Here is a 144,179-nt window from a genome sequence, read left to right as displayed (position 1 = left end):
TAAGGAAAACAAACCCGCACAAATAACAAAATCCCTTCATAATTTTGCTAGCTAAGCACACTTAATGGGCCCCTAAATCTGAATTCCTGGGTTTGGAAGAGGGAAGGGATGGGAGTCTAGGCTTTGCTCACTACCAGCAAACGAGCTGTGTGACACAACACAGAGGTTCCCCAACAGCTGGAAAGTGCCCAGCACAGGGAGGGAGGCACAATGTGTCTGACACAGAACTCCTCCACACTAGGCACAGCTGAGATTCTGGCAGAATCTCACCCTGAGCAGCTGAACCCATGTGTACCTGTGTCAATAACCATTTCTGATCAACTCCTAAACAAGATATTAACATTTATTTCTGTTATCTCTTAATTAGTATCAAAGCTTGAACCAGTCATGTTCATCTTGTCAGTCTAATGGACAAGCAGATGTAGCAGCTGTGATGAGCTTTGATTTTAAGTAAGGCTTTGCACAGTGCTGCGTGGTGCTCTTGTATGCAAGCTCAGGAAGCAAAATGCACATAAGATTGGCACAACCAATGGAAAAACTAGGCTGAGTAATCTATAGATAGTTCTTTGTCAAGGTGAGAGAACATTCAAGTGTGGTCATCAGAAATCTGTCCAGTGCTATTCCATATTTTAATTTGTTATTTTGACAGTGGGAGGAAAAACATCCTTATAGGATTTGCAGAGAATACCAAGCCAGAAAGACTGTCTGTGTCTTGAAGGACAATGCTAGAATTTGTAATGATCTTGATAAATTAAAGAAATTGTGTAAAACCCAATAATGTGAAATCCAGTAAAGACAAGTGGTTAGCAAAGGGAAAAATAAAATATTCAAATACAAAAGCATTTAGTTTTGGCACCATGTTTTTTAGAGTGACAGACAAATGGGAGAGAGACTGGATTTTTATAAAATATAGCCTATGTAAAAAGATAAAAGGGCCAGAATGGAAAGAAAATATTCTTTAAAATATATTAATATATGCCAGGTAGTTCCAGTGAAGTCACTGATCAGATATTCTCAGTATTTAACAAGGTTAGAATGTGGTGAGTTGTATTTACAAGGCAAGATTTGTATTAAATTTTAGAATTTAGATGAGAAAGCTGTTTCTACAGTTAGTAAGGTAGCAGAAGAGCTATCATAGCAGGGTGCTCCATCTCAGTGTGCCTGCCTCAGCTTCCCTTTATGATTCAGTTTCCCCTGTCTCTCAGTTTCATTGTCCCAGGCCTGGAGTGCAAATATTCCCATAGGAAAGGAAAGGGTATAGCAAACTCTGAACTGGTAACAAACTTGAAAGTACAAGTAGAAGGCAAAATCGATGTCTGTAATGCCAGCTGCTCTCCTGTGTTGAATAGCATGGAGCTCAGCCTAGCCAAAGCTGGGCCAAGTGGAGACAAAACAAGAATGGACAGAGTTTACTTGGTAAGAAAAAAAGGCTTCCTTGGGTTTTTTTCTGATGTGGGAAACTGTTCTTTTCTTCCCCGCATAAGTCTAAACACCTCTGTTTTCCTTTTGGTGTCCAATAGAGGATTTTGGAGGTTAAGTAGTTATATGACAGCAGCCAATCACTTTATTCTATAAAAACCTGGTCCCATCATTGATCAGAGAGACTCCTGTACACTTTCCCTAGGAGGTGTGCTGGACTTTCTACCCTCCAGTGGGGACACCTGCTCGAGTCGTTACTCCTCAAGAGGTTGAGAAAAAGGGACATCCAGCTGTAGCCAAATAAAGGGTAAGAAATATAAAATCCCTATGCATTTATTCATATCTTCATTAGCTAGCTTTAAATCTTAAGAAAAGCTTTAACTTTTAAGTTCTAGAACTTTAAGATGTTAGGGTCCTTTTAAAAGATTGCAATAATTATATTACCACATTGCCTAGGTATTATTGAAACAATTGTTTTAGATTCGTTATAAGGCCTATTAATAAGTAAGCTGTGGCATTTAAATGTTTAACCTTTATGTAATAGTTGCCAACAAACTAACTAACTATTGGTTGTGTATTTCATTGTTCAGATACCTTCTTGTTTTATTACCTTAGCATCCTGTTTTGCTACCCCAATATCCCAACACTCATCCAATTTATGCCTTTTTTAGTTCAATCGTTAAGACCCTGGTACTACTTGCAATAAATTTGTTTTGTGCATATACATCTTGTCTGCTAGCCTGCCCCCTTTGGGACAACTACTTTGGGAGGTTATCACAGAATCGTCACAGTTGGAAAAGACCTCTAAGAACACCTAGTCCAACCATCCACCCAGGGTTGGGGTGGGGAAAAATACAACCCACCCAAACAAACAACAACAAAAACCACACATAAAAAACCCCACCCATCCTATAAACCAAACACCACCACCCACAAAACCCCCATCATGCTCACTAGAGCACACCCTGAAGTGCCACATCTACACGTTTCTTGAATACCTCCAAGACTGGTGCTTCACCACCTCCCTGGGCAGGCTGTTCCAGTGCCCAGCTACCCTTTCAGTAGAGAGATTCTTCCTAATACCTCGTCTAAACCTTGTGATGCAGCTTCAGGCCATTTCCTCTAGTCCTGTTGTTATTCACGTGGGAGAAGAAGCGAAGGCTTCTGAGGTTTTTAAATACCAGTGAGATGAACATCTACCTATGGTGATTTTTGCATACCAATCCTGCCTCATGAGGGGATGGATTAGGTGGAAGTTCTTCAATGAATCTATCATAGACAGCGATGTAAAGGGGAATAAGGTTGTAGGAATGAATGTGTGAAATACTGAAGTACCCATCTTTTTGTCCTGTAGTTTCCACCTTTGCTTTCATGCTGTTCCTCATGGGAAGCTGTCTTGTGTCTGTGGTCTCCAAATAATTTGGGCAAGACCCTGAGCAATCTTATTTAGCTTTAGGAGTTATTTTTGCTTCGAGCAGGCCAAATTAGTTGACTCCAGAATTCTCTTTCAGCCTTAGTTATTCTGTGAATCTGTTTTGGGTGGCCCAAGATCTATCAAAGCCCTTGCTGTCAAAATTGTCAGGAAAAAGGTATGAGAATTTCTACTGCTGAATAGATAATGACTTCTGAAAAGACTGGTCTTGCTTGGGTTTGCTAGAAGAGCATAAGACAGATAAATTGATGCTGAGTGTTTATCTCCCTGTATTTTATGCTGAAATTGATATCTTTAAAAGCATGTGACTAATTCTGTTAGGAAAGCATAACATTCTTTGAACTTCATTGGCAGAATATGTGTACAGCATTCGCATAAAATGGGCAGGTTCAAATTAATCCAGGGTGGTTTAAAGGACTGGATAACTTTGCCATATAGAGAGAACATGGCAGTGGATAGTATGCAGAAAGCATGCTTTCTTGCAGTTACAAGAAATGTGATGGCATTCACTTGGGCACGTCTGCAGCAATTCAGGCAGCATCAACTTTGACAACTATATGAAAATTACTGTACTTTGTGACCAGCTTTTTCCATGTAATGATTTGAAGCCAATCCTAAAACAAGAGCATGTATATCCTTGTGTTGGCTGACAGCTGAGTGTCTCCCTTTCCGACTTAAATACGGAGATTTAATTTATAGCAGGATATGTCACAGTACACTGTCATGAGTCAGAGTGAGACAATGCATGAATAGCTTGAAGGTCAAGAGCAGAAAATGTGTGATGGGATGATCTTTATAGCTGGAGAAACTTTAAACATTTGTGAAAATTGTTTTTGTTTCTAAAAAACTATTTAATGGGGCTGCTTGAACCAGTAATACTGTATCTTTGCTTATGGCTTCCAAAAGAAAATGGAGTTGCCTGGTGACCCATGTGCTGTGCATTCTCACGCTACTGGTCGTGTCGAAGGGTCCTCTGGTGTGGTGACTGACTGATTTCCTGGATAGCCTGTAGACTCCTGTGACACTCTGGTTCCTTCTTACGAGTGCACAACCGTTAGAGGTTTGTTAGCATGTTGATCCATATGCTTAAGATTTTGAAGTTCTGAATGATGAATAGTAGAGTAATTGTCTTGCTGTACAGAATGGCCTTCTGCTTATTCCCGCTGTTGAAGCTTCCATTGGGGAAGCTCCGTTTTAGTTCCCTGGGGAAGTTCAGATGTTGGATATCATCTCTGATCCTCATGAAGAATGGAATGAATGCATCAGTTAGTGGACTACAGACCCAGGAGCACAGCCACTTAACCAGAGGCAAATGAGAGACTTGACAAATCCTGTTGTTTCCAAGCAAAGGAGTTACAGCTTCTGCATGCTGGTAGATGAAAAACACCGTGTGAAAGAACAGTGTGGTTGGGAAAGCAAGACAGAGCGTGAGGCAGAGAGAGTATGGCTCTCAGGAACACTGGAAAGCTGTGCTAGTCTTACCATACGCAGCAGCCTGCTAGTTTCCTCTTCCTGTCCCCATCTTGTTTTCTTCAAGGCAACTTAGAGGTCCATGAAGATCTTTTCAAGCAGGATATGCCTGAATTTCAAATATTTTCTTTATTGTGAGAAGGGAAATTAAAGGCAATCTCGCTATATGAATTTTGTTCAAGCAATACTTCTCTCTGACTGATGGCAGATTTCTCCTTCTCTGTGTGATATTTCCTGCTCCAGTGGTCCATGTAAGCTTTATTTGAGCTGTAGCAAGCAGAGCAATGCATGGGTCCTTTGTTTTCTTTTATGCATGACTGGCCAGTAAGGCAATCTTCACTGTCCTTCAGTTGTGCTGCTCTAAATGTCTGTTAAATGGGGGCTATGGAACAGGCATATACAATGTACACTGAAGTTAAACATCTACTAAAAAGGTGAGAGGACTTTGTATTTACTTATTATGCTGGTCAATGTTCAAAAACTTCCTTCATCCTGACATGCTTATGCACTTCACACGAGCATTAGTGCTATTAATCAATCCAGACTGTGACTTCTTGAAACTGCAGACAGCCTCTCTGTATTGCTTTCGCAGGCAGATACAAGCATTTCTCTATTGATTTCAGAACTATTATGCATAGTGTCCAACATAAAGACAATAATAAACCACTGAGACTGAAAACCAGGGGTTTCCCCAGTTGAAGGGCTCAAGGTTATGATAAAGCCATTGTCTTCACCATCCGTCCCATCCATCCTGCAGTCTACCACCTGACAGTGAGTTTGCAGAGTCTCTGTCTCCCAGTTATCATTGCTGCTGTTGTCCTATGGTAAATTGGTGGCCTCAGTGGGTGGCCTGTGAACTCCAGTGAGAAGGATGCACTAACATTCAGTGGGATCTGCTGTGAGAAAGGTAATCATGAGCTGGAAGAAATGGCAGCATATCTGGGGATTGCTATCCTTATCACCACAGCTACATTAACTGCGTTTGTGGATCAAAGCCCTGTGTAGCAGAACCCTTAGAATTGTTTGCTTAAAGGCATGTCTGTGATGGCTTTAAGGTGAAGTGAAGGTGTTAATTGTGGAAAACTGAATCCACTGTCGGATTTGCCAATTCAGTGCATTTTACATACAGAAACAAGGCCTAAGTCTGTCTTCTTACTACATGGCCTCAAGCATGTGGGAAACTTCAGTTTATAAGCTGTCTGTCCATCCTATACAGAACATGTTGTGTCACAGCCTCCAGTTATAACCCAGATTGCATTCACATGCTTGCATTGCTGCCTTGCAGTAAAAAGCAAAATGTTACTTGTCTCTCAAATAATAGGTCAGTTCATGCATTGTGAATGACTCTGATTGGAACTCAGCTAAAATCTGGTTTGGTGAGGGTTTTTGTTTTTTCTTTTCCTACCTACTGAAGGTGAAATGTTGCCCCTGTGTAACAAGATAACCTTGAGAGCACTGGTTCCCAAAACGGCGTCTCTCACATTTGCCCCTTTAAGTTTAATACCTAGTTTCTATGGGAAAGGGGAAAAAAGAGCTGAATTGTTAGGTGACATGCTACCACAATGCTGGGACTTGTGCAGATACCTGAGTTCTCAGCCTTCTAGGGGCTGTGCAGTCTCTGGCATGTCACATAAACTTGCTGTGTCTGCTTTGTAAGCTGTGCAGAGAAGCTACTGTTGCCATGCCCCTCATTGTCTGCCTGTTCTGTTTGTTTAGCTGTTGAGGTTTAAGTTGATTCTTTCTAATATGATTCAACTTCTTGTGTTCTTCCTGTCTTTGTCTCACTGCTGTTGATTCCTTACCTGCTTTCTAGCTCTGCATGTCAACATGCACACAGTAGCACAAGCTGATGGCTGCTCAAACTAACAGTGAAATATTTCAATAAATCCAGCTAGCTAATTATTTTTTTTTTTCTGCCCTTCTCTGCATCTATTTTTCTTCACAAAGCAACGTGGAAACTTTTCGACAGCTAAATCCGTCAGCCTCTTTCTGCTGCAGCTTTCAGGCAGAGGTATGAAGAAGAAGCATGAGTAAAGGAAGAAATCAAAGGAAATAAACATGCAGGACCAAAACAAGACTTGAAAGTGCCTGAACTGTAGTTCCATTCACTTCTGGCTCTGAAGCTATCACTTTCACCATGTAAAGCCAAACTCTTTGGGACCTTTATACAGCCTTGGCTTGAATTTTGAGTGATATTTCAGCCTGGGTCTCATTTTAACTCAAGCCAGGGCACCTCTATTTTTAAATAACCATTCTTAAGCTTTGGTTTTATAGCTGTCCTTCCTCCAGTTTGGAAGACATGCAGATATTTTCACATCTTTATTGGTTTTGGGGATTTTTTTTATGTGTCAGGTGACAGAGGTGGCTGTGTGGGTTTGTGTTTACCCATCACTGTCACCCTGATCACAGCACCATCTGGGCCTTTTAATCAATGCCCAGCTCACTGGCTGTCTCAATTGTTTGCTGCTTCTCTCCCATGGCTGTAACAGCAGTTACCAAAATTAAGTTTGTGAAACTGCTCTACTTCATGCCAAGTTACACTTTACATCCCTGCACTGACTGGCATCCATCTGAAGGAGAGACCATTGGCATCGAGCCCTGCTCTCGCTGCCTGACTTGCTCCAAGTGCAGTAGTGATCATTCTGCCTGTTCCTCACAGCCCTTTTCCCAGCCAGCATCTATTTGCTTAACCAGCTGGCACAGCTTGATATTTGCATATGCATATCTTAGGTCCAGTTGTCTAATTTCACTGCTGGTCCAGTCTAATCTCCTACGCTTATTTTCAGTGGTGGTGAATAGGTGGAGGACCAAGAAATAATTGAAATACAATGAAGCTGGATGTTGTCTCATTTTGGCCACTGGCAGTATTCTGTTTGCAGACATACAACTCTTTCATAAGCCATGAGGATCTCCACCTGCAAAGAAGAGGCCTATGTGGTGGCAGAGAGGATGAACAGTGGGGAAGGTCTCATATTTTCTTTCTTTTTTTTCTCTGGTGTTTTTTTTCTTGCTTGCTAGATCTGTACCACTATACACTTAACTGGTGTTTAACTTGGTAATACATTCAGCTGATTCTGCAGTTGTTCAGCACTATGCAGAAACAACAGACCAGATGAATCTGTCAGACTGTACTGAATTTCTGAATGTCCATGCAGTTATTTTGATACTTTCCCCTGATGACAGAAAGGAATTTTTTTTTTTTTCCTGCTGTCAGTAGCTCCTTCAATTTTTCAAATTTTGTATCATGAATAGACAGGTTGGGTGATCAGCTTCTCCAAGGAATAAACTAGTTGAGAAGAGGCAGATAGTTGTACTTTTTGCTGCAGGCATCTTTCTTAGTGACTCCTCACGTTTGAATAAAGATGCTGTTCTCATACAATTGTTCCTTGAAACACAGGCAAGGTACTATCATGTACATTTTACAGGTGAGAAAACAAAGGGACAGAGAGTTTTCTTCCAAAGATCCCATGACAACCATGGCACGGCACCACACATTTCCATGGCATTTCAGAATTGTTTTGCCATTGTATTTGTAAAGTCCTTTGAGTTCATTGGTGAGAGAGAGAGACAAAGTCATGCATTTTAACTTCCACAAGGGTTTTTTGTTGTATCATTGCCTCAGGACAACTGGCCAGAACTTCATTTGGGGCTTAGTTAACGACAAACCAACTGGTTCTACAGTATGACATTTCAGCATCTTTCCTTCCTCTCTCTCCAGAACTTGGATGTACTACTTAATTCAGTAAACAGACATTTTTACAGGCAAGAGAATGGGACAGACAGACTCAGGAGCCAAACATGGTTAGATAGAAGTTACAAAAGTTATTTAAACAACTCTTAGTGATGTATCTCAGTTGCAGGGGAAAATGCATTTAATGTCACCATTGCATTGCTGCTCCAGAGAGCCAAAGTGGATGGGTAACTTCGTAACTTTTACCTAAGTTAGTCCAATATGCAATTCTGAGCGGGCTTTTTCATTAAAAGTGAGCAACTTAGTAGTGAAATTCTGCAAATTAGGAAGAAGGAAGGATCATGGGAGCTAGAGGCCAACGACAGACTGCTGAGGCAGCTAGGGAGTGAGAGACCACGATTGTTGAGGAAGAGGGTAGGCTGTCAGCATGCTGTTCTCTGGCTTAGTACCTTGCCTAACAGTGATTTCTGACAAGCAGGCAGGTTAAAAAGTGAAAATGAGCATAAAATTGACTACTCGTATCCAGTGCCTTTGAAACAGCTCACTTCTCTCCAGCTGGAGTACAAGGAGAGTTGTAGTCCCTCTATGCTTGTAGTCAAATGCTTCCTAACTTCCCACCATTGGCCCCCACTGACCATGCAGCACTGCAGTCCCATCTCTTTAGGCCATTTCTGCCCCCTCTCCTCCTCTGTTACCTTACTAGCCAGATCACAGACTGTGAGCAGTGCATCCCATAAAGGTCAGGCTCTTTCCAGGCCCGTGACATCTCCAGGGTTCAGGTTGTGGCTGTTTTTAACTTTCTTTTGGAGATGGACTGTGCAACTGAGCCACTCTGAGTTGTTTCTTCCTGCTTAGTGGGAGTGGAGATGTGGTGTTTGGTAATGGACCAGCAGATCACTTAGAGATGTTATCCATCACACAGCCTGAGAGAAAACCTGCAGATTTTCTTACAGGGCTAAAGATTTCAAAGGATGCTGAATACGTCAATGCTAATCCTGCATGTGGCAAAATGCCAGAGTCTGCCTAATGCCATTGCTGGTCTGACACTCGAGCCTCCATTCTAATGGATGCCAAAGCATCCCTCCACCTCACAGAGCCATTAATTAGAGCCTAATGACTTCCTGCGAGAAAGGCCTCGGAAATGAGATTCAGAGAATTTCCTACTGATACTGCACGGTGTGCGTAGCAGCTTGGCCTGCTTCAGTCAGGCTCTGACATCTCTTAAGTCGTGCTCTGTGTTTCTGTTTACAGCACATACTTTTTTCCCACTACCATCACCTAAACCACAAAATCTGTCCTGTGTGCAATGGCAGCTCCCCCTATATCTGAAGCCATTTTTAGTCTTTTCTGAGCAGGAAATTAATTTTAAAGTCTGCTGGTATGGTGTGGCTCTTGGAATGACAACTCTGCACCTTAAAACTCTCTTCAGTCCCATTTACCTGAGGTAGTGGTTTCTAAGAATTTTTGCTTTATCTAAACTTTGCTTTCATTTAACAAAGACACCCCCCCACTTTTTTTTTTTTTTTTGATAAAACATTACTTCCTATTTTTTTTACTAGACACTGAATTCATTTTCAACCAGTTTAACTTTGAAATTCCTATTTTCTTACCTAAACTAGAACCAGGGGATCTCCAAAAAGCACCGAGAGCAGTTTTTCCTCCTTGATTTTGAATGTATCTGTTTTCTTTCATGTATATCAATCAAGATTCCTAGACTAACCTGTCTGTGAGCTGCACTTGCTTTTTTGGTGGGGGAATATATGAATGTGAAGTGATGTTTTGGGAGTAGTCTGCCCATGATTATGAGAGCTGGACACCTCAGTATTTTCTGTTGTACTCTTTGTAAGGCGATTGGAAATTCTGAGAAGTTTGAGCAGTACTAGTAGCAATTAAATACATTTTTTCAGTAATTTTCTTGAAACTAGCTGTGTGCTCATCTGCATAATGCTTTTGTCAGATCTCCATTTGGTGTTGCTACAGTGCAGTTAGCATTGGCATGCTGGAGGAAAAAACTCTCTGAATTTTAACTTCTTAGCATGATCATGTACTTTTTCCAACATCACCAGCAGTAACACTAACTTCAAAGTGGTTTTCCAAGCATTTGGGTTCAGTTAATGCAACTAAGCCTTAATGGACACTGTTGGGTGCACATGAAAGGCTGAGTACGGTAGCCTCCCTCATAGAAGGCTATTTCAGATACATTATATGTCAGCTGTTCTGGCTCTTATACCACCCTCTGTTGAGAATACTTAAGAATTTTGAATGTGTAAGGCTTTTTAATTTTCTGTACTTTTGTGCTTCTACCTGTATTATTTTTGCCAAGCCAGACTCTTCAGTTTCATTATAAAGTGACCAAAGTTGAAGAAAATTTGAATGATTATGGCTTTGTATTTTTCATAATAGGGTTTTTTAAATGTGAAAATTAAAATACAGTCTTTTAAATTTTTAAACTTATAAGATTTTCTGACCTATTTTGAAATTCCTGTTATAATCTTACAGTTGGAAAGGCAAGTAGGAAAAGAGGAAAACCAGAATGTTTTGCCCTTTCAAAGTACATTTTACATCATAGGTGGGTGGTAAGTTTAAATTAATAAATGAGAGCAAAGCTGTGTAGGAGCCACGGGGCATGATGTGTGTACACGTTCAAGTATGAGGCAGAGGGCTGATTTAGCTAGAAGCAGAATGGGAGCTTTTAACTATGGGTGGGAGGAGAGGGAGTGTCCTATAATGTTTCTAAGGGTCTGCCACCTCCAAAATCTTCAAGGAAGGAGAGAGGGGCACTAGGGAGTTGTGCCTTCTGTAGCCAAATGGTTCCCAGCACATAATGCTAGGAGTCCCCCTTCTGTCCCAGCACTGCTTCATGATTGCAAGGCTCAGTTTTACGGTCATCTTTGTTTCTCTCACTTACTTATTTCTTCCTTTTTGGATAAGTTAACCTCTTATTTTTGAGCTTAGGCCACCGTAAATTTACTGGCGTGAGTCACAGAATTAACATCCCTCTCAGTGCTCTAAGAAAAGAGGCTGGGACCCCTCAGCTCCAAGGTAAAAGGCTGATGAGACGTGACTTCAGGCTGACCAGAGAGGGGGCTGGTTCAGTGAGGCCTTCTGTTTTAAGGCTTGGGAAGCAGCACGAGATGTCCAGGCTGTTACTTGCTCGCATGCAGGTTCATTAGCTACATGAACCACTTTGTTGGCTGCCGCTTTTGGTAGTGGGGTAGCCTCGCTGTTTGACTTAGGATAAATCGGTGTTGGAACTAGAACAGCACTTGGTTTTGGAGGGCTGAACTGGTTCTAGGACTAACAAACTATACATTTTAATTTGGTATGTGTATTAAAGAAGGATGGGGGTCCAATTATTTGATAAAAATGGTAGATTGCTTCCTACTCAAGTCTATACAGACCTTTCAGATACCTAAGGTGGAACATACATAACAGACTGAGCTGTCCTCAATAAAATCCAAGAAATTACCGGGGTTCAGTTTTACCATATTGTTACTGGGACTATCTGCAATGCACTGATAAGCTATATCTGCCCCATCTGACTCTGAATTTCTCAGCCATACAATGTGAAAACAGGGAAAACCTCAAATTTCAGATTTCATGGCCCAGATCTATTTTGATCCAGTGATAGTAACAGGGGCTGCTGATATGCAACATTTTGTTTGGAGAGCTAAGAGCAAAAGTCTTTATGTCTTTCGGCAGAGGGGAGAGAAGAGTGAAGAATGGATTGTTTAAATGTACAGTTTCAATCATGCTTAAAGGTGGCAGGACAGGGGGTGTTGTAAAACACCAGACTTTCATGTAGTTTCATGTAAAGATTGTAGATTTGACCAAATTTATCTTTGTTCATCTTCTCTTAGGTTCTAAAAATTATATTTATTATAGCTCATTTTATATCACCTTTTTTTCATCAATTATTGAAAAACGTTCAGGTTATGTTTAAAATTAAATGCCTAATATTATCCCTTTGTTGCATGATTGTAAATAGACAAAGCTGTAAGTCAGATAACTTGGAAGGGCTTCCTTCTATGAGGAAGTAACTCAGCAAGGTAGATAAGTGATGATAGGGTGGTAGGTGTGGTTTATCTTGATTTCAGTAAAGCATTTGACACTGTCTCCCACAGCATCCTTGTAGATAAACTGAGGAAGTGCGGTCTTGATGATCAGGTAGTGAGGTGGATCATGAACTGGTTGAAAGGAAGAAGTCAGAGAGTTGTGGTCAACGGGACAGAATCTAGTTGTAGGTCTGTGACTAGTGGAGTCCCTCAGGGGTTGTCACTGGGACCAGTACTATTTAATATTTTCATCAAAGACCTGGATGAGGGAACAGAGTGTGCCCTCAGGAAGTTTGCTGATGACACTAAACTGGGAGAAGTGGCTGACACACCAGAAGGCTGTGCTGCCCTTCAGCAAGACCTGGACATGCTGGAGAGTTGGGCAGGGAGAAACTTGATGAAATTCAACAAGGGCAAGTGTAGAGTCTTGCATCCGGGGAAGAACAACCCCATGTACCAGTACAGGTTGGGGGCTGACCTGCTGGAGAGCAGTGTAGGAGAAAGGGACCTGGGGGGTGCTGGTGGACAGGAGGATGACCATGAGCCAGCAGTGTGCCCCTGTGGCCAAGAAGGCCAATGGCATCCTGGGATGCATCAGAAAGGGTGTGGTTAGAAGGTCAAGGGAGGTTCTCTTCCCTCTCTATTCTGCCTTGGTGAGGCCTCATCTGGAATATTGTGTCCAGTTCTGGGCCCCTCAGTTCAAGAAGGACAGGGAAGTGCTTGAAAGAGTCCAGCGCAGAGCCACAAAGATGGTGAATGGAGTGGAACATCTCCCTTATGAGGAAAGGCTGAGGGAGCTGGGTCTCTTGAGCTTGGAGAAGAGGAGAATGAGGGGCGACCTCATTAATGTTTACAAATACATTAAGGGCAAGTGTCAGGAGGACAGAGCCAGGCTTTTTTCAGTGATGTCTAGTGACAGGCCAAGGGGCAGTGGGTGCAAACTGGAACATAGGAGGTTCCATGTAAACGTCAGAAAAAACTTCTTTGCTGTGAGAGTGACAGAGCACTGGAACAGGCTGCCCAGAGAGGGATTGGACTGGATGATCTTTTGAGGTCCCTTCCAACCCCTAAGATTCTGTGATTCTGTGATCTCTAGTACTTCACATACTATTTGGGATTCCAGTATAATAGCTAGGCTCTGGTTTCAAGGCTGTTGCCTTGAAGAACTATGACTGAAGTATAACACGTTCCTTTGGAGAACATGAAATAATTCCTTTGGCGAACAGAGAGCGTGAAATAATTGAATAGGCTGTGTTTCTTTGGTCTGTGGTGGAAATGGTGGGAAGATTTTACGTGCAAATATACAAGGCACTAATTCTTGGACTTCCAAATCTGTTGAGCTCAAGGAAGCTGAAATACCTGTCATTTTAGAGAAGCATATGGGGGAGAATTCACTAGTGACCATTTGTACAAAAAATAAACATTCCCCTTTGGAAAGACAGAGGTGGAGGGGAGCAGAGAAGTTGAGGCAGTAGAGGATGGCAACAGAACAAGATGAAAGAAGGCAATTCACCAGTCAGCACTTCCCCATCTCCGGAGGCTTGCATTTAAGCACATCCATCCAGTGCAGCTGCAGCTTCATTTTAGGAATCAGGAAATAAGCTGAGTGGCAAAGAAGGATAGGAACTGACAGCTCTCACTGTTCAGGCTCTCCCCTTTGCACAGGGAGAGCAAGTAGAGAAGAGCTTTTCTCCTGCTGAAGTGTACACCATTCACCCGTGAGCATCATTGCTTAGTGCGGAAAACAGTAGAGAGAGAAGGACTTGTGGAAGTGTATGGTCCCAGCTGCCTGAGTGAATTAAGCACAGTGCCTCTGAGTTTTGCTGACTGTGCCTCCCTGGGATCAGGGGGCTTGGAGAGACACAGGATGGGAGAGCAAATGACAGGTGTGAATCTGCTGACATTTTGTTTCCAGTGGCTTTGCCATTAACAGCTAAGCTCATGCTCTCCACTTTAACCAAACACTTTTAGAGCCCCATTAGTGTTGCTTTTGTTTTTCTACCCTGTTTCATATATAATTGTGTCTTGTCTATGGAAAATCCCGAGGTGAAGTGGAAGCAATTTCTCTTCACTCCAGGTGGCAGCAGAGTGGAAGCCAAATCCTGCTCATGTCAAAGATCAGCGCATTCCTGAGCCTTCGTTGTCGTGTTCTTTTGGGCGCAACACGACAACCAAGAGCCGGCCCCACGGCCGCTCACTCAACTCCCCCCTCACACACACACTGGGATGAGGAGGAAAAAAGCTCATGGGTTGAGACAAAAGACAAGGAGGGTTCTTCACTGATTAAGGATCCGGGCAAAACAGACTCAACTTGGGGAAAAATAATAATTTAATTTCACACTAATCACACACACACAGGACACAGACAACACACAGAGCAGGGCTTGCATATGTTACCCCACCCCTCCCTTCTTCGCGGGCCCAAATCACTTTGTTCCTGGTTTCTCTCCCTCCTTCCCCCCAGCGGCACAGGGGGACAGGGGATGGGGTTTAGAGTCAGTTCACAGGCTGGTGGTTCCTGCTGCTCCTTCCTCCTCAGGAGGAAGGATTCTTCTGCTTCCTCACGGTGTCCCTCCCATGGAAGAGTCCTTCACGAGCCTCTCCTTCATGAGTTCTTCCCATGAGGTCCAGAGCTGCTCCAGCCTGGGCTTCCCACAGAGTCACGGGTGCTTCGGGAACAAACTCCCCTGGCGCCGGGGTCTTCCACAGCTGCACAATCAGAGTCCACAGGCAGCAAATCCTCTGGCCACAAAATCCAAGTCCAATAGCCAAGTTCACCCCTCCTGGCACCTTCAGGGAATGTTCCACCACGTTCTCGCCATGGGTTGCAGGGAAACTTCTGCTAGGGGACCTTCTTCCAGCCAGCACCGCTCTGCTTCTCCAGCAGAGCTCTTCTCCCCCCAAGTGCCTCTCTGCTCAGGTGTTACAGCTGTTCTTTTGTATGTTAATCGCTGAGGCACATCTATCGTCCCTCTAATGGATCTTTGGCTGGGTTTTGGAAGCAGGGGGAGCTTCTCATCTTCTTACTGGAGCCACTCCTGTGGCCCCTCCCCCGCTACCAAAAAACCCATCAAACCAAACCAGAAAATTCATGCTTCTTCCCTTTACCTTCCCATTCTGCTCTTGCCAGGCATAAAACCAACACCAACTTGCTGGGTGATTCGTCTTGAAATAACCAAAGCTGGCCTGTGGGATCTTTCACACCATTTTGAATTCCACTGCTTTTTGTGGAGCAGGGCAGGAGGGGGCACCCATATGTGGGCAGATCATGTCCTTGATTGTCCCACAGCAGGGCCCTGCCATCACATCTCTGCTCTTACAGTACAGCTTTTGGCAACTGTATGTACCTATGCTGAGCATCTCTCCCAGCAGCTTATGGTCTTCTGTGATTATTTGTCAGATGGTTCTAAAAACGACAGTGGTGCCACTATCAGCAGCCAAGACTGATTACAAACTACGTTTCTAATAGGTAACAGGTTAGCAATCTAGAAGTTAGCCCTCAGTGATATCTGCTCCGTGTCTTCTTACAGCCCATATGTGGGCAGCACTAGCTACCTACCCTTCTACCTATCCAGCTGTCAGCTAGTCCATAAATAATAAACATGTGTGAGGCATTGAATGAATCATTGAATATGCAAGCCAACCCCTGCTCTGATAGTGCTTAGTTACAGCAGTAACAGAAGAAATACTAGACATCTTTTTCTTCCTATGTTACTTTTGGTCATTTAGTTAGCTTCTGTTAGGTGTTGCCTATGTAACTTGTTAGTGATAACGTTCACAAGAGGTCAAAGCAGTGTAGTCTGCTCATTATTTCTACAGTGGCAGTGGGACACCTGTGCTGCTTCACTGACAACCCTATGCAATTCTGTAGTTTCTAAAAAGCAGTGTACAGAAATTGGCCTATTGATTAATACAGTTTTCAAATCCTAAGTGCCATGAAGCCAAACATTGGACTGAAATAACTTTTAATAGCCCCAAACCCCAAAGTAAAATGAGGAAAACGTTCACTTGGCTTCAAAGTAATGTTTCATTTACAACAAAACGTCTTTATTTTCAGATAACGAGAGAAGCTGAGAGATTAAGATTCAACTTGCTATTCTGGATCAAGGAGATCTGGATCCAAAATTACATTCTCTGCCTCTCCCCCTAGTACTGTGTTTCTAATTTCCTCTGAGTTACTACTGATGTACTTCAGAATTTTGTCTGGGAGACTCATCTTCTTTCAAACGTGATCTGTGCTCTGAAGAGCCTTGCTGACCCCGTCTTAGTAGCCCTTTAAAGCCATAGTACTCTGCCTTGCTTTTGTGCTGTTTTTCCTCTTCCTTACAGATTACTCAATTAGGAACAGCTTCCCTTGTGGTTTGGCTCAAGCTAAAATCAGAGGAATGTAATGTAAAGTGATTGAGGAAGAGTGCTGGAATACTGTGCAGTTGTTAATTTACTTTGAAAAGCAAATAGTCCTCCCAAAGAGCCTTACTGCAGCTACTTCAACATCAACTTGTCACCCTGCCTCCTCTGCAGTCCTTTGATTTTAAGTGTTGCTTCATATTCTCTTGGACTTTAGGAGCATCTAAAGTAAAAGTCCTTGAAGAAGTTTGCCTGGTCTTATTATATTTTTTGTTCATACCTTGCCACCTCTTGTTGCTGCCTGGCTTAAAACATTCCCAGCAGATCTAGCTGGGGGCAGCTTGCCCTTAGAGGTAGCCTGTTGACCAATATCAAGTCATTAAAACCATTTGAACAAGAATAACTAATGATTTCCAGAGAGAAAACATGCACAGGGATTAAACATTTAGACATATTATGGAGACTCTTAGACATAAAAAATTGTGCATTGGATGTATAACCATTTTGGTAAGTATATGTCTTTGCACAGATTATTTGAATAATAGAAAAATGAATTTCTTTGAGTCAGTTGCAGTGCTGGTATATGGGCAAGCAGTGTACCTCACTGAGATGCTAGCAGAAGAAAGCTGTCATGTAATGATTTTCATTGTCTTCTTGTGGGCAAACTGGCTAAATTATTAAAGCTTCACCTTGCCACCAGCAGCTCATGTTATGGAGATGTAATAGCAGCTTTTCCTGCAGGCCATGGAGAAAGGTATCAAATAGCTTCCTCCTCAAGAGATGAGTTTACTGTCCTTTCCAGGTTTGTTTGATCCATGTGGGTGTCTGCTGTGTGTTCCTCTGTCCCATCCTTGTTATTCTGTGCATAACTTTGAGGGCTAAAACTCTCTCTTTTATGTGCCCCTTCTGTGGGACACATACAAGAATGCATGTTCTGGCTTTGCAATAGCGGATTTCCCGGGGTTGGTTTTGTTGTGCTTTGTATGTATCTCTTGCAAGTACACTGGTGTTTGGCTAGAGAGAAGTGTGTGCTTACATATTTCTCACACCCAGCTTTGCTTCAGTTTTCTCTTTTTCATTTAATTTCTGCAGTAGTCAGGACCTCTCATCCCACTTTATATTCTTCCATGCTTGCTTCTGTTTTGTACAGTCTTCCATCAGTGTCACCTCACATCAAAGTTTCCCCTGTTCTTGAAAGATGCTCTTTCTGCTCACCTGTCTGCTCTTCTCCACTGATTTTAACTTAAAAGGACCTCTCCACCAAATAATTTTGTCTTACTCTCTTAAATAGTATTTTTAAGTGGCAATACTTTGGATTTATGTTGTATTTGCTTGAAGTGTTTATTTTTAATATGTAATCCTATTCAAGGTGGAAAATGTGTCTGCATTTATAACCCACTGTGTAAATCCACACCTGATTTTAAGAATTACTCAAAATAATCCAGAGATTTAATAAAGGAAGGCAGCACAACCACTGGGACAAAGGTAGCAAAATAAGTGTTCTGCTTTCAAAGCATATGGGCATAAGGGAAAAAATAGTGTCTCTGTGCTTTTCTCTCACTTTCATTTATGTTTCCTTGAAAATTATTTAGATTAATGCTACAGCTGTGCAAGGGAAGGATTTAGATGATACTAACATGGTGGTGGAAATGCAAAGGGTGTCTCTGAAGGTTTTTTTTGCTGTCTTTTTACCTGTAATAATTAATCATGTAGCAGATGCCAGCTAGGACCCTATACTTCTGAACTGTGAGTTCATGTGGGTCAGGACTATCCCATGCATAAATACAGGTCGGGTGGAGAATGGATTGATAACAGTCTTGAGGAGAAGGACTTGGGGGTGATGGTGGAATGAGGAGCTCAACATGGGCCAGCACTGCAGCCCAGGAAGCCAACTGTGTCCTGAGCCGCACCAGAGATGATGATCAGAGGGCTGGAGCACCTGTCCTAAGACAACATGCTGAGAGAGTTGGGGCTGTTCAGCCCAGAGAAGAGAAAGCTCTGGGGGAACCTCGTAGTGGCCTTCCAGTGCCTGAAAGGGCCTACCCGAAAGCTGAGGACTGCCATTTATAAGGGCATATAGCAAAAGGACAAAGGGTAATGGCTTAAAACTTGAAGAGGGGTGATGTATATTAAACATTAGGAGGAAATTCTTCACTATGAGGGTGGTGAGACACTGGAACAGGTTGCCCAGGGAAGTCATGGATGCCTCATCCCTGGAAGTGTTCAAGACCAGCTTGGATGGGGCTCTGAGCAGCCTGATCTAGTGGGAGGTGCCCCTGCCCATGCAGGGGGGTTGGATCTAGATGATCTTTAATGTCCCTTCCAACCCATACCATTCTATTAACAGGTCTATAGAAGGATCTGTGCATTGTTAGGGAACAGAACTTCCTTTTGATAAAACTTGGAGAGTATCTAAGACAGCACATGCAAGGGATGGATCCAGGGAAGACAGAAACAAGACAATCTCACTTCATGAATGACACTCCTTCAATTGTGGTCCCTAGGTTCTCTAGTCCCTGCTGTTGGCAGTGTACAGCTCATGACAAAAGGTTTCACAGCTGAAAGCTAAAAATTGTTCATAGCTGAAAAGTTTTCACAGCTGAGAGCTGAAAGCCAGCACGAGCTGGCTTTTTTTAGGATTAGGATTTTACTGTACTTCCCATTGAAAGTGCTTTTTTTGTGTTGTGGCTTCTTGTATGATGGGTAGCCCATCAGCACTACCTGCCTCCTCCCCCAGGGCCAGATAGAAAGGGCTTGTAGTTGTCATGGACCCATCCTGGACATCAATTTAAAATGAAAAGTAAAAGCCTAATAGCCTGTAAATGATCCCCTGGGATCTCCATTTATCCTGTGCATCATTTTTTTGTCCGTATACACTTGGAATATCAGAGAACAAGTGCTGAATGTGTCACTGGCACCACTCAGAGAGGGTGCAGCAAGAGATGGTTCTGACAAGAACTGTGGCATTTGCAGCCCTGTTATTGTGACCTAATCCTATGATAACATGAATCATTTTAATGGAGATGTCACCTGCAGTTTAAACCCTCACCATCCAGTCAGCCCCATCATTACATCCGCCAAGTACAGCAACATAACTCAATGATACTGTTCAAATTGCACCAACAAAAAATGATTGAAATGTTGCTCTTAGTTTCTCCTTTTATGGACACTGCACTCACCTGCAGCACAGACATCAAGCAGAAGAGGATATTGAGGGTAGAGGTGCGAATAGTAATGGCTTCTCTTTCTTAGGGTCTTGCAATTCAAGGATAGAACTTCAGCTGCTTGGGATTGTAAACTGTGAAATGCTGGATAACACTTCTTTTCTTCAGTGAATCATTGGGGTTTTTTTTCTTGCTTTGCTAAATCTCCCATCACAGTGGAAACTGCAGCAAATACAGAAAGCTGAGTGATTATGCATTGGAACTAGATGATCTTTAAGGTCTCTTCCAATTCAAACCATTCTGTGATTCTATGACTTATGTCTTGAAAAAATAAAACCTGGCTCAAATCCTACAGATGCTTCTGAAATGGGGTACCTTTCCCTGACTGCTTCTAGCTCCTTCTCCAATAGCTTAAAGGTGATTATAATTTAGAGAGTATGCTAGAGGTGATTCACTTGTCTTTGCATTTTCTTTCTATCTGATGCACTGTCAAATGAGAGGATAAATAATAGAGTTTGTTAACATAAGTGTTAAATGATTAGGAAATATCCTACAATTTTCAGGACTTATCTACACCAAAGTAGTTTCATTTGCATCAGTGGAATTATTTACACCAGTAATAGTTTCAGATTTAGATAAAGGCTTTGAATTATAAAAAGAAGTTAGAAATAGAAGAGAGTGATTTCCCACTGTGGTTATCAGTGGATGGGACAATTGTAATGAAAGATGGATATATAAAAGATCTGTTTCCTATAGCTGGAAATTAAGAAAAGAGGGCTCTTAACACAGACCAAAAAAAAAAAAATGCAGGAAGGAAAGAATGGTAAATTGAGTAGAAGCATCAGGAATGTGACACAGAGAGCAAGAAAATCTGGCTGGCTGCTCTGTATACTCCCTGTTGCCCCTCTTCTTTCCTTCTCTCTTGATGCTTCATGGATAGCCAAGAGAATGAAACAGGCAATGTAGCTGAAGACTTGGGGAAACTGGTCTGAACTTTCCAATGTGTAATGCTTTGTAGGATTTACTTTTCACTATTTTGATATGCTTATCTGCTCATGCAGGACACATTATCTTGAGCTGTGGTGTCCTCTGAGGCAGTAGTGTGTGGAAAATGTCCTAATTGCTAAAGGTTATCTTTAAATTCTAACATGGTAGAGAATTTATGTAACCCAATCTCCTCTCCCTTTGCTTTATTTATTAGTGGTCCATTTAATGGAGAAATTTAAAGTAAATAAGGATCTTGAAATATGCTTCTGAATTTTGAGATGACCTCTATTTTTATTGCCCCCTCTGTGGTGTATGAGGATCAGAAGTCATATAGTATCTGTCAATGCTGGTTCCTGTCTGTGATAAGGGAAGAAAGTTCTGATGAGAACTGGGAGAAGAACCTTTAGCTGACCATGAGGTCTATATTTACCTATAGTCTTCCTCAGCTTCTTACAATATCCAGCCTGATTGCTGAAAACTTAGCATATCCACTGCCAAGTGCAGGAAAACCTGCAGTCATGGATTCATCTCTCACTGGAAAATGACAGATCACTTTTAGTGCTCAAAAAAAAAAGGGGGTGAGGAGGAAGATGGCAACTCCTCTTTACCTGTTGCACTGTTGTCATCCAGAAGGTGTCAAAAAGATAATTTAGGAAGGACAACATCTGTTCTTCCTTGCAGAGAGCTAGCAACTGTATCATTTCTGCACTTCTGCTTCTTGCTACGCCAAAAAATGCAGCTAGACTTTGAGCTGCTTGTGGACAAAGAACATATTAAATTCTGCGTTAGCTATGCTTTTGTAAACCAATTAGGCCCATGAGAACTATGTTTGAGAGTATCAATGCTAGCACTGAGGTGGAGTACCAAGGCTAGCATTGAGGTGGCTGTGTAGATGGACAGGCTTTCAGGGTGGTGGAAATTGCGTGGCTGAGCAACTCCGTACTTCCTGGAGACAAGAAGGACACTCCAGGTTACCAGAGTCCATCAAATCACTGGCTTATTGCCTCTGTCTAGGCTATATTGCTATGGGGATTAAATCAGAACATGCACCTTTCCTTCCCATAGGCTGCCATGTGAATATTTCTACCCACAAAGTCTGGCAATAAACCAGGTCTAGCTGTTATTGATGCTAACAGCAAAAGTTGTTCAGGCAAGATTAGTCATTATACACATATAAGAGGCAGTGGGTAATCATCCATCTCAATTTAGGCTGAGAAATTCTATTTCGTTAAATTTGAAGACTGATGCTACTGACCCTGACAACTTCTTCTCAAAATATTTATTATGAGCAGACGTCCTAAGACAGATGTTTTCACTTGCATGGCAGGGCCAACTAGACAAAACTGGACGGTATTCTGCAACTAAGAAAGTATCTGTAAGAGTAGCTCCCTATTAGCATTGCTAATTTACATCCCTGTTAACATCCAGTCTGGATTAACTTCTCAAGCCAAGGAAATCTAATAAATTACACAGCAGTTGCAAGGCACAGCTCTACACCTCAGTGGCTGCCACCAGCTTTTCTGCCAGTTGTTGTTACAGCTTGGATTAGATCCTAAATGTTTACATTGACAATCTGTCTATTCCATTCGCTAAGCCTCTTGCTCTAGAGAATAGCAGCAAATAATACTTGCGTGACCCAAGGCCAGTGAAAGAATTGCTCTTTAGAAGATATGATTTTCCCAAACTATACAGCAAATGCAGAAATAGCAGAAAGGAGAGTGGAAACTATTCTTTCTTATGTTTCCTAGATGCAGGAATCTCAGAGAAAGGACTTGGAACAATAGTTGGCTCCACATCTGTAAAGAAAATGGTCTACAGAATTTTCCACCAACCTCAGCTGATTGCAGTGATGGTGTTTTCGGCTGCCTGCTTTCTGCCTTGGGCTGACAGTGTCAGTGGAGTGGCCTCACTGTACTATACTGAAGAAGCTGTGTTTCAGCTGACACTGAGGCAAAGTTTGGGCTAAGAGCTCAATCCATCCCAGAAACTTGGTCTGTCTGTTCTGATCTGTTGTTGCTTAGAGCTCTTGCCGCTGGTTGTCCCTCCTAACTTTGTAACTGGTACCATTGCATGAATAGTTGGAAAATATTCCTGTTTTAATGACATTGCACTGCAATTGCATGAAAACCTGATGTTCTTAAAAATAAAATATATTATAAAAGCTAAAGCCTGCAGGTGATAGAAACATTGACTTTAGAATAAATGTCTCCTTTAGTGTAATGTAGCAGAGCGCTCCATCTCTCAATATGTCTGGCTCAGTTCCTTTTTTTTTGATTCAAGTGTTTTTTGTCTCTCAGTTTGCAGGCACAGCCCTGAAGTGAAAGGTTCCCATGAGAAGGGAAAGGTCTAGCAAACTCTGAGCTGGTAACAACCTTGAGAAGTATAAGCAGAAGGCCAAGTGGATGTGCTTAACACCAGCTCCTCTCTGGTATTGAAGAACACAGAGCTCAGCCCAGCTGCAACTAGGCCCAAAATGGAGATAAAGTAATAACGAATAGATAAACAACAGAGTTTGGTTGGTGAAAACAAGGCCTTCATGTTTTTTCCTACTGTTTTCCTTCTATTCTCCAATGAGAGATGTTGGAGGTATGGCTAATGGTTAAATGACAGTCACTTTATTCTATAAAAGCCTGGTACCATTTTCTGATCAAAAGAAGAGATCTCCGTGTACTTTCCCCGGGAAGTTGCTGGACCTTCTCTTCTCCAGTGGGGCTGCCTGCCAGAGAGACTGATTCTCAGGAGCTGCAGTCTGACCAAGGACACCCAGCTGTGGCCTGACATGGGTGAGAAGTATTACTCATTCACTGTCTTTATTAGCAAACTTAACATTAAGTAATCTTAATTATTAAGTTTAGGATTGTAAGATCCTTTAAAGATGATGGTTGATATTTTAGGCCTAGTATGATATATGATAATAAGTCAGTTGTCAGCATTTTAGTGGTTGATCTTTGTTGTTTGATTTAATTATAAGTAGCAAATTCACTGCTATTAAGCCCTTTGCATCCTAACTGCACTTCTGTTCTTATCTCCTGTTTTCCCTACATTTCTAATGTACTCATGCCTCTTGTCCAGAATAATTAAACCCCTCAATGTTCTATGCAATAAATCTTGATTACTGCAAATATGCATTGTCTGTCATCCATCCCATCTGGGACATGTAATTATCAGAAATATTCCCTGATTTAAAAGATCTTTCACAAAGTTTCATAGAAGTTACATAAATTTTAATTTTTATTTAGCTTGATTTTTGAAAGGTCCTAAGATGCTTTGATTTCCTTCTAACTCACTAAGCTCCACTGCTATTCTTTTTGTGCTTTGAAACCTAATTTTAGCGTAATTACTTTTTTGCAAGAGTGTCTATATGGACAGGAAAAGTGTCATTAGGCAGTCAGAGCTGAGGCTTGCTGAAGTTTCTCAATTTTCCTCATTACAGTTTCCTAAAATTGTTCAGTTGCCAAGAAAATACAGGAAGCTGGGTTGTATCTGGAAGAATAAAAGTGTTCAGTAATTTATGTGCAGTGTGGGCTCTTACTTAATGGGTTAAAGATCTTAATGAAGAAATTAACAATTGATACAGCCAGTATTAAACAAAACCCATGTTTCAGGAAAACTCCATTCCTTATAATTGAATAAAACCACTGAGAAATGTCACTCACATCCCCATTTGTCGAAAAGATTCCTTTAGGGATTTGAACAAATAGCAAGTATCTTCTAAAGGGTGAAGTCATACATGTGCCTATGAGAACCTGTCTGTCTGAAGGCAGTTTTAATTGCAGTGTGTAGTAACTGGTTAATTTTAAATCTTGCTAATGAGTAGCTCTTAAATGTGTAAATGACAAAAATAATATTTGGATATTTCCTAGGAAGAGCTGATATATCAAGCCCATGGGAGTCAGTCTTTTTACTTTTAAGAGCTAAAATAACAGCATCCATAACCTTTCAGGTAGCAAGCTAATTGAGCACAGCGTCATCTTAGAAGTACCATTTTTGGGAGAACTGCTCTTTCCTAACAGCTTTTGTCTTTTTGGTATGTGCAGCTCCACTGTAAAACCAGACATGATAGTCAGTGTACAAGATGATGTATCAGTTTTAGCCAGCACTGCAGCAGGAGTGCATAGAGCCAACTGTTTCAGTCTCAAAATGCTGAACAGGGCACAGACTGAAAAATTCTTCTTCTTTATTTAAAATAGAGGTCTAAGAATTTTCCTTCCTGAAGCGCATTTGAGGTACACATTCCTTGTGGCAAATCTCTGGTGTACATAACAAATACTTTTAGCAAATTTTTTAAAGGTCCAGAGTACTGCCTTGTATTTAAAATGTGCAAAAGATGCAGCAGTCAGCCTGAGAAGCTTAAGAAGTAGCTGTCTGGAAAATGTGTGGTTTAGATGAATAGATGACAATCTGTGATTATTTGATCATGGGCATCTAGGAGTAAATATCAACATGGTAGACTGTGCAGCAGCTTAGAAGATGGAAGGCTTAACTTATTTGTGTTTTGAACACCAATTGGCCATGTGCCCTTGAGACAAATATCAAATTGTGGTCCCTGAATATGCCCATTGTTCTGAGTTGAGCTTCACTTTGTTCAAGATAAAGCACTCCATTCCAATTCAGAAGCTGATACTACTGAGCACTGGCAAATATCAAGAGTTTAAGTGTAGCTTTCTGCAGGCAGCCCTCTACTGCTGAAACACTCTTAAGGGTTTTTTTGAGGACTGGTTATTGTATTTGTTCAATTTCTGTGGTGTGCTTTATTAGATGTCTGTAAGCTATTGAACTGTTGGATATTTCAGTCTCTTCTACCAACACAAACATCATTAGAAAATAATTTAGTGAAACCCCCCCACACACTTGTGGGCATTTTGAATGATGGCTGGTTCCTGGGTTTGGAATAGCAGCCACTGTGCTCACCACTCAGCAATGTACCAAAGAACCTGTTTTTCTGTAACTGTTTTAACTGCATTTGAAAACGGTTTGTGGAAAGTCTTACATTTAGTATATTACATTTAGCTTGCTTTTTTTTTTTTTTTTTTTTTTTTTTACTTGGGTATGACTTATTTTTAAATGCATCTTTTATAAAATATCAATACAAACATAACGTTAGAAATTAATTAGCTCTGGTCACAAGTGTTTCCTAAGGGAACAGAAACAATGCCAAAATATCAAAATTTGATGGCCATATTTTAGTAAAGAAAGAGTAATAGTGTGCATCTTGTGTTGATTAAATGTGGTCAGCTGAATTTTTAAATGCTAGTAAGAAAAGACCTTATTGATTTTGGTAGTTTCACCAAATGAGCATGTAGTCCAGTATTAACAGTTGTCCTGAAGATAACAATAGATTTTAAATTAAAGAGATTTTCAGTCCTAATTCCCTATAGTTGTTCCAATGAAAGGATCTGATTTCATTAGCACTGCTTTTATCGGTAGGGAGTTGCAATCAGGTCTGAGATTATCTGTGGCTGAAATGTGTCCTGAGGTAGAAACACTGCTTTTCAGCTCACAAGCTTAGCTTGTAATTTAGTTTGATTTTGAAAGTTCATAGATTCTGAAAAAGTCACACATGAACCAGGAGAAAAACAACTGTCTCACTGTCTCTGGGGCACAGACTTTCCACAAGGTATTTCCCTAAGAGATTGCAAACCTGTTAATAACTTAAATAATTCATGGATTAAGTTTGAGGAACCATTTGTTGCAGACTGATACTAGGGTAAAAAAGGACGTGTTTTCTTTTTTCATGAGAAACCATGTCAGTATGTTGTTAAAGACCCATTAAATTTATTCAGAGCCATGATACAACTGAATCTGCAAAATTTCTGCTTTAGAGTCAAATTCCCAGTAAAATGAGGACCAGTGGGACAGCAATAATATCAATTGGACAAACTCTTTTCAGTTTAACAGGCTTTTAAAAAAGGATAATGTTCAATGAAGGAAATAATTCCATAATGATGTTGCACATTCTGAATGTACCTTATACTATTAATCACGCATTTTTGAAAGCTACATTTTCAAGTAATTTTCACAAAGTCAGTAGGTGGTTTCAGTTGTCTCTTCTGAGCTCATAATTGCACACTTCATATGCAAATACTACCCTACAGCAAAAGTCACTGGAAAAGGTATGTATGAAATGAAAAGATGTGAGGCTTATTTAGAATGAGCGACTAGATTTTCAGCTTACCTTGTGCTTACTGGGAATGATAATGCTTATCCTGTGCCTTTCACCTGCAGGTGTCCTCATCTCTGTAAAGCACAGTTAGGTATTTGAAGGAAAGAGACACCTGAAGTTGCAGACAGGATAAAGCCAAATTTTTAAATTTGGATTGCAGAAGTTGCTTTGAATGCCTAATAGTTATAGTCCTCAGGTAGATATGACCATAATATGGATATCCCATTCAGTGAGGGCTCTGGTGGTTACTTGCTACAGAATGGCATATTTTATTTTTTTATTTTATTTTATTTCATTTCATTTTCCCCACAATCTGGTGCTGGCTCTGCACATGCACTTGGCACAGGGAGGACTGTCTGGAGGTGAATGAGGTACCTGTGGTGCCTGGCAACTCTGCCTGTTCCCAGAGACTTGAATGGCCTCTTGTGTGCAGTGCATAGCCTAGTCTACAGCCTTTTGGCCCAAGAAGTCTTTCCTCTTGCCATCCCTAGACCTCTGTCACTTAGGTCTGCTGACACAGTGTTCATCACCGGCACACACAACATCCATGGCTGGGATTTTTGTCTCTCAGAGGTGATGAACGTAGTGCTGCTATCACCTCAGCCTCCATTCTGGGGCAGCTGGTTTCAGCAGTACTTGTGTGGAGCCCACACTGATAAGCCTGCCCAGCTCTAGCATGCACTGGACCTCATTCTTCATGTTGGCTTTGGCATAGACCAGTCATGACGATGAGTGAACCTGTCTTGTCCTTGTCTTGACCCACAAGCTTCTAGTTGGTCTTTGTCCTCCCCACCATGTGTGTGGGACAGGAGAGGTGTGTTGAGTGAGTGGCCACGTGGCTGGTTCTTTGTCGTCATGTTGGGCCCAAACCACAACAGTGTCTCAGGAACATCAGCAAGCTGCAGGTTTCTGGGCCCCTTCCCATGGATTCAGGATCTTACTTTTTTTGACATAACTTTTTTCAGGTTGGTGTTTTGGGTGTTTTGTTTTTTGTTGTGGTGTTTCGATTTTTGTTGTGGTGTTTTGTTGTGTTGTGGGTTTTTTTTTGGTAGCTAGAAGTCTGGAAGCTGCTTCTTTGAGCCAGGGCTGAGAGCCTTCAGGGATTCTGCTCTAACTTAGGTCCCAGGGCCCAACAAGGATGAAAAGGCAGAAGAATTATCCTACAAGCAGCCAGGAGAAGTCTCAGAATCACTAGCCCTAGTTCTCGTAGGGGATTTCAACTTGTCAGGTGTCTGCTGGAAACACAATACAGCAGAGAGGAAACAGTCTAGGAGGTTCCTGGACTGTGTGAAAGATAACTTCTTGATGCAGCTTGTGAGTGAGCCAGCTGGGGGAGGTGCCCCTCTAGACCTATGGTTTGTGAACAGAGAAGGACTTATGGGTGATGTGATGGTTGGAGGCCATCTTGGGCATAGCAATCACAAAACAATACAGTTTTCGATTACTGGAGAAGTAAGGAGAGGAGTCAACAGAACTACTACCTGGGTCTTCCGGAGGACAGACTTTGACCTATTTAGGAGACTCGTTGAAAGAGTCCCATGGGAGACAGTCCTGAAGGGTAAAGAAGTCCAGGAAGGCTGGACAGCCTTCAAGAATGAAATCTTAAAGGCAGAGGAACAGACTGTCTCCATGTGCTGAAAGATGATCTGGCAGAGAAGAAGACCAGCCTAGCTGAACAGAGAGCTTTGGCTGGAACTCAGAAAAAAAAGAGAGTTTGTGACATTTGGAAAAAGGGGCAGGCCACTCAGGAGGACTACAGAGATGTTCGGAAGCTATGCAGGGAGAAAATTAGAAGGACCAAAGCCCTTAAAAAGAACTTAATCTGGATACTGTTGTAAAACACAGTAAGAAATATTTTTAGCACCAAAAGGAGGACTAAGGAGAATCTCCATCCTTTACTTGGATGCAGGGGGAAAACAGTGACAAAGGATGAGGAAAAGGCTGAAGTACATAATGCCTTTGCCTCAGCCTTTAGTAAAGACCAGTTGTTCTCTGGATACTCAGCTCCCTAAGCTGGAAGACAGGGACAGGGAGCAGAGTGGAGTCCCCATAGTCCAAGAGGAAATGGCTAGTAACCTACTACAGCACTTAGACACACAGAAGCCTATGGGAACAGATGGGATCCACTCAAGGTACTGAGGGACCTGGTGGAAGTGCTCATCAAACCACTTCCCATCATTTATCATTAGTCCTGGCTAACCAGGGAGGTCGCAGTTACCAGAGGTTAGCAAATATGACACCCATCTAGAGGAAAGACCAGAAGGAGGATCTGTGGAACTACATGCCTGTCAGTCTGACCTCAGTTCTGGGGAAGGTTATGGAGCAGATCATCTGGAATGCCATTACACGGCATATGCAGGACAACCAGAATAGGCTACTTGTACAAAATGTTTTAATCTTCATAAAACAAATACTGCTTAGGTTCAGTGCTATCCAGAACAAATGTTTTCTTTGATGGAAAGTGAGGAGGAGTGGAGGGATATTTTTTTGAACAAAGTTAATTTACTAGGATGCACCCTTAGAACCATCATCCTGTGTAAGCCTAAATTACTGTACTCCACTCACTTTTAGGACTATGTTGGTCCTTTGGTTTTAACCCCATGTAATGTCTGGGAAAGCTTGGCACTAGACTGGAACCTCAGGTCTGTAGTGCTGCCTCTGAATGGCTGGACCTGGACACCAAACCCAGATATTTCCACAGCCTGGGAAAATGCAAGTAGTTGCATCTGAAAATGCAATGAAGAGCCTCGCTCTACCAGAAGGGTGCATTTGTAGACTTGTTATACCTGAGGATCCATTGCAAGAGAGACAGTCTTTGCCAAGAAAGATTTTTCACTTTGCTGGCTTGTTAGTCTCCATTAGTATGGGAAGCAAATCTGTCACAGGGGAGTCTCTTAGATGTAAACTCAGCTGGCCTGATCATAAAAACAAGTTTTCCAAGAAGAGATCCACTATGTCTGGACAGAGGTAAAATGGGAAATACCACAAGTAAAACATTTTTCACAGTATTTTGGCCTTTTTACTTCTAAGTAATTGAGCACATAAAACCAAAACGATCTCATTTGCAAAGATTAATATAACTCATCAGAACTGCTACAAATGTTCCATTTAGGATTTGGGTGAATAAACAGCTTAGGTTCTTACTACAGCTAAGCATTTCTTAAACAGGGAGCCTAATGATTTGTTTAAGTTACTGTGTTCCTCTCATTCAACAATGAGCAATTAAGGGAAAGTTCAAGACAGTGGAAAAGTAAAAAAAAACAAAACCAAACAAACCAGCAGTAAATTTTCTTCCTTGCTGGATAATACTTAGCTGGATTCAGCTGAAGTAAAACCATCTGTCACATTCTAAACATTCAAAACATGTGGTTATAATTTTGCTGAGTATTAAGTGGAAAATGACCAAAAAATAAATGGCCAGATCACCTTTCTCACTTAAAACCAATGCTTACAAACCTTGCACTCCTAATAAAAAACCTCAAACCCCAAAATATTTCCCTAAGCATAAGTTTTACTGCCTATTAGAAAATTATGAATCCTAAAAATCCAACAGGACCTTTCTGATCTTTCCTGATACTGCTGCTTTTGTGCAGGATCCAGGGCAATAATAGTGGGCTGCAGTCTGATGCCCAGGCCAAATTAGAGAGAGATTTGAGAAGTTTCTATTACTGTGTTGTCTTCATTGTCCTCTTGTCAACTGTTATTTGAGCTGGGCAAAGTTGCTTATGATCTCTGTCTGGTTTTGTGCTTGCCTATATAAAACTCACAGTCTAATTGCTTCTCTTTACTTCCCACAAAACTGACCCACAAGAGGAAAAAAGGAGGCAGATCTGATACATCACCGGTGGGGTTTTTTGTCAGCTATAGAAAAATTGCTTCAGAAAAATTAGGAAACTCAAGAACATGCAAAGTAAAAGATGCAATATGAGTTTGTACAAAGTTGTAGTATAATCTTAATTTGCCTTCTTTGATTTCTTTACTTACAGATACACACACAAGCACCGCTACTAGCCTGAGACTAAAGGAGTATCGGAAGTCTAACATTCTGAGCTTCCTTCTAAGCGGTATGTGAGATTTGGATGTGTTATTACAAGAGCTGTTGCAAAAGATGAGAGACTATAATGTGAGAAAACAAAAGCTTATAGATGTAGAAACTGTAGAAATTGTGGAGGAAATGTGCAGCTGTTGAAGCCATATTTTTGGGACCATGCAATAATTAGGTTTATGGGAACAGAAACCTTCTACTAAAGTCAGTTTCCAAATAGAGACCTTTGGTATGAATAAACCTATACAGTAAGGATAGTGTTCCTGAAAGATCACACCTCCTGGGAGGGACTCATGTGGAAGGGTTTCATGAAGGATTCTCTCCTATGGAAGGGACCCCAGTTGGAGCAGGGGAAGACTGTGAGGAACCCACTCCCACTACCCGCCCCAGCCCCAGGTAGAAAGGAGCGTCAAAAAACAATGTGTGAGGAACTGACTGCAACCCCCAGTCTCTCTCTCCTGCACTGCTGCCATGGGGGGAGGAGGTAAAGAAATCAGATGTAAAGTAATTTGGTGCTGGGAATAAGGTGGGGGGTGGAGGGAAGGTGGTTTAACGATCTGGTTCTGTTTCTCACTGTCCTGTTCTGGTTTGATCTGTGACAAACAAAATAGATATTTTCCCCCAAGTTGAGTCTGTTTTGCCTGTGACTATAATTAATGAGTGAACCCTCCTTGTCCTAGTCTCAGCTAAGAGCTTTTTGTTAGATTTTCTCCTGCCCATCCCACAATGTGGGGAGGAATGAGTTAGAGGCTGTGTGGTTCTTTGTTGCTGGCTGGGCCCAAACCACGACAACCTGGAATCTATGCCAGTGCCTGTCTTCTGCAGGGCATCTTGCTTTCTGAGGAGATAGACCTGTTGAGTATTTAAATCTTGGCCAAATGATTTCTAGCTTTACATTCACAGCTTTTGAGAAATGCTGTGGCTGATTATTCAGTGCAAAGCGCAAACCAGCCTTAACACACATTTTATACAGAATCATCAAGGTTGGAAAAGACCTTCAAGATCATCAAGTTCAACCATCTGCCCTACAACCCCTAACCAGTAAACCATGTCCCTAAACACCACATCTATCCGTTTTTTGAACACCTCCAGGGATGGTGCCTCCACCACCTCCCTGGGCAGCCTGTTCCAATGCCTCATCACTTTTTCTCTGAAGAAATTTTTCCTAATATCCAATCTGAACCTCCCCTGTCTCGACTTGACCCCATTTCCTCTTGTCCTATTGCTAGTCACAAGGGAGAGGAGGCCAACACCCACCTCACCACAATGTCCTCTCAAGCAGTTGTAGAGAGCAATGAGGTCTCCCCTCAGCCTCCTCTTCTCCAGGCGGAATGCAATACAATACATCTGAGAATGGAGTTGAATAGAAAAGCATGAAAAAACAGAAGCTACAAGAGAAGTGGGCCTTATGGTGTCTCTTGTAATTCAGGAGAGATGCCAGGTTGTTGTAATTACTTACTATAAAAATACATTACAATAATCTGTACTTACAGCCAATTTTCTATGCATTTTCAGGTTTTTCCACTGGTTTAGGAGACATACAGTCAATGTCGTTATCTCTGAAAACTGGAGAGCCACAACAGTCAGTGTTTGCAGTTCCCTGGAAAAATGGTGGCAGTTAGCCTTGACAAACTGTAAAGCTGCTGCAGTGCGTAATTAGAATGGAGAAGAAGGTGAGTCCCTGAAAGTTTCCATGACATGGTGTGTGTGTGTAAACCCACATACATCAAGTGTCAGTCATTTATATTGCATTCCAATCTTCATTTTTGTATTTATTTTCACGAAAGCTAATCTTGTGTTATGCACACTTGAACTCATGAATTGGGATCTGCAGGGAATGTTTGCTCAGGTATGGCAAGTTTCTCCCAACCGGAGTAACAGGGCCATGATGGGATCACTAGCACAGCACAAAGCTATGGGAGAGCTTTGACAAGACCTAAGTAAGGATCAGCTGATTGTGTAAATAGTCTGTAGTTTACTAGCTGTGTTGATAGAGACTGCTGCCACAATGTTGTTTCTCATCAAAGGGAAAATTAGTGTCCTCAGTAACCATGAACACAGCTATTGTACATCCAACTGAAGTTCTATGTCACTCCATGAAAACAGGTATCAAGTGTCATAGTTCTATGTTGTTCAGTGTAATGTCAATGAAACATTGGCAGCTCTGTAACAACCACCAGAAAACTGGTGCAACTCAGTGTAGTGGAGGCATACATGACAAACTGCACCACATTTGTGGTCCATGCTCCAGGCTTTTGTTTATGAAGCCTGGATTTCCCCCCCCCTGCTTTAGCACAGCATTGCTTGGTGGCTGCCTTGCCACTTGTACCTCTATAAACAAGCTTACCTGTGTACCATACAGAACAGGGACAGATGGAATGGCAACAGCTGTTACTGCTTTTGGCTGGCTTCCTAAGCTTCAATTTATCGTGCTGCCCTGCATAATTTTATTCTGTAGAATGTTTGTTCAATGTGTTTCTCTGTATGCACTTCTATGCTGTTATAGCACAGTGTTCAAAAATGGGGACTTCCATCTGTATCATGTTTTTTTCTGCACTTCTTCAAAGTCTTCACACTTTTAACCCAAAATACTCTTGCCTAGTTGTTCTTTTTTAAGCTTAGTCATGATTGCAGGTGCCACTGTATTGGGATGGGAACATCAATCTTGTTTTAAATCATTGTGATGTTTGTTGGTACTGCAATGTCAGTTAGTATCAGCTGAAGACATTAGACTACTTTCTCTGAAATGCTTATCCCAGAATGGGCTTTCCTTTGTGAAAAATAATGATTAGCCATTTGTGAAGATAGAATGATGTAATGACAAAAAAAGCAGAACTGGATCCCAAAATGCCTCTAGCTACAAAATCAGTGTCCCACTCCAAATAAAGACCAGCAGGAACCTTTTAGTGCCTAAATCCTTTTAGGCCAGTATGAAGAGCATAAGTTTTGCCTAAATTTCCTCCTGTGGCAAATAAAGGAGTCTTGTGAAGATAAAAGGACTCATGATGGCCAGGTGTTCTGAGCTCTCTCAGTGGAAAGCACCAAACCCAAGACAGATGACAGAAGATTTTTTCGTTTGTAATAATAGAGTGATTTATTTGAAATATTTCAAAAGAAAAAGGAAAGAATGTGGAATAGATTAGGAAACATATTAGAGACAATCAATGATAAAATCATAAGAAGAACAAGGAGATACAAAGCTATACAAAAATATAAAAAGGAAACAGGTAGGAAAAAGCTTGCTGTACAGCAGGCAACGCAGTAGAAGCCTTGGGCTCCTCAACACTGTGGAAAAAAAACAAGAAAAGGAAAAACATATGGGAGAGAAACTGCAAGTTAGAAAAGGCAAGGGAAGGGAACAGTAGACAAAAAAGTATGTAGGAAAATGAATGGGGCAGATTATCTTTTACCTGCTGTGCAATCCAGCTTAGCATAATTTTTTTTCAGGCTGGTTAAGAGGAATTCTGTAGAAAACCTAGGGATTGTGCATGTGGCCTGCAAGAAGGCCTTTGAATCAGTATCAAACCAATGAGATGGAAAACACTGAAAATATATTTAATTGAAAATAGAATTACTATTTTTACAGCTTTAAAAATGGCCATGGGAAAGACACATCTCACCGTTCATGATCAGCCTAGTCCCGTTTGTATCTGGCTGAGATACAAGCTTATGCAGACATAGCCTTCTGTAGCACAGATTTTTGTTGTTTGAGTCCTGCCACAGTACACTCTCTTAAAAGTAAGTCAGTCTGTGTAAAACATTATCAGCCACCTCTTCAGCAGTTATACTATGATTTATTTTTTCTTTCCTTTGACCTGTCTAGTCATGAGGTGAAGCTAAGCAGACATCCTTTTAATTGTAAAACTTCAAGAAGAAAGACATGAGAAATTGCTCTACCTGGGCTATGAAACTCTACCTGAAACAGAAGAGCAAAAGTTCTCCCAAGCATCAATTATTGGAAGTAAAAAGAATGTGGAAGGTAGTTCTGATTATTGAAGTGTCTCAGGACTTGCCCAAGACTATGAGAAGCTGCGTTAGTTCTACAGTCTTCAGGACTCTTGTTACTGTGAAGATACTCGATGTGGCAACATTTTCAGTGCTAAAGATTGGGACATTCCAAAGTCAAGGGCAAAGACTGCCAATCTGTACTCATGGACACCAGTTCATAAGATTATGATAAGAATTAAATAATAAAATACAGGAAGAAGGGAAAATCAATCCCGAGAGGCACTGTGAATAAAAATAAGGAAGAGAGGGGAAAAGTTGCAGCACACAGGTTCTCTGGAATTCCCTTTATTGTGGGGTAGAGCATTTCCAACTCCCTTCATGCTGACTGGTTTGATAACTTCCATTAGGTCACTAGACTTTCTGAGCTAATTAAGTAAAAGCCTGTCAAATGCAATTGGAATTATTGGACCAGATAAATCTTTAGCAAATGTCTCTTTCTTGGGAAATTTTTTTTTTTTTTTTTTTAAATACTATTGGGATTCTCGCTTTCCTCTGCCCTCTATGAAATGATGTACTTCACATGTCATCAAAATAAGATCAGTTTTGCTTGCATTCATCACATTTGCATTAAACTCACATAGTGATATTTTGAGATTTAGTGTTTCTCTTGGTTAGAAATGGAAAACAACCTTCTGACACTGCAAATGCTTTTTATTCATTGTTGTTTACCTGCTCACGTAGCCTAGCTACTTGTGAAGCCCAAGGAAATCTTGTGAAGCCAAGGCCACAGAGAGCAAGACCCAAGACTACCTCTGTAAGGGATTAATTCTTAAGGCTAGATGAGAGCATTTTCATGACCATAACAAGCTGTGAAGGTCACCAGAACTCTCTACAGCCCTTCTAATGCCTCATGTGATCATTCTAGCTAAAGCAGAAAGTTTAGGAAAAAATAGGCAACTCAGTGCTACAAGAGAAGTGTGAGAGAGTACACTGATAAAAATAAGATGTCTTAAAGGTGAGACTGTGCCAGGAATCGAGTGTAAAGCTGCACTCATAGACCCTAAAAATAGCCCTATGTTCAGTCTTATTTTATGGAAATTACATGAGATTAAATTATCTGTAGTTGTGTGAGTCTGTCTGTATGTGTATACATATCTATATATACTACCAATATTTGCTCCTGTTGTTGGAATGAGGAGGAATAGAAACAAAACACGAAATAAAAGCTTTTGAAGAAATAAAATCTTTTTAAATGCTTATTTTTATTTCTGTGCAGAGAGTGGGTTCTGTGATGTCATTTGGAGTGACTAATGAGCAGTCTGAGTCAAAACTGTTGTCACAATAGGTGCTTAATCTTAGGTTTATTAACAAACTGTAAAGGAAAAAGTTTGTAAGGGCTGAGAGGGATGTCTCTATTACTCATGCTGCTGAAACTCTTGTTTGAGGCAGGATGTTCTAGGCATCTCCAGGAGCCACCCCAAAGGCACCCTTGAAAATCTCCATAGTAACAGGTAGGCATCACTGCTAGACATATTGCTCTAGCTCAAGAGATAGGAGTGACAAGGAGCTGGCAAGGACCTAACTAACCCTTGTGCTCACTGCTTTCTGTTGGGCTTCATGTTGATCCTCAGCAAAGCAAGCTCTGAATACTGATCATCTGCCACATCTGTCTCCCGGCACAACCATGAACTTAATGATGTTGCAGCAGGTTGAGTGATAATGACTCAGTTCCAATATTGAGCCCCACACTTAAGAATGAAGTAGCTAGTTGTCTCTTCAAAGCCCAGAAATGAAATAGCAGAAGAATTTCAGGAGGGATTCAGACATGACAGAGATTAACAATAACAACAACAATAATCATCATCGTCATCCCCCAATAAAGTAGTAATATAGGAGAGTGATAGCACCACATAATCTGAAACTGTCAAAGATGTTTGTGAAATGCTTGACCGGTCATGTGACTGGTTATAGAAATAACTGACTCAGAATATGCATGCAGTTTTGTGACTATGCCATAGAGAAAGAAGCTGTAATATGAATTTTCTCTGAACTCATTTAACCTGCCTAATCCACATCATCAGTCCACAAGACCACTTGGCCAATGTTGCTAATGAAATGTGAGTTTTGTTTGGAGTCACTACACAGTCACTGTCTGCTTATTCAAATGGTTTTACAGTAGGTACTGACTGTTTTTGAAGCAACAACAACAAAAAAAGAAGTAGTAAGCACTAGCAGTTAGCATTCATCAGGGAAAAAGCCTCTCCACTGTTAATCAAATTTATTGTTTAAACCTCTGAAGGTTCACCCAACATGAAAAAAATATATCTTAATTGCTGAGAAATATTTCAGAATCTTTTAGCCTGCAGGGTATAAAGATTACCATCTTCAGGGTCACGTCTCAATTTCTTCATGTGTGTAAGGCTAACAAATTGAGATCTTCTCTAACTGTCACTATTTTGGCAACAAAGGCAATATGACATCATACTGTGCTGCACAACTTTCAAGAAAAAGGATGGCTTAGCTTTTGTTTGGTTTGCATGTATGTTTCCTAGGAAGTAAGCTGAAAGTAAGAATTAATTATAATTTTCCATTCATTTGTAGATGGTGTTGGTTATCAGCATAAGCACTAATCGTTGGCAATATTAATATCATTTTACTTTAGCATATTCTCTACATTAATGCAGTTCTATTGCTGTCTAGAGAACACTCAAGGAGATAGTGGATTATTGTATTTCAGCTGTATGCTGACATAACAATTAGCACAAATATTTTGATACTCTGTCCTTTGAAAGATAAGAGGCTAAAGAGAAAAATACTTCCTCTATGCAAATTATTTAATTGTTCAATTAACGGAAAGAGGAGCCAATCTACTGTCTGTAACATGTGAAGGTTTTGATCTATCAGGTATGTAATTTTTGTTATTGGTGGATCTCAGGGAAGAATATTTCCTGCTACAATAATTAATATGAGTAATTATAGCTTATTTTATAGTAAACTTCCTTTACATTGAAGGGGCTGCCAAAAACTCCTTTTAATAAATGCTTGCTTCACAGCTGTGCAGGAGTTTCTATCATGATCCATTTTGTATCCAGTCATTCATCTGGCAATCCACAAGGAGAAACTAAAAAAGTTGTTTTCTTGTGGACTGTGGTAGGATTTAGTGTATTTGTTGCTATCTTATCCACTCCTTGAAAGAACGTTTTGTCACTCCTGCCAGAACATGTTGAATCTTACCCTGTTTTTTGCTCAGTATAATTGAGTGGTGCACTGGGACTCTATCATGGCGAGCATAAATTGGCTAAAATTGTAAATAAAATACTTAGACTCAAGCTAAAGTCACAATTGTTCAGTCTTATCTGTACTTCATATGTGTTGGGCCAAGAGATCCCAAAACCTCTGCTATTCGCAGCTGGTGTTCACTTCATAGTGAATATTTATTAAACAGGTGGGATGTGTAAAGTACTTTCAGTAATCCGTAAGTATTCTAGAACTCTGACACATTGCACTGATGACTAACATAATCTCTATTGAAAGTTTGTAAAGAAAGTTAGGATCCTTTGGCTTTAAAGACAGCTTAAATGTATTGTTTTTGTTAGGGAGGTATCACATGTGGTGGTTTAGAGAAATTAAATTGCAGATACCTGAAATCCATTTATTCAGAATTGTATAGAAGTCCATACTCTGACAATATGCCAAAAGTAATGTTTGAACAGGCCCAGTCTCAAACATGAAGATTACAGTCATGCCTTCTACTTGGATGTGCAGTCCAGCCTCAGAGCACCAGAAAGGAACCACTTTTTGAACTTTGTACTGTCTGAACTGCCTAGACTTCCTCAGGCTGAGTCCTGTTGTAAAAATACTGATTCAGCACTTTACCACTGACTAGTTTTGTTCCACAGAGGTTTGCTTACCTGGTTAAAAATTTCTCTCATTTATGATACAATTCTTAAAATAAGAAGTAAATAAACAATCAGCATAGAATCCTGCTCCTCCTTCATTGTGCTTGTAACACAGTGATAGAGGCATTTGCAATTAAATTGCAGATTTGATTATTTTAATTACATAATAAATACATTCTTCTGTAACAGGACTTCGAGAAGGAACTTTTTTTGAGATTGATTCTCCTGTCTCTTTTAATTACCATATGGTAAACATGAGAAGGGCTTTCACATTCTAAGGTTATATGAGAATATGAACGAGAAAAATGTGGGTTTGAGACAGAAAAATACTCAAATGTATCTGAACAGATAGGTGAAAATTACAATACTTCTGAACAAATTTCTCCTCACCCCCACACAACCTTTCAATGCTTCTCTTTCAGGCTTTCTCTTAGTCTGGTCATTTTTAGTCACTTTCTGCATTATAACAAAGTCCACGCAGTTCCCCCAGCTTCTTAGGAAATACCATTTTACAGCCATGACTTCTGAGGCTTGCTTCCGTAGTTTTTTTCAAAATGAGCTTCATAGGGGTCATCCAGCCTCTCCCCATATCAGAGGCTCCCAGTTTGGGGGAATATTTCTGTCTGGTCTGGAATCTAGAAGATTGCCCAGCTCCTCTAGATACTCATTTTGAATATATTTATCCCTTAAGATAGGGCATTAGCAGATCAGGTTTGACCCTGCAGGCTTGTCTAGGTGGCATAAATAGCAATCAAAGTCTGCTACTTTAATTCTGGAGTTACCTCAAAGATTGTGAGTCATCATGTGCCAGTCGGTAGCAATGTGAGAGAGTATCCTGTGAAAAAAACAATGTAAATTTGTAAGAAAGTGAGATCTCTGGACACTGGGTGAAAACTCTGCTGCCCTGTGCAGGGAAGAAGAAGGATGTTCAGGAACCAGAACACAGTTTATGTCATGGCTACAGATAAAGCTTGTGTGGGTATAAGGACCTTAATCTGTTTTGTTTAACTCCATCTTGTTTGGAAGAGACTGTTGTATAAACATCAGATGGTCGTTTAGGTCTTAAAAGGTTGAAGCTTCTGGGAGAAGTTCAAAATTTTGGACTTTTATATTTTTAAAAGTCACACTGAAAAAAAAGCTATTTAAAGCATCTGTCTCAGAGTGGTGGAGCTGTAGCTTTCTATTGCTCCTGGAGGAGAGCTGGAGCAAAAAGGCAGAAAGCTCCATGCAGGCACAACAGGGAAGTCTCCCATCTTCTAAAGCAATGCTTCCAAAAAGTGGAATAAAAATCAGCAAAGTGAAAAACAGTAATCAGAGGAACATAGAAACATTTCCTTAAGTGGTGTTACAGAAAGGATGAATAAGGAATAGGCCAAAAATCAGTCTTGTTTGTGGCTGTTGGATCATTGAAAGGATTCATTTTCTCAGTCTTAACCTGGAGGGTCAGAAAGAGCAGCTGAAAGCAAAGACTTAGTAGGACACAAGCAGAAATGGCACACCTGAAATAGATCACTGAGGAGAGGAACAGAGGCAGACAGTGAAAACACCACATGAAGGGGTTTCCTGCGTTAAGAGAAGAGTAAACGTTAACTGTCATACCTCTCTTTTCAACCCCCCTGCAGCTCAGTGAATGTCTTTCTGTGGCCAGGCTTTTACATCACTGAACTCAGCCTACCCCTCATACCTGGTCCTTGTACTCAAAATGGCACAGGGCCCTTAAAGGAAGCAGCAAGCACCTTCTCTTGATGTTGCTGCAAGAGCAGATGGTCCAGCTGCTGCTGGAGATGGCTTGTGATTTAAACCCAGGATTGTCATTCAGATGGTTCATGAGCTTAAGGTGCTATTGAAAGAAGAGTGCTTTTGCATCCACAGTCTCTCAGTAAATTGTGGTCATAGAGGTTGTCAGACGGGCTCATTAATTCTAATTGTACGTCACAGGCACTCCAGAAAGCGCGACTTCCTGGGATTGTGTGTTACACAGCAACTGACTCACAGGATGGTCTTTTTCTTCAGTATTTTTCTTGTGTGACACTCTCCTGTGACTTTTGAACTATCTTGGCTAACATCCTGCTGTTTTGCTTTTGCAGTTCTGAGCTTTCTGTCTTGGGCAAATGGCAGGAACTCCAGGTACTCCAAGTTGGTTTTGGATTGCTGTTTTTCCTCATCCGTCTCCTTAAATACCTACAAGTCCTCAAGGGCTCTTGGCATCTGTTTAAAGTCACACAGGAACTCTTGTTTTCAATTTCAATTGAATGAAATGTCAGCGCATGACAAGCCATGCTTTGCTGGTGACATGCTCTGGTTTAACAGTTCTGAATATGGTTTCTATCATTTTTCATTAGTAGGTGCTTTATTATTTTGACACTGTTTTGTACTGACATCTTGTACTGGAAAAATGGCACTTGTAGTGACATGCCTCATATGTGTTAGAAATGAAATGTAGTGTTGTTTTGCATTCTAGTGTTAGAAAAATAGTATCGGGTTTGGTTTATATATATATATATATCCTAGTGTTAGGAATATAATAGTTTGTTTGAGATAAGTGAGATATCTACACATTCCAAGGACACCGGGAGTGGTTTGCAGCCCAAGAAACTGAGGGAGTGAATTGGGCTCCATCTGGGGAAGAAGGATTTATGGCCCAAGATAAGACCGAACAAAGCCACTTCTATATTGCTCCTCAGGGCAGGATGACACCAGTAGATTTGTTAATTGGGAAGACAGCCAAAGGGGCAAGAAAGGTCAAAATTTTACCTAAGAGGTAAAAAGTTAACTGCTAGAATGGAATGTGTAAACAGGGACGGGAAACTTACAGGATAATTTGAAGGGTTGGATAGGCTGTAAACCCTGGAGTACCCAGCCAGTGGGGAAACAGGGGAGGGAACTTGGTGTCGGGAATAGGGAATATAAACTGTTATTCACCTTACTATGGGTGTGCCTACTTGTTTAGGTCACCCATTCTTGCAAGAATGTAAATAAACTGTGCCTCGCTGAAGGATCCGTGTGGGCCTGTTCATTGGCGCGACAGATGTTTCTCACGTATGTACTTCACTGCAAACTCCTAAAACTAATGTTCATTAAAGGTGTCCTGTTGTCAGACATGAGTGACACAGGTACTCTAAAATACAGCAATGTTAGTACTGGTATGCACAAACGGCTTCTTAGATATATTTTCTTCTACAAGGGAATGAATTTGATAGTCTGGGACACAAATAAGTTGTTTTTCTCTCAGCCAGCAGTGACAAATCTATGCCTACTTTGCTCTGGGGGATTACTCTTTTTTTTTCTACCCCTTATACCACCTACATCTTTACCTCTACTTCTGGGCTATGCAGCAAACATAACAACAATTTCCTCAAACTTGCTGTTTTTCTGAGACTGGTGTAAAATACCAGTCCTACTTTTAGATTTTAAATCCCTAACTGATTCTGTGCTTGTCCTTTTTAACACTTTTTTCTCTGATATCTGAGGATTTTATATGCATTGAAACAAAGTCACATTTAACAGTTAAATTTATCCCCTTATCACCTGTTATCATTTTGAGGTGTAAAGCTACTCTGTTAGGTATTATGCTCTATTTGGAGCAATTTCTATTATCTGTGGCATTGGCCAGAATTACTTTCTGCAGGGGATTATCCTCAGCAATGTCTGCAGCAATCGAAGTTCACATTTTGTCTGACACCAGATAGATACTTTTTAAAAAAAGCTTTCATGTGTAAAAAATATAAAATCTAGTTTGGGGTATTTTTGCTTTATACTTCTTTTATCAAGTACTCCAGAGACCATGTGTCTAACCATCATCAGAAATTGCTCCTTTTTTATGCAACATTGCCATCGTATATTTGAAACCAAAATATTTCTGTAGTCTTTTTGCTTGTGGGAAAGGTTAGGCTGAGAATTGCCAGGTCCCTTAGGTTGTAAAGAGTTTTATGATCAGTTTTAGCTCACACGGTTCTTCCATGCATGAAGACGTGGAGTTTTAATGGCTATGGAGTAAAGCCAAAGCTTCTTTATTTATGTACACCAACACCCAATTTCTTTTATGGGTAACTGACTGTTCTCCAAATCTAACTATACAACTGAAAAAAAATTACAAATATTCTCAGCAGAACAATGCAAGAACAAGTTAATTTTGTACTTCTATACCATATCCCTGACTGAGCCATCTTTGGTTAATGCCTTCAGATTTTTTTGTGCCAGTTAAATCCCATGTCTGTTAGATAGTTTTGTAAAGGGGCATTCAGGATGCTGAGGCAGGTTGACGAACACATGTTTCTTTGCATACTTAGTGTTTCAAACGAGTCTGTACTCCTGCATCTTAGTGTGGTCAGTCTGTATCATCTTGTCACATTTGCCTTGCTCTGTTGGATATTATTTCCATCATAAGGAATTGAAATGGTATTTGTTCAGCTTTTGCCCCACAGCTTCTTTTCCATGCAAGGTTTATGAACTCACTAACTGCATTTTGCTCATATTTTTCTTAGATCAAAAGGTCATTATAGGGACTTTTGTACTGTATGTGCTATCAGAAATGTGCTGTATCTTTCTCTGAAGGGCACAGCCCAAAAGAGAACAGTATCTCCTGAAGAGGTGTTGAAACTAGGTGAACATTTGCTTTGCTTTGTGTCCCATATAAAAATGCATTTGGTGTCAATCAGCTCTTAGTCTTTATCCTTTTTTTTAATGCTTTATTCTTGTATCTGGGGAATAACTTCCACTGTTTAAAATTTTTGGCTTCTGAGTGTACATGTAAGTGAAAACTCCAACTTTTTTTTTTCCTGACAGTGACTAGACCCCCATTGCTGGAGCTTCGCTTGCTTTGTAAGTGCTTCTACCTCATCTCCAACAGGATGCTGGGCTGAATCAACAAGGGCATCACCAGCAGAGATCAAGAAGTCATCATCCTGCTCTACTTGGCGCTTGTCAGACCACACTTGGAGTGTTCTGTTCAATTTTGGTCCCTGCTCTACAAAAAGGATGTGGACAAGCTGGAGAGGGTCCAGAGAAGGACCACAAGGATGATCAGAGGACTGGAGGACCTGCCATATGAGGAGAAGCTGAGAAAACTGGATTTGCTCAGCCTTGAGAAGAGAAGGCTTCGGGGAGACCTTATTACCATGTTCCAGTACTTAAAGGGTGGCTACCAAGAAGATGGAGACTCCCTATTTACAAGGAGTCACATGGAAAAGACAAGGAGTAATGGGCACAAGTTGTTCCTGGGGAGATTCCGATTGGACACAAGAGGTAAATTTTTCAACATGAGGACAATCAAACATTGGAATAGTCTCCAAAGGGAAGTAGATTCCCCCACATTGGACAGTTTTAAGTCTCAGCTTAACAGGGTGCTGAGCCACCTCATATAAACTATAGTAGCACCTAGAAAGGTTGGACCAGATGATGCTTGAGGTCCCTTCCAACCTGGCATTCTAAGATTCTATGATCTCCCTTCAGTTCTGAGGAATTTTCCTGTTAGTGTGGTGGGAATTTGTCTTGCAACCCTGTTTTGAATATTTTTGATAGGTCACAGGGTCACATTGAAGTTACGTGCTGCCCTCTGTGTTGTGCATTCTAGGATAAGGGTATCTGCTTCCCTCTCCTGGGCTCCAGTAGGTTGCTTCTGTATTGCTGAGCCAGATAAAAAATCATTGTTTAAGACAAGTGGGCTTTTTTGGTTGCTGGTATCCAGGATTCTGGCAGTGCTCTAGCTTTTGCATCAGTGCCCGACTTAAAAGCATGTAATTGTCACAGTTGCTTCCAGACTGACAGTTCAGTTATCTGCTGATGCAGCATTGTCCTTTGCTCCTGATTACTTCTACAGACCTTTCCTCTGAATTAGCACTATTGCTGTCATTCTTCTGTTGTTGTTGGGTTTTCTCTCTTGCTGTACATGCTCTTGTACCACTTGCAAACTGTTAGTGAGTGGCATTTGCTTGTAATTCATGCATCTATTTCCAAATGCTGGGCCATGTTCTGACTTCCATGGTTTTCACACTTGGCATATCTTCTGTTTTTCGTTGTGTAGCATTACAGGTTTCCATGTCCTGTCCTCTTCTTTAAAATAATTGATTGCCTAAAATATCAGGTTTTGTTGGGATTGAGGACTCCATTTGCTTGACAGATGTGGATTATCTCACCAAGACCTTGCAATAGACCAAAGTTTACTTTACTGAGCCAGGACTCAGACCCTCAAAACCAGGTAATGAGCCAATGGTTCAGATTAGTCACCTTCTCCTCTGCTTTTACTCTCTGATTAAAACCATCACATGCATGTATTTCATTTTTATAGAATGCCTCACATTTCTGTAATGAGCCTCAGAATTCATCTGTCTTGGCCAAAGTAACTGAAGTCCATGGAAAATACGAATGGCTTAAAAATGGAGTATTGTCAGAAACAGTGTTATTTTGTCTGTCTGTACTGCTGCTACCAGTTCCTTGCAGATACAGATTTTTTACATTTCAGTTCAAAGGAGGGTTTAGGCAAATACAGCAATTCTGAAGGTGCCTGTAATTTTTTACCAGTTGGGGTGAAAGATTACCTACTTTGCAGTCCCAGAACCTCAGCCAAGAAAGTTATTTATGAAGAGATGGAAAGCTGGGAGCCTTTTTTTTTTTTTTGGTCTTGGGTAGAAGCACACTGGTTTTGGTCTATTACTTTTCTTGGGAGACACTGTAAATAAACTTAGTTAATAAGCCACCAGTAATGTCTATCTTTCTGCTACCATACTTTTGTAATTTATGTGGCCATAGAGGAAAGCCTCAGAACTATGTTTTTTATCCAAATCATCCAGGTTGTGTTCAGAAATAAACCTCCATAAACCTGTTGAAAATGGCAGAATATTGCTGAACAAAGAGCAAATTGGGAGATTCAAATCTATGGTTATGGTACAAAGCAAATTCTGCCCTTGTTCAGTACATACTTTTCATAGGTATCAGTGGAAGATTCATAGAAGGTTAAGTAAATCCACTAAATTTCAAATCTAATCTACCAACCAAAACTGAAAATGGAAAGCAGAGCTCTGCCTTGAAAGTGCCAGACCCACTAGACTTGTCAGGGTTTTAATGAATGTCAGCTCCAAATTTCTCTAGTGCCCACAGCATGAATGGTATTTTACTCAAGACTCAAGTACTACCTGTTAAACTCACAACAGTTTCCAATCTAAATTATTGTAGCCCATACCCCCAATAAATTATGCTAATTTAGACTAAAGCACTTCTTATCTAGAATAAGGGTGTCCACATGGAGAATTAATCAGAAATAATGTTTCTGATTATAAAAATAATAGCTGAATTCAAATAAACTCCCAGTAAAGGAAAAACCCACATGCAAATAAATTGAAGGCAGAGCGAACTGATGTAATTGAAATGCTGATGGACCAGAAGTAAAAGGAGTTTAACAAGTAAAGTGATTAAGGAGCAAACACAGAAGCTTGCAGCCAGAGCACCTACACTTTACTGTGTTGTAGGTCCTTGTTGCATGTTTCACCAATTCAGGCTGTCTTGTTCAGGAGTTAAGTGGTTATAAGTGGAGTGAAGGAAAGAGGGGCGGGTGTGTGGGCTGTGTAAACAGGTCTGTTTTCTCATTCAGAGCAGTCAGTGAAAGGACTTCCTGGCCAAGGGAATCCTCCTCCCTATCATCTTAAATATGAGCTGAGTTTGGTCCAGGCAGTGCATGTGTCTTCTGTGTGTCATTGAGGCAGCTGCAAGGGAAGACTGAGAAGAGAGAACAACTCGGTAAGATGCTGAGTTCAGCTTTTCCTAGTCAGTACTAATGCCTAAAAAATTTATAGATGGATGTGTTCATGTCTGAAGCAACCGCCTTATGGATTTGCTGATCGTGCAGGAGCGGTATGCAAAAAGGGAGGAGGAGGGAAGGAAGGGGGGTGGCTCTAGGACCCATGCGAACCTTCCTGAGCAGGAGGTGGGAATTCTCCTCCAAGGAAGCAGAAGCCCGAGCCCAGCCTCAGAGCTCCGGCGGAGCCTGCAGGAGGAGCCAGGCACGTCCCCTCCAGAGCCGTGCACCGGGCTGGGACCTGCCCGCACCCCGCAGAGCCATGAACCGGCTCCTACAGCTGGTGCTGTGGGTCACCACATGGGGTAAGTAACCTATTTTTCTTCCTCCCATCTCCTGAGGGTGCAAACTCTTTCTTATGCCGAGGGACCCAGACTTATTTAATTGCCAGTTCCCTTTTACCTTTAAACCAGTAAAGCATTATTTTCTAAACAGTGGGGAAAAAAAGGAGAGGGGGGAGGAAGTACTGGCATGAAACATATACAAAGTGAGTGACATGTAGGAACATAAATCTTGATGGTGATTGATTCTAAGCAAATTTTGTTCATGGAAATGAATAGGTGATCTGTAGCTTTAGAAAGGCTGCTGCTGACCAAGGCTCTTAGGCTGGAAGCAGATGCTGTCATTGTTACAAGTGTTCAGTGTGAAATTAACAGCTATACAACAGGACCCTTTTGCTTCTCTGATTACTGGATTGCTTTCTCTGGGACTATTTTGAGAGATGGGAGAAAGTAATGCTCCAGGAGTAGTGAAGGTTGCTTACAGGAAAAGGTATAGTTTGGAGAAGATGCACAGTCTGAGGAGTGAAATGAGGGAGACATGTAAAGGGAGAGGAAGGTACAGGGACTATGAAAGATGGAGTAATAAGCTCCCACCTAGAAAGCAGTATTCAGGCTGAGGTTTGAGAGGAATCTTTGTGCTGCTCTGTTTGTTATTGCCAGCTTTGATTCTGAAATGCAGCAAGAGGAACAGAGTAACAGTAGGAGAGAAGGAGGGAGATGTTAGGAAGGAACTGCAGTAATAGGAGAGAAGTTGGGAAGCAGCAGTTATGGGAGAATGTGTGCACAGTGGCAAGCAAACTCGTTCTGAAAACTGGGAGACAAAAGCCTGTATCAGGACATGTGGAACTTTTCAGAGAGCTGAAGTTACAATAGTACCCCCAGTGCAGAGACAGGGACATCATCCTGACCCTTAGACAAGGATCAGGAGACACCTCTGTGATTCTCAGTGTAACAAACCACTACTTTCAAGTAGGGGAGGAGATAGGGCAAACAGGTTGTTGGTGCTACATCTTGCACTTTCTAGTGCAGTGAAATTCTCTGTCTCTGTCTAAATGTTGAACCTGTATATGTTTTCTTTTATATGAAGACATGTTAGGACATCAGTTTCTAAGCAGGTTTCATAATTTAGTTCTAGTTACAATTCAGTGCCAAGACATAGCAGAGAGTTTTTGATTTCAGTCTTTTTCTGGACTTTTATTTCCATGGGGATGTGGTTGCTTTACTGTGAAAGGGTCCCAAGAGCAAACTTGCCCCATGCAAGCAGAGTTGTGTGTCCCCACAGCCTGAGTTCCTGTGGCATGTGGTGCCATCAAGAGTTGCTAAGTATCTTCCCAGTGATTTTGGTGAAGTGATTTTCAATATGCATGTAAGGTTAGTGTAAGGAATAGTCATATTTGCTTTATCTTCAAGTCTGTAATTTGAAGCATGACTGTATTTAGGAGAGAGATAAAAAAAGGTGTGTTTCAGAGAAAGCTAGTAAAGATCTAAATGGAAACAAATGTACATCTTACAATCTCTGTCCAGTCTTCTGCCAGAAATAGTCTCAGTCACCCAGGGAGAGACTTGGATGCACGAGCATTTAACTGTGTAGCTCCTGTCACGATCTTCACATGGGGGTTTATCTCGCTGGGTTATTATGGCCAGCTCTCAGACTCTGCAGTCAATTATTTTAAAAACCACTTGTGTTTCCACTGAATAAGTTTTTCTGGAGCATATACTCGAAGTGGCTTTACATTTCCTTCTTTATTTGGAAAGCCCAAGGGTCTTGGTCATGAGGGATTTTACAGGTCCACTTTTCTCTCTTTTGTTTTACTGGATGTTATATGCCTTTCTAATGAGTTGTATCCTAAAAGGATAATTTCAGAGTTCTCATCCTTTGAAAATTTTTGACGCTTCACATCACTGGAGGAGGTTGGAACTCCTTTTGGTGCAAAAATTAAAACTTATGAGAAAATACAGAAAGTCATAGAAAAAAATGGCAGGAAAAAGCCCAAAAAACAACCCAGAAAACCAACTCCAAAACCAGGAAAGGCCTCAGTGCACAAATGTACATTGTTCAGTGCCAAAGCAACTTCACAGTCATTTGGAGGCTGAGGTTGCAACTAGCCTCAGGTCTCAGGAGATGGCAAGGAAAAAGATGAAGAAAGTCACCAGGTGAATGTATGGGAGAATTTTTCTTTTTATTTTAAGTACCAGCATTTCTTTGAGTCTTCATATTGGATGATTTTCCTTTGACTACTTGAGCTTAGTGGAAGGAGTAATTCAGTCCTTTTCCCCTCTCTGAAAAACTGGATTGTGTTTGGCTGGATGTTGTGCTCTTGCCTCTGGGTGTGGAGGGCAAACTAGCTGCAAAATTACAGCACAACATGTATCCCTAGGAAACCTGAAACACCTTTCCCAAAGTGCAGTCATGTTTATGTCATTGCTCAGAGTTTAGCTATTGAGTATAACCACAGTTCTTGAGATAATATTAGTAGAGGCATTTTGTCAAGTCTTTCTTTACAGGCCTTGCTAATACTTGTGGTGGAGCTGTGACAGAATAGGATATTTTATGTTCAGTTTCAGCCTGCGGAATAGTTAGGGCTTTGGGCTTCCTCGAATCCTTTATAAGGCAAAGAGGCATAGGGAGGTTGATGGCAGGTTTAGGAGTAAGACAGCCAGCCTTTTGTTTGTTTTGTTTATGGAATGTTATATCAGCATGGCAGTGCCCCACTCACAGATGCTACTTCCTCCTTGTGTTTGTCTAACAAACTGTTTTCAGAAGCCCAGAAGGTTTTCTTCCTCTCCCTGGGCATGTCTGCCTCTCAGAATTGAGCTGGCTTGTTTTATAGAGTGGCTATAAGCTGGTTTAAGTTCAGTCAGTTCACATATGCATGAAGATGCTACATAGGAGTATTTAATTTTGTTGTAAACCAACTTAAAATAACCCAACATCTCTATATCACGTAGACAAACCTTCCTGTATCCCTTTGTCTGTCTGGAGGAGAGCGTGCCAAGAGTGGAAGGGTTGGGGCCCTACGTTCTCTTTTGCATCTTCACTGAAGAGCTTTTCTCTTATTTCCCTCTTCTTGTTCCTATCTCTGCTCAACTAAAGTAGCATACAGGTACAGTGATGGTTTCAGTATTTTCACTTTAATAGTTCCAACCAGGACAGCATCAAGTGATACTTGAAGTTTGTCCTAGGAGTTAGGACCACAGTCTCCTTTACTGTGCCAGTGAGAGCATATCTACATACGCTGTGCCTGGTTTGTATATGTAATTCAAGGCACCAAGACTGTCACTAAAAGTAAAACATTGGGTGGATGCCTTGAAATAAAAAAGACAGTTCTTTTCAAGTCACAGATATTACAAAGTTGAAGACCCTTTGAAATTCAGTGGAAAAGGATAGGATGGATATTTGGGAGTCCCACAGTAAGGGAGCACATGCAAATAAACCCTGAGGGCTTGTAAACTGCATCAAGAATGAGGACTAAGGTGGAGGAGTAAGAAATCGGGCAGCAAGGTGTGTGTGCTGTTACTTCAGTGCTGAAGACAATGTCTTGTGACCAGCCATAGGAGAAATCCATCTTTCTGTCAGTGTTACAGTTGCACAGTTTCTAATTAGTCTATAAGATCAAAGTTGGAGAAAAGAATGCCTTGCTCCAGTGATGTTTCAAAAGCATTCCTCTCCTGCCCCACAAGTCCTGAACAGATACACAGGAGGGTTCTTGTCTTCAGCCTGTTTGTGCCTGTGATGGGGTACACACTGGCTGTGCTGCTGTGAAGTACATCTCTGATGTCTGTGGCTAGAGTGGAGAAATATTTTCATCTTGAATTAATCTTAGTGAAAAATGCTTATGTAGTGACATTAAAATATTTTATAAAGTGGTGTAGCTTTTTAGCTGTTATGTATGGAGGTTGTGTGTGCACCAGTTCATATTGTCACATTCAAATAAGTCTACTGACATTAATTTTTGTTATTAAATCTTTTTGTTGAAAAATCTTAAATCCTTATTTTAAAATCTTAAAACATAATTTAGTATCAAATATTTAGTTTTGACATGAAATGTTATAGTTCAACATTCCTTGAAATGTGCTAGTCTTTCCAGTTTTATAAAACTTCTGAAAAATTTTTGGGTTGACCTGTGTCAGTTGCTTTTTAAAAAATTATTTCTTTGGGCTTGTCAGTAACTTGGAAAATCCCGTAGAAAAGCTCAGTTATCTTGTAATACCACATACTGATTTGTATCTGGATTTGTGCATGCAGGTGGTTGTCCCCAGGCTGATGCTCATTACTTCACATATACACAGGGGCTGGTGTGTTGTTTGTAGCTTGGTGTTGGATCAAATTCCTCAGAAAGAAAGGAGACAAAGATAACCTGAACTGTGTGAAAAACTCTAATAAAAGCAGAAGCACAAAGCAGCTGCTGAGAGCAGAGTCAGGTAGCTCTTCACAGAAATAAATGGAGAGGAAGGAATCCATGGGGCTCTTAGTTAATGCAGGTTGATGGACCTCTATGGGAATAGTTACAGCAGTGCAACATCTTGCCTTCTGTATCTGGAGACTTTTATCTGAGACTCTTGCAAGTAAGCATGGTTTCTGTATTGAATGCTTAAATCAGAGGAGGAAAATAATGACATTAATTATGTTAATTAATTGGATCAAGCTTATAGTCTTTTCCTGTCTCTCAGCATCAGTCCTTCCTCTTACAATTCCTCTTCCTCCCATCCCATTATAATTGCTCCTCTGTTTCTTTCCTCTCCCTGCGTGTAACAAACCTAATGCTTTGATGTAACAAACCTAATGCTATCAGCAGGTTGTGCACAAGGATGAAACCTGTGGCAGGTAGGGTAGCAGTCCAGCTTGGAATAGTGGACTGAGCTGAGGTGTTTGAGAAAAGGTGACTTGCAGCTGGTCTGACAGATGTGCCCTGAGTGAAAAGGGAGAAAGGGGATGTCTTGTGAGAATGGTGACAGATCACACCTGTGGGTTATGTGTGCACAGCAGGAACATGTAAAGCCTTTGGTTCGGACTGTGACTCGTTCAGCAAGATTAGGGGTTGGAGGGACCGTGCCCTGGGAATAACAGATCAATGCCTTTGTGGTGTAACTCTACAATTCAGCTTCTTCCAGTGTGTATGATACCAGCACAACTGGGCCTGTGAGGGGTAATGAAAACAGAGAGAAATTACATAAAAGGAAATGGAGATCACTTTCCAGTCTTTCTCACCCGGGAAAAGCAACTCTGCTCTGTGTAGTGAGTAAATAACAAACTCTGAATTTCAGTAAGATGCTCCTCCACAGGCCAGGTTTTTTCTTCTTTGAATTTCAGGTTGGTTTTCTGTATGTGCTCCCTGACATAGAGCTGGCTGGAAAAAAATGAAACTTTATGCAATTTTGTATAACCCTGTCTTCCATGCATCTATTAATAAGGCAACATTTTCAGCAATTGGTATCTGAAATCCCATAAGCTTTGTCATATCAGCTGAAAATGATGCATTAATTCCTGCATTTCAGTTGCTCATTTAGTTGTTTGGTTGTGTTTTTTTTTTAATTTTCCCTGTCTGTAGCACAGCATATGTTTGAAGGCATAAACAGTCAAACTTTCTGGGGTTAAAGCATCCACACCTCTGCCCTGTGTCTATGTTTATGCAGATATATGTTTCTATATTAAAAAAATAGAAGTGATAAAGTAAATGAGCAAGAGTTTCACTACAAAGTGATATGGAGAGATATGATGATATTTTCCTGCGCAGAATAAAGTGCAGGAGGTGAGAATGTACCTGGATTGTCACGGTGAAGAGGTTTTGTGCTATCCAGCAGCCAAATGAAACTCAAACGGGAAGATTTTTCCTGCCTTGAATCAGAACCAACCAAAAAACAGCAGTCATGTTGGAACCTCAGTGAGAACTGAACCCCATAGATTACTGGTTCAGAGTCACAGTTCATTGAAATCTTGCTTCCTACAGCAGAGAGATCGTTGGCACGGTAGCAACCTCAAACCATGATGGGCTTCTGAGCAGTTTCATATCATATCCCCCATGGAACCCTCATAAGTGCCTGCTTCCATGAAGCGATGCAAAGCTGGTTTGAGTGGCTCTGTGGCTGTAACCAAGACCTTCTACATGCTGAAGGTGAACTCTGATTGCTCAGGCAATCCCCTTTGTAGCTTTGCCTCACAACTTCTGCTCTGATTTCCTGGCCTTAGGGAGGCAGGATGAAACTGTGGGGGGATAGATGGAGAGGATGAGAGGTGGCCAGGACTGGGCAGAGGGAGCAGAATGGAGGAACTCTTTCCAGTGGACACTATGAGCCCAGCCAGTGTGGTTTGGGATTACCAAAAAAAAGGGTTAGCAGCTGTCAGCTTGAACCTGAGTAACCTCAGGCAAAGCTGAATTCAAACTGGAACTGAACTGAAAAACTGCTTTGCTTCACTGTATAGTTCATATGGCAGTTTTGTAGACCCTGGTATGTGGACTAAAATTTTAGATCATGCAAGGAGCATGGACGACTATGCTTACACACTTTTAATACCTTATATGTCTCAATTTTTTTTTTTTTAAATTTTCATTCTGTTGTTACATTTAACTGCTCTTTTAATTTTCCAAGTATCTGCTATGTATTATTATTTTTTTCCTACTGAGTTCTGAGTGATGAATACATATTTGCTACTTTGAATTTAGCAAATAGAATCATAGAAAAGCACGACTGCTCAAGATTTTCTTGTCTTTAACATGTTTTTAGAGTTTGTTCTATGGCATTTTGTTGTGTACTGTGCTGGTGTCCAAGATGTCTTTACATGAGTAACACTTTTAAAGTATGTAGTTCACAACAGGAACATTTTCTGTGTTTACAGTCACTACAGGAGCCCAAATAGCATTTAAAACCTCTGAAAGAAGCTTTCTTTAACCCTATGCATGCTAACAGTTCAGCCTAGATTTTAATGAGGCAAGGGGCTTTATGAATCTTATAAGCCCTGATAGCACAGTCATCACAGAATACTTGCTATCACCATTTTTTTCGAGTTTTCCTGAAGTCCCACAAGCCTCTGGCTCTTCAATACCTGTCAGGTTCTTAGAAGAGTTTAAACTTTCTCAAAAGTTTTACAGATTGTGTGTCAGTCTGATCCAATCCTAGAGAATAAATTTGAAATTGAGTAGAACTTGCAAAAAATAACCTTGTTAATTAGTTATAAGCAAAATGTAGTTGATAGACCAAGCTGGATTTTATTTAGCTAAAAGGGTTTGTATTGTGGCTATTCAGGCGGATAGAAAAATGGAAGACTTATGAAGATCTAGCTCTTTTCACCTCATCTAGAGCTGTGCTAGATTAGACACAAACCTGTAGCTTCCCCTTTAAAAGCTATTTTCATTTTTGATTTCCTGATAAGTTTTGAAGTGGGCATAGCTTGTTTTATTTTTTCCCTCCCCATTTTAATTCCCAGATTGTTTTTTTCCCCTCTCTTTTGTGCCTTTTTGCTTATATATGAATGAAAATTAATGAAAAGAAAAAGCTGATTTGTTGTGCTGTTCTTTTTTTCCTGATGTAGAATATTTTTTTTTCCACTTCTATTAGGACCTGAAAAATATATGGAAAAAGCCTTGCTTTAAACAAGCTGTCTTCCACACTTTCATTGGTGGATGCAGTTATCTAAAACTGTACAATACTTAGGGGTTGCTTGTGATTGTCTATGATAATATTTTATATATATATTTAATATATAGGTTACAGTTTTGCAGGGACTTATGTGGAAAGTGACAGCACATGCTATTAGGTATGGTAAATCTGGCTAATAGTTATTTTTCAATTAAGGTTCAACAGAATTTGCATTCAGTACCAGGGTACGTGCAGAGTAAGCTAAAGAAGTGATTTCATTACTGATAGAAACTTCTTTGTGGCTGCAAGGAGGGTCGACAAGAAGCAGCAGCCAAATTATTAATGTCACTGACCTTCTTCCACTGATAATTGGGGGTTGCCTTATGTCAAGTAAATGTAGCATTTCATATGCAGAAGTGCTGATTCCTCTGCTGGATTTCTTAGGGCTCTCGAGACTGAGTGAACATGAAGGTGGTCAAAAGTTCAGGCTCAGCTCTCCAGCATTTGTGCCCACCTTAAAAGCATAGTCTCGTCAGTTAGACTGTAGGGATGCTTTGAAATTAACAAAGTTGAAAGGCAGCTTTCTTGTTTGTTAATAATTTCAATGGTCCAGTTACAATGTGACCATTTATGGCTTGTGTAGGTACAACTGAGGAGGTGAGTGCTGGACAAGGATAAGAAGGGAGCTGGTCTTCCAACCGGGCCAGGGGAAGTGGGAGGGAATGTGTTTTGGGAAACCCTAAAGCTGTGGGGGTTTTTCTGAATCTCTCACCCCTGTTGCTGAAATAAGTGTCTCATTAAACAGGGTAGGGTTAGATACCTGAACTTAGACTATGTGCTTATACCCTTATCTAGCTCAGTGATATCTGCTTCCCATTCTTTTGCGACGAAGCAAGTGCTTGACATCAACCTTGTCAGTCAGATCTCAGTGAGTTGACAACCCCTGTGTGAATTTGTACCACTATGAAAATCCCTACAGTCCTGCTAGGATAAATAGAAAAACCTCGGGTTTAGCTGCCTGGTTTATGACAATTTATTATTTTTGGACATGGTTAGCTTTTGGCGTCCAGTTACCAAAGCTGTTAACAGTTTCAGGGGACACAAAATTCAAACTAGTAATCCAAATCTTGTCATTGATGCTACAGTACTGAGGAACAAGAGATACAGTGCTGTGTGGCCTTCATGTCTCTGGAGACATTCAAAACCCGCCTGGATGCTCTCCTGTGTGATGTACTCTAGGTGACCCTGCTCTGGCAGGGGGGTTGGACTAGATGATCTTTCGAGGTCCCTTCCAACCCCTATGATTCTATGATTCTAAGTCTTCTCTTAGCCCTTCAGACAAAACAGTCTCTTTTCAGCTTTTACCCATACCATGTACAGACTGTTGTTAGAGGAGGTGCTCTGAAACAATAAGGGATAGGACTGAATCTGTTTTGAAGGTAAAGATCTGGGCTTTACATTTATAATCTAAAAGAGAGAGAGCAAAATTGTTTTGGACCCTGGCTCAAGTTATATACACAAAATGTTTTATAAGCTCTAGCATATACAGAAGTACTTTCATGAATTTTCAAAAAAAGGTCAGCTGCATTTAAGAATACTGTTAAATATGTCCTTTTATTCTTGGTGACCCTAACACACAAGCAAGAAATAAAGCTGGTGAGAAGTGACAGATGAAAGTACCTTTGCTTGGTCTTTCAGAGCTTGACATAGAGTAAATGTATAGCAAGCACCATTTTCCTGGTACCTAAATTCTCCAAGCTCAGGTTTCACAACACAGGATAGGGTTAAAAATCATCAGATTAAACCAAACATATTTATGAGCCATCTGGTTTCTGAGTCTTTGCAGTTTGTGTTTGCTATCCTGGGTAACTATTAAGCAATTTTCGTTGCTGTAATTTTCATGTCATTACATGGCTCCAGAAACTACATTTTTAAGAAAAACACTGTAAAGAACTGAATTCAGAATAGAATTATAAGCACTGGCAGCACTGGAGACATTAATTTGTCATTCTTTCAATCATCCTAACATACTTCTTAAAGCAGATGTACTAAATAAATAATTTTTGCCTCTTAATGTGACTTTAAGTTAGAAAAAGTAAACTGGAAGGTTGTATTATCTAGTGCTTTTAAAACACGGTAAGGGGAGCCAGATTTCCTGAGGCTGGTTTCCAGTGCTGCCACTAGATTTCCATATGATTTGAGGAAGGCTAATTAGTCTTGGTGCCTTAAACCTTGCCCTATTTTACCTATTTTAGTTCCCTTATTCAGATCTGGTGAGACATAACCTGCTGGAAGACAGCTCTGGGGAAAAAAACCTGGGAGTCATGGTGGAAAATAAACTCACCATGAGCCAACAATGTGCCCTCGCAGCCAAGAGGGCCAATGCCATCTTGGGGTGCATTAGGAAGAAATTGTCTAGCAGGCTGAGGGAGATTATCCACCCCGTCTACTCTGCCCTGGTGGGGCCTCTCCTGGAGTATGGTGTGCAGTTCTGGGCTCCCCAGTTCAAGGAGAAGGAACTACTGTAGAAAGTCCAGCACAGGGCCACTAAGATGATTAAGGGGCTGGGGCATGTGCCCTATGAAGAAAGGCTAAGAGAGCTGGGGCTGGTTAGCTTAGAGGAAAGGAGGCTAGAGAAAAGGATCTCATGCTTATAAATATCTAAAGGGTGGGTGTCAGGAGGATGGGGCCAGACGTTTCTCAGTGTTGTCCAGTGACAGAACAAGGGTAATGTTCACAAACTGGTGCACAGGAGATTTAACCTGAGCATGAGAAAATCCTTAATTACTCTGAGGGTAATGGAGCACTAGAACAGGCTGCCCAGGGAGGCTGTGGAGTTTCCATCCCTGGAGACAATCAAAACCTGCCTGGATGTGTTCCTGTGTAATCTGCTCTAGGGGATTCTGCTCTAGCAGGGGGGTTGGACTAGATGCTCTCCAGAGGTGTCTTTGAATCCCTACCAGTTTGTGATTTTAAAAAGTGTGTTCTAGTAGCTTGAAGTTTTTTGGCCCTTTTAAAATGAAATGCAATTAAGAAAAATCTCTAAGTCAATTTCAGTGGAAATTTAAATGTGTTGCTTTAAAAAAAATATTTCATATTGAATGTTGAGTTACTGATAGGAGCTTTCTGACAGCATTAGCTTTTCCGTTGGTGGAGGAAACAAAAGCTTTCTTAAATGTGTGCATTTGTATTGCTTTTCCATAATGTATCCTTACCTGTTTCTGAGAAGGCACAGCACCAGCTGATTAGATGAAGACGGTAAATACCTTCTTGTTTCTGTGGTGCTGTGATTGATATTCTTCATGACAGCTCAATAATTTGTGACACTGAGTCAGAGTATAGTTTCATCCTAGGAAGAAAGGGAGGAGAGAATATAGGTATAATTGCTGGTGTTGGGTTTCTAGGTGCAACCAAACGCTGGTGCTGTTAGAAAGTAACACATTTTGTGAATGCAAACTAAAGTACAGTAATCAGCTTCCCTTTCTCCATCTCCTTCATCTTTTTGACAGAGCTGTGTGCTGAACCTTATTAGTTGCATTAAGTCAAATTTGGTTTTATGGGTCTTGGAAACTTTCTGGCTATTTTGCCCATGATTCACAGCCAGTCCCAACCCCCTGCACCCTGTCAGCTGTATGGCTGCCTCTCGCCCTTTCACCTGTGGCTTCATATCCCTTATACACGGGGGTTAGGAGCACCTGGCTGGTTGTGCTCAGTGAAGGATGCACTGGGGTCTTTAGATCTTGGAAGTGCACAGCTTGTGTCTCTGCTTCAGTTACTCACACCTGGCATGAGCTTTAAAAGAATGCAAAGCAATCACTTGATGTCTCTATGCCATTAGTTTCAAAGCTCAGATTCTCAGATGCATAAAGAGGAATAAGTGCATGCAGAGAATAAATATTACTCAGGGTGAGTGTCCTTTGGAGGTGAGCATTTCTTACAGCAGCAGAGAATGTTAGTCATTATGCAAGGAAGACAATTGAAATCTTGATTGCCGAACTGTTAAATAGCCTGCTGAAGTTTGTGCTCAGTTTCACATTCCCCCTTCTTAGCCTCTGTGTGTTTGTTTGACTGCTTTCCTCTTCTGGAGTCCATCTGGCATTGAGAGGCTCAGCTGTTAGGAAGCCCATTTGGGAGTCTCAGCTGGCACTGGCAGACTCCACATGCTGCTGGAGAACTTGCTGGCAAATTGTGGTCCCTACTTTGGCAGCTGGCAACAATTTCCAGCTGAGGTTGTGAGGAAGGTGTCTGAAAGGTGTTTGACTCCTGCCTAGAGCAGATGGGCCCATGCTGAAGAGATGGTAGTAGGGGTAGGCACAGTGCCTCTACTGGCACAGTGACCACATCTCTTCTTCAGAGATACAGGCCTGGGCACTGCATCGTGTGCACTTGACATGTTGACGTGAGGGTGTATCAGTGGCCACAATTGCCTTCAAAGCCAAGGGCAGGCCTATCTGTGCCCAGTACACTGCAGCCTGCTCCCTTGCAGGGCTCTGTCAAAGAAGCCTGCCTTACTAGTGTCCTGGGAACTGAACTGCCTTTCCATTATGCCTCAAAGTAATCTCAAAACCTAGTTGTTCTCTGAGTAGAAGGCAGTAAAGTAGGAATTCTATACCCCCAAAGCAACTCCTCTCTACCCAGCCCTCCCAAAATATTGTGATGCAGAAGGATACAGTAACAGATTCCAGCTGGGTACTTCAGATGTGGTTGTGGCATTATGTCAGGTTACATGACTCTCATTTTCTGAAAGTGAGATGAAATTACTCCTTGTCAAAGCCGTTTCTAAGTGGAGGATAATGTAAATTCCTCAACGTTTGCTTCCCAAAGAATATAGAGTACTATTGACTGTGCAGCCCCTCAGAGTGCATGTGTTGCGCATGCTCCCTTACACTTTCTCATTACTGTAGATAAAACAGAGCTCATCCTCTGCTCGCAAAGAAGCAGTGGTTTTATTGACCTGGTAGCTGGCTGTTGTAGTGATGGGGACTCTTGGGAGGGCTTGGGATGCTTCAGGTGTTTACAGTGTTATTTGCAACTTCCTGATGCAGAGGACTTGGAGCTTCTTGAAGGGAGAGGTGACACAGAAAGGATGTTTTGAGATGTGTGATCCTTTAAGAGCTCTGGAAGAATCTATGTTGAGTACTGGTGGAAGACTGAAATGACACCAATGATTTTTCCATATTGCTCTCTCCTCCACTGGGATGGTACCTAGTGGAGTACCAGGTGGGCAGTGGGAACTCTTTACAATCATATATAGAAAAGAGCAGAACTACTTGAATACATATTTTGTCTTTCCCTGTGGGTGACAATCTGCTAATTACAGCTCCAATTTCAGGCTGTTTACAGCTGGAAAGGTCAGATGAGATCGGGGTGAGCAGTCCAAGCAGGATCTGAATGTACAGAAACTGACAGATGTGCTGCCTTTGGTGGGCATAGTGAATCAAGAAACCCATGCTTGGCCTGGTTGCTTGTTGTCGGATGTCATAAGAGTGCACACTGAAAGTGTGGGAATTGTGTGTAACTGAGGAACCTTTCAGGCACTGCCTGAGTTAAGTGTTCAAAGTTATGTGCCACTGTGAGGCAGTTTGTCACTTGGTAATACTGCCTTATGTAAGGGTCTCCACATTGATATAATGCGCTGGAGGCAGAGCCAGATTTAAATGCTTTAGGACTTGTCATGATTCAGACTTTTACTGGGGGCCAAGAGAGAAGAAAACTGCACAAGCTCTTGACTTCATGTTCTTTGTTTTCCTCATTGTGCTGGCTCATGCATGCTGGCTTGTGTCCTGGGAGCAAAGAATAAGGCTATCTGCTGTCCATCTTAGCTTCCTCATTTGAGGGCTGAGGAATACAAACCTCATTTTTCTCCCTTGTGTGGACAGGTCTGGAGTGACCTCCAGCAAGGAAACTCCAGCCGCAGGGCAACAGTAGTCAGACACTGATCTTCAGGGAGACTCTACTGGGATATGTAGCCTCTTTCATAATCCTTTCATAAAGGCCTTGGTAAAATGAGTATTTACTGAAAGGAACTGGTGGTCTCATACCATTTTCCCCCAGTCATTTTCAGAGAGTGAGGGTTCTTCTCATGATTCCAAAAGAACTTAGTACTTCAGAAGGTGAATGGTGACTGAGCAGGTCTGGACACCAGCAGCCACAGTGTTTAATGAATTCACTCTAATAGAAGTTGAGTTTATTTTCTTTTGAACAAACATAAGAGCTTGAGTTAAGATATTCAGAGAATTCGACGTTTGTGTGTTCTGTTTGTCTGCATCCAGTGTTGGGTTTTTTTGCTTGTTTCTTCTGCAGACAGACTTCCCAGATACAACCATAAATGCGCCCATTTGTGTTTCTTTACTGCCTGCAAATGAAATAGCTCAGGACTGGTGGGAGGGACTCTCTCCAGTAATTTTCTTTAAGGCACTATTTTGTTCAGCTTATCTTTGGTCTGAAAGGAAGTAAGGAATTTTCCCAAGAATATTTGTTTCTTTGCAGACACTCATTTTGGTTTCTTTTGCTTGGATGTTCTTGCACTCATTTCACCCTGGGTTGGGTTTTTTTTTTGTGATATTTGCATCTTCAGCATGAAGCTTGAGAAATACCTTTGAAAGCAATGCAAGAGAGGCCTCCCCTGTGTGAAAATAGATCAGATCAGTGCTGGTATGGTCTAGCTATCAGTCATTTGGGTATTCTACTACTCATTCCCTTTCATAAAGCTGTCTGGATATATGGATATTCTCAAAGCACAGTTGTGGGTGTTAAGAATATCAGAATAGCTGCAATACTGTTGGCTGTGCCAGCATACTTGAGTAATTCGTAAAGTTGTCAAACCTGAAGCTCCTTCTTGCAGTAATGAGAGACAGTAATCTGAGGCACTCTTCCTTGGGAGGAAAGAAATTAATAATTTCACCATTTCTGTTTTGGCACTGATCCTGAAATGGTCCTGTAAAGGAAAGGAAGGGCTCGATTTATTTAAGGGCTTCCTGTAAGAAGTAAAATAAAAGCCTTCATACGAAATATCCTCCGTTAGCTGCTTTCCAGTTGGGACATGTAGTACAGTAGCCCAAAGATCTCCTCTCTAAACCACACTTTACTCTCTTTGAAGACTAAAATAAAATAAAATTAAAAGCCAAGATAAGGAAGTATCCTAGTCACAGTCATTCTTTACAACACATCTGACTGTCTTCTGTTCTATATTTTCTGAGAATAGTGGGATCATCTGGCTATCACACCCACTTTCTCCTATGTTTCTTTACTGAGGGGAAAACAAGATAAAAAACCTGAAATGCAGGTGACCTCTCTTCTGTTTGCACAGTCCATTTCCTACCAAAAGTGGACTGGTAAAATTAACAAGTCTTGGTTAAGTTATTTTATTCCATGAGCAAAATCTGTTGTGTTTTTTGAACTCAAAGGTGATTTTTTTTGGATCAAAAACAAAGTTCAGGTCTTGGCACAAGTGACAGAAGTGTCTTTGAAAAGAAGGAAATAATCTGCCAAACAGCCATAAGGTAGTATAATTCATTCCTGACTTTTAATTCGTTCAGGAAGTCCTGTATACCAGGACTCTCCCACCCACTGAGAATCTGTTTACACAAAGTTCATTGCTCACAACAGTTATTCCCAATTGCAGTTTGGAAAAAAGATTCTGCACCTCTAATACCGTGGTGGCTGTGAGTTCAGGTATTCATACTGGAGAGTTGTCTCTCAGGTGGCAAATATTTTGGACAGTGTAAACAAACTTGGTCCTAATCCTTTCCATAAGATAAATGTGCATATCTTAGGAGATTGGGGGGAGGAAAGTCTTGGCAAAGACTTGGCTCTCACGCTACTCTGAAGCAATAAGCAAAGAAAACATTGCTCTTCTTAGTGTTCAGCATACCATCAGGGCTCCCTACTTATTAAATTGTCTCATTATTAAGAAGACTGTTTATATTGGTGCTGTGATTCTAGTTAGCATCCTAGTCCTTTTTGTACTGATTAATTTCCTGATAACTACTCCAAGTCTCTCTTTTTTTTCCTCAAGGTCCCTGGTAGTTCACAGTTTTTCTTTCTAACAGCTTTTGCCAACCTCATACGTTCTGTATGTAGAAAGTATCTTTCTTGCCATGTCACTTTGGCCTTTGAGGCCTCACTGACCAAGGACGTAAAGTGTGATCTCTGAACTGGTCTCCTACTTTGTCTGTCCTGTTGCTATCAAGGAGGGATTTCCTCTTGGTAACTGCTGTCCTCTGAGACACTCTTCCCTCCGGACTGACACCTTTGCTTTGCTTTACTGATTTCTGACATCCTTAGTCTGGAAATGGTGCCTGACTGCCCCAGCACTGTCATTGTCTTCAGTTTTGTCTGCATTGCTGTTTGGAGTTGGATGTTACCTTGTAACTTGGTGCTCCCCTATTGCTGCCTCTTGCCACTGCTTCCCGTGGCCTTTTTGTAGCTGCACACAGGCCTGCTCACTTGCACAGAGTGTACTTGGGTCCACAACTAGACCCTGGCAACGTGGCTTCAGGCAGCTTGTGTGCCCTGGCACTTCCCTTTTTTAAGCTCTCCTGGGCCCATCTTTTTTCCCTCTGGGCTGCAGCACGCCATGTCCATGGGGAACAATCTCAATACTTTAGACACTCTGATTTCTGCTCACTGCTTCTAAAAAGGTGTATTGTACACAAAACTACCAACTAGTAGCTCTCCCTTATCTTCATATCTCTTTTTGCCTTTTGCTTATTGGTTTCTTTTCTCTGTAATTACCTGTTCCTTTTGGAGTATCTTTCTCTAATTCTCCTTTGAAGTTAAGTCTGCAACATCTATGACTAATGTGGCATGGTCTGACACTTATTTGTGGTGCTTTTCTTGTCAGTTGTGCTAGACTGAGCAAAATATTCCTCCAGTTTCTTAATTTTAAGTCATCACACCCACTTCTGGAGAGAGGCTGGAGTAGCAGCCCATGGCACTAATATAATTTTGTCACTAAAAGTAAAAAAAAAATTAATCTATTCTGACTTTTCCAAGTGTTGAGTTGGGATTTAAAGTGATTATGAACTGTTCTCTTGTTTGATTGCATTTTTTGTGTCTTACACTGTTCCATTTGAATCTTTAATTAAATACATATCTACACAAAATTGGAAAATTGTTGTTCTTGTTAGCTTTCAAATATGTCCTCTCTCTCCTTTTTTTATCCTTTCTTTTTATTGCTCTTCTCCATCCACGTGGTCTTCCTGCCTTGCAGGATACCTTCAGAAATCAACAGATGTCTGATCTAGGAAGTTCTGTTATAATTTTTAGCTTATGCACATGTTCTTAACCTTTGCTTCTTTGTGTCTCTTTGTTAATTGTCATGACTGGCTTTCATGATTCTGGTCTGTCTCTTCTTCCTCTGTAATTTCCATCCCCTTCTCTTCATTCCATAAGCAGGAATGTCTTGAGCATTAGGTGGTTAAATACTGGTGCAGATTAACTGGAAACACTTTTCACTGCAGTTAACTTAGTGATCTACCTAGTCATAGTTCAGTGAATATTAATGTGAGTTCTTTTCTTCCAGGTTTGCTAATTCCTTCACTAGAGGCTGTGCCAATGCTGACAAAATTCTACATTTTCCTGAGCTGCATGTAGAAATCTTTAATAAACTTCAAATTACTTCCTAGACATCAGTTTCCTTGGAAACCATTCTTTTTATGTCATATGACTCCTGGACAGGGTCTGGTCCTTCATCTGCATCTTTAATCTCCAGGATTGTTCTTCAGAGTTACTAGTTGATGCTGAAGTTCTCCATAGCATAACATAAACATCTTCTCCCTCTTCCATGCCTTGGTATTTTTTGTAGGGGAGAGGATGGCATGGGGAAAAATAATAGGGTGTGACCCTGAAGAACTTACAGGAAACACCAAAGGATGAGCAGGATAATAAATTCTTTTGTCCTCATTTTACAGGTGGTAGCCACATCTCTAACGGAACAAACCCTAGGTAACAGAGTGTTGGTAATGTGCTGGAGAGTTTAATGCCGGCTTTTTGTCCTGAAGAATGCAGGGGATACTGCTGGAAGATTCAATTTTTAATCTTGTACCTTTCTCCAACCTGGTTTAGCCACTGGAGGGTTGGTCCAGACATCAGTCTTTTACTGTCACGTCAGATGTTTGTAGCACGTGTTGGAGAGGTAAAAAGTGAGCTCGTGACAAACCAATTCACTGTGTGGCACTTACAATAGGATTTCTTTTGGCCAACTTGACCCATTTAGTAGGTGAGCAGTTTAAGCTGGTTTTCTAGACTCTTCCTGTAATGCTTTTATCTCTCTGTTAACTAGCTTAGATTTAACACCTAAGTACTAGGTGGCTGAAGTAATAAATCCCACTTTTATGTATTTACCAGGCAATTTATGGTAAGAAATAATTTAATCTCTTAACAGTACTCTTGTGCATGACACCTTTTCACAACTTATGCCTATGAAAACTAAATTTTGGCATGGAGCAATTGGAATCTCTCTTTCTGGAAAGGAATTTGGCAGACACTGACAAGAGACTTGTGGCAGTACTTCCATATTTTCCTGGCGGTACTGACAAGAAATTGTACAGGATGGAATCTTCCATGCTGCTCCATGTATCTGTGGCCAAGGAGCTGGTGGTAGGCATACTGTTAGGAGAAATTTAGCAAAAAAATTCCTGTATTCATAGTCTCAAATGAAAATACAGCTTGAGAAAAATGGCTCTTTCTGACGAAGGAAAACCACAAGACCACAAGCTCTGATACAACTGCATAAATCCGATCTGTTAACTGGAAAGCTAAATTAAAATTTAAAAACTTGTGGTGTAAGTGAAAAGCAAGATGAAGCAAGTTACTGTGAAAAATAAGCTGGGCACTAGAAGGAAAGTCAGCTGTTTGTAAGGTCGATAGGAGCTGCATTTCCTTGATATTAGAATCAATGGCACAGTCAATTAATAGGTAATACACAGGCTGTAAATGAGCACATAAATGTCAGTGACTAGATCAAATTGTTGCAAATATGGCAGAGTGTCCCCTTAAAGAAATAGAAAATGTGAAGGTTGGATGCTCCTGCCACCTGCTCTCCATAAATAGACATAGAAGGTCCCTGTCAAAACACATAAATTTGTTCTTTTTTATTGCTTGCAAAGCAGCTGATTATTACTCTGGAATCCAAGATCTTGCTGCCCTAAGGCTTCCTGGTCTGTTCCCCAGAGACCTATCATGTTCTTTAATATTTGTACCACACAGTGGATTGAAAACAATGCAACACCAACAAATGAACTAACAAATGCCATTTAAAAGAAAAATCCGTGGAGGAAATAAGGCTGCATTTTCATACAGACTTAGCTGAAATTATCTGAAGTAGTTTTCTGTCATGTTTTGGAAAGCTGATAGACTATGTCCTTGCCCTTAGAAAATCACCAGCTACAGATGTGTTTTTAAATTGTGGGTTTGTTGCAACTTTGGAGTGCTGGAAGACTGAAAAGAGTTCTAGGGAACATTTATGTGGACAATGCCATTATAGCCTCTAAAGAATAAAGTGGGTTTTATTCCATGAAACATTGTCTTTTTGATGGTATTCCTACTGGTATTTAATACAATTTTTCCATTATTTTGCTCAAGTTTATAATCAGAATCCAGCACATCATTTCCTTTTAACCTTTTTAATCATCAAGAAAATGCTTACTTTCTTTCCATACTGAGGTGCTTTCAGCATTCTGACCCTTTCTAAAATGAATGTTGACAGAGGTACCATCAGCCAGTTTGTTAAGGATTTTTGGTTTCAAGCTGTCTAAAATTCTTGATTTTTAAGTTGTTTATGCCTGAAGAGGTAGTGCACTTGCATTCTTATATGGCCTACATGTTCTATGTTTTGGGTTGTTGTTTTTTTTTCCCTTGTAAATACAGAATCTGCTGTCAATGAAACCATTTGCCTTTTCAGCATTGTCATTGAGAGCCTTATGATTTCTATTTAGTAAATGGCCACATCTTTACTCCCTCTTGTGCTGTGTGCTACCTGATATTAAGCCATGTGCATTCAAATCCTGCAAGACTGAGATAGCAGTGGTGTGATCCAGCATGTCACTGATTGATCTCTTCTCTTACACAGCCTATGTAGATTTATAATCTCGTAGCAGCTTCCCTTACACCTCAAGGGTTCTGGAAAGATGTGTACCCAGGATAATTACAGAGACAGATACACCAGTTGCTGGGTCACTGGATATCTGCTAATAATTTGATACTTCTATTCTGGCTGAATGACCTCAGGTTCTCTTTCTTCTCTGTATTAAAGAACATCCATGCACTTCTTTTATTTCTGCACTGTGGTTATTTTATTACTCACCTATACCCCTGTGGTTATCCGATATATATCACTGTCATATAGGAAGAGAAGCACCAACCATGATTTCTTAAAAGCAGTTAAGGAAGCTTTGTGCATACAGCAGCAAAGAAAAGGGTGAGGGGTTAATAAAAGCTGTTGTTAGATTTGACAGTATGTACAGCTATTGTGAATCAAATAAATATTGAAACTGTGTCAGCAACTGAGGTGCAAAACACCAGGTGTCTGATCATTACAAGCTGTGTGACATGGAAATGAATGTTGATTCTTGACTGATGTAAAGAGGGTGAATGTTGAATTGTTCTTTGCAGCATGCCACCAAAAAAAGCTTTGAAGTGTCCAGCAACAGTTAGGCAGCACCTGCTTTACTTTGTGACAGCAATGTTGCAAAATCAGGTAGAGCTTACCTGAAAGCAACTGTAAGAGACAGCACAATGCACACTGACATATCTAAGCATGCTTGTTCTTAGGTTGCTGTAATAAAAAAATCCATAAAGAAGGAGTTCAGACAGCACAGGATGGCTTTGATGTGACTGATTAAAGAAAATATTAAGTAATCTTTAACTTATTTTGCACAAAACCTGTGGAATGGGGTAATTTTGAAATTAGCATTGAATGAGTGATTGGGTATTAACTGTTTACTTCTTCATGAGGGTAGATTTTTAAGTAATTGACAATAGCTAAATAGGACTGTGATCAGACTGAGGAAAGAAAGCTTTAGAGACTAACTGGTACCAGTTTGTTTATCACACAGCAGTAAACACTCAAAACCTTGGTAAGGGATACTGTAGCAGCATCGAACTTCAGAAAATGTTGCAAAAGTACTTGCTGAGAACAGAGATCCTAAGCTTCCTTAGAGGCATGCTCCAAAAGCATCATGTAACTAGGAGTGCCTAATCCTCTCCTTTCCCAGCTGCAAGCTTGCCTTCCCCTCCCAAAATAAATCTGTGTCTGAATGATGGAAACAAAGACTTTCTATAGAAGATTTGGAAATAAGGTTATTTCCAGCAATACACATTTCTGGAGAAAAAGACACTGTGAGAAACACAAAATTATCTGCCATAGAAGTTTGGCCAGTTGCATAAAATACTGTCTTAAACTTCCAAGCATAAAAATGTAATGTGCCTGGCACTGTTAAGTTGCTGAATGCTTAATTACAGTATACGTGATTGTGTGAAAATATAACATGCAATCAGAAATCTCGTATTTCAGCTTCCATGCCCAGCTTATTACTGAGAAAAAACCAGAAACTTCTGACTTCTGTCAGTGTAGCTGTTGCCATTAAAAGCAAATATCAGAGTTAAGAAATATGTAGCCAATTCAGGAAGCTATATTAAATTCCTAGCAGTGTTAGCCCATACTGAATGTTAGTCTACTTGAAATAAACAGGAAAGGTTTCCTTTTATTAGCTGTTATTCCAGTTTATTTGCAACTGAATTGGAATAACTCCTTTCCAAATGCATCTGGGTGAACTTTAATCTTCATAAATTAAATGATGCTTGCACTGAAAAAGTTGAAGGCAAGATTTTTTTCTCGCATAGTTCATGTGAGACATTCTCTACTTCCCTCATTTTCTCAGGTGCAGTGATAAGGCAGTATGAAGAAGTTTGTGAGCAGGCATATAGGGGTTTTGGAGGGTTGTTTTGTTTATTTTCAGAGTGTACCAGTTTGGGTGATAAATGGGAAAAAAAAAAAAAGGTTCTTCTGTGAGTTACAGCTATGGAGATTCTGGGATCCTTTTAAATGGAGTTGATGCCTGTACTGTCCAACTATGACCCCAAAAAAGGAGGGCAGGGGCATCCTTGATATTCTCCTGCTCACCCCAGCTGAGTAATGTTTTTGCAGCATTCAATGCTGCTGGTTGCACCATTGGCTCTTTTGAAAGTGTGTCATTGGGGTTGTCTGTGGTGACATAGGCCAAATTTTGAAAGGCAAATGCCAAAGTACTGTGGTTTTGTAGTTTTTAAATGCTTTTAAAAACTCTGGCTAAGGTAGCCAAAAGCATGTGTCTTACAAGAGGATTAGACCACACCAGCTATATACAGGATTAAGAAGTCACCTAAATATCCCTAGGTTTCTGATGTAACCTGAATCCCTGAGTAAGTGGAAGTCCAACCCGGTTCTGATATTTATATATTTTATTTTTTTTTCATTTGAAATGAAAAAAATATAATTATTAGGAAGACGGACTCTTTTTCATTATTCACCAGTCCTATTGAGTACAAAAATATCTCCAGTTCACTTCTGATTGGCCAGGAAGTAAAGACACTGTGATTCAGAGCTACAACTGGGAATTATCAACCTGTTTCAATAATGACTTTCATTAAACATTTTGGGGTTTATATGCAAAATCAGAAGTAAGAGTAGCAGTGTAATAATAGTTTGTGTAACAACAAAGTGATACAAGAAAGAAGCTTACTGCACTGTCTTCAAACTTCATCAGGAGTTTAAAGTCAGCCTGGAATGTCAAGTCCTGTAGCAGCTGCACTTAAGGCCACTGTGCAAATCAGAACTGAGGTGCAGCTTCAGATCAAAGGAAGAGAGCAATCACTTTCAATCTCTTGGTAGAGGATTGATGAAAAGCAATTCTGTCTGTATTAACCTTGCAATTTGATTTGATTAACTTATGTATTAATTTGATGATTTCAGTATTTGATTATTTAAGACATTGCCATTCCCCATTTGATTTATTGATCCAAATTCTTTATGACTTAGACTTGGCTACAGTTAGATTTTAATTTGAAGAATTTAAAACTGTTTTGCCTAGTGATACATTTATTTGTTCCTAATATTTCCTTGCTAATTTTAAGAAAGAAAATCTATGCAGAGTACACAGATCTAAGTTTTATATAGTCTTTGTGCTCTTAAACCCAGAAGCCTCGGGGGGGGGGGAAATGTAATTTAGCTTTGGTATTTGAAAGATGCTCTGCTGTCTTCTAATTAAATCCTTTGTTCCCACATATTGCACAACACTTCAAGCAGCAGTGAAATAACACCCTGTAAAAGTTGCTGGTTGCCCATTACAAGATTCAAAATTAACCAGTAACAGGTAATTATCCACAAACTCCTAGTTGCTCATTTTGGCAAATCTCTTCAATACATCAGTTCACATGTGTAAAACCAGGTCCCTACTGTACTGTGAACTGAGTGAGCAGAAATGCCCCTGCAAATGGCAACATAAAATAACATCAAAACCTCAACATCTAGCCTGACTGAAATATCATTGTATAGTTCAAAATTACTCATCCCTTGGTTTAATGAGTACAGCTTGCCACAGTCCCAGGCAGCCCTGTCAAGGAAATTTGGGTGAGAAGGGCCACTAAATGTTCACCCTGTGCTAGGAGCAAGAACTGACAGTGACGGTAAACTCAAATCTCTGGTAATGGAGCAGAGCTGTCTTATGGGTTTTCTGATCCAGGCCAGGTGTAGAAGCCAAGGATTAAGTCTGATCTCTTTTCCATATACCAACTGAATATTCCACCTGAAAAAATAGTTGCCTCATTAAGTGATGGGTTGGTTTGAACTGTATCACAAAGACTGCTGCAGCATTGCTGGAGTGTCAAAGTGGGTAACTGAACATCTGCTCCGTCAAATGCTTGTGGGAGCAGCAAAAAGTAACAGTGTAAGTCCTCCTCACTAGCTTGATCTTTCTAAACCTCTGTGATCAATTTTGAACAGCTAAGATATCAGTATCCCACATTCTAAGAGTCTTCCTGTTCAACAAAATATGCTGAAAAGAAATTAGCTTGCTAAATTTCTAAAATGTTTGTGTTAAATTTCCTAAGCAGACTGTCCTATATAGCAATCCTACCAGCAAGGAAATGAAGTGCTAACCATGCAGCATGCCTGCAGCCCTGATTTTTCAAGGTAGTGAAGAAACTGGGGTCTTCCTTACTTGCTCCTCTGTAACTCAGCTATTAGACTGGTTTCTGAAGAAAGAGCAGAATTAGTTTCTAACACCAATAACAATATTTCACATAGATGTCTCCACTAACGGCATAATGCAATTACAAGGTAACATGCTCTTTGAGTAGGTGCTGATCCCCTTCATACAAGCTGCAAGTTCAATTGGATATTCACTGATTTACCTATTTCCTTCCCAGTCTCAAATTGCTGGGAATGGCAGAAGACGCTTTTTTCAGTCTTGGCTTGTGTTGAATGCAATAACATCAAGACAGGTCATTGTCCACAAGATTTTAAAGGCACCAACATGTTACGACTTTCCCTGTTTTGTCTTAAGGTAGGGGCCTCTCTTGTTTCTCCTTCATCTAGCACTGGTGTGCAATTTATGACTGAAGATGTGCAGAAAGCTCTTCATCATGGCCTCTAGGACCTTTTTTTATGGTCATTGCTTTGTCTTCTCTGCTGATTCACAATAATAGAGCTAATAAACTAAGTGGGAGATGACATCTTTTTTTAGATAATACAGGATACAGGGTTGACACAAAAGTATCCTGACAGCCGGTAGCCCCCGGTACCGGCTCGTGACAACACTGTTTTTCATTTCTTTTGCAACACCTGCTGTCTTTTCCTGTCTTCTGAAAAAGAACCCAAAGAACCAATTGACGAATAAAGCTTTTAAGGCTTTCCTAGTTTGCTTGAAGGTTTTTGAGTCTAAGACATGAAACCAAGAGTTTTTACACACACGTGTCAGGAAAGGCAACTAAAGTGGTTGTTGAGTGTATATAGATTGTACAGTGGTTCTGAAAAAGAACCACTCTAAGAAAAGGAAGAGAGGAAAGCAATCAATTAAGAGCATTATGGCTTCAGGGAATGTGGACAGAACAAGGGCTGCCCTTTTCAGGAGGGTGACAGAACTTCTTGGCCTGTCAGATATGTGAGGGGCATTAGCAGGAAGAATTGCAGATAGTAGCCTGAAGAAAGAGTCAAATTGTCTGTTGAAGAAGAGGGTAAAATGTATACCCTTTCCTTTAACAAAAATAACTGTCTTTTCCTCCGAGAGATCAAGCAAGTCAAATGGCTTTAATGTCTTTCTATTTGTGGCATAAACCAACTTTGACCACTGGGTGCAAAATGAGGAGATATTTTTTCACGTGATCTACAGGAGTGTATTCTGTATAATCCTCCTTTTGTATTCCTGGGGCAGCATTTTCAGGAGAGAGTGTTGGGCAGAATCTGAATGCCTCTGCATTATTTCAGCCAAGAAGAGAAATGTGATTTGTACCTAGGAGTGCTGTACTTTGCTCACAGGTTATTTATTTTTCCTAAGATTCCTGGTAATGATATGTCCTTTTCTCAGCAGTATGGTAAAGTATCCTAGGCAAGAGTGAATCTGTCTCAGTTCAAAACTTTGTATCACCATCAATACTCCTCTGCCCTCTTTCTCCCTTCACAGTTCTTCTGGACTGTGATATTCCTATTCCTGCTTAATTTCTTACGTTTAGTACTATCTGAGCAAGTCTTCACCAAAGATGCTTTTCTTGGGGGATAGACTATTTCATATAAGGAAGTATTGCAGTCTCTGACCCTTTGAGAAAAGCAGGTAAGCTCTCTGGAGAAGACAAGTGCAAGAGTTAAGGAGAATATGCAGTATAAAAAGAATTATTATTTTCCCCTTGTGGATTTACCACTTCCAAAATATGATTTTGCCACATAAAAATTTATATTACCTTTAAGGATACAAATTTTCTGGAATTCAGTCCTTTGATTACCCATTGCCATTTCTACTTAGATTTTTGGTCCACTTTTTTCTGCTGTTGCTTATTTCCTTCACAGAAGTCAGCATTTTTTCCTTGTAGATTCAACAATCTGCCTGCCAGGCACCTTGGGGCCACATGGCAGGTAGAACAGTTGGATGTGTGGGGATTGGACTAGATTGGTATGACAGTGACCAAGGAGATCTGAAGCTGTTTCCTGAACTCCCACAGAGACTTCAGTTGTAGTGACATAGGTTCAAGGTCTGACCTTCTGACCATAAAGAGATATTTTCTGGAGTTTAAAAAAATTATTAGCAAGGCTTTCCTAACTCCAGAAAACCCCACATTGCATTGGCAAAAGAAGAGTAAATGTTACCAGTTAGGGAAGCATTGATCATATAATTGATTTTAATTTCTGTATAACTGCACAATTTCATGACTTTCTTTTTTGTACAAAGCAAATGTAATCAAGTCTCAGTCACCAGTGTTTGCAGGTACACACACGTGCATATTCACATGCATGCTCAGTGGTGCCTCTAGATACAGGCTATAGTGATCTGTGTGAACTCTTAGTATCTGAGTATATATTGATTTTTGCCTTCTTATGTGGAAGCCCACCATACATTTTTCTCTTATCAGTGGGTTTAATAAAGACTAGGAATTAGGGCTTCTGAGTAAAATAATTCTGAGGAAGTCACTATTTTATGGCAAAACACAAGCACTGCTTCCCTAAAACGGCATAGGTCTTGTGCTCTCTTACGTGGTTAGCTCAAGATCTGGCTGCAGCCTTTGGCTGCTCATGGATAAGGACCTAAGAAGGTAGCTTTGCTGCAATGTAGTACTACATTTTGTTACGTATACTTCACCAGTAACAATCATGTTATGGCCTACAATTCCAGGAGGTACCCTATCTAGCTTTCTGCTCAGTAAAGCAGGAATTGACAGCACTGCTCATGACATCTGAATACTCCCTTTGGGAACCCAGAGATGTATTCTCAAAACAACGGGCAATACCTGAGGATGATAGCTTATTTCTCTAAGTTCTTGGGGAAAAAAAAAAGAAGAAAGGGCAGCATTTTAATATTGGAGTGCAACTCAGTTTTGTCTCTCTCTTCCCTCCTGGCATATGTGTTTATTTCTCTTTTCTCCATGCATCTTTATTTGGTGTGACATATCTTAATTGTCTCTTGTCTGAGAATGTGAGGTCTGAGCTGAGATTCTGCATTGCTCTATACTGCATAGAGCCTGGTCCTATTTATCTGTGTTACCTCTGTGGAATGTATTGATCAGAGATTCTGCCCACACCTAAACTGTTAATAATCAATGGAAGAGCTGAAAATGGGACTCAGTTATTCAGATCTTAAGGGTTACTCTTCCCCTCCTGGATTTCATAAAAGATGTTTCACACAGCTCTAACAAACCACAGTCTCATATAGTTTAGAAAGAGGTGGCCAACAGCCAGCTTTCAAATAAACATTCTCTGCTCTTTCATTAAAAGAAAACATTATCATAATATTAAATTACAAGTCAAATGGTGAAGGTATCTTTCCTTGTGTACAATATATTATCCTTTGAAGTCACAGAGCTCAGAGTGATTTTCACAGAATGGTGACCAAGTAGGAAAAAGGGAAAAAGCAAATAAAACAGTAATGGTGGTTGTTTTTCACATTCCTCTCCTGGTTATAGAAACACACGTTTGGATAACAAGTTTCTTGTTACCCACATTTTTTTCTTTCCCTGAACTTCAACACCCTTTATTCTTTATTCATTGTCTAGAAAATGTTACATATCTGGTATGCCTCTCCATATTGACCAAAAAAAAAGCGAACATTGCAGCTATACCTTTTGTGAAACATTTTGAGGTCAGATACTCTATTCAAACTCTTGTTGATGCTGTTGCAAGAAAAAACAGGAAGCTTGCCAGTGAATCTAGCTGAGATGAAGGAGGAATTTCATGAAAAGCTGAGAAAAGGCCAATTTTTTTCCTAGTCCTAGATAACAAACCTCTTAGGTGAAAGAGACTGAAATTAGTCCTACTGATTGTTGCTGGTTTCCCTCTTTTTAAAACAATGCAAATAAAACTTTTCACTCCTAGACTAGCACACTAGCACTCTGTAGAATGCAGAACTGGATGGTCAAGATGAAAAATCAGGAAAGTGACCTGGCAAAGCCGTATGCAAGCCTGCCTCATTCTACGTTTACACCAACAAGTATCTTTGGACTTTGTGATCACAGTTTTTTGAGCCCTGACCTCTTCCTGCTCAGCTAGGGGCTTTATCTGCTGCTGACAGGGATTTGCTTTGGCAGCTGCTGGCTGGCTGTCTCTATCACCACTTATCACAATGTATTTAGCATTCTAGATGCTACAGTGAACAAAAACTGCTTTGTGCTTGAGTTTACTTTGGATTTTTATTTTTTTTGCTCTAAGCTCTCTTTTAAGAGATTCCAGACACTTGTTCTTCATACAAATTGTACAGTTGCTACCCGTTAAGGGTTACTATTGACTGTCTCTTGGGAATTCTAGTGTTCACTACTGCTAGCTTGGTAACTGGGTGACATTCTTGGTGAACTCTTACTGTTCTAGTTTCCCAGCATTTTAGTGTTCTAGCTGCTTCCCAGTTCATTTGTCCTTAGGTGTAAAGGCTTCAAGCACAATCAGTAAGAATTGCATTCTCCTCTTTCCTGAGTGTGAATTGGTAAATGATGAATGGAATGCTGCAATAACTATCAGGTCAAATTACTCACTATTTGTCCAGTTTACTTACCTTGATACTTTTGAACTTCTCTCTCAAGTTAATATACCAAAATGAGGACTGTGGCCATAAGTACAGTAATCAAAATGAAGTTTACATTAGTTTGCTGTATTATTACTGTGAAACCCCACTTCAGAAGAAGCATTCATACTACTAGATCAGTAATAACAGGTATCATTTCTGACCAGGTTTATACCAGCATCAGACCAAAGGCAACCAGCTATACTGCGGTTCTAGCAAATCTCTCTTTCTCCACCTCTGTACTGATGACTCCTCCTCTGGACGTTTTGTTTTCAACAGGAGTATTTGTGCTATGTTTTAATAAGAGATTTGAGCCTCATTCTTCTACTTTCATACTCAGATCAGTACTTTAAGTCACACATTGTGCTTCTGATATCAGACCACATTTCAATACTAGAAGGACAATTAACTGAGTAGGTTTTAAAGAAAATGGGAGATTACATTGTTTCTGATATGAAAATGCAAATAGATGGCATTATCTGCCATGTATGTATTAGTTTCAAATCCCTCAATATTCTAACAGATCCACACAGAAGCTGAGTATTGGAGAAAAGCTTGTAGGATTCCACAACCCTAAGTCCTGGAGAAGGAAATTAGTGTTGGCTGTGATAGCTCTTCCTTCTTTTTTAGGTGCACCAGGAGGGTTAAGACAACAGTAATGAAGCCTTGCATCTCACTTTCCCTTTGTTTTGCTAAAAGCACCTTCCTCAAGAGTTTGATCTCACCGTCTGTGTTGTTACAGTGACTGATAGGACTATTAGAGCAGGGAACGCTGCTCATGAGCAGTGTCTCAGAGTGCTGTGGCATGAGAGACTCTGTTCCTGTCTGGGAAGAGTTACCAGAGAAAGACCTGTATCTAATAAAAGTGTTTTTAATAATATATGGAGAATCCTTACACTGGTATGCAAGGGTTAAGGTCTCAAAGGGGAATCCTTTCACAGGGAAGAGCTGTTGGCAGTCATCCTTGTGTCAAAAGTAGATCAAAGGAAAAAGAAGAGTAGGAAATGTGCCCTTGTGCTGGATAACCTCTGTGAGCAGAGCAGCCCCTGAGGGATTCTTGGAGCAGGGCATGGGTCTAGAGGATTCCTAAGGCTGTTCCTAGTAAAACAACGATGGAAAGGAACATTAAGTAATCTCAAAGATCAAGGGAGCTCAAGGACTGTTTAAAGTTGCTTTTGACCTCTCCACTTAAATTATGTCGTGTGAAATCAAGTAATTAAAAGTATTTTTCTTTCACTGCATTGATTTCTACAGGATCAATTCCACATTCATTGTACAAATTCAATCAAAACCTGGATTTGAAATTTTATTCACTTTCCTGCTGGCACACAATTTTGCTTTTGCTGCAATTTTTTAGCCCCCCAATATTGGCTCGTGACACCCTTGCACTACTCTGCCATGGAAGCTGGAGTGCAGGGACACAGAAATCCTGCCACAAGCCACAAAATGCAGAGATATCCAGAAGCTGGTAGCTGAACATCTCCTAGAGGGGCAGCTTTTATGTCTCCCATTTCTCTTTTGCCTAATTGTATTGGATGCTCTGGGAAGTTCACAGAGGGGTTTTTTTTGGCACCTTAGCATATAAGTTTGTTAAAAATGAAATATCCTGTCGCATGGGAAAGTGATTTTAGGAATCTTATTTCATCTCTAATCTTGATGAAGACTCAAAACTGTAACATTTTTCACAAACCAAATTGTTCTAAATATATGCTTTCATTTAATCAAAATGTGTCATTCAATATGGCAGTTTGTTTTGAAACTATTTACATTTTTTTACCTAGCTAATACCTTAGCCAGGTATTACAGCATCTTATGCATTAATATTACAAACTCTGAACTCCAAGCAGATTACAGATGAAAGATGACATATTTCAACCTTAACACAATGCTATAGTAGTTTACATGTTAATATTTGGAAGTTATTAATACTTGTCATTAAGTAATGAAACTGGCATTTTTGTATAAAAACATGCCATGAGAAAATAGTCACTGCTCAGCATTTTACAGTCACCAGCAGAGTGAGGTTATGGTTAGTCTTTTGAGGGAACCCTTTTCTTGCACGTTCTAACTCTCTCTGCATCTGCAGGCTTTATATCTTCTTTCACCTTCCCTTGTGACTAATTATGCCTGTCACATCTGCATGTGTGAATTCACACATACCTATCTCCTTCCAAGCTGCAGTTGAAAAACCCTATAATGAGTGTTTTTCTGAGGGAATAAAACAATTCTATTTCTTCCCCTAACTTTAGAGTAATCATCCTGGTTAGAAGGGACCTTGAAGATCATCAAGTCCAACCATAACCTAAATCCCCCTACCATAACCTAATTTACCTGTTCAGTGCTTAATTCATTTCACTAGCACTATATCTACATTTCTTTTAAATACATTCAGGGATCATGACTCCACCATGTTCCTGGGCAGCCTGTTTCACTGTCCAACCACTCTTTCAGTAAATAAATCCTCTCTAATATCCAGTCTAAACCTCCCCTGGCTCAGCTTCAGGCCATTTCCTCTTGTCATTATTCACTTGAGAGAAGAGGCCAACTCCTACCTCCCTACCTTTCAGGTAGTTGTAGAGAGCAATGAGGTCTCCCCTCAGCCTCCTCTTCTTCAAACTAAACAATCCCGGTTCCCTCAGCCTCTCCTCATAGGATTTTCTCTCCAGACCTTTCACCAGCTTGGTAGCTTTTCTCTGGACACACTCCAGCAACTCAACATCCTTCTTGTAGTGAGGGTTTATGCACAACAGCACAACAGTTTTGAAGTGCTCACTTGAAAAGCAAATGGTATTTCCATCATGTCTTCCTTCTTGTTTCTTCTTTGGAGCTGCTTGCAAACCCCTGTTTAGAGCTGGTCACGTGCTCCTTAGTTTTATTCATTTTGGAGTTACACATCTAAGGTAAGCCAGTCATCCAAGCTGTGCTCCCTCTGTGATGGTGGTTCTTCAACAGTTTGTTTTAAAACACAGGTATCTTAGGGTGCAGTTTCACATCCCTTTCCTTTAGTGACAAAGCCAGCTTGAAAGACTTCCATCCTTCCTCTCCTCCTTCCTCTGGTTTTGATAATGTAACCATTTGAGTGGCCCAGCTGTAAACTAGATTGAAAATATTGAAAGGTTAACCTAAGAAATGTAACCCATGAGGTAGGAAAATTTTCCTTAGGAATGGACAATGTTTTTATGGCAGAAAAATGGAAAAGTACTTTCAGAATTTGAAAATGGAGGAAAAAGTTTCAAGAATAATTTATTATTTTTGTAACTTTTTAGTTTCTTTAACACATTGTATTTTTTTCCTTTTTGATTTTTTCAGTTTCTCCTTCTTTTTCCCACCACTGTTTTGACCATTTTTATGAAGCCAAGGAGATCCATAGTCACTGTGAGAAAAACACACTTATGCCTCTCTGAATTTATTTTAAATGTTTCTTTCCCCATTAATATGTATGGAGGAGCAAGGGAAGAAAAGGTATCAGATTAAGGGATAAGGATTTGGAATTCTGCTGTGGCCAACACAGATGTGATATAAGCAGCAAATATGTTTTTTACATGCCATGTCCCCAGGAAAGGCCAACTTTCAGATGCAAGACTGTAGCTCAGACCAGTGAAATCCTACCAAGAAAAACAGAAGTTGATTTCCAGTGAAGCTTTAGCCCATATGGGCAAATCCCTCTTATTCAGAAGCAACATTGATCCACCCTGAGTTAGCTGTCAGTATCATCTGTGTACACAGTGGCAGAAATGGAGCAAATGTCTCTTCTGACAGCAATTACCTCAGCCTGAACAGAGAAGAGAAAGTAAGGAGAGCAGAATGGAGCTCCCCTGAAGAGTGCATCTCAAAGGTCCCTGGAAAGCCTTCAGAAAGTTGGGTAGCATATGATTGACTTCTGGCAGCTTTAATAGAGGTGAGACACAATGCAAAACCTAGCCCTTATTTATCTGTGAGTAATAAGCACTTAGTATTACAAAACCAGATATGAGTAATGAGCAGCTGTGCTATAAAAAGAGAAATGTTTCTAAGTTAATGTGACAATATGTGCACACATGAGTATGCACAATTTGTAGATGAGACGGATGCAGTAGATGGCATATTTTTGGGCTTCAAGAAGTGGCTTTGGCACACTATTTCTCAACCATAATTGAAATAGTCATTCAGATCTATTTCAGTGGATGTAGGTGTACACTGAAAACTGAATAAGAAAACTGAGTAAGAAATCATAATTAGCAAGTTGCTATTCAAAGACAATATGCTAAGTTAGGGAAGTAGTATCAAGAGAAAGACCCAAGAATTCCATTTTGCGTCTTATTTGATAAGGGAATTTTGTAAGAAAATGCAGCTGACATGGGCAAAATTTTTCTGGGAGAGTTCTGCCAAATAACTGTGTAACACAATGGAAATCTGCAACGGATTGTATTGGGTAGTGGAGCTTAAATAATCTGTTTTTTAAGGGAAGAGTAGTAATTTTATTAGAAACAAAGACTTTTGAGGCCAGACTTGTTCAGATGGTGTTAAATCAGCAACCAAGGGAAATGATCAAAAAGCAAGGAATAAAAGGCAGTTGTTTAGCAGAAAGCCAGGGTGTTGAGAGTAAAATTAAGCACTGGAATGGAATTACTAATTCCTAAACCTAAATGCTGATGAGATGGAATTTCTCTGACTAGGAGGGAAGATTCCTGTGATTGGAATCAGGACAGAAAGGACAGAAGTAGGTTGGGAACAGCACTGCATAGCAAAAAAGACATTTCCTCTTTCCCTAATCATTGAACCAAATGATCTTGAAGGCCAAAATATCAGTTAATACCTAAAATAGATATTTATGTGTTTGCTATAGACTGTGAAATCCAACTAAAGACCGGGATGAAATATTAACTAGCCTGTTGTGTGTAAGGGGGGGGAAAAGCTTTTGTGTGTGTGTGTGTGAAGCCTTCAATACAAATGGCATATTGGAGGTTTCAGTCTGTCAGCATGACAGCCTATTTGCAAATGATGAGTAGATTACAATATCTTAATGCAAATCCTCATATCACATGCAAGGATATTGTCTTAGACCAATTCTCAGCAAATAGAGAACTGAGGAAAGAACTGAGCTCAGAAATAAACCCTGATGTTGTACAAGTGGAAGTGATTGTTGCTTGAATACAAACTTATTTAAAACAGAACAAAATCTGAAGTGCCTGATATATAATTCAGCCTAAATATTCAAACAAATGGACCTCGGTGCCTACACAACATCTGAAATTCTCTATCTTGCTACTTCCAGAAGTAAATCTCTCAGTGTTTCAAACGAGGTCGCACTAACTCAGTTGAAAAAAAGCTGTGGACAGAAAAATGCAGATAATAATTTGGTGGTTTGTGTAGATAGCTAGAAAGCCACAAAACTATGGCTGAAACTGGAGGCAATGCTGGTATAAAAAATAAGGAAAAAAGTACATTGATTGTAGTAAAAGGAAGTTGAAAAGTCAAAGGTTTAGCAATAGATGAAGAAAGCAAGATAAATTAAGAAGAAACCAGCAGCAGAGTTAGGAAGTCTAAGGAAGCTTACCAAGTGCATTAGCAGAAAAAAAAAAAAAAAAAAAAAAAGGCAATTATATGAATCTGTCATAGATCTGTGTGGTAGGTTTGTCAATAACAGAGACAAAAAAAGGGAGAGTTCAATAAATATTTCTCCTCTAGGAAAAAAAAAAACACAAAACAATGAACAATCGATGCTTCACTGTCACATAGAAATAATGCAATAGTTTTCCCAACACAAAGATGTGAAAAAACAGTTACTAAAATGCCTCATTTGTAAAACGACTGGCCAAGAGAGCTTGTGTTCAAGAATTTTGAAATAACTAGCTAAGGAAATTTAAAAGACATTCATGTGGAATTTTTCAGTACGTGTTGGGATACTGAAGAAATTCTGGAGAGATGGAATAAATTAATGTTACATTTCTGTTTAAAAAGAGTAAATGGAATATGCTGGATGGTTGAATTTAACTACATGTGCTGATATATCCTCTACTTGTGTCAATAAGACCACTTAGTAATATGAAGATTGCCGCTTTAACATCAGTCTGAGTAAAAATGTCAGAATGCTTGATATCAAAGAACTAGAAAAGGGTTCATAATTACATGTCAGTCTAAAGGCTTATTTGAAAGGACTTCTTGTTGCAGTGCCATGTTTTTAAATGAGTTTACATGTTTGAAAAGTGTCAGTGTGGATGTAGGACATTCTGACTTCAGTCACCTGCTGAAATTGATAGCTTTTGTTATTTACTTTTGTGCATGCCTGGGCAGGTACAAATCACCATATTGCATGCAGGTTTAAAATAAAACTGTGAATAGGAATTGTCGATTAATTCTGTCTGAAAGTTTCTTGTAAGTGTAAATTCTGGGCTATGTGAAGAAAACGTAAAAACTGTACTGATGGTCTGCTGATAACATAAATACTAAGATAGGAGAAAATAAGGTAGAGTCCAGCTCACCAATGGAATAATAAACCCAGGTATCTCAAAGGGAGATGATAGATATGGAGTGTGGGAATACCTGTTCTAGAAGGAAATATGCCAGAGAAGGACTTACTGTTGTGGTGGATGATTGGGTAAGAGGATTTATTTTGGCCAAAATGACTGGTGAGGTAGTTGTGTGGATAAAAAGGGAGATCTCAGAAGGGAGCAGAATGGTCGTTCAGCATAGCATGGCATTAGTGTGCACTGGTGTCTGCCTTTCATAAAGTAACCAGAAATACTGGAGAGGGCTCTAAAAAGTTCCTGAAGTATCACCTTACCTAAACAGCTTTGGCAAAAGTGCACGTTGTCATGTTGCTCCCCTTTTTGACCATTACCTGCAATCTATCTATACAGAGTACAGTAGGAGTGATGAAGTAAGCAATGGACATGGGGACCAAGCAACTAATGAGCAAAGAATAAAAGAGCTTTATAGCAAGCAGTGGGAGATCACAGTAATATTTTCAAGGTGAAAGGTTAATAACTTAAAGATGTAAATACTCATGAAGGAGAGAGATTATTTAATGAACTGAAAGTAGAAGGGTTAGTAGTAAGTAAAAATACCAGAATAGGTAGTAGACAAAGAGTCTTCTTTTTGTCTAGTGTTACTTCCTGACAATCTGATCTATTAGTCTGCACTTTAGTTTATCTCCTCAGAGAAGCAGTGAGAATTTGCTAATTTGATATTAGATGGGGAGAAAAACCTAGAAAGTGCTCTAAAGGAAATTCCTATTTGGGCAGGAAGGTGGCTTGGCTGACCTGGAATTGATTTTCCATCATGAGTTCTATACGTATTTTCTGTAATTTTCTTCTCTTCTACAAAATAACATCAGGATTCAGTAAAAATTGCAGCCCTGCAGGTGTGTGAATGCTTTTTTTTTCTGTAAGATAGTGAAAGAAATGGAATTACCCTCCAAGTGCTGGAGGCATCTGATTTTACTGTGTTCAGTTATAGCAAAAGCAATGAATTTGTGCTGTGCTGTTAAAACATCCCATACTTTTGCTGTGATAGTTGATTATTGTTACATTTACTTTTTCTTCTTGATCATTTTATGTTCTTTAATGGCAGACTTAACCTTAAAACCATGGATCTCTTTTCTCTCCATCTTTTTTGTCTTTTCACTTAAATAATTGCCCGCTGATCAAGGCAGAGAAATCATGTTGTTTATAAGATACAGTGTTTATTATTTGTTTAATGCTGAAATTCATGTCACACAACAATCACATACAAGCACATATGGGAGGATATGATGTGGGTTTACTGGAAGCACCTCTGGAGTTCCCAGTTTCAAGAGAATGTGAAGAAGTCTTTTTGTGACTTCCTGCGTGAGATTTTTAGTTCAATCAGAGAGGACGAATGAGTGAGAGAGAAAAATAATTGACATGTAAAGTAAGAGTCTAGGCTGGACTCAAGAGTTACAAAACCACTATCCAGACCTCATGCATTAATTGATCATACTGTGAGTCCTATTCTGCTCAGACACAGCCAGAAATTGTGTGCTATGAGAAAGTAAATGAATGGGGGCATATTTCAGTGGGTGAGTTTGAGCAAATTCCTTACGTATCTCTAGACCTAGAGTCCAAGTATATTTTGGATCTTGGTGAACTTGGCTGGAAAGACTGCCTTTCCTTCCTCTCATATACCCACTTCAGGAAGTGGCATCTGCCCAGAGTGGATGAAAAGGATTGTTACCAGGCATTTGAATGAACCTTCTTGGCTTTCTGCCAAAACTGAGTGGGACACTGACAGTCTGCACAGTGAATAATGTGATTAACAGCTCAAGTGCTGTGGTCTTCATGACAAAGCAGTAGTGAAGTTTTACTGTGTCTTAACACCAGACCAGCAAAGTTTATAGACACTTATCTCAGTGGTGCAAAATTTTTCTTCTATGTTTGTCTCAGCCATCACCAATGGCAGTGGTTATTTTTTTCACACTGAAGCAATGATTGTGTGTTTCAAGTAGCTTAGGCCTCCGTTCGTAGTAATCTGCCACTGGAACTTATGTTTGCTAATGGAGGAAGGAGAGGAAAATCCCTAAGGTGTTTCTGTAATTGAGGGGGTGGGAGGGTGCAAGTCAAATATTTTGATTAAGTTTTAGTTTTATCAGGAGGAATGTCTCTAGCAGAACTTCTGCCATGACTGTACTATGTTTTGTGGGTCCCACGATATTCACACAATTTCCAAAATACCTGAGCAGCTTGGTGCATGTGAGGAGATGAGTGGGTGGAACAGACTTTATAGAAAGCCTTGAGGGAAGTAAATACAGCTACAGCAGTGCTGAACAAAGATCAGGAGGTATAGAACTGAACAGCATCCCAACAGGGGAGGAACGTAAGTTAGGAGAAGCAGAGTCAAGTTGTCAAAAGGTCTAATTTTCTTTCCACAATAGAATTTATTTTAATAGGGTGAAACAGTTTTGTTTGCACTATGAGGCTGATTTTCCGCATGAATATTTTTGACAGTTTTATGAGAAGATTCCCCCATAATTTTTCTTAAGACAAGCCAAGAAAGGCAAACCTTTCCTAAGGCTGGCCAGACAAGAACTCACAGTATTTTTGAGGATTTCATCCCATTACTGAAGACACCTTACTTAGCAGACCAGTGTCAGTGCCTTACAGTGTGGAATCAGCTTTTCAAACATGAATATTCCTACATATTTGAACACAGAGGCAGCAAAAAAAGTAGTGTTTGACAATTGCTCTCTGGAAACCACAGGTCTGTCATCAGTACAGCATGTGTCTGCTGCAGCATGATGCTGTTCTATTCTGAATTTATCCTTTCCTTGGAACTCCATGAAGACTGATGACTGTCTGTAGTACTCTAACAGAAGACAAAAGGACACAGCATTCTCATGCTATGAAACATTTTACTGCATTTTACTTGTTGTATGATGCACATTTGTCTGATATATTAAAATGAAAATTGTTTTAGCAGTTTAAAATCAGACCAGGTACTGCTGAAAAAATAAAAGCAATGGCAAGATTGAAAAAGTTGAACTTATGTTCCAGGTTTGCAGTGTTGGTTTTTTTTCTTTTTCTAGATACTTTGGTATGTTTTCATAATATTACTGTTCAAATTAGTTCTGTTGAGAATGCCTTAGCTGTTATCAATGGTGCGTGCATACATCTTTGTCTCAACTGCAAGTCGTGAATAGGGTTCCTGTCTCAGCTGACAAGATTTCACTTTTCTAATATTGCTGAATTCACACGACTGAGGTTTCAAAGCAACTCTTCCTGCATCACTCTGTCTTTGAACAACTTTTGAAAATTAATGTTTGTTTCGGTCTACTTGTTTATGATTCCTAGAAAGGAAAAGACAATCTTAAATAAATATTACTGCATGCTTCGTTTGAGACTTGTGTATTTTCACATACACAGGTTAAAAAAAAAAAGAAAAAAGCCATTGTTGGTAGTTGTTCCAAAGAGAAGTCAGAAGGTATGAAATACTTAATTGTCAGAATTACTACAAGGAATAATAATTTTGGCAAATTTGTATTACTTTTCATAACAAAAATGGGATCCAGAAGAACACCTCCAATTAAAACTATGTGATCTTAGCATGCTGGATTTAATATTCACATTAGTGAAGCAGAAAATAATTTCTACAGCCTTTTGTATCTCCTGAGATTTCGGTCTTTTTCCTAGCATAAGCAAACTTTACATCAGGACTCTAAGATTTGTTGTGAATAAAAATACACAAATGTGTATGTTTTGGTGTCATAACTAGGATCAAATCTCATAGTTACCAGTGAAGGTCTTTATAGACACATGATAAAGGGTCCCCTGACATAGAGAAGTGCAGGCAGATTAACAATAAGGGTAATGGAGAAAGTATGAATTAGCAGATATCAGATACAACAGTTACCTTGTTCCTTTGAAAATCCAAGCTTCATGCCTGGCAGTAAGAAAGAAATCTGTTCTCTGAAGGTGTGCAGTGATGCGAAGTTCTCATTAGTGTTACTTTCAGATGGGGTTTTATTCTTGTGTGGTGAAGATGACAGCACTTAAAAAGTCCTTCTGAGAGAGTACTGACAAATCCATGTCACGTATTGTACAGCTAACATATGTTTTACAGCTGAACTCTTCTAGTCATAAAATCATAGAGTGGTTTAGGTTGGAAGGAACTCTTAAAGATGATATATTCGAATCCCCCAGTCGTGGGCAGGGACATCATTCATGAGATCAGGTTGCTCAAAGTCCCATCCATCAGGAATGCTTTGGAGGTGTAGCTGTTCACAGGCAGCTAAGTGTACTGGTACTGCAACATGGGCACTACTGGAATATGCAGTGTCTTGTTAGGGTTGTGTATTGGTAAAAATGGGAGTGGATAAACAATAATAAAGAACATATTAGTAAGTAAAGTACTTTGTTGCAATTACATTTCTGGGACCTGGACACTGAAACAAGAGTGGGTGTAATACAACAGGGCTCTGTTGAATATATATTCATATTTAACAATAGGAGAGCATAGTTATGCATAGAAATACCAAACTTTTCCTCTGTTCTTTTTGTTTTATTGTAGTTGTTGTCTCCTGTTCTGGATCACATGAAGAAAACTCTTCTTCTCCAAATCCACCTCAAAAAGTCTCCCTAATAAAAAATAGGATGGTGTCGTTACATCAGCTTTCTGAACCAGGTACTACAAGTTCTTTTTCTTACATCCTCCTTACTTCTACAGCAGAATCTAGGTGCAAGATAGATGCTGGCAGTCACAAGGACCCTTTACTAGAAAGCTGTGCCACTGTCTTTCTTACTGGAAAAGGAGCAATGACTCAGAAAGGCCAGTGTAAGCTTAAGGGAATCCCTTACTTCCTTATAAGAACTCCAAAACTAAAAACAAGCAAACAAACAGGAAATAAATAAATAAATGAAAAAGCAGTAAAATTCTCTAGATTTGGGTCTGGGAGCTCTTGAAATAAAAGTTAATTAGTGAAGCTGTTTTCCAGCAACTACAGAGCACCTTTCTTGATACCAAATAAAGTTTTTTTTCAACTGGAAGTTTCTTTTTCTATGCATAGTAAAGGCCCAGTGAGCTGGACAAAATGCTTTTGAGATGGGCAGGTAGGATTGTAGGTAGGAAGTTTGGTCTTACTGTGGTGCAAGGGTAGATGTAGCAAACAATACTTTATAAAGGCCCAAGAGAATGTAACCAGTTGCTATCAGTGGTGTGGAAAGTTGGAAATTGAAGTGACACCTTTTAATTTCCTGAAATAATCACAGAATGGTTGAGGTTGGAAGAGACCTCTTGTAATCATCTAGTCCTCTAACCACCCCAGCTCAAGTAGAGTCAGCTGGAGCCAGTTGCCCAAGACCAGATGTTTTTTTAACATCTCCACAAATGGAGGCTGAACAGCTCCTCTGGACAAGCAGTTTCAATGTTTGACCACTCTTACAGTAAAAAAAAGTGTTTTCTTGTGTTCAGATTGAATTTTCTGGCTTTTTAATTTGTGCCTATTGCCTCCTGTTCTGTCAGTGGACACTACTGGGAAGTGTCTGGCTTTCTCTTCATTCCCTTCCATCAAATGTTTGTGCGCATTAATAAAATCCCCTTGAGCCTTCTCTTCATCAGTCTGAAAATTCCCAGCTCTCATCTTACAAAAGATGTTCCAGTCCCTCAGTCATTTTTGTGGACATATGCTGGACTGGTTCCAGTAAATCCATATATTTCTTATGTGGGCTAGCCCAGAGATGGGCACAGTGCTCCAGGTGTGGTCTCACCGTGCTGAGGGGGAAGGACCATCTCTGATCTGCTGGCGATGATTTTACTAATGCAGCCCAGAAGGCTGTTGGTCTTCTTTGCCACAAGAGTGCATTGCAAGCTCATGGAGAGCTTGCTGTCTGCCAGAACCCCAAAATTGTTCTCTTCTGAGCTGCTTTGCAGCTAGTCAGCCCCCAGCATGTGCTGGTACCAGGGGTTATTCCTCTGAAGGTGCACGACTTGGTATTTCCTTCTGTTGAACATCAAGCGGTTCCTATCAGCCCAATCTCCAATCCATCCAGTCTGCTCTGATGTTTTATGCTTCTGTGAAGTTGCTGAGGATGCACTCTACCCCTTCAATCCAGGTCATTAGTGAAGATGCTAAACAATAAAGAAAGGCCTGTGCCTGCTAGAAAAGTCATGTACATTCCTCACAGGAGGTGGCAAGGTGACCTAGACTTGACAGAGTAGCCTTCATTACAGCAAAATCATTCAGATGGTATCTAATTCTTCACTGTGAACCTTTCTCACATGCCCTGTGACTGTCCATGAACTTTCTTCAATCTAAGCTTCTTCAGAGCACTTTGAAGCACCTTAAAATGTGGTCTTTGCTGATTGTAGTAATACAGATATATATATATAGATAGATATATATATATATTTGTTTTTTGTTGTTTGTGTTTTAAAATCTTTTTTCTTTTAATTTCTGTCACATTTTGCCTTTCTGGGGAAGTCAGATGGGAAAGGTTCATAGATGCTGAACAAAGCTGGATATGAAGCATCTCTAAGGTGGTACATGGCAGTGTCAGAGGTTTCAGCTTTCAGTGTTCTCTTACCTGTGACCATGAATGTACCCAGTTCTTTTGCTCTGCAATTTATGCTAAACCACACCTTCTTGTTGATTGATCCTTCCATCACAATGCAATGCCCATGATCCAGTGTCAGAAAGCTTAGAAGCCCTTTTTACCAGATATCTACAACTTCTCTGATCTATTTCAGACAGTTCTTCCAGGCATTCAGATTCCCTCAGGCCTCAGCTTGTGGCAGATATGCTTTAAATAGCCCAGAGAGTCTGGGAACTAGGTGATTTTGAAGGAGAACATTGTGTTCACTCATCTGATCTGCAAACTGCTTGATTATGCGAGGCACATTCTAAGGATTCATCCTGCATTGGCATAGCCCTTGCTACTGCCAGCAGGGGTATTTGTAAGATTTAATGAAATAATTTTGTTGCAAATATTAGTTTCAAGTAATCCTCTATTTAGAGAGAAAAAGAATTTTTGCTTTCCTGAGCTTTCACTTTGCTCTCTTGCACTGTCATGCTGTTGGGAGAGAAAAGGCTTTCTGGGTTTTATGACCAGCTAGATTTTTACCTGATAAAAACATTACTACTGACAATAACCTGTCAAACTGGAATAAATTTGCAGCAGCACAGCAGGTCTTGATCAGGACTCTGTTTTGTCTCACACAGCCATCAAAGTTCTGAGCTATTCAGATGCCTGGAGCTGCTTTAGTGGATCATTAAACCATAGCCTGAAGCTCTGCATGGACACCTTTCCCTAGATCCCCCAGGAGAGTGGCTGGTGTCCTTCTTACTGTTCCCTGCTGGAATGTGCCATTACACACACACAAATTGACAGTTCACCTGCTTGTGGCTTCCATTTAAAATGCTGGGCAGTGCAGTAGACCTTTGCTAAGCTAGTCTGGATTTGATGAGGTGGGCTGAGAAGCTCTTCAGGTAGTTGGCCCAGCTGGTAGGTTGAGAGAGGCAGTAGTCTCCAGCAGCAAGCAGGCCAGGCAGGGCTGGGGAAGATGTGTGTTCAGGTGAGAGTCAGCAGCCAGTCCCAAGCCACAGGGATGTGCAAGTCTGTAACACCTGTATTTCTCTTAGCCCTGCACGCCGGGTGTTGTTTTATAAAAATCTAGTTACAGTTAAATTTAAAAATTAGGAAAACTTGTCTGCTTCAGCTGTTGCACTCAAAAGATGCTTCTGTTTCTCCTTTTTCTGAAAGTTTAGTTGAAGTATAGCAAACCTTCTGGAGGCTATTGTGTGGTTTTTTTCTTCCCCACCTGTGTTGCCTGTACAACCACCAGTCCTGGTTATATCCCTGACCTTAATCCTGTTCTTCGCATCTGGCTTTTCTCCTCCCCAGTAATAAGGCTACCAAAGGGATAACATTATGCCATTAATTTTGCAAGGTCTGAATACCCTCTGACTGTCAGGATCCCAAATACTGATGTTTGGTCTCTTACTATTTTTCATTTGGCCTGAGGGCCCTCCAGTTATGACTGTAATAGAATTATTACTACTACTGAAAATAAATATCATGCAAGTTAATATCAACTTACTATATCTATTCAGCCCCACTCTGTGTGGGAGAGCTTTGTGCAGCTTTCATCCCTCCAGGGAGTTTATATTAGATTCATGAGGGAGCAGAGAATTACTTCTTGTCTGGTTTATAATATACTGATTATGAAAAATTCTGGCCAGGATGGTCTAGTGTTCTCTATGCTGCAAATGGACTCTGGTGTTTCTTATTAGGGTGTTCTTGTCCATCCTGATGAAGGAAAGCAAAACTGTTTAAAAAAAGAAAAAGAAAGTCAATCTTGCATTGCTCAGCTATTGTGCTTAGGACCCTGTCAAATTCGTCCTGAGGAGAGGTTGACTTTACAGTTCCATTTGTTCCTCTGCCAAAATGTTAAATCCATACAGTTTCAATGTCCTTACTGCACCAGGCATTACTCCAGATTTTGTGGGCAAGACCTTCCACTGTAAATTCACTGGTGATACCAGTGGGAGGATGCTGATTTACACCTGCCAAGAATTTGCAGGGTTGTTTTTCTTTCTGCCATGTTCCTATACCCACCACTGGAGAAACTGTTTTTATTGCACAAGACAAGCTTTCCTTTTTCCCTTCAGCCCTTCCATTTCTTGGCAGAGAGAGCTCTCATACACTGTAGAACTGCTCATTCGTGTGTGCGCATCACTCCTGCCCCTTGAACTGGGAAAATTAAACTTCAATTAAACTTTTGGTTTCTCATAACAGAAACCTCTTGTGTCATCGGCTCAAGCTGCTCATGGGTGACGTCTACAGACAATTTTGGAAAACCGGACTGGATGTTATCTTCAGTAGATGTCCTGGTGTCTCAGGAGAGGCAGCGGCTGCTTCTGGAAAACAGCTCCTCCCGTGGAGACACTGAAGGTAGGCAGTTACAGTTCCTCTCAAATGGACTTCTCCTTTCTCCCAGCACTGGTAGCAGCTGTGGGTGGCAGCAACAGGAGGCAGCAGGCCAAGGCCCCAGACACAAACCACTAACAATACAGCCATATGCTGGTTCTGGTGCACAACTCCTAAGCGCCTAAGAACCACAAAGAGCCATATAATGTATGTGTACTGCCCAAGGTGTGCATGTATGTACCCTGTATATAGTCAGCCCCTTTATACACTTTCTGTATCTCCCTGTTTAAGGATAAGCTACTCTTGCTTACTGAGGCTGGATTTTTCTATGGAAACTCCATTCTTTGCAAGCCAGGGTTGGCTCCACATGTCTGCTGTCTGACTTGTGAAGTCTTTGGCTTTTGTTTTGTTGTCTTTGCTCTACTTCATTTGGTTTCTTCTCATTCCTTCCATCACTTATTTCTTTATTCCCCTCATTCTTACTTTATTCTTCTTTAACTACTTCCAGTTATTTTTGCATTTTGTGCATAGTCCTGTCCTCATGATTCCTTTTTTCAAACTCCTTATCCGTTTTCCTCTTATTATCTCTCTTCCATCCATGTTGTCCACAATGTGCATCTCTTTTGTTTTTTTCTTTTCTTTTTTTTTTTTTTTTAAATCTCACAGGGAACATTTTCCTCCTGAACACCAATAGGCTCTCAGATAGATGTGAATTCAGCCTGCATAGCCCCATCCTGCCTGGAAGCTTGGACTCTTGCTTGCTGGAACTGGCCATATATTCACAGGATGCTGTTCCACTTCTCCAGAGGTTCACAGTTGAAATCAGATATGTGGAGACAAACAGAAACATTATAATTTCTCTGAGGGTTGGCCATGAGGAGGATGCCAGGTAAGAATCAATTTGCAGCTGTTTAAACTTCAAATTGCAGGGTTGGGTGGAGTCCCTCTAGGCCACAGCTTATCAGTGTCTTCTCCCTTTCTGAGGTCATTGTTGCTGTTACAGCAGAAAATGAAGCTAGAACTGTCAGTACTGAAGTGACAGGACTTCAGTAACAGACCCAGGTTTTACATGTCCCCTCTGCAAAGATCACACTTCGTTAGGATTCACTCTTCTTCCCTCACATTTGGAAGGGTTGGTTCACTGACTCACTATGCTAGGACTATAGATATACAATGCACTCAGTCCAAAAAATACTTGCCCTTGACAATGTGACTGCTATCTCTAAGCATTCAAGGGTCCTATCATTGTTTCAGGGTCACATTTCTCATTTTGAGGTAGGGTTAACTTTACACAATTTTGTAATTTCCTCCTGTCTGCTAAGTTCAGGATCATCCTCTTTGTAGAGTTCATGGTGGGGAAAAACAAAGGCTAGAAGATGTGAAGACAAAAAAGGAAAGTGCAGCAACCCTAGATCTTGTCCTTTATTCTCTTCTCTTTGATCTTCCTAGTGTTTTACGTTGGCATGTAGTCTGGCATGTAGAAAACTGTAGTAAGGAGGAGAAATGGGCAAAGGGGATGAATCACAACAGGAAAAGGAGAAAAGTCCACGTGTCATCTGATTTTGCCATTTTCCATGTGCTTGTTTTTCCTTTGCTACAAACTGCTTTTTAAGAACCTGGGTCAGACACTCAACAGAGCTTTTCATTTCCATCACCTGACTGACTCCTGTGGAGAATTTAGGCAATAGATCCCAATACTTGTTTTCTTTTAATTCTTTGGCACTCCTCAGGCTACCATGGAGATCTGTAGCCAAGACTTCTGGTCAGCCAAAGACAGCAGAGTTTGACTAAAAAACATATTTATTTTATTTGAGATCCCTCTCTCTCTCTCTCTCTCTCTCTCTCTCTCTCTCTCTTTCTCCTGCTTTTTGTTATTGCTCACTTCCTTCCTGGCTACTCTTTCCCCTTCTTCTTGCCAATTTCACAAGGAATCTATTGCATTTTCTGGGATCAGTTTCTAATGTTGTTTTTAGCTACAACTGGCCTTGCTGCTTTGAGTACTTGATGGGTCTCTGCAATGGCAGACACAGCTCTATTTCCCTATATATCTCATAAAGTAGTCTTTTGAGATACTTAGCTGGCCAGACCAGGCTTTGATCACAACCACTGCAGCATCTCTGGAACGGATCATAGATGTTGTTTAACGGCTTGTTTGAGCAAAACAATTCTACATATCATCAAGATTATCATCTCTCTAAAAGTGATGTTATTTACATTTATTAGAATAGAGTTAGATTTACTGGAACTTGGTGTAGACACTGGTATTACTTAATAAGTGAAAGTGCCACTGGTACCCTCAAAGCGTTCAGTATTAAGTATTTAAAGATGGAAGGTAACTGCCTCCTATTTTAAATCAAGATAGAAAGGAGGGATAAAAAAAGGCAAAACAGTTGGTGACCCCATTAGGTCAAATACCCTTCCTTTTCTCCCCAGTTATGGGGGAACTCTTTACAGAATCTCTGCACGATTGCAGAAGTCTAAATGTGCAGGCAAGACAAAATTTATCTCTCACACAGTGATTGAGCTGTTTCTTACTAGGCAAGTGGTCAGATTGAGATCAGAGTAGAAACTTAGAGGACAGGTTTAATTTGGTGCTCCAGAAAATCCTCCTTTAGCCCCTCCGAATAAGAGGATCAAGCTATACTTCATCATAAATTCCAGCTGCACCAGACCATTTCAGTGAACCGGTCTCTTTCTGGACCTAGAAATCTTCTCCTGATGGTGTTCCTCCATTAACTACACAGTTCCCAAAAGCTTAGATACATGTAATGTATGAGAGAAGGTTACTGTCCTGTCCACTTCACTAAGATTTATCATTCACTTGGTAGCATCAGAGCTGACACTCATGTTTTTACACACATACTCATGTTTTTACACATATACACTTTACACGTGAAGGAAAAGTATCAGACAAACCTTCAGACACAATGTCTAAACAAGTAGGGCAGAGTAGCAGGATGTGTTGTTACCACACCTACAGGGCATGGATATTCTGAGTTTCTACCATTAGAGGGAGAATCACTGAGGGAGTGGGGTGTTAGAAATTCTATGTATTTACCAAAAATACATTAAATTATATTTCTCATTATACCAGTAGAGTTCAAACATCAAGAGCCTGTAGCTTTGCTTGCCACTCCAAGCCTTCTTCATCTGGCACTTCTCTCAGAAAGCTGTCTGCACTTTCTTAGGGTACCAGTTACAGTGGTTGTTCAGGTCATATCTAACGTCTTTTTTACTATTTGCTTATCCCTCTTTATTCCACAGACCCAGAAATAGTCACAGCTGAAAATTTTTCTGAGGCCTGTGTGCCTTTGTTTTGAATAGCTTCACGTGCTCGTGTTGTTGACTGCTATTATTTCACTGTTGTCAGCCAAAACTGTTTCAGTAGCAGCTAGTTTCTTTCAACTCTTAAGTACTCACACTTCAGTGAGAATAAAAAAGCATCACTTGGGGCAGGGATAATCTTTTTCCTTTTCTGTTGTCAATAAGTCAAGTTGATTTTGTTCTGTTTTCTTTATGCAATACAAGGCACTGGCCATGATTTTCTTGGTAGGTCAAAAAGCAAAAAGTTCACAGCCATGTGCACAAATAGGTTTTCAGTTAGCCAACCTCGGAAAACAGTTATTGCTTTTTAGTTTTTGTGTCTTTCCCCCTTTTACTGGGGGGGCCTAGTGGTACTAAAATGCCCTGCCAGCTTCTGAGACACTTGTAGAAACTTACCATCTTTGACACTTCTTTTAATGTGGTTGTTTTAATCTGCAAAAATTATTTAAGTGTTACTGTCATCTGTGGAGACATTGCCATATAGTTAATCTGAACATCTAGAAACAGGTGCAGTCATTTGGGTTTCATAAATGAGATGTCCCACTACATAAGCCTTGGAAAGGGAGTAGTCTGGCAAGCGTCCTCTGAAAATGCCTAATACATGCTGACAACAATGAGCACAGCCACGTCCATTAAATAATGCAGCTAGAAAAGGAGAGACTGCCCGGGTGTTGTATAACACCATGCTTTTGAACATTAGTCTGGGATTATCATTTACTAACCTTCATGCTTCTGGTGAAATTGCACCCAAAAATAGACTGGGTCAAAACAAGGACCCTCTGACTGATTGATGAAGGCAAGAGGGGTAGGTTTGTATTCTGCTGTCTCATTTATTTCCTTTTAAATCCAATGGCTAAAACTAGATATTTGTGGAGACTTGCAGGCAACAACTTCCTGTATGTAGAAAAGTAATGTAAAGCTTCTAATTTTTATGTTCACTGATCAGGTCTAGAAGCATTTAGCATACATACCTTTGTGTAATAACCATGCAGTGAGACCCTGTAATTCAGACGGATTTCAGCTTTCCTGAATTTTTCATTCTTAATGAAGAAACTGTCATTCTTAATGTTAAAAGTATTTTTTAGAATTAATGATCAGTTACCTTTGTTGGATATGGAAAGGCATGGCACAGAAAGGATTGGTAAGGAGGGGGAGGAAAGCTTTTGCTCGGCACAGGAGAGCGAGAGGCAGGCTAATGAAAATCAAAAGTTTAAGTTATAGGTTTGCAGGGTGAATCTTGAATTCTCTTGCCTTAGGGATCATGTTGCTTGCAACTCTAAACTTTATATCTATGCAGATGTCTCAGAATTATGTCAGACTCTGATAGGCCTTCCATATCTTCTGATGATTTTAACATCTGTATTTAGAAGAAGAGTAATATTACCTTGTTTCTTGAGATCTGGTTTGACATAAAATTGATAGAAAAGGTATTGCTAAGCTTGGCTTATCTGGAAGCCTGCTGCAATGATCCATCTTCTGCTAGATAAACAATGGGCTTCATTCCTGATTCCGTTAAGAAGATTAAATTGGCTCTGTCTAGCCCCTGTTTGGATAGTGAGACCAAGCAAAGATTGTGTAATTATTTATAGCATTAGAAATCCTGCTGCAGTTGGATTTGGAGGTGAGGCTTTCTTTGGGAATACCTTGATGATGATGATGAGGCTTCATACACGGCAGTATTCTTAGTTCTGCAAAACTGCTTGTCATTTTCATGGTCTCTGGATGCTTTTCAGCTTCTGCTGTGGTGTTCTAAATTGAGAACAACCTCAGTAGTGGAGATATTTTGCTGCAGTACTGGAATGTTTCATGGGTCCTTAGGGCTCTGACTCGGAAGAGCTGCCAGTTCACACAAGTAGTGGTTTAAGATGGTGGCCTTGCTCTTCTACCAGATACCACAGTTCTCCCAGCAGAGATGGCAGAACGGACAGTGTGCCTTTCTCAGTTGTGGCATTTCAGAGGTTAGTTTATTGCCTTAAATCCCCAGTGGTTTTTATTTATTTTTATATACCAGGCTATAAACAGCAAGTTCCATAGTCTCTAACTGATGTAGCATGTAGGATTGAGGTGCAGCAGCTGAACTGGTCATTGTTTTCAACTGTGGGGCAGCAATCTTTTCAGTTGCTTCCCCTAAATGTTACACTGGTGGTCAATCAGAGGCTGTGTGCTACAGGTTCCTCAGGGGTGTGGTAACATCAGTGATACTGCAACGTCTAAGCTGCCATGTGGGTTGTAACTTGGTGGAGGTACTGTGACTATGGTTCAGTGCTTGGAGGGTCTAGGCCCACTGACTTTTGTGGCCAACAGGATGCAATGGAGTGATGCACTAAGCTGTGTCATGTAGCAGAAGTGATTCAGTCCTGACTCAGCAGTGAATGGTCTTGGATGTTGTGCCACAGTGTCGCAGGGGAGAATATATTTATCGGTATATTTGTAAGATACATTTTTAAGTGCTGGACATTCCTGTAATAAAAAATGAAAGTAAAGCATTTGTTCTCATTTGTTAGGTAGGAGTCATGGTGTGATTGTGGTTCAGGGTTGGACATTTCTGAAGGTGAATTAAATGATGTTGAACTGTTGAATATGATCTCATGGGACTGGAGAAATAGGGCCAACTTGACAAGAGGAACTCAACTTCGGATGAGTTTAGGGTATTTGTGGGTATTTGTGTGTATGTACAATGGTGAAAGTGGAAGATGGGGGGATGCCATAGAAGGGATGGTAAGAAACTCTCACCAGAAAAAAGTATGTGATTGGTCTGAAGAGGGAAGAATGAGATAGGTAGCTTATCAGTGGCAAGTAAAACTGGAGAGGGTGGTTAAATAAAGTGGTTTTGGATTTATTGCAAGTTGTAAATTAGGTGGCCTGTGATTTTCATATTGTGTCTGGCAGAAATGTGTTGCTTGTCTAGGTGTTGCCTTTAAATGTGTTTCTGGTGCAGGATGAGGGCTAGATGATCACTTCATGGCAGCCTTAGGCATTTCTCAAAAGAAAAAGCAATACTAGGAGCAGAGCCTGAGCAATACATCTTAACACTGTGGACTGGCCTCCTTATCATCCCACTGGCACTGTATTAGAATCACCTGTCCAGTGTGTCCTCAGCAACATCAGCAGCATGTAGGGTTTGGGTAAATTTAATCTGTGTCATACTTTTTCTGAAGAGAGCTTAGAACAAAAATTTCTTGGTCACTATCAATGCTACAACCCCTTTACACAATAGTAAGATATAGTTTTAACTGTATTTTATTGTCTCATCAGCATGATGTAGAAGGACAGTTTTTAAAAATAAAAATGAAGTTAAAAGATTTTTAAGAATACTGCTACTTTATTTTAATGACACCTGGATATCTTGACTTCCAGCAAACTGATTTGAGTGAGATACTTTGAAAATTCCTATTTGGTATCTCTCTAGCTTTCGATGCCTAATAACCTCCTTCAAAATTAGAGTCCATAGGACCATCTCTCTTTCTCTGAACTGCCACAAGAGCTGTACAACTGGGAAACCGTTGCTGTTTAGAGGATATGGCATTTGTTCTATGGTGAAATGTAAACTGCCAGAGCAATCTGCATTTTATTTATCACCACTTCTTTTCTTCCCCTTGCTTTGTGGGTACACTTTAGCTTGTTAAGATTAGATGGAGAACACACAGAAAAATGTTCTCACATTGACAGAGCCAAGGAACATTCAGGGCCAGACATTCACTTCCAGAACATACAATGTCAGCGTTGGCTTGAGGAGATTCCGTGACTTGTGCAGCTGCTTGGTTGATGTGCACTTGCAAGAGCAAACAGAACACAACCATATATGTGGAAGGCACATATGGGGGGGTGGGGGTGTCCAAAACTGGCAATAATTTAAGCCACACTGTAACTTAAGAATTACTTGGAATGGTTGAACCTTTTCATCCTTAGCAATAGAATCTGTGGCAAAGATAAACGAATGTGAGCTTGTTAGGCTGAACATCACTTGTTTTATATTAACACTTGTTTATGTTGGAGTTTATATTCATTGATCTACTCCCTGTGTGGATGCTGTTACTTCTATTTGGTAAAGTGCAGAAGCTTTATGCTAGAGACTCCATGGATCCCAGCATGCTGTGTGTTTGTCTGATAGCTCCTTGTTGTCTTCTAGGATGAAATGGAAATACCTGATGGCCCAGATTGGCCGAATAGAAAGACCTTTTAAAATCACCTTGCTCTATTCAAGTTGTGGAGCACAAGAGGTTGGTGTACTGGCAGTGGGCTCCTTGCAACTGAGCAACTGTTTTCACGGTATGTTGCAATACAGTCAGGTTTGGAATATACAAATGCAGTCAGAAAAGAGAGCAGCACCCTTTCGAAATTTATGAGTGGAATCTGGGAGTTGGTCAGATGGGATTTAAATGAAAGCTGATTCTCCTCTTGGGTTTCTGGCAGTGCTTACCTGACAAGGGACACATTTGCATATGTTTTGTGTGTGCACACATGTACGAGCTCCAAAGGCAGAGTTGAAGCTCAGAATTATAGAACAGATTTAAGTGATCCTCTCTGCTTTTCAGCTTTGCTTTGGCTTGATCTTTGAGAAAACAACAGGGTTTATGCTGCAACCAGAAACAGGGATGGAAAAAAGTATTTTCCTAGATTATTTTTGCATTTAATATTTTTCTTTTTAAAATAATCAAGAATAAACTAATCTGTGACACCAAAGCCTTTTCCATACTGGGGCTCTATCATCCAAATCTATAAAGAAAAGAAACATTGATCTGCTCACTACTGCCAGGCTGAGAACTTCTGTCTGAAATTAAAATAATCGAAATGCAATTATTTTCTTCGAAGTAGTGAGTGCTCAGCTCAAAAATCCTCAGTTTTGCCTGGCACTTAGAGTCCTGCTGGGAATGTCATGCAAATGATCCTCAGTAGCTGTGCATAACCTTGCTAATGTTATTTAGGCTTCTTGGAAATACATGAGTCTGTTGTCACAAGCAGCCTGCAGGTTGGAGACATAATCTTCCCTTCCTTGTTTTCATGCATTGATGCTGTGCTGTTGCCTCCATTTTGCAGACACTGTAGAAATAGTTTGACATGTAATATAAAAAGCTTCAAATGTATAAAGAGAATACTGGTTTCACTGAGCTGTTTCATAATATATCATGAGACTGGTTTTGATCACATTAGAGATTTTTATTTATTTCCATCATTAATCTTTAATTGAACAAATGTTATATTTTAATGTCATGGTTTTTTGAGAGTCATGGAGTTTTGAGGGGATACATAAAGCCTGAAGCATCATGCTAAACACTCAGTGCTTAAATAAGCTGATGCACGTACCTAGCACAACACAATGCCATGAAGAAATACTATTTGTATTGGGTTTCAAGTGGCGAGGTTTTGATAGTGGGGGGCGCTACAGGGGTGGCTTCTGTGACAAGCTGCTAAAACCTTCCACCACGTCTGGCAGAGCCAGTGCCAGCTGGCTAACCATGTCAGACCTGCTGCTGGCCAGAGCTGAGCCCATCAGTGATGGTAATAGCCCCTCTGGGATAACATACTTAAGAAAGGGAAAAGAAAAAACAGAGCAATTGCAGCTGGAGGGAGGAGTGAGAACATGTGAGACCAACAACTCTGCAGACACCAAAGTCAGAGAAGAAGGATGGGGTGGAGGTGTTCTTGGTGCTGGAGCAGAGGTTCCCCTGAAGCCTGTGGTGAGTCAGGCTGTTCCCCTGTGCCACATGAAGGTCGATGGTGGAGCAAAATATCAACCTGCAGCCTGTGGAGGACCCCACGCTGGAGCAGGCAGATGCCGGAAGGAGGCTGTGACCCTATTGGAAGCCTGTGCTGAAGCAGGCTCCTAAGTAGGACCTGTGAACCTGTGGAGACAGGAGCCCATGCTGAAGCAAGTTTGCTGGCAGCACCTATGACACCACGGAGACCCATGCTGGAGCAGTTCATAAACAACTGCAGCCCATGGAAAGGACTCGTGCGTCTCCCATGGGGGGGACCCCACACTGGAGCATGAGGATAGTGTGAGGGGTCCTTCCCCTGAGGAGAAAGGAGAATGAGAGACAATGTGTGATGAACTGACCATAACCCCCATTCTCCATTCTGCTGGGGGAGAAGAGGTCAAGAAATCAGGAGCAAAGTAATTTGAGCCCAGGAAGAAGGGAGGGGTGGGGGAAAAGCGCTTTAAGATTTGGTTTTTATTTCTCATTACCCTGCTCTGATTTGATTGGCAATAAATTAAACTAATTTCCCCAGTCGAGTCTGTTTTACCCATGATGGTAATTGGTGAGTGATCTCCCTGTCCTTATCTTGACCCGTGAGCCTTTCATTAATTATTTTTTTTCCTCTCTCCTGTCCAGTTGAGGAGGGGAGTGACAGAGTGGCTTTGGTGTGCACCTGGCATCCAGCCAAGGTCAACCCACTGTTTCAGACTGTGTACCTGGATTGCTGCCGAGGTGCCCTTTTCTCTTCCTTCTGGAAGAAGTTCCCTAGCTTTTGTTTTTTAAATTTTTTGCAGTAACAATCTCAGGGGAATTTCTGTGCAGAGCTCTGCTAAAGAGGAGCAGGTCCACAAGAGACCAAGACAAACGTGTAGGTCCATAACAAACACATGCACACACACATCCACCAGACAGGCTGGGTGCATTAAGAGTCATGCTTTTGGGAAATACCAGAAACACTGTGTTCAGCCTGGTTCCTGGTTCCTGTGCTGTCAGTCCAAGGATCCCGGAGTAGAGCTGACTAGACTAACTGGGATGCATGAGTGAAGTTCTTGCCCAGTGAGCTGACTTGCTGGAGAAGCAGCTATCTTCAGGGACTGGATGCTGCAGAGCTGGCACAGAAATGTGGCAGCAGCAAGAACCTTAGTCGAGCCTGAATCTCAAGAGGGCATAGCAACAAGTCTGTCAGGAGCAGAGCTCAGTGGGTGTCTCTGCCTCCAGCAGCAGTGTCATGCAATGTGCCACAGCTGCTGGGCAGGTGCTCAGCCACATCTGCAGGACTGAGAAGCACAGTGGGAAACAGCAAAGTTCTTCATTTTAAAAAAACAAACAAACAGAACAACAAAGTTATTATCTAAAGGAAGCACAAACACAGCAGAAGACAGTGGGAAAGGAGCAATGAATTTGGTCTCCATGATCTGCAGAAATCTCATGCAGGGTAAAAACCTACATGGTAAGAAGCAGAGGTGAGTATCATTTCTCACCCAAAGGACAGTTTCTGAGGTCCTACACATGAATGCTGATACACACAAAGGGTCAAACGTTATTTTGACTCATTACTGGGCTTCTTTCTCTTCTTCCTTTAGGTAAAGAAAACCAAGATATTTCCGTATATGACAAAGGCTCCACATTCCCCTGCCTTCATGGAGGATGTGTCAGCCACCTACAAATCTGTGAATTCACCAGTGATTGCCCTGCTAAAGAGCAGGAAGGAGTGAGGTGTGGTGAGTATGTGGCATGGCATTTTGTTGGAGCCTTCATCTCATTATAAGGAATAATTTAGAATGAAAAATAAGTTAACTTTATTCCATTTCTAGATTAATTCAGTATTTTACCTCCTGAATTAATTTAGCCTATTTACACTAATTAAATACCAAGATTCTCTTTGAAAATTCACCCTATAGAGGATAAAATGGATATGTTTTTCTTGGTTTAGTTTGGTAGTTTTTTTGAAATATTGCAGTGAGCGGCACAATGACTGGCCTTTCATAGGTGCTGCTCCTTCAGAGAAAGGCAAAACCTTATTTACGTGTCTGCAGCTGGGTGAGAAATTCCTACTGGACTCCAGGTCTGAACCTCCCTTCAGTGGAAGGTGTTAATAATCTCTCTAGTGCCAGCCACCAACACAGTCATAAATCTGTCCCTCCAAGATCCCAGTTCAGAGTTCTTGCACATCATGACAGAGAAATCCCCTGGCTCAGTATATGTGGTATTAAGAAGTATAATGGAATTTTTGTTGCAAGTACAGTGGCAGAGATCTAAAATAATCTGTTGATTTGCCTTCCTTTAAATGGACACAGAATTGTGATGCCTGTGGTTTCCTATGCAGCAAGATCTTTACAAACATATGGCAGTGATTTACCCTCCTTCAGATTAAGAGCTGCAGTTTTGCACAGGACAGAACTACGAAGTCTCAAATATCTCCAGAAGCAACGTGTTGGCTTTCTGATGGTTACTCTGGAAACAAATAAATGAAACCTATTAATGTTTTGACACTGAAAAACTGTATATCATAGGTTGGGTATCTTAGAGAACCATGGTGAGTTTGGACTTTCGCTGCTGTTTGTGTTCTTCCATAATCAGGTTTCTCCTGTATTCCTGCTTTTTCTTATTTTCTGCTGTAGACAGTCTCCCAGAGGGCTCACATTGCTCTTTTGAAGAGGGTCTGTGTGGCTGGACACTGAATGAAACTGCAGCATCTCCTTGGTCTATTCGGGGCTTTACTGAAGTGATTCAAGATTACTCATTTGTAGGGTCTACCTTACAATCCACTGGAGGTAGGTTCCTCATAGTTCTCTCTCACTCTCTCTCTGAATGTGTGTATGTATACAATAGTCTTGAGTTTAGGGTTTTTTTAAACTGTTTTAGTTTTTGGCATCATCGTCAAGTGAACTTGAGCATCAGTATTATCTATAGCAACTTTAAAAGTTGCTAAAATTAACTTTCGAACATGATTCAAAACTTTATAGGGAACAAGTTGTGCAACAATCTTAACACAAAACTATCAGAGACCAGAATTTTCCTTCACATTAATAAATTATATAACTAATTATCTTTTTTCTAAATATACCTCTTCCTCTTCTGAGTTACACAGTGGCAAAGTACTTCAGTAGTATAATATCTGTTGCATCACAAAGAAAAAATTGTCCAAGAGAACCAGGCACCCTGTAGAAACAGATCTTCTGGAGTCCCTTGCCAGACAACCAGTGGGTTAGGAAAAGCATGACATGTAAGCATATCCCAAGACTAAGTGATTGTACACATTCTGTGCCTTAGAACATCACAATAAAATAGTGAGATAATTCCCAGAACTTTCAGCTTGATAAATAAGAAGGAGGGAGGCCAGACTCTCACATGTTCAGATTGAAAGTCAGAATTGTTAGCAAAGATGAGTCTTGCCTCACAATTTCCTTTCAAAAGGAAGGGTATCCATATGAATGTCTCTTGAGAAGTTCTATTAACCTGTCCCTTGGAACAAAGACTACAGGTAAGCTCTTCCAGCCCAGTGTTTGTCTCTGCAAGAGTCACTGATGATAATGGTGTAAGAATTAGGGCTGATCAGGACTTCATTTTAGATTGGGATGAGCCTCCTGTATGGGAAGATACTTGAGTGACCTCTGAAGTTTGTGCACGCATGTTTCAGGAAAGGGTTTGGGATGTTGACTTTTGTGCTGCTGAAATCTACCAGAGTGCTTATATCCTTACTGATAGATTTGCTCTCAAGCCACACTTACCATCTTACTTACACTCTGCTTCAGCACAATGATGTTCAATTATTTCAACAGAGTATATAAAAAAGCAAATAATCCCTTTGTCTTTTCTGATTCACTTTTCACAGGACACTTCCTCTACCTGCGAGCAGACAGCAAGCAGACGAGCGGTATGGCCAAGGCTTACAGCACCAGCTTGCCAGCAAGTATTGCCACTGAAGACTACCAGGTATCTGATTCTATCTTAGCACTTTTGTGGTGCTGTAGACACTGTTTGTGCAATTAGCCCACTTTCCTGTGCCTCTGCACACTCTGCAAAACAATTGCCAGCGGAAGAGTTGGCTATACTGCCTAGCTAGCTACTTGTTGAAAGCTAGAAAGATGTGTGGTGCATTCCCAGTAAGTGAAAGCATGAGCCCCAAATCAGCTCCTCATTATGGTAAACTCCCCCTCCTAACCGTACCAACTGCTCCTCTGAAGGGTACTGACCATTTGAACTGCATGGCGTGGCCTTGGTTTGTAGGAAAGGGAGATGGCAGTCTGGGTTGTTGAGCTGTTTACTATACCTGCTGCTGGGGCTTCTCTGCATAAACCCTGCAATACTTCTGTAGGAATTAACAGACTTGTCAATTTCACTGGTAAATAGAGTTTGAAGTTTGTAGACATTATGTTTTCCAGGAATAGATGAAGATAATAAACTTCTGTTCACATTCTTCAGGAATCTCAAAAGGTGAGGGCAGCCTGGCATGGATAAAATCACATTAACTTGCCTTCAGCCCAAATCTCTCTGAAGAATAAGGGGAGCTTCGAGGTGGTGGAATTAAAAATATTAATAATACTGCACTCATAGCACTTGGGAAAATTAAGCTGCAAGTTTGAGCTGGAGTCCAGCCCTGCTAGTGGAAACCAGAAAGCTTTGATGCCTTCTAATTAGAGTTGGCAGAAGAAATACAGTGCAGGTGCCAAAAATGTAACCAGCCTTTATATTTATTTATAAATCCAGGTCACGTTTGCTGGCTAGTTCCAACCGACTAAAAAGTGCTTGGAGCTAGGTTCACAAAACAAGGAGAAGCAGTAACTGTTGGTTATGGTGTAAAGGTCACAGGAGATCTGGGCCCATTGTCTCCTCCACCAGAAAGGATTTCAACCCGCATTTCAGAAGCAAAGAACTTCTGTGGCTGGTCTTTGCAGTGCAGGCGTGTGTCTGCTCCCTTCCTGCTGGTGCTCTCTGTAACATGAAGAGCAGCTGATGGCCCAAAGTGGTGATGGAATTGGCAGATTTCACTTGCTCTCTGGCAAAGCAGAAGGGGTTGCTCTGAAGAAAGTAGAATGACTCCTGCTTCAAGATACTCTGGGCTGATGATCAAGTTGCTTGCCTGTTGTGTGGGTACTACAGTCCAGATGGTGCCTTTGACTTGGAGCAAGTAAATGGATTGAAGTTTCCTGCCTCTAGAGACAGCCCAATTCCTTGTTTCAAGGGCATTTGGGGCTTGCCCCTTGAAGTGCTTTTGTGTCCTATATAGTGCCTGGGTATAGATTGAGCCGTATCAGTGCAACACATGGGTGGTTACAATAGGAATCCTTAGAAGAATTAAACTGTGGTTCAAGCCCTTTCACAGGAATCTTCAAGCTGGTGAGAACACTGAAAAGAAATGTGGTTAGGATTGTTTTTCCACAATAACCTAACTCTAGTGGAAGTATTTAATGCTAAAGCATTTATTGGGTTCAAGCCTGTGTTCTTTTTCTTTACTACTTCTTGTTTCTGAAGAAGATAACAAGGCAACCAGTATGCCTTCGACCAGGTGGTGTCTGAGGCCATGAACATTGTCATGAGTGGCTGGAGAACAGTTGCCCAACAGGAGTATCAGTCAGTGCATCCACAGAGAAAATGATGTGCTAGGACAGTGATGAGTCATGCCCAAGCAGTGGGAGGACCTTAGTGGTACGCCTGATTGAACAGTTTGACCCAGGACCAAAGGTCTGGTGTCTTGGAGCTCTGGGGAGGGGAGAAGCAAATACTTCCCCCTTTTTATCACAGGCTATCAGTCTTTTTCTCTTCTTCCTCTATTGCAGATCCAATTCTCAGTGCATGTTTTTGGCAGCTACAATGGTACCCTCTCCTTCTCTGTCACAGAAGAGATAAAGGGAGCTCAAGTCACCTTGCCAATGTGGGAAAGGGCAGGAAGCTGGAGTGACCACTGGTTTCTCATCACCTTACCAATGCCAGTGCTAAAGAACCGGTAAGAGCTCAACCAGCAGCACCCAGGGTTACCCCTACAGATTTAGTAAATTGTTACTGTCTTTGCTGTGAAGCATCACTTTCATCCTTGCCTTCTTCAAGAGCAGCTTCTACTGAAAGGATTGTATGAATATTGCAATTCTGCTTGCTGAGGAAGTATTCTTCTGTGCATATCTTCGTGCTTATACACAGCTTAGCTCAGCACAAGCCCACTCTGTGTCTGCACTTCCATGCAGCTTCAAACAGTGCTTAGGTATTGGGAATAGCAAGTGTCTGGACTAGAAACATGTTACCAATCTGAGAAAGCCAGTACACTCACAGCGACAAAGTGCTCCCAGTAAAGAGCTATATCAGCAAAGCTGCACTTTGTACAGTAAAACAGGCATGGGAGTTAATTCAGTGGTAAAACCCCAGGTTAGCCAATCCAACTGTCTGCCCTGGGATCTGTAGCAGTGCAGCCTAGGCAGCAGGAGATCATTCATTGCCACATCACTGATGCAACAACCTCAGGGAAAGACCATTGCCCATATCAGCCTTGCACTATACTTTCCACAGTTTTAAATGTGAAAATACAGGGTAACAGGAGTTTTCAAGCGAAGTAAAAAATTGAGGATTGAAAGAATTTCAACTGAATCTATTTTTTATGAGATATTTCTCCTCCCTCACCTATTGTCATTCAGTCTCAAGCCAGGTAGGTGGTATTAGCAGCTAGTTATTTTGCACAACACAAACAATTATTAAATTGCTTCAATCTGGGTTTTTTTTGCATGTTCCTCAGGAAGGCCTGTTTCATGTGACACTTAACAAAAAAATCACAAAGTCTATACAGTGAATATTATAAATGGAAAATATCTATGTAATATTGGCATTCAAGAGTGGCTCAAAACTTGATGGATTAGAAGGTGTGAGAGGATTCTTTTTAACGTCAAATATTCTCTGCATCTCTGTATAAAAGGCCAAGGGATCTGGGTCTGGAAGTGATAGCAATTCAGATTCAAGCAGCAGTAAAACTCAGAGAAAGAGAATGTTGTTCCACTCTCCTTCTAGTTTAATTTCACCATTACCTTTGATATCTGTATTATGTGTTTCCCAAAAGCACCTTTGCCATGAATTACTCCGATAGGATAGGTCTGCATGCTGGCAGTGTATTTAATATTCTTGTCTGATGCACTCTGGAGCCCCGTGGATTAGCATCTGTTCAGTTCTGCATATGTAAAGTATGACCAGTGAATCTGTCCAGAATAGCTCTTTTCCCCAGGCACATTCACATGGAACTATCCACAGCAGAGTTCCAGGAGCTTGTCAGAGGTATTTAAGACCTTCTGCCTCCTCTGATTTATGGTCCCTTATGTCTGTGCCCTGAAGCCTCCAATTTCTGTATCAGCCCTCAGTTCTGAAGCAAAATCCCTCTTCTGTGGCAGGAGGTAATGGACAGCAAGATACTTTAGGAAGCACTAGTTAGCACTACATGAAAAAAAATACATATTCAGATACTGTAATATTTGAAAGAGTTGAACAGATTGACAAAATGAAAGCAGTAAGTAGGTCATGCATGTGTGTATTAAATGACAGTCTGTTCCAAGTAGTTCTATCTTGTTTCACTTCATGCAACTTTTTTGTATGCCTTTTTCAAACTAATTTAAAACTGATGTGGCACAACAGTGATAATCACTGTGGTGAGGCTGGAACTGTTCAATCTAGCAAGCAGTCCTCTGCTACCTGAGCTAGCCAAGTGGCTAACAGAAGTAATAAGTTGTTATTTGATGAGCAATCTATAACAGAAACAGAAGCAGCATACACTTTGTTGGAAGACAGCTATTTGGCCCAAGTGAGAAAATCCTGGTCTTCGTGCTCCCAGGACATGAGTTCCATCCCCAAGCATCTTGCCTTGTTCCTTTCATACTCTGCTCCTTCTATCCCATCTGTCGTGGTTTGGGCCTAATATGACAATAAAGAACCAGCCATGTGGCCACTCACAGAAGGGGAGGACAAAAGCTCTTGGGTCGAGAAAAAGGACAAGGAGGGTTCTTCACCGATTAAGGTCCAGGGCAAAACAGACTCAACTTGGGGAAAAATAATAATTTAATTTCACACTAATCAAACACACACAGGACACAGACACACACAGAGCAGTACTTACATACGTTACCCCCACCCCTCCCTTCTTCCCGGGCCCAAATAACTTTGTTCCCAGTTTCTCTCCCTCCTTCCCCCCAGCGGCACAGGGGGACAGGGAATGGGGTTTAGAGTCAGTTCACAGGCTGGTGGTTCCTGCTGCTCCTTCCTCCTCAGGAAGAAGGATTCCTTACAGTCCTTCCCTGCTTCCCCACGTGGTCCCTCCCATGGAAGAGTCCTCCACGAACCTCTCCTTCATGAGTCCTTCCCACGAGGTCCGGAGCTGCTCCAGCCTGGGCTTCCCACAGAGTCACGGGTGCTTCGGGAACAAACTCCCCTGGTGCCGGGGTCTTCCACAGCTGCATAATCCAAGTCCACTGGCAGCAAGTCCAAGTTCAGCACTCCTGGTGCCTTCAGCGAATGCTCCACCACGTTCCTCTGTGAATGCAGGGGGACAGCTGCCATCTCACCATGGGTTGCAGGGAAACTTCTACTTGGGCACCTTCTTCCAGCACAAACCACTCTATGATTCTATGAAGCTGTTGCTAAAAACTACTTATATATCCCCTCCATGGCCCCTCCTCCTAACCGCTAAGTCTTATCTACTTCTGGCCACATCAAGCTGTTCATGTCCTGATACAGCGACTATTTGTTTTGCAGTTCATGTCTACCCCCCCTTTTCCTTTTACAATCTGTCCACCAGACCCTGGCTACACCCCCTCCTACCCACTTTGGTACTGGCTGCCAAGGAACCAAGGAAAACATTGCCCTTTAATAAAACAAGAGAAAGACAGGAGTAACCCCATTGTAAAAGGCCACCAAATTTGTAAGGCAGGATTTGCCCTTAGTGAAGCCATGTTGACTGTCACCAGTCACCTCCTTATTTTCCATGTGCCTTAGCATAGTTTCCAGGAGGATCCGCTCCATGATCTTGCCTGGTACAGAGGCGAGACGGGCTGGCATGTAGCTACCCAGGTCTTCCTTTTTTCTGGTTTTAAAAACAGTGTTTATATTTCCCCTTTCCAGCCAGTTGGAACTTCACCATAAGGCCACAGTTTCTCACATATGATGAACAGTGGCTTAGCAAATTCATCTGCCAGTTTCCTCAGAACCCATGGATGCATCTCATCAGATCCTGTGGATTTAGGCACTCTCAGGTTCCTTAGATGGTCTCAGACCTGATCTTCTCTCTTCATTCTCCCAGTTCCTGCCTTTAGCTTCTGTGGCTCGGGCAGTGTGGCTTGAGCACTTGTCAGTGAAGTCTGAGGCAAAAAAGTAATTGAGTACCTCAGCCTTCTCTATATCCTGCATGACCAGGTCTCCCATTTCCTTCCAGAGAGGGTCCACATTTTTCCTTGTCTTCCTTTTATCACTGACATACCTACAGAAGCTTTTTTTGTGCCCTTCGATGTCCCTGGCCAGACTTAATTCTACCAGGGCTTTAGCTTTCTTAGCCTGATCCAAGGCTGCTCAGACAATTTCTGTGTTCCTCTCAGGCTATCTGTCCACCCACTGTAGGCTTTCTCCAGTGAATGTATTTCTTAGGAGAAAAGGAAGACAAACTATGGTTTGATGATCAGCCTCTCAGTTGGGCATCTGGCTACTTGTAAAACTGCTTCTGGTGTTCAGCTGGTAAATTCCCTCACTTGGTTCATGCACACAGGGAAAAGGCTGTTATCAGAAGAAAACCAGATGGGCAGATGACCAGGCATGAGAGAGCTGGAGAGTGTAATATTCTGAAGTCAGCAAAATGAGCTCAGTGACAAGGAATATGGGAAACTCCTCTGGCTAACACAGTACGGAGGTCAAAAGGCAAACTCCTCCCCTTTTTCTGAAGTTATGAGGAAAGGAATGTATGCAAAGCCCAGAGATGTCTTTTCTCATGCACTGGGGAGAGCATCATTCCCCAGACTCCCTCTTGTACTCAGCTGGAGCAGAAATCTACCTTGTAGCACAGTGCTATGGACTCTCTTCTGCTCTGACTCCATGGACCAGAAGCAGCACATTGACCTGACTGAGGGTATACTGCCATGTGGGTGCCTAAAGTAAGGGGTATGCTGTGGCACAGTAAATGTGGCTTGGAGGTCCTAGAGGAAGTGCCCTAGTCCTGGGCGCTGGGTGCTGTGACTTCATCTTTCATCAACTGCCTGGGGGAGTTACTGACTTGTTTCAGCAGACTTGCACACAGGGTTAGAAAATGCAAATGTATTGCTTGGGCTGCTAATAGGCAAGTTTCTGTAGGAAAGGGATCTAATGGAAAATTCCCCTGCTAATCCCATAACTAAGAGAATGTCATTCAGGAGACGCTTGATTGGCATTTTCTGCACCAACACCTATTCCCAGAATGCTTAAATCCTGTAGGTGTGAATGCTTTCATTTAAGAACAAGGAGTCATTCTTGAGTTGAGGTAAAAGCAGCTTACTCTAAAGCTTTGGATGCAGCTATGCAATGTTGTATTAACTGCAGATATGGACTAGCATCTGGCTGGTGGGTGGAATACACATCCAGACTCTGTTGCCACTAATTTGGGACAAGTGTGTTCCTAGGCTGCATGATTAATGTGTTAGGCAGTTCAGTGCTTGATCTCTCATAAATCATTGAGCTTCATCAGTGACAGCAGTAGAGATCCTCTCCATATGCTTTTAATAAGCTCTAAATGGACTGGACATCAGACATCTGTTTATTTTTGAAAATCAACAACAAACAATTCAGTCAGATCCGTTAGAAGGAGATACTGCAGCCCATTTTCTTTCTTCCTTGTGAATTCAGAATATGGCAAAACATATGGGATGTGACACACCTCCTGGATAAACAGCTAAATACCTGGTCACAGTGGAAAAATATAAGACAGCCCAGAAAGTGAACACTTCAGAGAGTTATGGCTGAAATTTAAAATGCCCTGACTTTCAGCTGAATTAAACTTATGTCACCTTGTTGAGTTACACTGGCTGAGGATCAGGCCCAAGATTCTTGTCTATATGGATATTGTTATTCCGTTCAGTTTTCACTCTGGCTATCTCTTTGGGGATGGAAAGAAGGAGACTCTGTTTTCCCTTCCCTTTTGCACATGTCTACTTCCTTGACTGTTTATACCAAGTGAATAAGGATGGTTGTCTGTATGTAACTAAAAGTGAGGATCAGTAATTTCTGTTTCTGCATGTGCATGTAGCAGGGGAAGTAGGACTCTCATTCTTTACCCCCATGAAATGTGTTGTTATATTAATGTTGGTTGGTCCTTACTAACTACTGATGTGTGAATAAAATTTCTAGCAACCGCCAGCAGGGCTTGTCTGGAGGAAACATTCAAAATAGAAATAATTTTCATTCAATGATAAGGGAACATTGTATTTTTGTTGTTGTTTGGTTTTTTTTACCCCCTCTGACTTCTCTAAAACTTCTGTCTTATTACAAAGGTTTCAACTGCAACTCCTGGCAACCTGGGGCTGGAATTCCCGAGCTGACATTGCTATCGACAATATTACGTTTGGACAGGACTGCTTTGCTCATGGTGAGCCACAAATGTTGCAGAATCCCTTAATGAGTTTTCATAGTGTAATCAGCACCCCACAGATCCAGGACACACACACACACACTGTTCTCCCCACAGTGTGCATGTGGATCATTTGTATTGGCTTTTACAGCACAGTGTGATTTTATCTCAGACCTACTGAGGATTGCAAGTGGAGGCACAGCATGTCAGTGTCTCCTAATGCTCTTTTGTTCTCTAATTTGTGATATCCCGTATCACATAGTTGAGACCTGCCTGTGTGTCTTGGCAAGAAGCACTAGACTTACTCCTTAGGCCCTAAGTGGAAGAATTACATCACACTGTTCCTCAGCAGTCCCTGCCAGGTATATAATAGACGTGCTTTCCTTTATTTCATTACTGTGAACACAACTGACAACAATGTCAGTCTGAAAAATGGAGCCATTGCTAGCCTTTGAAGCACGTTAGCAAGAGCTGGATTTTCTCAACAGACATGTGGAAGGAGGCTGCATACTTGAATCACTTGCAAATATTAGAAACTGCCTTCTTTTTGTTGCTGGGGAAAAGCCCTATATGCTCTGTTGTAAAGGAACTGGACAACATGCAGCACTTGAATTGTGGCTTCTGTTGCAGGCAAAATGTGCATCTGTGGTCATGGGCCACTTTTTATGTGACACCACACCCAGTGTATCAACATTTAGGGTAACAGCATGTCCCTGCTCTGGTTAGCTGGGGCCTAACATAACATGTGGAAAGGCTTATGTCAAAACAGACACATGTTAAAAGTTCATCAACAAAAGGCCCTTTTCCTTCCCACCTTTGTCTTATCCAGTCTCCTTGTTCTCTGTCCCTTCACTCTATGGGCATGGAAACCACCCTTCTATAAAATGCTGAGCATGCACATTATTTTAATTTGAACTTAAGAGGAAGGTTCCTTTATAGAATGTCATTTGTTCACTCCAGCTCCTTAACATCCCCAGCTCGCTTTGTGACACCCATGCTAACATTTTGTTTTGAAATCTTTTGAGGAAATTGAAGGGAGTGATTCCAGATGCTCTTGTGCCAGCTGATGTGCACCCAACTGTTGGAGTTTAATGCCTTCCTGAAAGCAAATACATCCTCCAGTTTCTAACTGCTGACATTCTGCAGGTTCTGGTGTAGGGATGTATCCTTTGTCAAAAAGATGGGCTGTAAATGCCACTGCAGCAATATTATCAGAGCTTGTCTGTTAGACCACTCAAGTTACTCCTCATTTTTAATCAGTATAAATTGCCCTGATGTTCAGGAGCAGCTGCACTTACCCTGTCTGAAGGTGTAACCCAGAGATGTGTGACTCATGCAGAAGACAGACATCAGGAAGGAAACATGTTTCTCGGAAGCCTTGCACTTGCCACTGTTCCTTGAATCCTCTTTGCAAATTGACGTTTTCTCGCCTCTGAAAGCAACCCCCTTGCATTTGTCTTCTCATTACTTTAATTCAGTTAGGCTGCAGAGAAGCCCAGAAGCTCTGCTGTGCTTTCAGTAATGAAATTATTCCCCCTGGCAAGGAGAGGTTTCAGATGTCAGAGACGGAGCCAATTAAGATCCAAGCAGTGAATCCTTTGCATGAGGACAGCAGGAAGGATGTATGGCAGGAAGGAAGAATCTGCTGGGATGCAAATATTATTTTCTCCATCTATTTCAATCCTGTAGTTCAATTGCTTTACAAAACCCTGTGCAGACCCTGGAAGTGCTGCTTGTCTTTATGCAAGCTGGGAAAGAAGGTGAGGTTTTCTGTATTCCTCAAAATTGAGAGGAAAGATTCAGTAAGATTTAAGATTAAAATAAGTGGGTAGTGAGGGCAGCTCAAGGGACATCAATAAGGACAAAAGCCAAACAGACTGTGCTTTGGATGTTAACTCCTGGACAGTGATAGATGTTTTCCCTTTGAAAAAGGTGAGATGAAACCACCTGGTTCATAAAATCAGCTTGTGTAAGGCACTGTCACAGATCAGATGGCATGAGTCTGGTTCATTGTGAGAACTTTTAAGGGACAGGCATAAAGATACTTTATTGTTTTAGTTAACTAGTGCTTTCAGAGGAAGAGGTCTGAATTTTAAGTGTCTAAATATGAAAACATGGGCTAGCCTGGCAAATAGAGTGCTGACTATTGCCCTTGATGGTGCTTATGTGGTCACTGCTTTCACTATTATTTTCTGGTGCTCCAAGCATTATATTGTTCCAATTAAGATCACAAGTCTGTGGTCGATCAAAGTGTATGCTACTGCCCTGGCCTCGGGATTGATTTCATTCTGTGCATCATGTACAATGAAGAGAGAAGACTGGTTTATAAATAGCTAGACTGTCCAAAGTGAGCTTTTGTATAGCATCTCTCTAGTTCTTGACTTTGGAGTCCCTCACCCAGCAAAGTCTGGTTCTCTTGACCTGCAAGTCTTATTGCTTGAGGTGGATGGTGGCAGGTGGTTCAAGCCTCGTTACAGCCTCATTTTGCTGATTTATAAAAGTGTTGACTAGAGATGGAATAGATCACCCAAAGAGAAGGGGAAGGAGGAATCGGGAAGCTGGTGCAGCTTCCTTGTTCTCTGTCCCAGTACAGGACGAAGTGAAGAGGCTTCTAGGAATACTCCAACCTGCATGAGTAGGGTGGGATCTCTGAGGAGACCATACACACTTTGAGGATCCTGTGAGGCACCTTACTCTGATTAATACTTTTTTCATTACAGTCTGAGAGACAGAGGAATAATAGTAAGTTACTTTAGCTCTTTGTCTGCAGGAGATACTCTGTCTTTCTCATTTACACTTCCCTCTGTCTCTTTTCAGTGTGGAAATAATAGCACTAGCTAAATCCCTGAGAAAGGAGTCCTTTGCTCTTCATGTTGTTCTGATATAGGTACACCTTAATGCGAATTAAGTCTTGTTCCCTTCTATTCACTCCCAGTCAACATGTTGGATGTCAGAGAAGGGAGTGGAAGCTAAAATAGACTGGAGAACCAGCCCCTGGATCCCAGGGCTACACCATGTTCGGAGAAAATGCCACCTTACAAATTAGTGTCTGACAGTGCATAAATTACCAGACTTCTAAGAGTTAACAGCTAATGTGGACAGGGTGGTGCTCAGCCTGTCTTGCAGCTTGTCTGCTGCTGAACATGGAAACGACAAAACTTATTCCAACACAAGAGGGTTTGAGATTGTTTGGAGATGGAGGAAAGATTGTTTGTTTGGAAACAAGGCATTGCCTTAGGATACTTGGTTGGGATGCTGCAAAAAAAATCCATGCAGACACACAGACCCAACTCTCTGTTTCAGAGAGTGAGTTACATTCCTTTGCTCTGGCAAACATGACCAGAATTCTCATACATCTCTAAGTATCTGAAACTCTTGTGACCTTTGGGATTTGTATTTCAGTGCAGGTCTTGGGAGAACAAGAATCTTTTCTGGCCGTTCATTTGGTTTTTCTTCTTGTCTTTGATCCACTTCATTTGTTTTCGGTTAATTTCATTTTTCACTGGCTTGACAACTTGATCCATTGAAGTTCTCTATCTCAGTATGAACAGAGTGTGTCAGCACAAAGCTCCCTTTTACTTACATCCATCAATGTGCTTTCAGTCAGACCTGGGGGGAATATTTTCAGGAGTAAGAGCTCAGCAAGGTCTCCACACTTCAATTAGTTATTTGGCCTTTCTGACACAGCTAACAAGGGTGTTAATTATTGCCATTTAGAGCAGTGGCTTTGCAGCAGAGATAATTGTCCATCTGGAACTGAGTGAGTCTCTTTTGAATAGAGCATCAAACAGCTGTTAGATTCTCACAACTGGAACAAATTGAAATATGTGTAATATTTTTCAACTGATGAAAAATGTTCAGTATTAAATTAACCAGGGGATCATTAAATGGGAGGAAGTCTCTTTTTTTTTAATAGAGATTTTCAAATCAAAGATCTGCATAAAAATGGGTAATTTAACTATTGAAACAGGATGCTTGCAGATTATAAGGCAAGGGTTCATTTATTACTTTTTCCTGTTGTAAGGCAGCTTTGGTTGTGTGGTGTTCTCAATGCATTCAGATGCTTTGGATCACAAATTGCTTTGAAGTTTCTCCTCTCTGAGAAAGGGCTGCTTTTTAAAGGCCTGTTTCACTGGTCAGAAATGTAGCGTTTTGCTCTGTGTTTTTTCAAAAATTCATCCAAAGATTTACAGTTTGTGTTGAGCCATAAATTTATGGCTGTTTCTTAACTGTGCATGTTAGTGGGTTGGAATTTTATTTAGTATTTTATTCTCTGAGCAAGGTCTGAGGTGCTCAAAGCTGGTTGCTGAGAGGGGGATGATCTGTTGGGTTTACTTACCATGGTGCCTTTCGGAACCAAAGATAACAGTTTTTGCTGTCCCTCTACTTTACACCTCCACTTGTTTGCCTGTCCAGAATTGCCACCTGCACCTTTGACCAGCAGAGCATCAATAACTGCTATCTGTTGTCCCACACAATGCTTTCCCTAAATTCTCCTGTAATCACAGCCAGTGTAATTTGCTGGCCAAGGAGCTTATCCTGCAGGTGAGTCTGCATGGAGTAACATGTTTGTGTTCTTGTGAAGACTCATCAACTCCAGCACAGACACAAGTAGCCAACCCAAGGCATGTGTCTCTTTTATACCATCCTCTCATCTCTGTCGTCCGTTCTACAAACTGTTACAGGAAGACAACCAAATCATTTTGGTGGGAAACGCCAGTACCCACGGGAGATCAGTGTCCTGGATGAGCATCTTTTGAAACCCCTGGAAGAGCCCTCCCTCCCAGGTACATGATTCAGTGCTGAAAACCTGTCTCTTGGCTATAAAAGGTGGCTCCCTTCCACATTCCTGTGTGTGATCTACCTACCCTATAGCCACAGGGCAAATAAAGGTCTCTGGGTATAGGGCAGCATTTTGCTGGACCCCAACTCACCAGTCCTTAAATAGCAGGGCCTCTTTAAAGAAAAGCAGAATCTTTAAGTAAAGGAGCTCTAAGTAAAAGCAGAAACCGCATGACTCTAATTCTGAGTTCACAAAAGCCAGCTCAGGAAGGAAAGGTGTAGACCAATACAGAAAGCTGGGGGTAGAAAGAGTTTTACTGGGTGTTGGTGAGCTGCAAGTCTGAACCTAATGAGCGGAGAATAGGGTTGTAAAGATGAATATCCAAGCAGGTTAAGCAAGTGAGTATATGGAAATCCACTAAGAAGAACAACTGGATTAAAAACTAGGAACACATGAGACACTGGAGACCAGTGTATTGGTAGCAGCAGAGACTGCCACTCTGGAGGACAGTTAACAACTGTGTGGGTGAGAAGAACTGTCTAAAGAAGGGCTTGAAGAGGGCAGGTTGTGCTTGAGGCTCTACTGCAACAAATACTTGTGTGTGACTGCACGACCTCCTGAAGACTGTGTCCACCTGAAATGTGACAATCTGTACTGCTGCCAGTTCCTGGCAGCTCAAGGGGCAGAGATTTCTGTAATGTAGCTAACACTCCTACCCTAATGATCCATCTGTGTGTTTGCAGGATGACATCTGTTGGGGATAGTTTTGCTTGCTTTTCCTTCAAACAAGATTAGAATTTTTCTTGTAAAAGTTTGTGATTTTAGTAATTCAGCTCTTAAAATAGTCTTCTTCAGGCTCTGGCCCTTGCATCATACAGTTTTTAGATACATTATTGGATACTTTTAGTCTTATGCCTGATCTCTTTCACTGGACAAGATGGATATGGTTTGGGTCTTGGACAAGGGTTGTGAAATGGAGGAGATGGTTATCTGCTGCATTGCCATAGAAACAAAAGAATAATGCTTAATAAGACCAAGGAAAATATTTGCTAGGAGGAAAAGGGCCCCTACTGAAAGTAGCCAGAGGCTGTCTGTCTTCCTGACCGTTGCTGCTGCCATGAGGTTCTTGTGCAAGCCTGAGACAAGTCACTTAAAACTTTGACCATATTTTATAGATGGTCACTAGCTGCAATGGCAGATGTTTTCAACCTTTATTTCTATGCATATGCTTCAATTCTCATCTGCAGGTTGAATAATAGGTGAATTTTGTTACTCAAGGATCATGAAGGAAAGTTATTAACAGGCACAGGTTTTTTAGTTTTGAGAACACTTACCCTTCGGTTATATAGTTCTGTGAGTTACTGCATGTGTCTGATAAATAAAAGGAAGCTCACATCTGCCCCAACTCTTGCTGTTTCAGTCACAGGGGACACATCTGTTGTTCTTTGGTGGTTCACAACATGTGGTGCCAGTGGTCCACATGGGCCAACTCAAGCTCAGTGTGACAGCGCCTACAAGAACAGCAACGTGTCGGTGACAGTGGAGAAAGAGGGACGGCTGCGGGGAGTGCAGGTCTGGAGGGTGCCAGCCACAAACCGGTACCGGTGAGTATTGCCTGTGTCTGCTGGAGAGGCAGCCACCTTTAACTTCTCCTTGTTTGTGGAGTTTCAGCAAGTGTAAATGCAGGGCCATCCACACTGAGTGCGTGGAGGAGGCAGTGAAGTAAGAGAGAAACAGGAGCGCTAACTGTAGATCTGTGCCTGAGCTACTGTGAAGCATGGAAGGGTGCAGTGACTTAGAAGAGATCAGGACAGGAGTGTGGGCACATGGTCAAGTGGAAGTGCTGCCATTGTTTCAGTTCTGAAGCCTTGGTCTTTTAGATTTGGCTATACCAGCCTTTTTTCCTGAAGTGTCTGTCTCCAGTGCTCTGGTGTAGAGTTGGTCTATCCCCTTGAGCAGCCTAGCTACATGGGTCTCAGACAAGGAACAGCCAGGAGATGCTGGAGCAGGGTAGCCTGCTCTGAAGCAATACCTGTTTGGAAGTGCAGGCTGGGGAGAGCTTGCAGATGGAGTTGTTCTGGGGATCCGAAGTGTGAGGTTTATCTCTTTAACTACTTACTTTTTCTTCCAGGATTTCTGCCTATGGAGCAGCTGGGGGAAAGGGAGCCAAAAACCACAATAAGAGGTCTCATGGGGTCTTCATCTCAGCCACCTTCCAGCTGGAGAAAGATGAGCTGCTGTACATCTTAGTGGGGCAGCAGGGGGAGGATGCCTGCCCTGGGGTGAGGGCTGCACAAGCACATGTGGATAGAGACTTTGCAGATATGATTCATTGGGTGGCTTGGGGTTTGGTAATGAAAGAGAAACCCTGGAGTCCAGCAATGAAATCCAGTCAGGAGACTGGGAAGAACCAATAAACCAAGTTAGAAAGAATATCAAAACAAATGTAAAGAACTCTGAAAAGAAAAACAATCCCAAAATGCACAAACAAATATGAAACCCACAAGAACTTTGCTTAAAGCTCCTAGTGTTTGAAATAAGTTCTTCATCAGCTATCTTCTCCTTATTTTAAGCAAGGAGCTAGTAGGCAAAACTGTGTGCTCCCCCTCTTATTTTTCCACATCTTAGGTTTCTTTCAGTCTGCCAGGATTTCAGATAATTTACTATTATTTATGGAAGCATCCAGCAGCCCTGTGGCTATACTGTGTTAGGTGCTCTCTAAGCTTAAAGATAAAGGTCTGAATCCAAAGCCTATCAAAACCAGGAGGAATCTTTCCACTAACTACAGTGGCCACTGTATATGTATATGTATAGGTATATGTATAGGTATATGTAATGACAAAAAAAACACTCATAAGAAACAGAAATCAAAGAGATGAATAGTTATGTATTTGTCCTCTAATGCTAGACCAAATTATCCGAAAGTCCTTTTATCACTTAGGCTCAAATGTTGCTTTTCAGCAGAAATTCTGTGGTATTGCCTCTTTCCAGAAATGGGATTTGTCACTCCCTGCCCGTGAGCAAAGCTGTTTTCTCTTTTTCCCACAGATCCCCACACTATTCTTGCAGGCATTCAAAGTTACTGTTTGCCTTGCCCAGAGCATATTATGCCTTACCCAGATACTGCAACAGATTCTAAAATCAGCCTCTCTTCACTGTAGATCGTAAAATAATTGTATCTATCTAAATTAAACATACATTTGTGTATCTGCAGTTGCCTCTCCAGTGCACTCTCTAGGCTTAGGTATTAATCTGCAAAGTTGTCCATTACTCCCTTGCATTTCCTGACTTGTTCTCCAAATTGCAAAGCACAACCCAACACTAACTTTGGCAGATGCTACTGGAAAAAGTGTCCGTTCATTTTTCCCACTTCCAAAGCCCAACTTGCTTTGACTTTGGAAATCATGAGGAATCTGTATGTTAGGTAACTAATGTTAATGTTCCTTTCTTTGAAGAAATTCTGCAGCTCCAAACCTTCATCTCTCTCCTTAGATTTACCCCTCTAAACAAGTGGTGTCACACTTCTAGCCTAGATAAGGGACATAACCCACACAAGTAGGGGTTTCACCTGCACTAAGATAATGTAGCAGTTTCTGCAATCATTCAGACATCATCTGAGTGAAACTGGGCAGACTTAAAGTCATTGAAACTTGTGGAGGTCAGTACCACAAAGAGAATAAATCTAAGATGACCAAACAATCTTTATTTTTTCAACCTTTCTGTGTTCTCTTATATTTAGCAGGAATAGAAAACTGGTACTCCAGATTTCTCTTCCAAGATGTGTCAGTAGGTCACTCTTAATTATGTGCAGGTCACCTCTGTCTGCTTTATGACCTGGAGAAATAACTAATAAATATAGCAGTAAGCAAGTTCTGAGAATTAATCTGTAATTCAACACATTTTAATGTTCTTGAGCATAAGAAGTGCTAAATATGCAAAATATTAATTATGTGATATCAATAATGAGTTACTGCTGTATTGCTTTGGGTTTTTTTCTGTAAACATGTATATTTTCACTTGCATTTGCAATGTGAGTTTTCAAATCAGAGGTAACGGACAGATCTATCCCTCAGCTGTTGGTCCTTGTAGAAAAGTTCTCTTTCCACAAAGAAAATATATATGCCTGATGTACATCACAAACAATACAATATTATTATACTGAGATATACAGACAACTCTCAAGAGTTGGACTTTGCTGATATCTGAGCGCATCTCTTGGTTCCTTTCAGGGCAATCCTGAAACCCAGAAGATCTGTTTAGGGGAGTCGTCTCTCATTGAAGAGGATTACAAAAAAAACAAGGACCTGAAAGACTGGGCTGGAGGAGGTGGGGGTGGAGGAGGAGCAACCTATATCTTTAGAGTAAGTATTTCCTCTTGGCATCCTGCCTGAGCAGTGTCCAGCACAATAACTAGCTTTCGCTGTCAATCATGTCATATGATACTCAATCCTTAAAAAAAGGTGATGAAAAAGGAGTGTCCTTTGCCCTCCTTCCCTGTCTATCCTTCTGCATCTTTTTTTTTAATTTAAATTCTTTATCTCTTTTCATATCCTTGATCATACTTGTCACTGTCACTAAGCTAGCTGAACTGGTTCCTCAGTTCTTGATAGCTCAGGTCTGGGAATCACACCAGGATCCCACTTTAATACTGGCAGCAGTCCTAAAAAAAATTAGAAATCCCAAAACCTTGGTGTTCAGTTAGTTACTTTTGTACACAGGAGCACAATGTAAAGTATTTTTGTAATGAACTTATGAAAAATCAGTAGTGTTGCCCAGGCCTTGGGCCAGTCTTCTTTGGGATGCTTTCATTCTTTTGATGAGTTTATGTGAGTTCACATTTCCAAGGGATGTGAAGTTTTTCTGATGTTTGATGGGGGGTTTTCCAGCAGAAGGATGGGATTTTCGAACCTTTGCTCATCGCAGCAGGAGGAGGAGGAAAAGCCTACCTGAAGGCTCAGGACAGCTCTCTGGATGACATAGCCCTGGAGCAATTTGAGAACAGCACTGCAGTACCTGGGATCAGTGGGAGGACGGGGGCAGCAGGTGAGACACTAACACCACACAAGGTCTGAATCAGGTGGCTGAATACACACTTTGTCCTTAAGGCTTCCTGTTATATTCTGGAGTTTTTCTGTGGCAGTAGGTGTTAGAAATGGACAGGTGACAAATACTCTAGTACAGGCAATTCCACAGGAGGACTCCTTTGTCCTATGAAATGATTCAGAGAAAATTATGTTTGAGGGATGGAGCCCCACCTCTCCTCACTGTGACAATGGCCTTTGAAGAGAATACTTTTTCCTTGTTATTCCCCTGAAACCCTAAGAACAAGAATTAGATTATGGGAATTATACCAGAAATGGAAGCCTACTTATAATCTTGTAACAGCTGTGCCTAGAGTCCATTTCTAAGAGACAAAAAACCCAGTGGTTCTCCATCTCCTGCTGTAATAATTTTATAGAGCGGCCACTAGAGGGAGATGAGGAAATCCGGTTTATGTTGATTTCCCTGGGGAACTCAGTATCTCACATGGCTGAAAACCCTTAACAGTTAGCCTGAAGTGGAGTGGTGGCTTCCTCGTTTCCCTAATGCCACTAGAAATTGGTGCTTAGGTGTTGGTTATGGAGCACATACTGCAGGCTGTGCATTAGAGTTCCACTTTGTTACTATCCATGGCAACAAGGAGCCTGTCTGTATAAACTCTTAACCTTAAAGAAAGTGTTAACTGGAGTGCAACCACTGAGGAAATTAGTAAGGGCCAATCTCTGTCTCTCTACAGTGTCTTTCCTACTTTCCTCTGCCTGTGTTTCCCTCACCTCGTTTTGTTTTCTTACGGTCTAACTAAAGGTGGAGGTGGTGGCTGGCAAGATGAGAGTCTGCTTCCTCAGGCTGGAAAGTCACTTCTGGAAGGTGGAGAAGGGGGTCAAGCTTGTCCCCAAGCACTAGACAAGCTCCAGTGGGCCACCTCTGGTGGCTTTGGTGGGGGAGGAGGAGCTTGTACTTCTGGTGGAGGAGGTGGAGGCTACAGAGGTAAGTCTGCTGGAGGGATAGTTCTTATATCTAATTTTGTACCCTTCAGAGCACCTGCAGCAAGAGCTAGAGCTCTCAGTGCAGAGGTGCACTGCTGCAGAAGGTGGTTCACAGATACTTAAAGCTGAACAGTACGAAACCCATCCACCATCTCTCTTTAATTGGGGAAATCAAGGTTATTGAAGTGTTCCTACACGAGTTAGTATTTTGAAGGTGTGCTGAATCACCCCTTCATTCATTCCCAAGTTGCCCAGGGAAAATGTTCCATTTCTTTTTTTCTGTTTAAAGCAAACTGAGAAATCTACACTGGAATACATCACTGCACTAACCTTGATATTAGCTAGGTCAAGTGATCATTTGTTCTTTGAGGATGTTATACATATTAATATCACTGGAAGGCTGAGGAGTGACCCCAGGTGATAAGAGCCAGGAAGGAATGCAACACTTCAGAGGCATCACCATTTTTGCAGCATGCAGCACTGATCAACTAGACATATTCTTTTTTCCCCAGGGGGACATGCCTCTGATAATGATGATATCACAGCTGGAGGCCAGGATGGCATCTCTTTTGTGAACCCCATTGGAGAGATCTTCTTGCATCCCCTGGCAGGTAAAATATACTTCTTATTCCTCTTAGTTCTTTTTTTTTCCACCTTTTTTCTCTCCCTCTCTATTTCCTCTTTCCTGCTCCCTCTCCTCCTGTCTTTGCTTTTTATACATTTAATTCAGGCATATTTCACTCTGCAGGTTTGATCTTTACCTGTTGTCATTTCTTTAAGTTTCTTTTAATATTTCTGTAGTGTTCTGGGACCTTATTTCCTCATTTCCTCTCAATCTGTAAGCCAGGAGAGACACCAGTCATTAGGTACAACTACCCATCCTCAGCCCCAGACATTTCCAGGTAAATTCACTTCAAGACCTACTGTTTCCTTGAGAGACCCAATACCTTCTTTCCTCCTGGCCCAAATCAGGCTCTGATGTGTGCACACCATGTTGAACTATCTGCTCTCCTGCAGAAGAGAAGTTGTAGATGCCTGTTGGATTTTGGTGGGTTTCTTTCCCTTATGGGAACAAGGTGGGGAAAACCAAACTAAGCCCACCTGTTGTGTCTGATTCCTTGTTCAGCCATGGAGAGTCATGGTGAGGTGGAGGTTCAGATCTATCTCAACTGCAGCCACTGCCACTCAGACAACTGTAAGCGGGACCCTGACACCAACCTGCCAGTCTGCCAGTGTGAGATGGGGGCTGTGCTAGCCAATGACAACGTCACTTGCACTGGTAAGATGTGAAGTTTTATCCTTATTGGCTAACACATGCATTCTTTGTTTCATCTCTCCTCCTGGCTTTTTTGATGGTCAATTCCCCAAGTTACAGCTTGTGGCTCCAGTGAATACAGTGTTATGAGAAATGTCAGTCAAACATAGGACTGAAAAGTCCTGATGTCCGTTCCTTACACACTGACCTGCATCTCTCTCACCATCTCCAATATTCAGGCTTGGATTAGGTAGAAGGTAAAATATCTGTGAAGAGACATGCTGTGAATTCCCTGAATGGGCACAGCGCATCAGATATTTCAGCGTAGCTGCCTCTCCAGCATAACATACCACCTACTGCTGCTGAGTTATTTAAGCCACTAATTACTTCCTTCCACAGGAGTTTCCCACTGTGCCCGTTCAGCTGGTGGCTGGTATTCATTGTCATTTCTTAACACAGTCTCTTGGAACTCCAATGCATCAAGACTATAGAAAGTTTCAATTTGTGAGCAGTGATGTTACCCATTTAGAAAAAACGTGAAGAATGAATATGAAATCTGTGTTTTACCAGTTAGTTTTCTATCTTCACAATGTCTTTAAAATAATTCAGGTATTTTTTCAACCTCCAGGGCTGTAGAGGGATTTGCTGTAATTTTTATAAGATGGTCTGGCCATGACCTCTGTATTATTTTCTGAAATAGAAGCAACTTTCAGGGGGATAGTTTACAGCAGCTCTGGTTGTTTTCTGATTAATGCACCTCTGTTTTTCTTTTTCCAGTGCCCCAGGGTCCCATCCCAGAGGGAAGTCTGCCTCTCCCACTCCTCCTAGCTGTGGTGGCTGTGATTGTGGTGCTTGGAATGATCCTCACTTGTGGCAGCTTATCTATCAGTAAGAAACACACCTTAATCATGCTTTAACTTGGCTTCTCCCGGTTGGACTAACGGATACCACCTGATCACATGCCACTACTTTTAATACTTGGGGGCAAGTGTTGTGGTTTCCTAAGTGAATCAGAGGGACAGAAAGAAAGAAGTGATAGAAAACATCACCACCCCACAGTTAGGCACAAGCATAGTCCCAAAAGGTAAGGTCTGCTCTGTCCTGGTATGTGCTACAGAGAAAAGAGCTTGGAAATCTCTCTTAGCTGGTTTTTATTTAGCAGCCACTACTACACAGGCTGAAGTCACAGTTTGTAATTCAACATTCAGAAATATGCTTTCTGGGAATCAAAGCCAGCAAGATATCTTGTGGAGCACCCTTTTCTCAGCCAATGTACAAAAGAGCAGAGGAAACCTAAGTTGCTCCCAGGTGATTAGGACTCTGCAGGAGTAAGACTGGTTGCAGATCCAGTATTAAATCACTACAGAGCATGAAAAAGAGTGTGATACTGGTGAGCTAAAGATGCTCCTTGAACATTTATAATTATAGAGTTGATGTATTTGTGGTCTGTGTGGCCAGCATTATCTTTTCTCTGCAAGTGTTGATATTTTTGTGTGTGTTTTTGTTGCCTCCCCACCCACAGTCTATCACCTTAAGAAGCAGCAGCTGGAAGGAGCCAGAGCACGACTGCAGAGCCCGGAATATAAGCTGAGCAAACTCCGCACATCAGCCATCATGACCGATTACAACCCCAACTACTGCTTTGCAGGGAAGGCTGCCACCCTGAGTGAGCTGAAGGAGATCCCACGGAAGAACATCTCTCTGCTTCGGTAAGGCTTGCTGCAGGAGTTGCTCTTTGGCACAGGAGGGGAAAGGCAGCCTGACACAAAGGCAGAGTCAGGGCTCACATGCTTGTTTTACTCCTCACCAAATATCTAGGACAAGAAAACTAGGGCCACGTGTCTGACTAACTGGAAAGCACCTGCTCCAAGACAGCCAAAATACAATAGATGTGACACTTATTATGTTCTCTAACATATTTTGATTCCATAAAGTTCTCAAGCAGAAGTATAAGTTGCTGAGTCTCCTATTCCATGTTTCCCCACACAACAAAGAGTATTTAATTTCTGTGGTTTTAGCTGATGTCCTGGATTAAATTTCCCACCTGGCAGTAACTCCCCTCCAAATCTAGAGCAGTATTTCTTTTTCAGCATTTCCCATCACAAGGAAATTTCCTGTTGCAAGGAAATACATGCTAGGTTGCTGTTCAGCTCCATTCCATCCAGACGATGTTGATCAAAGATATGTAAAATCCAGAAGGAAAAACTTGATGATTCTTACGTACTGTCTTACAATGTCTCCTGAAGATATCAGCTTGCAGCTTCTTTACCCTGTTGTTCTTCAGTTCTTTCTTGCCTTGCTATTGACATACTTGGTGACAGGGCCCTAGGACTGAGCAGGCTGCTTTATTTATTCAGTCATTAAGGCTGCAACCTCTCTGCTTTAATGATAGAAAATACTGAGAAGTTATTTTCAGAAGCTTTGAGATGAAAACAAAACTCTGTTTTTTATTCCATTTCTTACAGCAGGTTCTGTCTTGGACTGGATGAATAGAAGAGCTTGGCCAATGCTGGATCTAGAGGCACAGTAACATCTTTTCTCTCTCTTTTTTTCTCCTAGGGCACTAGGACATGGTGCATTTGGTGAGGTTTATGAGGGAACTGTGGTAGGCATTGCAGGGGATCCCAACCCTCTTCAAGTGGCTATCAAGGTCAGTACCTACGAATTTCTTATACAGTAATTGCCCATGAGAGCCTTATTATCTTATTACTCTTCCAGTTGAAGACACTGACACATGCATGCAGATGTTGCAGGTTTCCACACATTGGCACATCCAGGAGTTATAAACTTTGATTTTTAAGCTGTATGGCAATAGCAGCAGGTTGGAAGTAAAGTATCTGTCTTGTTTGCTGCTTGCCTTGTGCCTGTAGGTTGTGATCTAACCAGGAGGAGAATCTAAAAAGGACAATCTGTTTCGGAAGCTCCATTTCTGTAGCTCAGGAGGGATAGAATCAATGCCCTCAGATGAGAAGTTGTGTGAATTAGTCACCTGGAGACTGCATAATACGATTAGTTATAATAAAATAACAAATTCTCTAGCAAGATAAATATATCCCCCTTGAAATCAACACAGAACCACCAGTTCACCCCAGCAGAGACTCTGCCACAATGACTTTTCTGCCGCAATGATTTATGGATCTGAGCAGCCCAGAAAAAAAGAAACTTAAGGGGAAAAAACAGCAACAGACAGACATTTTGGGGACTTTGTGGGATAGAAGAGGATTTCTAAATCTTGTATAAAGAAAAGACAAGAAAGCCCTGGCAAATATTATTATGAAACATTTATGTGACAGCAAACAGTAAACATTTATAGTAATGCTTATGTCTTATTAGTTTTGCATTTTGGTGGGTTTAAGCACTTTCTTCTAAGTTTTTCAGATGACATTGCCATATTTAAAAAATTGTATTGTTTCTCAGTTACATATCCTTTATCCTGAGAGCAGTGTTTGCCTACCAGATCTGAAACTCTCAGGTAGTCTCTTATTATTGCAGTGTTAAATAGACTGCTGTGAATATATATTGTGATATCATGCTAATTTCCCTGTCATTAAATGGGTTGGTTTTCTGTGACATTACTGCTGTTGCCTCAGGATTTGTCACTCAGGATTTTACTCAGCCCTCAACTTAAGGATGCTTCATAGCCTGCTTTTGTTCTTTTACAAGCTTGTGACTCAGAGAACTAAATCTAATTCCATGAGTTCAGCCCAAAACGTAGCCTTCATTAATAAAAAGAAGTTATATTCTTATTTGTTCTGTCTTTCCAAACCCTTAAAAAGGAGGAAAAAAAAAAAAAAAGTGTGAAAGGATCATGCATTGTGGCATTTTGTTACGTACTTCCCTGTGCCACTGTATGAATGTGCAGGAAAGCCCAGAACAGGCACTGGCAAGCAGTTCTAACTGCCCAACCCAGTTTCACTGTCCAGACTGGACACCAGAGGGAATCAGAAATAGATGGGCATGGTGTTCAGTTGTGATAATCCAGTGAGGATGTCACTAGTTTTGAAAGTCTCAGCAACAATGGCTACTTGTTAGGGCCTTACCTGCCCACCTGTTCACCCATTTCTGTGTAAAGTGACACCCCGAACAGCACAAAAAGGCTGCTCTTCTCTGTGGCTGGAGACTGGTAGAGTATCCGTGGGGCCCAAGCTATGACCATGCTCACCTTGCTTCACGGCTGAGCGTATTAGTCCTGATCAGCCTTGGCAGATGAAGCAAGTGCAGACTGGGAATAAATTTGAAAGTATATTTGCAAAACACTCCACATACTGTTTGTGGGTATATTGCTGATGTAATAGATCATCTGCATTGTCCTGCGTGAAGCAATCACTTACTTCAGACAGCAAAATGCAACCTTGTCTTCTGTAGCCCACGCTACTGATGACAAGAACCGTTCCTGTGCCAGCTTCACCACACTGAGCAGTGAACACCCCACCACTCTACCTGCAGTTTGGGCAGCAGGCACTGCCCACAGCTGCGGCCAAACCATCCCCTAGTACTCCAGGAGTGGGCAGAGCACCAGGTGCTGCTACTGCCTCCTGCACTCTCAGCTCATGTTTATCAGTGGCAGATGCTGCCCAAAGCAGCTGGCAGGAGAGAGAGCTGTAAAGCCACCTGGCACCATTATTTAAGTCATGTGGCTGTGCATGTCACATGACATGGAAGCATGTGTTGCAATGTGGTCACAAAGAAAAGGGAGAATAAATGAACACCTTTCATTTTAAAGTGCTTACCAGATCTGTAATTTCCCACCTTGCTCCAGAACACTGCTAATAGTTAATAGTACACAAAAAAACCTCCAAGCAGGTCACCATTTTCCTTTTTTGAGTTTAACTACCAAATGGGTCACGTGCAGCCCAATAAGCGGGGCACTGAAAAGATGAGCCCATCCTTGCAAGCTCCTGAAGTCATTAAGTCATTCACAGGTTATATGCTCATTCTTTTTTTATTTTTTTTTTTTTTCTTCCCTTTTCCTTTGGTGGTTGCTTAAATGTTCTCAGTTTTTGGTGGGATGGTCCTCACTGTCTTTACTTCCTAACAGACACTGCCTGAAGTCTGCTCTGAGCAGGATGAGATGGATTTCCTGATGGAAGCATTAATTATCAGGTATAGCTGAAGGTTTTTATGGGGGGGCAGGGGGAAAAAGAGTAATGCAGGCAATAAGAATCATTTATCCACTTGCTTGGGTTCAGAAAAGAAATCCAGCCTTATTTTTCACCAGATGGCATTTTAGTAGCATATGAGTTACAGATTTCAGCTACTTGTTCATCTCAAACAAGGTAACTGAGGTTCTTATGTTGTACATCTGTTGTTTAATGCCAGTATGCAACTCTACCTCACACAGCAATAGGCTAGGGAAGAGAATCAGAAGGGCAGGAAAACTTACGAGTTTTGATTAAAATGGCACAATAGCTAAAGCACAAGTTGCATGTACAAGAAAAGCAAAGAATTCATTCACTACTTCCCATTGGCAGGCAGGTGTTCAGCCATTTCCAGGAAAGCAGGGCTGCATCGTGTGTAATAGTTACTTGGGGGGACAAATGCCAAACTCCAAATAATAATCCCCCTCTTCCTCCTTCTTGTCTCAGCTTTTATTGCTGAGTACAGAATACCCCTTTGGTCAGTTGGGATCAACTATCCCAGCTGTGTCCCCTCCCAGCTTCTTGTGCACCCCCAGCCTGCTCGATGGTGGGGTGAGGTGAAAAGCCTTAACACTGTGTAAGCATTGCTCAGCAATAGCTAAAATACCAATGTGTTATCAACACAGTTTTGATCACAAATCCAAAACACAGCACCATCTGAGCTACTGTGAAGAACATGAACTCTCTCCCACCCAAAACCAGTACAACATTGGAACAAAAATTTCTGACAATTGGTTCTGCTGGTCATGTTCAGATGATTAAAAAGGCACAAAGTTTTTGCACAAAAATGTTCTGCATTTGAAATGTTTTCTTTTTCAAAAAATCCCATTGCCCTATTACTATGTATAAATCATATGCCAAACTCTGAAACAACTTTTCAATCCTGAAATGGAAAGCAATAGGAAAGCTAAAGATTAGAGCCACCTGTGCAGTGACTTAGAAGTTCAGCCTCTGCAAGACCAACACCAAGTTAGCACAACACAGGCTGTGTGCCAAGGAGGTAAGCTTTCAGGCTTGGATGCTATGGCTGAAGCTATATTATCTCTTGCAAATAAGAGTTTCTATTAGAGCAGGTTTGGCAGCTGAAGAAGGAAGAAGTGTGCCTTTCAGTCAGTAGCTACACACATGTGCAGCTTTTCTGTTTTTCATGTCTGTAGAACTGTTTGCAACAAGTAAGCCCATTTTGCAGTGAAGGTCCTGGGTTTTTATCCTTTCTTTGCACAAAAACAGCTGAATGGGACACTCTGAAACCTCTGCAGGGATAAGGTAGCTCTCTGTGTGTAGCTTGCACAAATGGAACACAGCCCTTCTCCCAGTGTGGCTGCTTCTCTTAGATGTGTTCTGGCTTTTGATGTCTTTGCAAGCTTGACAGAACAGTTGTAAGGTCTCATCTACACAACCTTGTGACAGTGAACTGTGAGATCTATAAAACCCACCTGGAAAAGATGACAGACAGGCATTCCTATTACTACCTGTGCTTTAGGTATTCCAGTCTTGGAATTTACTGTATTAATCCAAATCCACAACTTTAAAACAATAGTATAGTCAAGGGTATCTTTAAAATTATAGTATAGTTATGGTTGATAGTAAGTGATCAGAATTTATACATTTTTAATTTGTGCAACAAGAAGGTCTTCCTCTCATGTCTGGCCCAGCTCATACCTAGATGCTGTTTTTCTGCTATCAAGGCATGAATCTCACAATGCACTGCCACTTCCTAATGGCTGCAAGAACTTTGGCAGCTGAACAGGAGGTTAACACTGCTGTATTTTTTTTAAAGAGCAATTTCAATCGATTGCAGAGTGCTTTAATTCACTTAGTAGCACAAGACTTTCTCTTCCCCAACTTCCTTTCCATTTTTGGTTCCTGTATTATCCAGGTAATCGCTATCCAAGGGAAGATGCTGCTTTTAATGACTGTGTCTTACTGAGCTTCTTGACAATCTCAGCTTTCTTTTGTGAGAGGCAGAAAGCCATCAAATAAACAGCTGCTGCAGTTAAGCATTAGCTAAGTCCCTCTGGCAGACTAGATACTGAACTGAGGCCTCCGAACCAATTTTGAATTAAAATCCCCACCAGTCAGGTTTTTTTTCACAAATGCCAATAGTATTTGCATACTTGAAGTGCTAAACTTTATTTTCCCTCTCACATCACCTCCATCTTTCAGTCAGTGTGCCCATTAAATTCTCTCTTCACAGACAGAAGGCTCTGCTTTCCTTTCATGCCTTCCATTGAAAGCTTTTCATGGGCAAAGCCAGGCAAAGTCCCTGATCTTGGGACTGTCATAATCAGAGAGGCATTTTGATATGGCTGAAGTAATAATTTATTTGGTAACTTGCACTGCACCAGGTTTTGCTTCAGTCCAGGTTGTCAGTGCTCAAGGCACAGTGAGTATGACGGATGCTGGCCAGGTACTAATGCTGTCTTTCCTCTTCCATGTTGCTGTGGCCTTGGCTTCCAGCAAGTTCAATCACCAAAATATCGTGCAGTGCATCGGTGTCAGCCTGCAGACCCTGCCTCGCTTCATTCTGCTGGAGCTCATGGCTGGAGGAGATATGAAGAGCTTCCTTCGGCAGAATCGACCTAGGGTGGTGAGATAACTTCCCTGCTAGGCTTGGAGTTGGTTTTAGTATCACTGGTTTTTTATTTGTATGAACTGGATCAAGGCAATGAAGCCAAGCAGGGCTGCATGTGTCTTCCAGCTCCTACAAACTTCTGGATGAGTCGGTCTGTTTTCTTGACGTAAGCAGACGTGGGTGGCAGAAAATGAGAGCAGTGCCAGCATCCTGGTCTGTTAGTAACTGAGGAGGAAAGAGTAAAATCCTGCCCTGTCATTCCAGAATTCTGTGTCAACTGGACTACAAATTAAGGAACTTTCTTCTCTCAATGTCTGCCTTATTTTCTGTGCACTGTGGTGGTGTGTGGGGGCTGAGGTTATAACACTGATAAGCAGTAATGGGAACTTGCAGCACTAGGTTCTCAGCAGACGTGCATCACCATCATGTGGAGAAGCACAGCTTTATGGTAGTTGAAGAGCTGAATGTGCATGTAGCACTGCGGGGATTTAAACCAATGCAAATGAAATTATCAGGTCAAGTATTTTTGTTTGAAAATAACAACTTTATAAAAAGCTGTCATGAGGGCGTTTGCATCTCTGATTTCTAATATTACATTGATGGCAACCAAGCACAGTGATTATTTGGAATTAAATCATTTCAGTGTTCTTATAATGAATAACTGATTCCAGATAGGTGTTCTTGCTTCTTAACAGTATGATCTTAAGCACCACTGTTAAAAAAGTATATATGTCTGCTTGAGTGAAGACTTAAGGAAGAGTTAGGCCCAATTCTACATTATTTCATGTTATTTGAGGTGCCTGCACTGACTGCCTTCAGGGTCAGGAGGATGCTGACTGGTGCCTTATCTACTCCTACACCGTATGATGCAGTTGCACAGCTTCTCCACACACACACACCAAATAGTTGTGACAATACAGCTTCATGTGTGTATACTCCTAAACTGGGATTAATGTGTTGTTAAAAGATCAAGCTTAATCTCTTCCTCATGCAAGAGTAAATATACTAACTAAATAAATTTGCAGTGGTATAACAGCACCCAGATGGAGGAGATGGTATATCTTTATTTTTGGCATGTATAGTAGAAGTGGTACAATTTCTCTGAGTACATAAAGTCTGTGGGCAGCAGATAATAATAAAAATATACTCTTATTTAATATTATGTATAATTGTGACATAAGGAAAAGTTATTTTTTTACATATGTGAAAACAAGCCTGCTGCTATGCTAGCTGGTATGCTTGCAGATGGCAAATACAATAGTTGAAGTTCCCTTAGTACTCAAAAAAATGTCCCTGCACTTTTTCTGAAAGCAGAACTAGCCCCATCATCAATGTATTTCATGACAAGTTTCCTTGGCTGCAGAGAAAATGCACATCCATCCCAGTCTTCCAACAGACAGATCCCAGAGCAGAAATACAGTCTGGAAGTCTGTGGCTCTATTTCTCCTCCTTGTTCTTCATCTCTGCTCCAGAAATCCTTACTTTGTAACTATTCATAGCTCTCTCCTGGCAGAAGCCCAATAACTTTGTACAATAATTTGCCTAGCCAATAAAAATAGTGCTCAATGGCTGTGGTGTATGTTAGTGGTTTGAGCATGAGAAATTACAGTGATAACAACATCCAGGGGAAAAAAAAAAAAAAAAAAAAAAGCCTTAAAAAGAGCAACTTATTTGATACCTCTTGGGCTTTTGATCAGCAGTGTAGTCATTTCTCCTCACCCTTCCCAAGAGCAATATAGAAGTTGCTGGTGAAACACCAAAGAAATTTCCCTGTGGGTAAATAAATGATTGGATAAAAGTTAGCACAGCTCTTGGAGAAAGACTTTATTGTTCTTACTTAGGAACGTGCAGATGGTAAAGGGCTAGCACCAGTCCTGGCCTCCTGTGGTTAAGCATCCCTTTTTTCCATACTGCTCCTGAGGGTAATCTCTGTCCTTCCACAGAATGGATGAGTTGATGAATGTCGACTGCTGGTGCAGAGATCTGCACTCATGTATCTTTCTCTCTCTGAGTTCATGTGCTAATTTCTGTTGAACATTTATTAACTCTTTAAAAGTGGGTGGGTTTTTTTTCTTTTCTGGCTTACCTTTTAACCCTGCTTGTCTTTTGGTTTCACGAAGTCCAACACCAGCAGGGAATAGTTCTCTCACACCTCTATACTAGGCTATCCAGGCCAGGCCATGAATGTCTCGTGCACTGTGCTCAGGAGAAGTGAAATCTTCTGAAAATTTTCTGTGTTAAATAAGGTTTTACTCATTTTCTAACCCTTTGCTTTGATCTTCTTATGTTCCTCTTTACTCCTGACTCATTAACCCTACCCTGCCTTGTATATATCTCTCCCTTTCTTTTCTTCTGCCCCTCTCTGATTTTGTCCTGGCTGAACTATTCTTCCCTTACCATTTTCTGTGTGTATTTTCCAGAACCAACCATCCACGCTAACCATGCAGGACCTGCTGAACATAGCTAGGGATATTGCCTGCGGGTGTAAATATCTGGAAGAGAATCATTTCATCCACAGGTGAGGAGAAACAGTGCCTTCTGATGTACCTCAAGGTGTGTGAAGCTCACACAGTTTCTATTTGCAGTGGATTAGATACAGCTAATCTCCAGGGGGGACTCAGATTTCCTCTGCCAGTACAGGCTTTGCTTAGGTGTCCGGGCTGGTCTCGCTGATTTTCGGTAGGAGCTGGGCTTTTTGCACTGCTGGGGACAAAGGCATCTTCTACTCACAGCAACCATTTTCAAGTGTCAATCTTGAGGTGCCTACAGACACATTTGAGATTAGCCCCTGTAGTCCACTAGATGGTAGTGTCACTCTGTGTTAGCTTGTCAGATGGTTATCATTTCTCTCTTTTCTGATCTCCCTATCTTGATTTAATATTTCCCCTGTCTCACTAGCACAGGACAGTGCCTCATATTTGAGCCATTGCCTAGAGAAGGGTAGAACAGGGATAATATGAGATAAAACCACAATTCTAAGACTTCCTTCTCAGCTCAGCGCCTGACCCACTGTGTGGTCTTGGGGAGTCAGAATTTGTCTGATCATACCTCTTTTTCCTCTTTGTAGAGCAAAAAAATGGCAGGCTTCAAATAAGAATAAAACATTATAGAAGAGGTAAACTTTATTATAGGTTGCCTTTTAAAATTCCTGATTGGATATTGGACTCCTTTGCTTCTGATTAAAAGTTGTTTCAGCTTACAATGTTCCCAAGCATAGTGTGCAACCGAGTTCCTTCCCAAGTATGAGCTCCATGCTGAGTTCAGACCGTGTGTGTAAAAGAAAGGAGAGGCCTGCACACAGGAGGGTCACATAGGCTCCAGCTAAACCAACACTCAGCCTGGAGTCAGGCAAGCAAACAAGGGATTCACACCCACACACAAGCACGTGTACCTAGGCGTGACATTGCACAGGGTGCACAGACAGAGCTCGGTGAGAGTGGGGAGAAACTGGGGGAAACAAGTGGCAAGCACCAGCTGGAGCACAAAGACATGAAACTGACATATGGGACATATTATGGCTTTATGATTAGAGCATCTGAGACCATTTTTGGTCTCCTTTATACTGGAACAATAAGTAAGTTCCTTTGAAAAAAAGGATTAGAGTTTTCTGTCATTAAAAAAGAGCAGTAAGAGTGTGCAACAAGTTCTGGCTCTTGGATCTCTTGGTAAGTACACAAGAAGGTCAGTATGCTAACTGGAAACTTCAGAGTTAATTGCTACAGCATTATTTTAAAAAAATCCTTACTGTAACAGTAATATCCTTTCTCAGCCTCCAACCACCTGCTAAGGGCAAATTTTTGCTTGTGCTGCAAAAAGTCCAATAGAGACTTAACAAAGATTTTCTCCACAAGTGTTTTATAAAACCAATTTTAATTTCTCCTGTAAAGTAGATGTTTCCTTGTTTTCTTATCATATGGCACTGCCAGTTATCATATAAAGCTTCTAATGTTTATGTCAACTAATGGACAGACCAGCTATTATTGCTCTCAACTAATCTCCATTTCAGGAGAGAAATGGAAGGAACTGGTGCTTGACTTATTTTTTAACAGTAGCACATTACTTTTAAAAAAACTCCTGGGTTAGTTCTTGCACTGTTAGATCTCTAGCATAAGCTATCTGGGAATTTACTTGTTTTGCTTTAGCCAACAGTTCAGGAAACCAGTACAGAAGGAATTTTGTTCAGGTTCTGTACTGATACTTGTTCGTGATGTCAGTATTACTTAGAGTGGGTGAGGAAGAGAAGGTTATCATTACAGATAACAGGTATCCTGGGGGAAAATGTAGTGTAGTGGGGCTATGGAGATGTCACTAGGGCAGGTCTTGTCACCTAGGAGTCACAGATAACGATGGAAGGAAAAGATCAGCTTGACTTCTAAATCCTGAGGGATTTTTCAAGGCTGGCAGTGGGGAGAAACATATGAGTTGTTCAAGGAGTTTGTTCTTCTTGGCAGTCAAGAGGACCCCCACAGTGCCATGATTTTTAATGAGTTCCTTTTCAGAATGTGTATTTAAAATGAACATAAATCCTTCAGTCTTGGCTATACAGTCATCACTGCCATTTGCCACAAGCTGAACCTGCATCCAGCTAATGGCTGCTCCCATATGTAGCTTTGTTGGGTTGCACAGAAGATACCCAGAAGCAACAAAGCAACAGTTCACTGAACCTGCTCCTACACTGACTTTTCAAGCAGTTTACTAAGAATATCCAATAGCATAACATCTGTAACTGATGGAGACACTGCTGAGATGCCACTCTTTAATAAAGCAAGCAACAAATCTGTCATAATGTTGTTGAAGCAAAAGATGTTGGATCTGTCCCTGGTCTGTCACTGACACTGTTTTCTGCCTGACTGAAAGGAGAAGGGAATGGGGAATGCTTGGAAATCAGTGGGTATGAAATATAATGTAAATGCAGTTTAAGAATTATGGTTAATAAAAACGTTAATGTAGCTGGCATTTTTTCTTATTTTTAGTAAGGCTCTTCTCATTTGTGTAAAATGATTCAACTAAGGCTTGCAGGAAATAATATTCTTTCTTAATTCCTTTAGCTACTTAAGTGTTTAGAATTGGAAATTTTTAATATATATATATATAATTTTTTAATTTATGTTTTAAAGAGATATAGCTGCAAGGAATTGCCTTTTGACCTGCACTGGAGCAGGACGAATAGCCAAGATTGGTGACTTTGGGATGGCCAGGGATATTTACAGGTAAGGGAAAGGCCATTTCAGTCCTGTGAACAACTCAGAAATCTGTATCATTTTGGCCAGTTTGAATCTGGAATCTCAAGCAGAGGAACTGTCTGTTATGTGCCTAAATTTGATTACCAATTAACTAACTGGAGTTAACAGACTGTAAATTAACTCATGCCAACTAGCCAATACACTTCAACTGTGTTTATTCCAGACTGGGCCCCAGGGAACACTGCAAACACATGTGGACACTAAACCAAGCATAGGCAAATTTATTAGCTAGTTGATAATAAATAATCTTGCATTTAAAAAACCCCTTCCATATTTCTCAGTTTATGATGTCAAGACTTGCTGCATCATCACCCTCTGCAAAGCACTGAGCAAACCTGATGTCTTCAGCTGTGCACCTGCCACATCCTCAGTTTCCATCCCAGTTGCAAAGAGTGTAAAATACTGCTTCAATGCACTATTTGTGTGATAGCTTTTCCTTTTTCCTTGCTTGACCCCCATTGCCACATGCAACTCCCCAGCTGTCCTTGCTGGGATGATAAGATCTTTTCTATATCTGAGCCCCTTTGTTCTCCATGCATTTTTTCTTTCCCAGAGCGAGTTACTACCGCAAGGGAGGAAGAGCCATGCTTCCTGTCAAGTGGATGCCACCAGAAGCTTTTCTAGAGGGCATTTTCACCTCCAAGACTGATACCTGGTAAAAAATATATTTTAATCCCTTCTGCTACTCAGTGATAAGGGTCAAGAAATGTAGCGCTCCAGAAAAAAAATGTCTGCTCAGCAGGAACCTTTAAAAATGTCAGAATTTCTCAAGAGAAATGTTGTAAATCTTCCCTCTGCATTCAGAAGCACAGCTAAGGGATTCTGAATAATAATTTTAAAACTATTGTAAATGGAGGTAATAAAAAGTTCACTATACATAAATGGAGGGTATCATGTACAGGCAATCAAGAAGTGACAAGAGAAAGCAGTTTAGATTCCCAAGAAGTTTCATTTAAAAATCCAGACAAATACCATCAGACACTTCTGTCAACCCTCATGAGTATCTGGCACTCACTTCCTATCAGCAACGAGGCCTGCTTATGTATCTTGTGCATGACTTTCTCTGTACCACCCAGGATTACTCTTTTGTATAATTTTTTTCTGTTGTATATAAAATGACAGCAGATTCAATCATACGCCCTGGCTGGTTGCCAAGGAAACAATATTTATATATTGACTCCTCAAGTCACTTGATCTTCCTTTAAAATAAGCATCCCCTCAGCAGTAACACTTTCATGCACAGGTGCTGGGGAATGGAAGCTTGCCAGTTGCTTAAGACTGCCTTTCTCCCTGTACAGTAGATTCTTCAATATACTGTACTGAGGCATTCCCTTAAATGCCACACTAACCCAGTTTCCTGAAGTTGTTAGTGATGCCGGAAGACAAGGGATTGCTTATCAGCCCCTGACTGTGAGCAGCCACTACTAAGCATTTTGAAGGAAAGTGCTACAGTTCCTGTAACAGGCTATTTTAAGTAACATGCATGTTCTGGAAATTTCTTCCACCTTTGCAGAAAATTGTGACCCTTAAAATTCTGACCCTGCTGAAGTTCTGGCAGAACTATCTTGACTCCCCTCGGTCTAAGTCATACATTGTTTTCAGTGGCACTCCCATGGGAGTCAAAAAAGGAGAGCAATTGTATCATGACAAAAAATAAATGCTGCTGCCTTTCAGTTACACGGGATGGCTCTTACTTAGTTTTATTCTTGACCATCCTGTTCCCAAACACCAATTCAAACATCTTTGAGTCTTCCCAAGTAAGGTAGGAATCACCATAGGAGATCCAACAGTTCTTTTTAGTTAGACCACACATAGCAAAAAGTGATCCAGCATTTCCTGCTCTAGAAATAATGTACCAGAAGGAACAACTTTAGAGTTACTCAAATATGTTGAAGCCTCTTCAAAGTAAGTTTTTGAGCTTGAGCAAAGGTTTTGATTGACTTTTATATAAAAGCTGAGTCATAATCAAGCTAACTGCATATTACTGTGGTTGGCTTACAGCTTCGAGAGGTTGTTGCTGTGGTATTACCTACACAGCTTTGTGCCAGGTTTGTGGAGCACCAATGAAACCTAACTGGCTGGTTTCTGACACAGGTCCTTTGGTGTGCTGCTTTGGGAGATTTTCTCTCTAGGATACATGCCCTACCCTTGCAAAACCAATCAGGAAGTGCTGGAATTTGTCACCAGTGGAGGAAGAATGGATCCACCAAGAAACTGTCCAGGACCAGTGTAAGTATTTCCTTACCCCCCACAAGGGATAGTGGATATCAAACAGATGAGACAAGGAATGATGATTGTCCCCAGTGTTAGGTGGGTATTACTGAGCATCTCCTGAGCCACTGCCTCTCACATACAGCCTAGAGCACTGCAGGATTTGCTTTCAGTACTGGTTCCCTAAAGGCTCAGGATCCAAGGATGCAGAAATTACATGTCCACTTTTGCTGCGCTTCTTTGGGCCGCGTACCAAGTACAATTCCTCTGGATCCATGATCACACTGAAACACATTTTATGTAACTATCTTTCTTGATCACTACTTTTTATTTGTTTTTACTTATTTTAAGGTACCGGATCATGACACAGTGCTGGCAGCACAGCCCAGAGTATCGGCCAAACTTCTCCACCATCCTGGAAAGAATCAAGTACTGCACACAGGTAATGCCTTTGGTATCCTTTGATAATCCATGGAATGCCAGCTGTCCAAAAGCACTAGCTTTAGTGCCCAAAACAAGTGAGGGGTCCTGACAGAATGACCTAATTACTTTTCTAATTCTGATGGTGCTGTTGGTTCGACTGCTCCTTTCATTTGGGTTTTCTAGCATCCATCCTCACTCTCCCATCTTCAGCCTAACCAGGATGAGATTCCATTGTTCCCATGGATGCTTTCAGCTTTTGGCTTGTTCAGTAGCAAAATGTCCTTCATTTTGTGATGGAAAGGTATTTAGAATCTCTTTCAAGGTCCATATTCTGACCGTGCCTAATGTTGTTCAAAAGTCACAGTTGAATTGGTATGGAGTGGAGGAGGGGGAATAAGATGGCATGGTGAATTCACCATCTGGTAGCATTTTACAGCTTCAGGTCTGGATCCAACCTTCCAAGGGAGAAATTATATACTAGTGACCCCTAGTACAGCCTCTGCTCAAAGGAAGCATGCAAATGAGAGCATTTTTGGAAGTCCTAACAGCATGCCATATCCAGATGGCACATAGCACCTTGTAAAACATGTAGGAATATTGCCCAAACCTGGTATCAGCCTTTGCCAAAACCTTTTTCACTCCCATAGCTATGTCTCTTAAAATGCAGCTCTCTGGAAGTGCTCAGGGTGTAAGATTCTTGTCTCTCTTTTTCAGGACCCTGATGTAATCAACACCGAGCTACCCATGGAGTGTGGCCCGGCCCCAGAGGATGAAGGCAGTACGGTCACACGCCCAAACATTTCCAGTGGGATAGTGCCCCTGTTGGTAAGCCCTTCTCTCACACCTCAGACCACACCTAAAACAATGGACTCTCACCATGCTGGGCACAAACTTGTACAATGTCCACAAGAGCTACTGGTGGAGAACCTGAGCAACTGTGCAGCTCAAGGGCCCAGCCTGCCATGCCTCAGTGATTTCAGCAGCAGGTCCTGGTTCCAACAGAACTCAACCCAGAAGCTGGAGCTCAGCAGTGCACCAACCCATAGACTTAAAAACAAAACGAAAAATCTTTGGAACCCAACGTATGGATCGTGGGTGTTAGAGAACATGTGTCACTTCAGCCCCAGCTCCAAGCTCCAAGCAACTCCGGAGCGGGAAGATTCAGGCTTTGATGGGAATTGCAGTTCTTCTCCTAGCTCTCGGGCATCTCCAGCATCTCCAAGTCGAAGCAACTGCCCTCATCCAGATATCAGTGGGATTGAGCTGGTGAAGCTCCAGACTTTCCCCTGTGGCAATGTGAATTACACGTATGATGACCTGTGCTACAGCACTGAGCACCAGCCACCAGCTTTGGCAGAGGTTGGAGCAGCCGTGCTAAGGAGCTCTAGCTTGCACAGAGATGAAAAGCCTTTCTGTAAAACAGAGAAAACGACAAGAGAAAGGGACTCTGGCCTGTCTTTGTCAGATGACTTGAGTGTTACTCCAGTATAACAGAAGCAGTTCTTCCAAAGATCAGGGAATGTGTGTGTCTGGAAGGACTGCTTCCTCTTTCACTTACTTCCCCCATTTGCGTTCCTTCAGATGGGTGGTGTTTCGACATCAGCAATGTTCTGCTTCCTCCTTCACCTGCTGGATTCCCAGATAATTCAGGACAGTTGCACTCCTATGTCTGTCAAACATGTTCCACTGAACGAACTTAGAGGTGGAGAACAATGGCATTGCTGCTCTGATTCAGAATACAATATTTAATAAAAGAACAACTTCTCAATCTGCTCAGGTGAAAAGAAACAGACCTACCATCCAACCACAGCATTTGGATGGAAATAATGACCAACACAGGTTGCTTTCTGATTGAATAAACCAAAACCAAATACTGCAGCAGCAGCAACCAACTTGCAAAGGCTGCTGCATTCCCAAGAGCTTTTCACAGTCCTGATGACTGACTAATGATGCTCATGCACTGTAAGGGAATTAAATAAATAGCAGCCGCATTTGCATCTGTTTTATTAGCAGACCCTGTGGAAAAACATGAAAATGAAGCTACTTCTCAAATTGGAAGCAGTAGGAAGGATGAAAAAAAAAATAATGATCCAGGCTCCTCTGAACATATATTTGAAAATAAGCAATGAAGAGGAAAAAAATTTACTATTAAAAAATGGTGGAGCTGATAGTATCCCTTTGAATAGTGAAGAAAATGTGCTGCTTGCCTCATGGTATCACTTTCCTCACTGATCTTGGTGTGGAAGGGGCAGGTGGTTTTTCAAGAAAGGGTGAACTGCATGGCGGGATGAGACATGGACTGTCTTTATCTTTTAATGGAGTTTACTTGGGCTGAACTTCATTTTTGTAAGTACTTTGGTATTCAGCAGTAATTTCCTGTGCTCTGTTGGTAAGCATTAAGCTGAGGTTCTTGGCTCTCTAGCAGTTGGTGCCCTAGAGTTCTTGGTTTAAATACCACCTACTCCTCTGAGGTAAAAACAAAGGAATGCAAGGGAGGGACAGAGTGAAGGGGAACCTAATACAGCACTACCTTCCAGTGGCATTCACACAGGAAGGTAAAATAGCTAAACTATTGAGAAAGCCAAAATCATAACTTGGCTTCACACACCTGAGCAGATTCTAATTTCTTTTCCCCTTGCAAGGTAGTTGTTGTTTAGAAGACAGCTCGTTTCTAAGGTTTTCCTCTGTTGCTTAGGGTCTAAACGGATGTTTACTGGTTCAAGCCTGCAAAGCAAGGAGACTGAAAAAAGTAAATATTTTGTATTAAGCCTGAACAGTCCTGGAAGCATGTTGTTTTTGTCCCACTCCTGAATGTTGTACTGGCAACCTACAGTGGCAAATTACATGCTGCCTTCATGTGTAATCAGGTTGCATGGTGAGCTGTCAGCTTTAGACTCAGCCTGGTTCCTTTCTGAGGGAAGAGGTGCTCTGGTACAGGATTCACATGTAGGTGAACTCCAGCAGCTGTGACTGGGCACCAGCTGCTCAGCACCACCTGCCCTGCATATGTGATAAGGCCACCACAGAATGCAGTGATCCCAGTTCAGCTGCAGTGGATGTGATTCCCCCACTGCTTCCCAAACCTTGTGTGCAACAGCCTCTATCCTGAGCAGAGCACTAGAGCTCAAGACCATGCTTTTTTGCAGGCCCATTTTGATGCCACTTTCAGTTCTTCTTACCCATTGGCACAGGTAGGAAATTGGTGGTAAGAGAGGGGTGACATACTGACTCATTTGGCAGCCACAGGACTTCAGCTGTATCACTTTTCTTCGTACAGATTTTGGTAACGTAACAGGTGCAAGACAGTTACCCATTTTTTCAGGTGGAAGTGTCTACACCATACCCTAAGAGTCCAGTGAGAAGCAGGCAGGATCTCTGTTGTCCATATAGTTACCCAGCTTGAGCTACCACCGTTTTCCCCATACCTAGCACTTAACTCAACATGATTCACAAATTCAGAAAGGCCAATAGTGCTAAAACCATGGAAGAGCAAAGAGAAGAACACAGTTCTATTATCAATGCTACAGGAAGTCTTGGCTGCAGCTATGTCTTCATTTTATAAATAAAACACCAGTTCTTCAGTCCAGTACTTTGGACAAATACCTGTTTTTACTGACAAGCTGCATCAAGGTAACTCATTTACAGGGACAGCATAGACAGAGCTGCACTGAGCCAGAATAAAAACCCATCCTGCCCAAAAAAGTGACCAACAGTGAGGTGTTGAAGGGCAACTGTGAAAGTAGGGGGTGAGCATGTAGTGATTATTTCCTGGACATACTTTGCTGGTTGACAACAGCAGGTAGCTTGGCGATGTACTGACCCACATGTAGTGTCTTTTAACAAGACAGAAGATGGAGCTGCACATACCAAAGGGGCACTACAAGAAAGAGCTGGGAATTGTAAAGGAAACTGCATTAGCAACCTAAACTTTACATAAGCTCTTAACTCCCTCAAATGGAACTAAAGGTAAACAATCTTCTGCCAGCGCAGTTGCCAGGAATCTTTGGCTTGTAACAGTTTTTCTAGGTATACCTGATCTCTCTGCTGCTTTTTAAAAACTCTCAGATAATTTTTAATATCCTGGAGGAAATAATACTAATATTGCTCCTGTTGTGATGCTTAAATGCTACATGCTGCCCAAACCATATTATCTAAAAAGAAAAATAACAATTCCAACAACATATACTACAGAGAGACCTGAGCCAGAACATCTCCCCAGCTTGTCACGCAACTTCATCTGGTTGGTTATTTGTCACTACCTCTGATCATGGCAGCACTTCTTGCCCAACTTACCTTTCTGGGTGATGACTGTACCTACATAGATGAAACACCTGCTTCTACACTATTTAAAGCTGGACAAGTATACACTTCTATATATGCGACACAGAGTCCTACAACTCTGAGACTGAAACTTACTTTTCATACAAGCACAGATTTCATACTGCTCAATTGGGAATATTTCAAAATATAACTTGAAGTATTTTTTTAAGGAGCCCTGTTTAGTGCAAAATCAGCAAGTTGAACCTATAGTGTCAAAATTAAGATTACTTTGGCAACTGAAAGCCAAAGCCTGATTTCCTAGGGGAACAATATAAGCTGAAGATTTCAGATTAATTCAGTCCTGTAATTCATATGAAAAGTCTTCCAGCACTTCCCCACTGGACAATCACCTATTTATACACTGTTATTAATTGCTCTTCCTGATGGAACGAAGACCTGCTACCTGCCTGGTTTTAGATTTGTGTGTATATAGTTGTTGGGTTTTTCCTTCTGGACTCAGCATTAGTACTTTATGGTGCTTCATACCACTTCACACCTATATTTTAAAGAGGGGACTGAGTAACAAAAGATGAAGTAATAATGCAAATTTCAATTTGTCTTTCTCATGTTTCCTCTTCACATTTGTTGATATTCTTGCTTCTGACTTGTCATCTTTTCTCTCCTCAACTTAAGTGTTTTGTATCTTCATTTTCCCTTTAAAGAAGCAGAATTTTTAACAGCACAGAACTAAGGTGTTCCCCTCATATCAACCCTTCTCCTGAGGTAATTTTTCCTCTGATTTGCCCATGGGCAGGTGTGCACTAAGAAAGCTTTGCAAGTCTAATTAAACACCTACAGGCTTTTGCAAGTGTAACTTACTCCACCTCTAAAATCCTCCCCCTACTTTCCTGAAAGAGAAGACACCACTGCTGCTGGGAGTATGGTTTTCCCCAATGTATTTGGATCTCTGCAGCTGTGTCAGCCAGGGACCACACTTCTTCAGACCCTCGAGCAGCAGGGCCCTGTGAGATAGTGTCTCCTGTAGACATGGCTGTGCTCCCTCCTCGTAGCTGCCTACCCTTTTCAATCTGATGCAGAGACCTGAGCCATGACATCTCCCCATCTTGTCACACAACTTCTTCATCTGGTTGAATTGGTTTTTGTCATTACTTCTGACCATGGCAGCACTTCTTGCCAACTTACCTTTCTGGGTGCCAACTGTACCTAAGTAGATGACATGCCTGCTTCAACACAATTTAAAGTTGGACCAGTGTATACTTCTATATTTGTAATACAAAATAAAAATACACTAATGGTGGCAATTTGTCTCCC

At 41.2% G+C, this 144,179-nt stretch overlaps 1 protein-coding gene across 1 annotated transcript; it reads left to right on the top strand.

Moving 5' to 3' along the window:
* Positions 1–46,515: 46,515 nt before the first annotated feature.
* LTK (leukocyte receptor tyrosine kinase) lies at positions 46,516–140,144 on the top strand. The gene is made up of 29 exons (XM_051622011.1): positions 46,516–46,714; positions 86,005–86,118; positions 90,228–90,383; positions 91,026–91,248; positions 97,813–97,952; positions 100,966–101,103; positions 102,004–102,156; positions 103,218–103,318; positions 105,163–105,329; positions 110,857–110,951; positions 115,619–115,720; positions 117,143–117,320; positions 117,848–117,998; positions 119,946–120,077; positions 120,603–120,759; positions 121,561–121,743; positions 122,255–122,353; positions 122,869–123,021; positions 123,775–123,885; positions 124,520–124,706; positions 125,557–125,647; positions 128,036–128,100; positions 130,596–130,725; positions 133,131–133,228; positions 135,828–135,920; positions 136,507–136,608; positions 138,048–138,182; positions 138,516–138,606; positions 139,302–140,144. The coding sequence occupies exons 1-29, from the start codon at positions 46,516–46,518 to the stop codon at positions 140,076–140,078; spliced, it is 4,521 nt and encodes a 1,506-aa protein (XP_051477971.1). The 3' UTR covers positions 140,079–140,144.
* Positions 140,145–144,179: the final 4,035 nt, after the last annotated feature.

Source organism: Apus apus, chromosome 5 (assembly GCF_020740795.1).
Source record: "Apus apus isolate bApuApu2 chromosome 5, bApuApu2.pri.cur, whole genome shotgun sequence".
Classification (NCBI taxonomy): domain Eukaryota; kingdom Metazoa; phylum Chordata; class Aves; order Apodiformes; family Apodidae; genus Apus; species Apus apus.
Note: the sequence above shows the minus strand (reverse complement) of the source record. Positions and strands in the feature narration are given on the sequence as shown.

Bases quoted from the DNA above. Each gene is read 5' to 3' on its own strand.
- LTK (XM_051622011.1), top strand. From the start codon at position 46,516: ATGCGAACCTTCCTGAGCAGGAGGTGGGAATTCTCCTCCAAGGAAGCA. The intron at 115,721-117,142 runs GTACATGATTCA...TTTCAGTCACAG, and splicing joins GGAAGAGCCCTCCCTCCCAG to GGGACACATCTGTTGTTCTT. The intron at 135,921-136,506 runs GTAAGGGAAAGG...TTTCTTTCCCAG, and splicing joins ATGGCCAGGGATATTTACAG to AGCGAGTTACTACCGCAAGG.